Source organism: Tenrec ecaudatus, chromosome X, assembly GCF_050624435.1.
Source record: "Tenrec ecaudatus isolate mTenEca1 chromosome X, mTenEca1.hap1, whole genome shotgun sequence".
Lineage (NCBI taxonomy): Eukaryota > Metazoa > Chordata > Mammalia > Afrosoricida > Tenrecidae > Tenrec > Tenrec ecaudatus.
In genome coordinates this window covers 152277774-152421952 of record NC_134548.1, presented here as the reverse complement: position 1 = coordinate 152421952, position 144179 = coordinate 152277774, and the positions used below count along the sequence as shown (strand labels likewise).

At 42.3% G+C, this 144179-nt stretch overlaps 3 protein-coding genes and 1 non-coding gene across 4 annotated transcripts; all 4 read right to left on the bottom strand.

Annotated features, from left to right (window-relative positions):
* Positions 1-22786: 22786 nt before the first annotated feature.
* LOC142435109 (U1 spliceosomal RNA) lies at positions 22787-22956 on the bottom strand. The gene has a single exon (XR_012781255.1). It is a non-coding gene; the product is annotated as a U1 spliceosomal RNA (small nuclear RNA).
* Positions 22957-58765: 35809 nt separating this feature from the next.
* VGLL1 (vestigial like family member 1) lies at positions 58766-69699 on the bottom strand. The gene is made up of 4 exons (XM_075538485.1): positions 69513-69699; positions 61076-61275; positions 60700-60958; positions 58766-58902 (listed from the first exon to the last, which is right to left on the bottom strand). Exons 1-4 carry the CDS (start codon positions 69697-69699, stop codon positions 58766-58768), a joined length of 783 nt encoding a protein of 260 aa, XP_075394600.1.
* A 23298-nt stretch (positions 69700-92997) lies between these two features.
* On the bottom strand, positions 92998-109434 carry HTATSF1 (HIV-1 Tat specific factor 1). The gene is made up of 9 exons (XM_075539024.1): positions 109175-109434; positions 106259-106421; positions 105862-105909; positions 105215-105369; positions 102662-102816; positions 101238-101337; positions 96508-96597; positions 95581-95718; positions 92998-95080 (listed from the first exon to the last, which is right to left on the bottom strand). The coding sequence occupies exons 1-9, from the start codon at positions 109337-109339 to the stop codon at positions 94010-94012; spliced, it is 2085 nt and encodes a 694-aa protein (XP_075395139.1). The 5' UTR covers positions 109340-109434; the 3' UTR covers positions 92998-94009.
* A 6653-nt stretch (positions 109435-116087) lies between these two features.
* On the bottom strand, positions 116088-120657 carry BRS3 (bombesin receptor subtype 3). The gene is made up of 3 exons (XM_075538484.1): positions 120224-120657; positions 117970-118321; positions 116088-116501 (listed from the first exon to the last, which is right to left on the bottom strand). Exons 1-3 carry the CDS (start codon positions 120655-120657, stop codon positions 116088-116090), a joined length of 1200 nt encoding a protein of 399 aa, XP_075394599.1.
* Positions 120658-144179: the final 23522 nt, after the last annotated feature.

The following is a 144179-nucleotide window of genomic DNA, read 5'->3' as shown; positions in this document are numbered from 1 at the left end:
TTCGTCATTTCCATTCTAGTTTCATTTTTAGGTTGCTAATATGACCTTTAGCTTTTTTTTAAGGCACCAAATTCAAAGAGAAAGTAGGTATTTTCCCCCAGGTGTTATTGTCAATGCAAAGCAGTGTCGTTTCTTAGACTCTCTGTAGTTGGGGAACTTGTGCACTGTTCATGGTCCTCACACCTACCATACATGCCAGATGGTATCCTGATCCCAGCGGCAGTTTTTCTTGGAAAAGGTAGGGTTGGGTGTTTATAAGAAAGGATAGTATAGAGAAGAGAATGGCATCATGTATACGGTGCCTGTGAAGACTAGGGGGCTTAGCAAACACTAGAATTTTAAATCCACGATTGACTAATTACTTCCCTAAACAAGAAATTTGACTCAATGACCAATGTGTCTACTCTGACTCATGGCAAACCACCATTTGTGTCCAAGTAGAATTGTGCTGGTTTCAAAGGCTAGTTTATCAGCAATACATTGCCAGGCTTTGCTGCCTAGGCGCAAACCTCCAAGCTTTAGATAAGTAGTCCAGTTTGTTAACCATTTGCGTCATCCCGGGACTCCTTGGTGCGATTTAGCTCAGACTATAACATGAGCTCCATTCATTTTGTCATCCCCCTCCACCACCCCCACCCCCAATCCCCGGGAAGAACTTGGAAACCCTCTCTCAGAGCGTGATAATGGAAAATTAGGAATTTTTCAAGCCAGTTGCTAAACATACTCATTATGAAAAAGCAGGTTACATAAAATGAAATAAAAGATCTTTCAAACAAAGCCATTACACAGTACCTGTATCTCCACCACACAACTACAGTGTCAAGAACCTCAAACCCAACCCATTGCTGTTGAGTTGATTCTGACTCATAGTGGCCCTGTCTAGTGTTCTAGGCTGTAAATATTTCCAGGAGTGGGCCACCTTATCTTTGTCTGGAGGTAGGACTGGTGGGTTTATCCTGTCAGCCTTAGAGGCAACAGCTTTATGCCTCCCCGACAGTGCTAGCAGAGCCTCAAGAGCAGAGCACCATTCAAACTAATTGCCATCTAGTCAATTCTGACTCAGGGTAGCACTGACCCACAGGACTACCAAGGCTGTTTTTCACGGAAGAGGACAGCCATCTCTTTTTTTCACAGTAGCTGGTGCATGTGAACCACCGACCGTACAGTTAGCCCTCTCTAAAGCATAGATAATAGTTACAGTAGTAAAATAATTAGGAAGTGATATGCTTGGGTTATGTATTACCGTTTTTGTGATTGTTTATTTTTAATTTTTAAATTTTTTGTATTACCTTTGTTTTAAGTATCTTTTATTTAATTTTAAGTTTATATAACTGATTGATGGGTGTGTTAAGCAATCAAACAACTCATGTGAACCAATAAGAGCTGCCTCTGCACCCCGTTCTGACACCTGATTAAACTGTGACCAGGTTGGAATCAAAACTGGGGCGGTCTTTTTGCTCGTTGCACCTACAGTATCTAGCAGAGAGGAGGCATCCTCTAATGTGTATAGAAGGAAGACAAACAATTTTGGTTTTTCCCCCTCTCTTTAAAAGGAGGAAGAGGGCTCCATAGAGATTATATATACTTTTACAGAATCAAGGTTTATTGCAATCCTGTGAGGAACAAGTCAATTGATGCCATTTCCCGCCCCCCCCCCCCCGAGAGCATGTGCTTACTTTGTGTCTCCGTGTCACATTTTGGTAATTCTTGCACTATTTGAAACTTTTTCATTATGCACACTTAAGAGACTTCAGTGTAGTGTCAACATAATTTTTCTATGCACTGAAAAAAACAAAAATCTTTAGGTCTAGATTCATGTCAATATTTACTGTCGTCTGGAACTGAGCTCACAATATCTCGGAGGGGTGCTGGTCATTTGGCAAATGATCTAGAGGAAACCCTATCAACCTCAGCTAAGAACAAGGCCGGATCTCCATGATATGTGGCACTTTGCAGCCAAATTCCTACATGTGGACCTAACGTACTATTGCCCATTGAGAAACAGAAGGAAGAGCTGTCAAGTGCACTGTTTGAACCTTTCTGTGAGGATCAGCACCAGTTTGTTTAAGAAAGCAAAAGAGACTAATGCCGAAATCATCTGCAAAAGTGACTTCTTGCGTAATAAGTTTTCCAAACCTCAGACACTGACCCAACTATTTTTAGCTACAATGAAATTGATTTCATTCAAACGCAATAGGAACTTGTAGACATCTCCCTGATGTTTATTACAATGATTTGGAGCATCCCAGAATACCAAACTGGCCACTAGGAGGAGGATGTTGTTGTTAGGCACTCTGGGATCAATTGCGACTCATAGAAGACCCTGCCTATAACAGAATGAAACACTGCCTGGTCTCTCCCCATCCTCACAATTGTTATGTTTGAGTCCATAGTTGAAGTCACTGTGTCAACTCATTGCTTGGGGTGAATTTGCTGCACAAGACCTCTTGAAAGTGTTGAAAAGCAAGGATGCCACTTTGAGGACTAAGGTGCGCCTGACTTAAGCCATGGTATGTTCAAGCATCTCAATAAGGAAGACCAAAGGAGAATTGGTGCAGTTAATTATGGTGCTGGTGATGAATATTTAAAGTACCTTAGACTGATGGAAGAAGTACAGTCAGAATCCTTAAAAGCGAGAATGGCTAAAGTTCAACTCGCATACTTCAGACATGTTATCAAGAGACATCCTTGCTTTTCAACACTTTCAAGAAGTCTTGTGCAGCTGATTCACCCATGCAATGAGTTGTTTTATTTCGTGATTGTTGCTCTCATGAGCATGCTTGGGTGATGCAAGCAGGATAGAACTACAGAAATAGTCACTGTGTGTTTGAGGCCACATGTCAGCTGCAATAAGCCTATCTGTAAGTCATTCGTGGAACCTTTGAGAAATGAGCCTTTACTATCTAAAGAAAGGTCTAACAAGCAATGATTGTCTCCCACTTCTCTACTAAACATCATGGGAGGTCATTCTCACAAACTAATTAATGATGCCTCACATTACGTCCTCAACCCAAGACCCGTTTTCTATTGCCAAACCAGTAAGACTAGAATGTGGTTGGCATCTATGTTGGTCTGGGTAGACTAGAGAAGCAAATTCAAAGACACTCATATGTGTATAGGAAGGAGCTTTATAGACAAGAGCAATTGAATATTGAGAAAACATCCCAGCCCAGTCCAGATCAAGTCCATAAGTTTGATATTAGACCATATGTCTAATACTAATCTATAAAGTTCCCTTCAGACTCCCAAAACACATGCAATGATGTCGAATGCAGGAAGCTCACAGGCCAGTGGGTGGAAAGTCTTGTGGATCCAGTGGCATAGTAAGCATCTCGGTGCCGGCAGGAGTCTCCACGTGGCTTCTCTAACTCCCGGGGTTCTGGCTGCATCAGGATAGCTTCATGAAGCTTCTCGTCAGAAATGTCTCCCAGGGCGTGAACCAAGAAAGAGAGTCTTCTGCCTCTAAGGAGGAAGGCAGGAGTTCACAGACTCCTCAGGCAAAGGCCATGCCCACACAGAGGCCTCACTGGCTATGACGTGATTGACAGGCTAGACTCCTCCCCTTCACTCTTTATCCTCAAATCGGCACCAAATTATGTAACTACCACAGACCACCCCTTGTCAATTTGACACTTTCACATAACTCTAAAGCCATACACAATTTTCAAACACACAATAATAAAATCAGCTCTGTACCTAACAGGATAAAACTAAAATGCATACAATTCAATATGCTCCACCCTCACTTAACTCTCTAAGTGAACAAAACAAAAAAATCCTATGTCTAACAATTGCAATTCAGTAACATCTACACTTTAATCCTATCATCCTATGACTATATCTAGCACCTATGAAAATTTGTAAGCCAACCATATCATGCCTTTATCACTCCAATTTTGGGTATCCAATTTCTACACTGCCCACTTACCCAGTGCTCTGAGGACACAATTTTATTCTTTGATGTGACGAATCTTCATTCTACTTGGAACCTTGTGAAGTCTGCATTCATAAGCAAAGTCAAATCAGGACAGACCATCCATCAAGGCTACAACAATATGCACCAGTTCACAGGGTCAAAAATATTCTCTTCATCTGGTCAGGTTCTGGTCACCTCAATGTGGGCTGCCTCACTTAGCCTCACCAGGGTGTCCATTGGTCTTCTTGCCTTTGGACCATGGGCTCATCAAAAATTCTCAACAAGCCTAGCCCTCTTGTGCTAGGTCATGAGCTTCAGACCACTCACCCTGCTCTTACTTTCTCTTCTAGTTCCTATAAAATATGGGTGTCCGTGGCCAGACTCAACCCATCTCTCTATTGCTGCTTTTCTCTCACTTCCACTCAAGAGTGGATCCAGGTGGTCACCTAGCAAGCATTTCAGGCTGCCACAGGCTCCCTTTAACATCCAGTCCTGAGAGGAGTTTTCTTCATGGTTCCATATTTTTTCCAGCTTCTGACAAAAACTACTAGTTCAAAATTGAAATATCCAAAGAGTTCCTTTTTTCCCCTTTACCTTATCAACAACAGCTTCTTAGGCAAGAGTCTTGGAATATAAACATCCTGAGTATTCCAAAGCACTGGGTGGGACTTATCTTTTCAAAGCCTTCTTTGCAGGTCTGTCCTAAACCCATTTAAAGATCAAATTTTAGTGGCTCAAGGCAAATGAACTTACAAGCTTTTCTATTTCCATACTTCTCAATAATCATTTCTAAAAATCCTCATAACAACAATAATAATCAGACAAAATCAGTATAAACCAAGTAGAATTCAGATACTAAACTCAGTCCTTAAAACGGTCTAACTCAATCCTTATTTAGCGTACCTTAAACCTTATCTAAACTATTCTATTGATACAAAAATATGGGATTAGGCCTCTGAGATCATCAAGCCAGATCCAGGCTTTTTGTCAGTTTGACCTTCTGTCAGCCATTTTCTCTAACCAGTATGGTCTCTGAGAAATTCAAGGGGCAATCTCTACCCCGAGCTCAAAAGATACATTAGCAACAGTCATTTTTGCCATTTCACACAGGAATAACTAACGACTACACCAAAAACAAGCAAAACTTTAACTTCCCATCTTCTTTCCAGAAAACAACTCAGTAAACCACTTGGACATATATGACCTCTGGCTAGCCAAAGAAGAAGCTCTACCACAAGGCAGAAGTCAAACAAGCATCCACGCTCCATCTTTATGATTTGTTTCATTATGTAACTACCACAGCATCTAAATATTCCGCTTTCTTACGCAGCAGAACAATGCCGTGGCTCTCTAAGAAACTGCAGCTGTGGAACTAGTCTCCTCCTGGTGACTATTATCCTGCTTGCCAGAATTGTATCATTCCAACTCGCAGGAGACATGGCTTCCTCAGCTAATGTGTCCAAGATACATTGAATCATGCCATCGAGAAGCGAGCCAGGAAGAGATCCCAGCTTCTACCTCCCTGACATCCGTTCTGAGAGTTGCAATTCGGTGGCTTTTCAGGGCAGTGGGTAACACTACCCACGGAGCAGATAGATCTTTAGTTGGTTGACATTTCATTCACTTCTTTTGAATAAATCAAAGCAACAAAGGTGCTGAGTTGGGGAGAAGATTGTAGAGAAGTGAAAATAGGTATTTCTTGCTGATGAGCAAAATGAGTAAATTTTGAAAAGGAAACGAGGTGCTTTGTGGGAGGAGCAGTTCTCGGGGAGTTCTGCAGTGCGACCTCCATCCTGGCCTTAATGAACTGGTGGGGAAACGTTTCCAAACTATCAATCAGGACTGAAGCCCTCCAGTATGTACAGTCCACACTCTCCCTGAGAGCATGAGAGCTTGGCTTTGGAAAGTCTGGATCCTGGAATACACTTTCCCCCTGGCACTTAGAGGGGAGTTGAATCCAATTTCCTTTCATTGAACTTCAGCCTGAATCTCCGTGACTGTCGATCTTTAAGGAAGAGCAGTGGCAATGTGAGTTAAGTGTTGGACTGCTAACTAAAAGTGCAGGGGTCCAAACCCACCAGTTGGCCCATGGGAGAAAGATGAGCCTGTTTGCTCCCATAAAGATGTACAGTCTCAGAAATCCCAAGGCACTACATAGGGTCTCCATGAAAGGGAACCAACTCGATGGCAGTGGGTGAGTGGTGGTGATGGATCTTCATCTTTTCCTCAAAAGACAAATTTGTGGAAACATATGCTGAGATAGGCACTCTTCCACTTGTATGTCCAAACAGCCTAACTCTGCTATTGGGCTTCTTTGTTCAGAATTCAGGGCCGCTGGGGGGACAAGCAGTTTGGGATTGGCTACTAACCTAAACATTGGCAGTTGAAACCCACCCAAAGGTACCAGGGAAGAAAGGTCTGGTTACCTGCTTCCAAAATATTAATTCCCTGCTGTCTAGTTGATTTTGACTGCCTCAATGGACACCTCTTTTTCTGCAGTGTAGCTAGTGGGTTCAAACTGCCAAGATTTCAGTCAAGCAGGTGAGCACTTAATCATTGTGCCACCAGGGCTCATTTCACAATGATTAGAGCCCATGACAACTATGGAACACAGGTCTACTCAGTAACACTCGGAGGGGTCATGAGTTGGAACCAATCCCAACAGCATCCCGCTTGGTTCAAAATGTGTTTCAAGGATTTGATGAGTAAAAAGCAAGCAACCCCTTAAACTGGCCTGTAATTTAGACCAGAAGTTGGAAAGATACAGTTAGAACACAATTAGCAAGGAAGAGTTTTTCCATGGGAATCAGCTGTCAGTGGTACACTTGGCAATAACAGGCATCGTGATAAACTACAAAGCAGGAGGTGAGGGTTGGGCTACTTTATAATTTAGTCACCTTTGATTGGAAAGTGGGCGTTGTAAGGTTAGACACTAAAGCCCAGGGAGGCACTCAAGAGTGTGGGTTTCTTTCGCTTTGGGTGTCAGTTGGAGCCCAGGAAGAACAAACCAGAAATGAAAGCCGAATGAGGTGATTTTTAAAGGGAGATTTCAATGTTCTGGCTGTCCAGGATGCATGCCAAATACATGAAATCAGGATCTCTGGGGAGTGAGAGCCAGGAAGCAGTGTTTTTAATTCATTCACTCATTTGCTTTCTTATTTCTTTTAATTAATGTATAGGAATCTGTATTGTGGTAGTGGTTGTTTCCCCCCGTACAAAAAAAAACAAAAACAAAAAAACCCTGCCTAATTGCCTAATTGAGAACCTAGGTTGAGAACCAGCCAAACCAGAACAAACCATAGTTGAAATACTAAATAATTTTAAGATGCTTTTTTTATAAATGACATGCAGTGTGGATACATAGAGGGAACACTTAATCAAGGGGCTTTGTCTGTGGCCTAATACTGGGCAAGACCAATGCTCTTCTCAAAGACATGCGCTCCTGAGAACCGAGAGTCCACATCAGCTTTACTGGCCCTCCACTGCATCACCCAGGATATCCCATCCAATGACTGCTCTCTTCTGACAACATTTCGAAAGCAAGCCAGGAGGAAAACCTTCTGGTGTGATCTATACGGTTTTCATTGTATACTCTTCAGAATTAATTGTTCAGGCCTTTCTTTCTGGTCTTTGTCTAGAGCAGGAGTGGGGGAACCTCTGGCCTGGTGGTCATTTCAAGCTTAAGAAATCATCAATGCTAGCTAGCACCCCACATCTCACCAAGGAGAAGCAGTTCTAGCCATCGCGTTAGAGGTGAATTCATTCCATGTTTGACCAAATATAGCAGGCTGGGTTTTACGTTGATCATTTTATACTGCCCGTGAATGATGTTATAGATAACCAGCAACCCTTGGCAGAAAAAAGTTTCCCTACACCTGAACTAGAAGCTCTTCTGAAACCTGCCCACCATGGACGACCCTGCTGGTATTTGATAGGAGCTCAGCGCACACAAAAGATTTGTACTAAAAATAGAACAGAACATTTGCCAATTCAACAAGTTTGACATGTGCAAGTCAGTGACACCGATGGCCTTCTTTTATGTTGTGTTAAGTCTTCCCACTATCCTTTCCTAAATGATTCCCCAACCGTGAATGGAAACTCAGCATCTCCTGAGCAATAACTTCTTTGTCCCCCTCCAAAACCATTGAGGATCTTTGTTTTCAATACATTTGCTTATTTCCCGTAAGTGGGATCACATAATAGCTGTGAAGGATGTATTTCCCCCTTTCACCATGTTTCTTGAAGGTTCATGTACATTGTAGCAGGCGTTAAGATTTAATTTCTCTTTATGGCTGAGTAATACTCCATTGTGTGTCAATACATATCATATTGTGTTTACGCATTCGCCTGTTGATGGAGATGTGGGTTATTTGAACCCTTTGGTTATAATGCATAGTGCTCTGATGCATATACATGTGCCTATTTTCAAGTCTCTTAGGTCCAAAGCTAAGAGCAGAAGTGCTGAGTCATGTGCCCTGATCATACAATGGCAAAGTGCTGTGCTGCGATGGGAAAGATCAGTGGTTTGAACTCACTAGGCTCTCCGTGGACAAAAAAGCCTGGTGATCTGCTCACGTAAAGATGGCGCCCTAGGGAACCCAATGAAGTAGTTCTACTCCGCTCTACAGAGTCACTACCGGCCCTAAATGAGTGCATAGGATTGCTCTATACTTAACTTTTGGGGCAGTCACCAAACTGGTTTCCATAATGGCTGTACCATTTTGCATTGCCACCAACAATGAATGCAGGTTCTAATTCCTCTACATCCTCCCTTGTATGACTTTGAAATCATAGCCATTGTAGTAGGGTGAGGTGGTATCTTGTGGTGCTTTTGGTTTGCTCCACCCGAATGGCTGATGAGGTTAAGCATTTTTCCATGTGCTTCTTGGCGTTTGAAAAGTTTCATTGGTGAAAAATCTACTCAAGTTCCTTGCCCATTTTTGTTTGTTTGTTGGCTTAGTTTGTCTCTTGTTGTGAAGAAGGAGCATTTTTTATATATTCCGGATATTTTCCCCCAAACTGCGGGTAGTTTTTTCACTTGTTTGGTCAGTACTGTTGAATTATGGGAGCACGGGAATCCTGTTCCTCAAGTTCTTTCAACATTTTATTGTCATTTCCATCTTCCCCACAAGACTGATCATGCCAAGAACAAGGACCAGGATTAGTCATCCCTCTTCCTATAGCACCTAGGACCCCTGCTGGGCTCATGGTTAGGTGGTGGGCTGTGATCCTCATGGTTGGCAGTTTGAAACCACCAGCAGCTCTGTAGGAATAAGACTGGGCTTTCTACTCCCGTAAACAGTCAGTCTTGGAAACTCACAGGGGGTCTTTATGACCCAGTTCGGCTTTGATTCGTTGGCAGTACGTAGCAGTGAACTCAGCACCTGATGGATGGAATTGGAATTGCTGAGTACTGGTTAGTGACAGTAAAAAGTAAAATCGAAATTCACTGTCACTGAGTCCATTCCAACACCTAGTGATCCTATAGGACAGAGTAGAATTGCCCCCGTGGGTCTCCAAGATTTCAAATGGTAAATTCCAAGATTGTATCTAGGATTAGATAGACTCCCTTTCTCCCACTAGGCCATCAGAATTCCTTCTGTTGATGGCAATGGCGGCGGAGGTGAAGATAATGACAAATGGCAAGAGTAGCAGCAGCCTTGCCACGTTCTCCGAGGATATAGAGACTACAGTAACAACCGGTGGCCAGCAGGGAGCAGCAGAGACCCAAAGAGAAAGTATCTCCTGCCAAGCCACCTCAACTAGGCCCGTTAATGAACCCTAGTGAAAATGTGGCAGGGGCAGTCTGCTTCCGTGAAGATACCGCGGCAATGTTCTGTTTGCTGTTGCTCTTGTTGTTTCCCTTCCATACCAGGACTCCTTCTCTCCCCTAGCGCAGCCATTGGCTCATAGAGACACCAAGGCAAATCGCACCTGCTCGGATTAAAGTGTGTCGTCGTCCCCCCCCAATTTAAGCCTTTTGCAAATTTCAACCTGAAACTAGGGCAACGGATGCAGTTCTAGTCACCAAGGCCAATCCCAATGATAACTCAGCCACAGCATCCCTGAGGGCTGGAACTTGGTCAGAAGGAAGGCACAAACGACGCTCACCACTTCCTTCGCGTACAGTTAAATGCCTTTGACAAAATGAAAAATGAGGAGCTGATACCAAGGGCTCAAGCAGAAAGCAAATGTTTTGAGAGTGATGACAAAAAATGTACAAATATGCTTGACACAATGGATGGATGGATGGATGGATGGATTGTGATAAGCATTGTACGTGCCCCCAATACAAAGATTTAATTTTTAATAAACCAAAAAAATAAATGAAAAAAAATGACATTGGGAAAGAATCTGCCTTTAGACACGTGTGAACTGGTGACTTCGGGTTTTGCTGTGGTGACGCTTCTAAAAAGAATTAATTTTGCGTTGTTGAAAACACATACACCAAAGGCAGCTTCGACATGGGTCATTCAGACACACTGATCATGGTGACTTTAACGGCAGCGCCGCCCGTGAAAGCCTGGTGGTGCTGTTGAGAAGCAACGGGGCTGCTGCCAACCTGAAAGTGGGAGGCCCCGCCTCACCAGCTGCTGCTCTCAGGCGATGAGGCGGTCTACTCTCCAAAGAGCGACACACCCGCAACAGGCTCTCTGGGAGTTGAAATTCACTCCCTGAAAATAAGTTTGGCTGTTTGGGGTGTTCTAGAGGGAGATGTCTGGCTGCCTTTGATGGTGCTGTTTTCCAGTTCAGTAGAGAGCTAATGGGAGCCACACAATTTCAAGTGACTGAATGAATGCAGCCCGATCATGAGGCTTAGTGTCAACAACCCCCCCCCTCACAAGACCATACAGAATCCTTAGTAATGTTTATGATCATTTTTAATAATAGAATAATATGTAATAGGTTGTAAATGGCTTAAATGTAACATTTCTTAGAGTTTTTGAAAACTAACAGTAAAATTGTTTTAGGAAATTGTTCTACATTAAATTACATTATTTCTTGCATATGAGTAATGAGTGGAAGCTTAGCTTAACATGTAATATCATTTGATGTCCCTTTTGATTAAAATTGTTTTAGGGTTGTTGTTTTTTTTGATGAAGGGGAAATACATGTGGGTTACGCCTCTGGGCTATCCCCTCTGGCCTTGGAGCAGGGATGTGGAAAGTCTTGCTATCATGCAGACTGCTTGGAATGGAAAGTGGATCGTTGCAGATGCAGTTAAGTTAGAATTTAGCACCTTATCATTTGACCTGCCTTTTTATCCATTTAAAATTTGTTTTAATTTTTAATATTTTCTGCATTCTTATTGATTGGTGGTTTTCTCTATTTTACTTTGTTGTTGTTGTTAGTTTGTCCTGTTTTTACTGTATGTGAAATCCAGAATAGGTACGTTTATAGAGAGAGTAACTGGATTAATGGTTCCTTGAGGGTGTGGCAGGGAAGGTTGAGGGGAAATGGAGAGCTAGTAATGATGAGTTCAAGAATGAAGAAAATGCTCTAACACTGTGGTGATGATTGTACAACTCTTCTTGATGTGCTAGAACTGTTGAATTGTATGCGATGTGAATTATATGCCAATAAAACGCTTTGTACGTAAATTCACCCAGAGTCCATTTTTGTTTTGTTTTGTTTTTCTTGTGGTAACTCCATGTAGTCAGAGTAGAAGTGTGCTCCGTATAGTTTTCATTCTTTCTCTCTTCTCTTCTTTTTTTAACTTATCTGGTGAAAGTTTACAGAGAAAACTATTTTCTTCTGGATGCATGTATTTCTGACATGTTCCAGAAATTTCTTCTCTGACTTTTTGAATGTTGATGGGGGGGGTCTTCTCTTTCTCACTCATTATTTGTGTTTTTATCTTGATAGTTTTATTATTTTATCCTTACCACCTCACTCTGTTTTTGTTTTTTATTGTTTCTGCTGGGCTTCACAATTTGTGATGCCCAGCAGGAGTGGTGTGCCAAGAGATGACAACTGCTGCAAGGCTTGGTAAGGGATGGGGTGGGGGTGGGAGGTAGGGAGGGGGTTTCAGGGCTAAGTCATGAAGGCAGGTGTTCTGAAACGGATGTGGTCGCGATTGGACAATTCTCCATAGGTGCTGATACAACTGCTGAGGAAGCATGCAATCGCTTTCCCTGTAATAATGTATCCCCATGTGCTCTTGTGACATGCGACATTGATTGCGAACCCTCCAAGCAGCAGAACTCTTCCTCCTTCCTGCCTGTGCGTGTTCTTTCTTTGTTCCCATCCTTCTGCTGTATGGCTTTTGTTTTTCAACAAATGGCATTTGCCACCACCCCCCCGCCACCTCCCCCCCCCAAAAAAAGAGTATTGAAAGCTTGGCAGAGAGTTGAGTCATGAGGATTACTGTAGTTCTGGGCCTGAAAGGGGAGGGCCACAGTCTCCGGTTGTACCAGACTATCAAACCTATCAGCCAGGTCTTCCTCCGCCGGCCGCCACCCCACACGTTAGTTTTGTTCCACATTGGTCTCTCACTCAGAGCAGTCGGACACCCTCTAGTTCTTTGACTCTCAGGGTCACAGAGGTCAGGGTTAACATGATCCATTCGGCCTAACTGGAATCTTTTCTTTTCTTCATTCTTATTTCCTCTCGACCAGGAGCGGTCAATGGGTCCATTTTAGTTGCCTGGTCGCAAGTGTTTAACGTCCCCAATCGCTCCTCATCAAAGTAGTTTATAGGACGCTCTGGTATGGACTGCGATGCCAATGGACCTTGGTACCCCCCATGACGATGGTCCTGAGTTCTCGGGCCCAGTGTCTTGGTTATGGTCAAGACATTTTCATAACTTTTTCATTTGATGGTATATTCATACACGTAAGCTGAACTTACAAAAATGTTTTTGTTGTTATCATTGATTACCGAGATTTTTAATAAAAACCAGTCAATTTCTACTGGAACAAAGTGTGAAAATTTCATAAACAGTGATGTTGGTGGCACCCCTTCTGACAGTGTCACTCAATGCAGTCCCCACCTCCCCCTCAAACACCCCCCTTAGTACTGCCTCTAAATGCACGCCAAAATATTTTGGGTAACAGTGAAAAAGGGGCACTGACTGTTGGTAAGTGGTCGGTTCACTGCTACAAACTGATGAGCCCACCCTATTATGCAGACATTTTTTTTTCCATTTGACATCCACAGACTTCTGGGACTAATGGCTTTTCAAGAAGAGGTCAAAGATTTTTATTTATTTATATTATTCTTTGGTTTTACAGCCTTTCATTTTAGTAACCCTTAATTGTTCTACTGCCGTGGAATGGAGAGGCTAAGAATATGGGCTTTAGAGCCAGACAAAACCAGGTTTAAATCCTAGATCCACAACTTACTAGCTGCATGATCTCAGCTTACTTACTCTGTCCCAAGCTTGAATGCCCTAATCTTTAAAATAGCAGCCCAAACTACAGTCTCAAAGGATAATTGTGACGAGCAACTGAGATATGCTTCTAAAGCGCTTAGCACAGAACTTGCTCCATCATGAGTGGTCAGTTTATCATAGTCACTGTTACTTCATCATGGGTAGAATTCTAAACACAAACACAGATACCATATCAAGAATTCACTTTGAAAATAGTAATAGCAAACATGTTGTCATAGGTGCCAGGGAATTGGTTTTGATGCATGTCAACCCTAAAAGCAACTGGACAACACACTGCCTGATCCTGTGTCATCCTCACAATCCTTGCTAGGCTGGAGCCCACCTTGTTGAAGGGCCTTCGTCTTTCTTTGCTGGTTTACAAATTGGCCTGCTGGCCACCGGGTCAGTAGTTTGAAACGATCACCTGCTCTCAGGAGAAAGATGAGGCTTCCTACTACCATAACGTTTTCCAGGCTTGGAAATCCTCTGAGGCCATTCTACCCTGTCTATGTTGGGTGGCTATCAGCTGGAATCAATCTAAAGATGATGAATGAATTAGTTAAACCTTATCAAGCATGACGTTCCTCTCTAGGGCCTGGGAACATGTTCAACATATTTGAGATGAGGAACTTGCCATTCCTGATTCTGAGAGCATTGTGACTCTACTGCCTCTAAGACAGATTTGTTCATCCCTCTTTGTTGATTCCGTTTTCCCCATTAGCACCCTAACTTACAGGCATCAATTCTTCGTGGGTCTTCCTTATGCTTTGTCCGACTTTCACATGCTCCTGACACATCATCACGGGTCCAGTAGGTGCAATTGTACAGCGCTAATAAGTAACTATTATAATACAGTAATAGAGAGCATGAGAGATAGAAGTACGTTCACCTCAGCCCCGCTTGGTGGTCCACGTGGAGAGAGAGATATTTAATGCTAACCAAGGCTTTTATATTATCTGGGGACACGCAAGCCCCCTAAGTACAGGTGAACACATACATCACAGGAAAAAGTTGTGCTATGGGCAATACAGTAATGGAAGGGAATTATCTAGGGGTATCAACACAATATGAAGAGGAGGGATTGGCGGGTACACATGTGGTAAGATGGGCGGATCCTAGAGTCAGGATGGCAGCTGGATCTCCATAGCAGTAGGGAGTGAACCACACCTACAGGAATCAAGCTAATGGTTACAAGCTTCAGGGAGAAATAATCCATTGTCCCCAGCAGCAGGGAGCAGGCCCACCCCAGACAGAAGTCTGTCAGTGATTGCCTAAGAGAAATACTTTTTATCATTAACTGCAAGCAGTGTCCTAAATCTAACATATTTGGGGGAGGCGACTTGGGAGAAATCTTTCTGTTTCCCACACTCAGCACACCGATTCAAGAAGGATGCTGAAAGGATACAACCCTGACACACACCTTTCCTGAATTTTACACCACACTGTGGTCCCTTGTTTTGGTCCAATGACTACCTCTTGGCCTTTGCGCAGGTTCCACATGAGCACAACGCAGTGTTTGGTATTCTTATTATCCCAAATGTTATGCATCTTGTGTCATGATCTGCATAGTTGAGTGCCTTTGCGAGTCCAGAAAAGACAACCACATATCTTTCTACTCTCCTCTGCTCTCATGTCAGGGCCTTCTGACATTAGTCCTCTTCTGAATTTGACTTAAACTCCTGTCATCTTTGCCATCACTATCCTAAATGTGAATTCCTAATGTATCTATGCATGTGTTTATCATTCTTCCAATGGCAAAGATGCTCAAACAAAGCCCGATAATGAAATAAAATGCAGAAAGGATGAGTTAATTATCCCAATTTAGCCAAAGCCAAAGCCGTAGGAGAAAAACCTTAGCAATGCATTATTGCCTTGTCTCCTTAGTCACGTGTGTACCTGGAAGGCAGAGTAAGAAGCTGCTAAAAGTTGGTGGAAAGTTTCATTATCTTTTAATTCCGTCTTCCATGAACTTTTTGAAACCTCTTCATATAATGAAGATGTCCTGCATCCAGTCTTGCACAAAGACAGTACTGGCGAGGCAGTAACGCTCAGTCAAGACAGAGAAGCAGTTGATCCCAACAAACACAGTTTGAATTTGATGTGCTCATCTTCCATTTTCACTGAAAGCCGATTTTCAGATTTTCACATAATGACCCATTCTTTGGAACCTAACTACATGGATAGGTGAGGCTTGTGTGTGTGTGTGTGTGTGTGTGTGTGTGTGTGTGTATGTGTGTATGGAGGTTTCAAAAAGTTCATGGAGAATTTTCTTTATCTCTCAATTCCATTTTTCCACAAACATTCTAAAGACCTTTCATGTACATGCATTTATTTATATACCTATTTATATGTTAATTTATAATCCCCCCCAATTTTTTTAATCACAAACAAACTCACTGTTTACTAAGTCAATTCTGACTCATAGTGACCCTGTAGGACAGAAGAGAACTGTGCATTTGGGTTTTCAAAATTATAAATCTTTACAGGAGCAGACAGCCTCATCTCTCCCGAGGCGCAGCTGGTGGTTTCGAATTGCTGACCTAGCAGTTAGCAACCTGAGATTAATACACTATGACACCAGGGCTCCTTTTAAAATCCAAAACACCATGAAGATTACAGTTGTAGGTGTTTGGAATACTCAGCAAACAAAATCTGTGAAGTTCCCTAGCCTGAGCCTTCTAGCTGAGAGAGACAGAACATGAGCAATAAGCATGCTGAGGAAATGCTCATCAGAGAAAGTGGATTATATAAAGAAGAATGTGGCATCATGAGTGAAAGAAGGTTTATTGACAACTTCCTATATGCAGATGACATAATCCTGTATTCCTGAAAATGAGGAGGAACTGAAGCACTTGCTGATGAAAATTAAGGAATGCAGTCTTCAGTACGGACTATGACTCAGTATAAAGGGTGTGATGTAGCACGGAAGAAGAATACAGCTTTCCTCCAGTTCCTAAATGCTTCCCCTCCCCCCCACCCCCCAACTATCATGAGCCGAATTCTAACTTGCAAGTCTGGATAGAGCAGAGGTTGTACACTGGTGCAGAGAGGAGCTGGAGGCACAGGGAATCCAGGGCAGATGATACATTCAGGACCAAGGGTGTGAGGGGCGATACTGGGAGGGTAGAGGGTGAGTGGGTTGGAAAGAGGGAACCGATTACAAGGATCTACATGTGACCTCCTCCCTGGGGGATGGACAACAGAAAAGGGGGTGAAGGGAGACGTCATACAGGGCAAGATATGACAAAATAATAATTTATAAATTATCAAGGGCTCATGAGGGAGGGGGAAGGGAAGGGAAAAAAGAGGACCTGATGCAAAGGGCATAAGTGGAGAGGAAATGCTTTGAAAATGATGAGGGCAAAGAATGTACAGATGTGCTTTACACAATTGATGTATGTATGGATTGTGATAAGAGTTGTATGAGTCCCTAATAAAATATTTTAAAAATAATAATAATAAATAAGGAACAAAATAAAATAAAAAGAAGACTAAAACCTCACCACTGGACTAATAGGAAACATTATGATAAATGGAGGAAATTGAAGTTGTCAAAATTTCATCTTGCTTGCACTCACAATCAATGCTCATAGAAGTAGCAAGCAGGTGATCAAATAGCACAGAAGATCTCTTTAAAGTGTTTTTTAAAAACCCAACAACAACAAAAAAAGGGTTGTTACTTTGAAGCCTAATGTGTACCTGACCCAAGCCCTGGTCTTTTCAGTCTCCTCATAGGCATGTGAAAGTTGAACATTGAAGAAGAAAGATCAAAGAAGAACCAATGCCTTTAAATTGTGGTGCTGGCAAAGAATATTGAAAGTCCCACAAACTGACACAAAAACAAACCAATCTGTCTTATAAGAAGTACATCCAGATCACTCCTTAGAGGCAAGGATGGTGTGACTTTGTCTCACATACTTTGGACAGGATGCCAGGAGAGACCAGTCCCTGGAGAAGAACATCGTGCTTGGCAAAGTAGCAGGGCCGTGACAAAGAAGACCTTTCACAAGGTGGACTGACACAATGGCTGTACTAATCAGTGTAAGGTATGAAAATAATAATAATTTCTCATTTATCAAGGGGTCACGCGGTGGGGGAGGAGAACAATAGGAGCTGATACCAAGGGCTCAACAGAAAGCAAATGTTTAGAAAATAATGATGGCAACGGATGTACAAACATGCTTGATACAATGGATGTATGCAATGTTGTAAGAGCTGTAAGAGGCCCCAATAAAATGCTCCTTGAATTCAAAAAGAAAGAAAGAAACATGGTGAAGATCATATGGGACCCGGCAGTATTTCGTTCTGTTGTACACAGGGTCGCTAGGAGTTCCCTAATAACAACAGCCACGTGATGGAGCAGGGTGGGGAACAGGATACGAGACAGAAGGTAATGGGTTTTTTAAGAGCCAACAAACAACTAGGGAGTCAGCCATGCAGATACTTGAGGGAAATCATAGAGAAGAGCTGCTACAAAAGCCCCAGGCAGGAGCCTATCTAGATCTCCGGGAAACGCCAGGTGTGTGCTTGCAGCCAGGTAGGAGAGGAAGACAGGGAGATGGAGCAAAGGCAGACATAGATCTTTCAGTTAATCAAATGGGGAGCTCTTTCAGGGTTTTAGGCATAAGAACAACATGACCTAATTTCTTTTTTAAAGGCTCATTGTGGCTGCTGTATAAGATCATGGTGGAAATGTTTTGCAGTTGAGAGACCCAGTTAGAAGAATATTACATAATCCAATATTGGGGGGGGGGGGAATGAAACAAACTCACTGCTATCACCAAGTCAATGCGGAATCATTGTGGCCATATAGAACAGAGTAGAATGTAAAGAGTAGACTGACTCTTTACAGGAGTAGAAAGCCCTCTCTTTTTCCCAAGGAGTGGCTGGTGGTTTTGAACTGCTGGCTTTGCAGTTAGGAATCCAACATGTAATCAATATGTCATCAGGGCTTCAATCAGTAAATGCATTGTCTTTAGGTCACCATGATATGGAACCTCTTACTTTAAAGCATATTTGGGGGCAGTAGGCCAAGTTTTAATGAGATCTCTTAGAATTATTCTTTCAAGTATTCTGTAAATTTGAAATGGTTTCAAATAACATTCATATAAAACACTCAGACATACTCACAATGATAGCCCAATTCAAAACAACAGAGAACAACACATGCTGGAGAGGATATGGAGAGTGGGAACTCTCATACAATGCTGGTGGGCTTGTAAATATGTACAACCAGTGTGGAAAGCTGGATGTCACTAATGAGAACAAATGACCATGGAAATACCAGATGAGCCAGCAATGCTTTTGCTGGATACGCACCCCAAAGAAATAAGGGACAGAATACAAACCCACATATGCTCCCGCATTTCCATTGCAGCACAGTTCACACTAGCAAGAAGCTGGAAACAGCCCAAATGCCCATTAGTAGATGAACGGATAAAGAAACTCTGGTATATGCACACAATGGAATATTCTGCATCCCTAAAAAAAAAGCAATGAAACCATGAAACACCCCATGATTCAGAAGGCCCTGGACACCATTATGCTTTGTGAAATTAGTCAATCACAAAAGGACAATTAATGTATGAGTCCACTACTATAATCATAAACACTAAGAGGAAAGCAGGCTTCTGCTTCCAGGTCATATAATCTTCTAATCCAATATCCCCCACGTTGAGATAGAGAGCTTGCCTAGTGTCCATAAACCATATATCACCCTCCTTTATATGGACATCTTTCATGTACTCTCTGCTTTCAAACAAGATCCACCTGATACCAACAGTGATAGTCCTTGTGACATATTGACTTTTGAATCCAGCTGGAATTTCTGACAGTTTCTGTTGATGTACCCCTGCAACTGTTGTTGATTTAACGTCACCTAAATTTTACTTGCATGTAGTATCAATGATATTTTCAAATAATTTTTTGTATTCTGTTGGGTCATCTTTCTTTGGAATGGACACAAATAGGGATCTCTTCCAGTCAGTTGCCCAAGTAGCTGTCTTTCAAGTTTCCAAACATAGACAAATAGGTGTTTCCACAGAGAGGACCATAGGGCTGACCCCACCACGAGACACAACATCCCTCACTGACCCATAGCACTACTGGGACAACACTGGAGACACAGTGTGGGAATTGTGCCCGATCTGACCCCATCACACCGTGGTGAAATACTAAGGGAGTGCAACAGAGCAGCAAGGGGAGCAATGCAATGAAGTTCCTGGGGAATACCAAAACTGGACTTTGGGGTGAGGATGTGGCACCCCATCAGCCTCCAATAAAGGTCAACAAACAGACCTGGAACCATTTATAGGCTATTCTATTATTGTCATTGGTTTTGTTTACTTTTGTTTTGCTTTGTTTTTTGCTTATTATTGTCTTGCATGTCTATCTAGATAAGAGAAGTGGGATAAACAATCCGGAAGAGAAAACAACAGGACCGACAGTTCTGGGAGGACATGGAAGAGGGGGAGGTGGGGGAAAGGAAGGGGGGTGTCAAACCCAGGGACAAGAGAATGGAAAGTGACCTAAAGTTGATGGGGAGAAGGGTGTAGGTTGCCTAGTCGGGCTTGGTCAAGAGCAATGTAGCTAAGAGGAATTACTGAAGGCCGGACATGATAGTGGGACAAGAGCAAAGTAAAAAGAAATAGAGCAGTGGTTGTCAACCTTCCTAATGCTGCTAGCCTTTCATACAGTTCCTCATGTGGTGGTGAGCACCCCAACCATAAAATTATTTTCATTGCTACTTCATAATTGTAATTTTGCTACTGTTACGAATTGTCATGTAAATATCTGATATGCGGGATGTATTTTCACTGTTACAAATTGAACATAATTAAAGCATAGTGATTCAAAACAAAAACAATGTCATTACATATTGTTAAATCTTTATTTCTAATGACAAATCAATGCAATTTTGTCTTGAAGCATGGTGTAGCATGAATGACAGTCTTCACATGGCGTACTTGTATGTGGGTATATTTGCACGTGGGTGGGCCCGCCTGGAGACGACAGAGGAGCGGTGTCTCTTCCTAACACCATCGGAAATATGTGTTTTCCAATGGTCTTAGTTGACCCCCATGAAAGGGCCGTTCAACTGCCAAAGGGATCAGGCTCCGTAGGTTGAGAACCACTGGGCTAAAGGAAGCGTTGGGGGAGTGGGATGTCTGGGGAAAATTGTAAATGTTGCCTAAATTTTTATGCAACTGACATGGAGCTTGGAAAAGTGTCATGGTCTTTGGGAAATATTAGCTAGCATGCTCCCTGTAGTGGTTTAGCCAGTGCTAACATATTCGAATGATATCAAGGACTCTGTGAAACTTCATACCTCTCTGGCTCTTTGTATGCATAAAGGCTTGCTTTTAAATGTGCTATTATGATTTGTGTGCTTCTGACAGAAGAAAACTGAGGTACCAGTCCCCAATTAAAAAAAATTAATATTAAGAATTTTGTTATACTTTGAACAAGCAAGATTATTGAAAACACCCCTAGTGTGGGGAATGTGGTCTTAAAGAGTAATATGGCTAAGCCCTGCTTGAAACCTGGTTTTCTTACATTTATAGGCCTTGAAGGGGAGGCAAAAGAGTTTGTCCTGTCCCGCGGGACATCAACAACATGGATACCTGAAAGAGGGACTGGAAATGAAGATGGGCAAGGGCACGGAGAGATGGAGGCAAGACAGCAATCTGATCAAGCCTCGTTTATTGAGCTGTGAGCAGAGGCTTAAATAGCCAGCGAAGGGCGGGTACCATTATGTCACATGGAAATAAGGTACAGCTGAGGTAGCCAATAGTCGTACATCTCCCAAACAAGGAAGAAATGGCAGGCAACTGATCAAACAGGTAAGAATGCTAATGAAGCATACCAGGCGCCTGGGGGGAAATACCAGTCATGTATTGACCAATGAACATAGCAGCTGCTAGTGAACGAGCACCAATCCTAGCAAGGGTCAAGACAGCCACCATCTGGCGGGAATGAAACAAAGGCAGTAAAACCACCGGGCACAGTTTGTATGGCAGGAAACTGAGAGTAAATTCATAAAGGTCGTACATGGCTCAAATCCAGGGTGGGGAGACACGCAGTTCCCTACAAGAGTTAGGATGCTAACACTGGTTCTGGAAGTGAAAGATGGCTTCTGTCAAGCCCAGCTGTGACGGAAAGCTATTGTGATGACCTCTATGAACAGAGAGGCTCCTGGGATAGAAAACATGGCCCAAATCAATCCAAGTTGGCCTCTGCTGAACACCCCGGAGATGTCATTGTACCTGTATCTGAGGGAGTGTTTGTCGTTGCCATTCTTCTTTGCTCCCTTATTTTGAAAGACAAATGAAATCTTTTTCTGGATATCTTTTCTTTTTTAAAGTGTACAGTGACAAGAAATAGGGTCAGGGCATTCGTAGGTTAGTTCTGAAGCTTCAGTGTTATAAATTCAACTTACAGACTGACAACCTAAATTCATGGTGGTGCAAGTGTTATTTCTTTGTGTCTGTATGTGCTCAGTGAAAATAAGAGGGTACAGCCCAATCTTTTATACCATCTGCTGAGCCAAAAAGAGTATTCTACTTTAAAGCCTAGATGTACAATTTATAAAGAATTTTCTCAGATTTTCACCTTAAGAAAAGAACCAAAAACTATCACATGACACAGATAACAACATTCATAGTTTTGAAGATCTGTTGGTGCCGAACACGACATGAGCCTTATAGATTGTAAAAATAGAGATAGTTGGGACTAATGTACACAACTAAGATTTACAAATTTTATTTTGCTGTTAAATTCTGTGACGTTTCAGTTATCCAAAATAATTTACACAAATGTGAAATGTAAAGTTTCAGATTGCAAGGGAATGTAATGTAATGTTTGTAAAGTACTCTTGTCTAATATTATCCTGGAGTACCTTGATTTGTACAGTCTCAATTTGTAAAAATGGCTTCATTTTTATACCTGCTGATATAGATTAATAATAAAAGTTTACATTTAAAGATTGATCTGAAATAAGTGCATGTAATACTTTTGCAAGTATTAGGAATTCTGTAGGGTTTGAAAAGAGTAACTTCACACCTGGGTGCTAGGAAATGGGTTTTCTTATTCCTGGCAATGGGCAGGCTTAGTTATACCTAGCACAGAACATTAACTGTACACCTTAGTAGCAGAGAGGCAAAAAGCTTTGAAATAAAGTTTTAGGGGAAATTTTAAAAAGAACAAAGAAAATGTACTAAAACTGATTGTCATGATCATTGTAAATTGTCTGATATGTGAATTATCCAAAGTCCAGGAAGCTGTCACAGCCCAGAGGAAGCCATCTAAGCTGACCTTGGTTAGGAATGGGGAAGCCCCGGGAAGATCTGTAAAGTTCATTTGTTCGTTTTGAACAACAGTCATATAAGGAGCTTAGTGACACAAGGCTACCTTCAGTTATCTATTTATTGAATAAAAATGTACTGAATGAGCTTTCTGCACCAGGCACTGTGTGAGGCATGATATAGATGTCCTGCACACTGGGGCCTTGCTTTCCTGAATTTTTTCCCCCCACTACCACAGATTATGCAGTTGATTTTCCCACATTTGGGGAAATCGCAGGGGTCAGCACATCCGGAGTGCAATAGAGAAGCCTCGCCCTGGGAAAACCACCTTCGTGATCATGGTATCTCCCTTGCCACGTAAGGATTGCTTTCCTGAAATTGAGCTCTTCAATTTCTTCCAGTTCGTGAGCTCCACTAGTCTCACATAGCGACTATGGAATCCGCGGACTGGATTTATGCTGGGTTAAAAGACACATTCATAGTTTCTTAGTTAGTGTCACAAAGTGTATTGGTTCCTGGGCAGGCAAACGTACCCGAGGTTTGGAAATTCCTGCTATCGTTATATGTTATGGGATTAGCGGATGGAGTTTGGAAGCTTGGCCATGCTGAGGCTACGTTTCAGATCTAAACGGGCCATGACAACATCAAGGTTCGTTCCATTCTCTGGAGCAATGGAAGGCCAGACATTCTACCAAGAGGATTTGGGTGGTGAAAAGGTTAAGTAGTCAAACAAATGAACTTTACAGAGCTTTCCTGGGCTTCCGTTCCTGACCAAGGGTAGGTTAGATGGCTTCCTCTGACCTTAACAGCTTCCTGGACTTCCGGTAATTCATTCATCTATTTATTGAATAGAAATGTACTGAATGCGGTTTTTGCACCAGGCACACTGCTAGGCATGATATAGAGTCAAAATTTGGGTTGGTAGTTTGGTCCCATTCAGAGGCGCCTTAGAAGGTTGAAACCCCCATGGAGTAGCACTACTGTACCATAGCAATTCGTTTGATGTGATTCGGGTATAGTAATAATTGGGGTTAGAAACCTTGTAGGTACTCATCTGGGGTGACTGACTATGTAATTCGCACTTCTGACCAAGCTTGCCTGTCTATCTAGGCTCCCCAAAGCTGCAGTGAAGTGAAAGGATGCTGATTTTTGAGCCAGTCTAACCAGATCTAGAGTGAGGGCTTTGGGCGAGTGACTTACGTCCTCTGAGCCTGCAGTTCTTTTAAAATCTATCTGTCTATCTCTATCTATCTATCTATCTATCTATCTATCTATCTATCTATCTATCTATCTATCTATCATCTATCTATCTGCCTATTTATTAGCCTGCATTTTCTTTTAAGTCACCTGTGGCTGTCAATTCTGTCCAACTAGAGCAACCTTTCAGGACAGAGTAGACCTGCCCCATAGTTTCTAAGGCTATGTATGATCTTTACAGAAGCAGACTAGGACAGCTCTCTCTCACAGAGTGGCTGATGAGTTCAAATCACCAACCTTTTAGTTAGCAGCCAGATATTTAACCACTGGGCTACCAGGGTGCCTTATTCTTATTGGTAAATGACAACAGCAATAGTACTTCCTCATTAGCATTATTATGAATGTTAAGGAGATAATACATAACCTATCGTCCTGGATTGCCCAGGACTGAGGGGTTTTCTGGAGCACTGAAGGTATAGTAGTGGGTTATGTGTTGGGCTGCTAACCACAAAGTCAGCTGTTTGAACCCACCAACTGCTCTGCAGGAGAAAGATGAGACTACATACTCCTCTATGACAGTCTCAGAAGTCCACAGGGACAGTTCTATTTTGTCCTATATGGGTCCTTATGAGTTGGAATCGACTTGATGACAGTGAGTTTGGTTCGTTTTTTGTTTAGAAGGTTTTTTTCTGGGTCACATGATTTTCAGTTCAATCCCAGGCAAACTTGAATAGTCAGTCACCCCAGATGAGTACAGGACGATGTTTCTCATCCCAATTAGCATACTCAAATCAAACCAAACAAATTGCTGTGGAATCAATTCCAATTCAAGGCACCATGAAATTCAGGGGATTGAGAGCCTCAAGCTGTTAAATGCTGTTGCTATGACTACTATTTAGGGCCACACATTCTGATAGTGATGAAATACAGGAGCGTCAACATTTAATGAGTGCCTACTCTGTGAAAGATACTGTGTTGAAGATCAGGAGAAAAATAATGGACTGGATACATAGAACAATAAAATATTAACTTCTTTCCTTCATGAACTTTTCAATAGAGTTTAACATACACGCACAAAAAGGGCACAGACCCTAAGTGCCCTGCTCAATAAGTGATCACACGGGTGTCATCAGCAGCCCCAAAGAGCCCTTTCCCTTTCCCTGTGCCCTCTGAAACACTATCTACTTGCTCCCATGGAAGCCTCAACTGTTTCGTAACCATTGTGATGTCCTTTTGGGTACTTTCTTTAGGTTTACTTTGTATCTTTGCTAGAATTTTGAGTCAATTTGTGTATTTTATTCTTGCATTTTTAGTAATGTGAGCTATGGATTTTATTCTTACATTTTTATTAGTGTGGGCTCTGGATTTTCCTCGGCCCACTCTTTTCAATGCATCCCACTGATTGTGTAATGTAGCATTTGTATTAAGATTAATTTTCAAGAAATCGAATTTTTTTATTTCTATGAAGGAGCTATTGAAAAGAAATTAAAAACAATGTGCAAGGTGGAAGGAACTCTTCGTTTAATTCATTTTGAAATTAAAAATGTATAGCATTCAGAACCTTTGACATCTGAAACAGAGATTCATTCTGGCAGTTTGTTTTTGGCATTTATACAAATGGTATCCTGCTGCATCTTCTTGTAGAACTCGAGTTTCTCTTTTCAAAACAGAGGCAGCGTGGTTTCAAGATTGTAGATCAATTTCTTCTGATCTACAATCGATAACATTTCTATCATAATTTCAACAGTTCTAGAAGTTACTGAATGAGGCACTACTTAGTTTAAGGCAGTTACAGTGGTCATCTCACCTTGGCAATTAGATTTTGGCATGCAAAGTTCCTGCCAAGGGGTTGGGGAAGTTTGGAAATGTATCCTGATTGTCTTTCTGAAAGTAGCTTTTTAGTCCTCAGCAAACGGGTAGTAATTTAACAGGAGACAGGAACGTCAGGAACTCAAGTGCTTGTCTTCCAGATGTTATTTCCATGTGTTTCACTTTCCAACCTCACAGAGAACATATCCAGGGTATTGTCAATTAAAGAGCCTGCCATTGCTGCCATCACAGCAGGAACCAATCAGTACCAGAAAACTAGGTTTTTGTACCATCTAGTGGTGCATCCAAATATAACCAACCAACATGTGTGTGTTTTCTAAGTTGAATGTCCTTTACATATAACCGACATGTGAATGTTTTCTACGTCGAATGTCCTTTAAGGGGGCCCTTTGGAGAGAGCGAAGATCACTGTGGATCATTGTGGATTGTCCCATATCGCAAATATAAGTGTGCCGTTGTGGATTACTGTGAGTTTTCCTGTGTACCGGAGAGTCAGATTGATTACAAGGGCGAAAGCAAGCCCTGCCATTACATTGTTAGAACTCAGGAAAAACAAAACAAAACAATTCCATCACCTCTGTCTTTCCTGAACATGGTTCTCAGGATTCCTCCCCTCGGATTTATCCGGGGTTGTTGACCTAAGTATTGAGACTTTTCAATTCAGGATTCTGCATTATGTCAAAATTAAAAGTTCAAATGAATTTTTCCTCAAGGCATTGTAGGGCTATGACCAAGGAATTCAACTTCCCCCAGAGAAAAGTTACAGTGAGCCGCCAGCAGGCCCGCAGGGAGAAAGAGCACTTTCCTCACAATGGGAAGAGCTGGGTGAAATTTTGTTTCTGCTCTGTTTCCAGCTGTGTGACCTTGGGGGAATCTCCCACTGTGTCAGTTCTTGACCCTCAAATGGGAATAAATAGATCTATAAAATGTGAAGATAAAATGAGATAACTTATCTGTCAGCATATAGTTGATGCTCACTAAATGATGATTTCTCATTCCCCATTTGGGAAATACTCACATCTCTCCTGGAGTCTCGGTTTATTCATCTGTCATTTGCATAGGGTTACTCAGTAAGGTGACTAGATGTCCCGCTTTTAGCGGGACAGTCCCACTTTTGAACAATTTGTCCGTCATCCTGGGGCGTTTTTAAAAAGTCCCAATTTTCGGACAGAATGCACGACAAGCTAGGTAACAGCGAGAGAATGGGAAGGGAATATATGGGGTTCGGCTGCCATGTGGCTATATCTCCAGGATATGAGTTTTACATTATTTTTGTTAATTTTATAATGTTAAACTTTAATAAAAACAAATAATTGTTGACATAAAAGATATTTAAATACTGCTGCATCTTCCTCCAAAATACAGGAATTTTTTCAGAAAACAACTTATGGAGACGAAGAAAATAAATTAGCATTAAAAAAAGAAATTAGAATTAGCAGAAGGACTTATGTCTTTTCATGCTATTAATCACAATCATTCCTTCAGATCTATAGACTGTACATCATAAGTTGTCAAAAAGCTGATCAACAAAAGATTGCATGTGTAGAACAAAATCCGAGGCAATTGTGTGTAATGTGCTTTCCCTATGTGCATTTTCAGAATTAAACTAAAATCTAGAAAAAAATTAATTTTATATCCATCTATTCTGACATATCTAATCATAAGGATATAATGTTATTTCCAACCATTATTAAATTTTTTTATTAGGAAACTGGAATAAAAATTAGAATTTTAGATTTCATTTCTGTGCCTGGCGAAATTTCTGATATAATTTTCAGTTCCATTATTAATATTTTGGAAAAAACAATTTAAAACATACAATGATTGCATATAGTGCAGACAACACGAACGCAAATTTTGGAGGAAAAGTGAGAAGAGGTACAAATAACATTTTTTATAATTTAAACAAAACCTTAATCAAAATATTACTGGTGTTGGTTGTGCAGCGCACATAACACATAACGCCATTCAAGCAGCTGCTGATGTGTTGCCCGTAGATGTGGAAAATATTGTGATGAAAATATATTCTTATTTCTATATCTACATTGTGCGCGTTGAAATGCTTGAAGAATGTTGTGAAACTGCGGAAGGCGAGTATCAGAAAATACTTGGATACAGTAAAACGTGCGTTAGCTCTTTTGACAGCTGTCGAAAGAATTTTGAAAATATACGATCCTTTGAAATCCTACTTTCTATCACAGGATAAATGTCCTAGAATTTTAGAAGAGATTTTTGAAAAAGAATCTTCAAAAATTTGGCTAGAGTTTGTACACAATCAAGCAGCTCTTTTTAAAAATGCTATAAAAATTACTGAAGGTGACAAAATTTCGGTAATCAAAGTAGCAAATGAAGTTAATAATTTAAAATTTCAGTGTCAAGAGCAGTTAGAAAATAATGTTCTTCCGTTAACTATCTGTAATAGCATAAGCCAGCTAGAAGAACAAGGTGTAATAAATCGTGCAGATATCATGAATCACGTTAAAAGTTCTACAGTAACTGCATAGATTATTTAGAAGAGTGGGCAGTACATTACAATGATATTGAACATTTTCATTGGGTTACATTAAAACAAGAACTTAATTGGAATGATGTGCAAAAATCATTCGATCATATTACTCAAAATTTCCCATATAGTAATATTTCTGAAAATGATCTTTTTAATGAGGTATCATTATTAAAAAATATATTGATAAGGAGAAGGTAAAATCTTGGGCATCAGCAAAAATCACAATAGAGAACAAATGGTTAGAAGTAGTTCATCATTGTGAAACAAACCATGTTCCCTACAATAATGCACTCACGTTTCTCCCTCAGAGCAGCTAGTGGTTTTGTTTTGAGACAGTTTTATTGGCACATATTTCACATATCATTGAACTCAATGGTTCAATCACCTCCACAATCCATTTTTAGCACATTTTCTTCTACTTTGTACTCATTGTTTTCCGTTCCCCATTTCTTCCCAACCTCTCCTGCCATACTGCCCCACGAAGAAACCATCAGTGCAGTCTCTGTTTCTACCACTTTTCCTATCCTGGATTTCATAAACTGAAACCATGCCAACCAACCAACCTCCCTCCCAACTACACAAGGCTAACGGAAAGCATAGAAAAGCCTCAACTGAAAAGAAAGCAGAAAAATATGTAAAAACAGAATGAATTTTAAATGGGTCAGAAGGGGAGATGATATGATAAAGTGTTTGTTTCTTTCCACAGCACTTGCATGAGAGCAAGCCTCTTCACATCCCTGGTCTGTGGTCAGTGGGGAGTCACTGTGTATTTCTCCCTCATTTTTTTTAACTGAAACAACTTCACAATGGGTCCAAAGGGAGATCAAATAACAAAGCATTACATTTAAAGCTAACTCCATCTGCCGTTATCGATGTTACAATGCTCTCTGATCACAAGGTTATGCACATCCCTCAAGGACAGTCGGTGAGGATTCACCAAAGGCTTAAGTGTGTGGACCCTTCAAATGGATGTGGGGCTTCCATTGTCATCCAGATCCTTCCTGTTTGACTGTTACTGCTTACAATCCTTGGGTAACACAGACTGATTTGCTTCTTCTGTGTGGGCTAAGTTGATGCGTCCCTTAGAAAGCTGCTTGTTTGAAGACAAGCCTTTATCAGCTTGAGGTTTTGAACCTCTGGCGTTGTGATCAGCAATGCCAAGTTTACCCTAGGTGGGTTCAAACAGGCAACCTTTTGGCAAACAGCAAAGTATTTCTCTCTCTCTGTCTATCTAAGGAGGCCTGGTGGTGCAGTCAGGTAAGGGCTGGGTTGCTAACAGCAAGCCCAGCAATTGAAACCCACTAGGCACCGGTGGGAGAAGCATAAGGTCGGGTGCTCCTGTAAGCATATACACCCTTGAAACTATATCAGGTCGTTATGAATCAGCATCAACTTCCCAGCAGTGGGTGAGATCTATCTATCTACACCTCTGTCTCTCTGTGCTTGTATCTATGTATCACCTATTCATACACACCAAATGTAAGCCCGATGCTGTGGAGCCGAGATTTTACAAAGCAGGGGTTTGAAAGGCTGTGACTTTTCTGGAAGCAATGCCACACCTTTCTTCCAGGGTGTCATTAAGTGGGTTTAAGCCATCAGCTTTTAGGTTCATAGTCCACTATTTTTCCTCCCAGGGACTAATCTGTTTAAAGAAAGGTACTTGGAACCAAGAACATCATTGCTTACATCAGATTGATCTTAACTGACAGCAGAGAAGACCAGAGAGATGTTCACTTGTGTTTTACCGACTATGCAAAGACATTCGCCTGTGAAAGTCATACCTAACTATGGATGGCATGGAGAAGAAAGGGAATTCCAGAACATTGCATTGCACTCATGTAGGACCTGAACATAAATCAAGAGGCAGTGCTGAAACAGAACAAGGGACGGTTGCATTGTTTACAATGAGACAAGCTCTGTCAGAATTGTATTCTCTCATCATACTTATTTAATCTGCGTGCTGAGCAAATAATTTGAGACACTAGACTATATGAAGAAGAACTCTGCATCAAGGCCCAAAGAAGGCTTATTAACAACATTGATTATCCAGCTGACACAACCTTGCTTGCTGAAAGTGAAGAGGACATGAAGCACTTGCTGATGAAGCTCCTAAACTGCAGCCACAATGTAAAGGAAACCCAAACCCTCACCAGTGAGCCAATAGACAATGCTGGGATCGATGGAGAACAGATGGACGTTATCCAGGAGCTCATCTTGCTTGGCTCCTCAACCAGTGCTCATGGAGGCAGCAGGCAAGAGATCAAATGATGCATTGCATTAGGTCAGTCTGCTGCACAAGGCCTCTGTAAAGTGTTGAAAAGCAAGAATGTTACTTTGAGAACTAAGGTGTGCCTGATCCAAGCCATGACATTTTCAGTTGCCACATATGCATGTGAACATTAGACAATGAATAAGGAAGACAGAATAAGAATCGATGCATTTGAATTATGGATGGTGTTGGTGGAGAACACTGAAAGTACCCTGGACTGCCCAAAGAACAAACCAGTCTGTCTGGGAAGACATACAACCAGAATGCTCCTTAGAAGCAAGAATGGCAAGACTTTGTCTCAAGTACTTGGGCTATGTTATCAAGAGAGACTAGTCCCTGGAGAAGGATATAATGCTCAGTAAAATGGAGGGGCATTGAGAAAGAGGAAGACCTTCCACAAGATGATTAACACAGTAGCTGCAACAATGGGCTTGAATATAAATATTGTGAGGTCTGCGTGCCCAGCCCTGCACCCAATTTCCTCCCCACTCCCAGAGATGGTCTCTTTTTAAAAACAAAACAAAATGGTTATTTTTGCTGCTTCCCAGCGGCAGTTCTTTCTGAACGCAGTGGTTTACTGGTTGCACAGTGTTTGGTTCTGAAAAGACCACATTTGCAATGTTTGTGCACCTTTGTGAGGGGCACCCACCCATCTGGAGACTGGCTCATCCACCCACTCACCTGCATTTTATTCGTGAGCCAGTGGGGACCACAGCAGGGAAGTCAGGAACCAGGGGGCGTTACTAGTGCATACATTTCTACCTTTTTAAAATTATTAACACACATACACCTAGTCATGGTTGGTTTCTCTTATTGAGCTTATTGCATTTTTTTCATTAATCTATTTTTTAATAATTAAACCATGTTATTGGAGGCTCATAAAACTCTTATCACAGTCTACACTTACATCCATTGTGTCAAGCACTTTTGAACATTTCTTTCCCTCATAATTCTCAAAACATTTGCTTTCTATTTGAGTCCTTGGTATGAGCTCCTCATTTTTACCTCCCCCGCACCCCCTCCCCGATGAACGCTTGATAATTCATAAATTATTATTTATATTGTCATATCTTACACCATCCCACATCTCCCTTCACCCACTTCTCCACTGCCCCACCCCCAGGGAGGAGGTTATATGTAGATCCTTGTAATCTGTTCCCCTTTCCACCCTACCTTCCCTCCACCCTCCCGGTATCACCATGCTCACCACTGGTCCTGAGGGGTTCGTTGTGTTATGTTGGTCTTTTTGTTTGTTTGTATAATTTTAATTTTCACCTCATGTGTATATGTAGAAAATGTATAGGGAAATATTTACTTTATTGAATAAATTTTAAGAAGTAAAATATATACTTTTATTTATTTTTGGTTTATTAAATCAATTTACTGGAGGCTCATACAGCTCACATCAAAATACATACACACATATATTGTGTCAAACATGTGTACACATGTTACCATCATCATTTTCAAAATATTTTCTTTCTACTTGAGCCCGTGATATGAGCTCACTTTCCCCTTTTCCCTCCCGCCCTCATCATGTACCCTTCATCATTTATATATATTATTTTCATGTCTTCCACCAACCACTGTCTCCCTTCAGGAACCTTTGATCTTACAGTTAATCCCTGATTACGTATTTCCTGAGCCCCAAAATAATTGTAACAGGAGTTTTAATGTATTACTTCAAAGCCTTCTTAGTAAAATCTTTTTACTGTAGGTGAAAGAAATTAATGGTGAGGAACTGCACAAATGGGCAGTTTGCTTCGTCTATTGAACATAGGGTCACTATGATTCAGGAGCAATTCAACAGCGCCGAACAATTGTAGGACAGAGAACCACCCCTGTGCCTCTCCAACACTGAACACCTTTATGGGAATAGACAGCCTCACCTTTCTACTGCCAAGCATCTGGTCGGTTTGAACTGCTGATCTTGCGGCTGGCAGCTTTATGCATTGCAGTGTGTGTGTGCACTCTCCCTGGTTGTATAGTTCGTTTTGCTCTACCCACACACATCCTGGTGGTATAGTGGGCTATGCCATATATATGTTATATATATATACATATACATATATATGTATATATATATATATAAAATCTTTTGCAAGAGTAAAAAAATGCCAGCCTGTAGTGGAAATGCCTTTGAAACTTGCTCTTCAAAAGCAACACACATATAAAAACCCAGAAATCAAAATCTGGGGTTCAGTAGGAAGAGCTCTAGTCAGGGATTGACCACATAGACGAGGATTTCAGGAGTCTCATTGTGGCAAGAAGTCATTTCGACCTTCTTTAATAGAACAAGAAGATTCAAAACTGCTTCCAGCTGTATTCCAGAATGATCTTTCAGATGGTGGGATTCCCAGGGATTTCATCAGATCACCCAGACACATAAAATGCCACCCCCTATGGGAAACAGTTCTTCTTTTCCCTGGATACTCTTCAATTCTGATAGTACATGCCAACTTTTAACAGAGACTACTCATGGTAAACTGAGTCAAGATGAGCCTATTCTTCTGTGATTGTGTATCACACGGCCTAAGGGCACAAGACACCTCTACACTGTGGTTTTCTTGCCCCCTGAAAATGAATGTGGCTTTCAAAATAACATTTTGTGTTTTCAGTAAAGGTTCATGTAACGATTTATGTACCAGTTCAAGAATTCTTGCGCATGCTGATCAGGAACACTGGTTACAATCTTAACAATGTGTGAACATTCTCATTGTTTCCATCTGGCTCTTCTGCTTCCAGTAATGTAGGTTCTCCACTGCCTTACAATCTCATCCTTGTTTCAAAGCAACTGATAACCATTTGGCCTCACATAGGAGAATTTTTCTAGAAGCACAGTACTCCCTGGAAATATTATCTATTTTGATTGAGAATGCGTTCTTTTGCTACAAGATGGCTCCAGGGGTGAGTGTGTTGTGTTCAAGGTTTGGTCCCAGGGCAAGAGTCCTGGGGAGCTCTCCAATTTCAACTGGTCCAGTAAGTCTGCATTTCTTAAAAAGTTAAGGTTCTTTTCCATATTTGGGAGCCCATAGTGGTCATGGTCGGGCTATGATCTCAAATGCCAGCAATTTGAAATCACCAGTCACTTGCTACCCCCGTAAAGATTTACAGTCTAAGAAAGTCACAGGGACAGGCCTACCTTGTCTCCCTTCGGGGTTGCTAGGAAGTCGGTATTGATCCCATGGCAGGAAGCTGGCTTCCACATTCCTCTCCCATTCTAAAAGATCTATTTGTTAATAGTGGCCTGATCAGAAAAGTCAGTAGTGAAGAGCCAGACACCACCTCGTTTTTCTGGTATCAGGTTAAGAAGCATTGCTTGTCATTATGTTCCTGAGCCTCTGGGGAATACAGGAGGTAGGGTCACAAATCAAGGAGCATCCACGGTGCATAGAGTACTAACTTTTTTTTAATTCTAATTTTTAAAATTATTGGCACACATACACAAACCCACTGTTGGTTTCTTTTGCTAAATGTTTTACAGTTAAATTTTTGTGTGTGTGAGAGACCAGACTTCAACCTGGTAAAGCATACTGGCATGAAATATCAAACTAACAGAGAGATCTGTAGGCCAGCCAGAATCCCAACTACTTGGACCCCTCCCCGGAAGATGGCACAACAGAGGACAACACCGAAGATACAGCTGGAGGATAGTGTTGTGTCTGCCCAGACCACATGGGAGCAAACTAAGAGAGAGAGAGAAAGAGACTAGATAGATAGATAGATAGATAGATAGATAGATAGATAGATAGATAGATAGATAGATACATACATACATACATACATACATACATACATACATACATACATAGACAGATAGATACATAAACAGATAGATGGAACCCTAACGTGGCCCACTAAGCCCCAAGGAGGACACTCTTGCTCAGAGCAGTGAAGGCGGGAGACCTGACTTCCCATCACTGACCCACAGTGCTGCAAGGGACGGCTGTGGAGACCCAGTGTGGGAAGTGTGCCCAGTTTGACACACAACCCACACATGCTGTGGTGAAACACAAAGGGACCTCAGAAAAATAGCGTGGGGAGCAAAGCAATGAAGTCGTGAGGAATCCTAAAAATAGACTTCAGATTCAGAAAGCAGGACTTGGTACTTCATCAGACTTGACCAGAGACGATACGCGAGAGTCAGCAGACAGACCTGCAACTGTTTATCTGCGTTTTTCTTCTTCTTTTTTTCCATGTCTGTCTATAAAGATACGCTAGATAAACAGTCCTGAGGACAAAACATGGGGACCGTTGGTTATTGGAGGACAAGGGGGATGGGATGGTGGGGGATAGGGAAGTTGGAGCCAATAAACCCAGGGAGAAAGTAACAACAAGAGATGTAAAATCAATGGCAAGGAGGGTGTAGAACATCTGGTGGGCTTTGAGCAAGTGCAATGTAGCCCAGAGGAACTTCTGAGAGCCGAATGAAGGTCGAACAAGATAGTGTGACAAGAGCAAAGTCAAAGGAAAAGGATGAAAAAACTAGGTAGCAAAAGACATTTATACAGGTATAAATATAGGCATGGACATATATGACTATATTAATATATAACAATAGGGATATAGGTCTGTACATATATTTATAGGTTTAGTATTAAGGTAGCAGATGGACACTGGGCCTCAGCTCAAGTACTCCCTCAATGCAAGAACTCTTTGTTCTAATAACCCTGCATTCTGTGATGCTCACTTTCCCCACATGATTGCTGAAGTCAAAATGGGTGCATAAGCAAATGTGGTAAAGAAAGCTGATGGTACCTGCCTATTACAAGATACAGTGTCTCCGGTCTTAAAGGCTTGAAGTTAAACACGTGGCCACCTAGCAGGGAAGCAACGCAGCCTACAGATAAGAATCACACCAGCCTGTATGATCACCAGGTGTCCAACAGATCAGGTATCAGGCATCAGAAGATCCAAAACAAACAATCATATTGATGCAAACGAGTAGGGTAGGAATGGACATGCAAAACCCATCTGTAGAAAATGGGACAGTCCCTCAAAGAAGGAGCACAAGGAATGGAAAAAGCCAGCCAACGTGCCGTCCAACTCTGAGGAAACACACACCATTCTTGTAGCTCTTTAATGCCTCCTCCTACCTCCCCCAATATCATGACCCCATTTCTACCCTACAAATCTAGCAAGACCAGAGTATGTACCCTGGTGCAGATAAGAGCTCTGAACACAAAATCTAGGACAGATTACTCACTCAGTAATAATAATGAGAGTAGAGATGCCATGAGGGTAGGGGGAAGGTATGGGTTGCAGGTGGATAAAGGGGGAACCAATCACAGTGATTCACATATAACCCTCTCCAGTCAAGGGGGACAAACAACAGAAACATGTGAGTAGGGAGACAGCAGTCAGTGTGAGATATGAAAATAATAATTTATAATTTATCAAGGCTAACCAGGGTGTTTGGGTAGAGGAGGGAGGGAAAAACAGAAGCTCATACCAGGGATTCAAGGGGAAAGAAAATGGTTTGAAAATTATGATGGCAATATAGGTACAAATGTGTTTGTAACAGTTGATGTATGATTTGTTATAAGAACTGTATGAGCCCCAAATAAAGTGAGATATACAAAAAATTGTGTTGTCTTTGTTTGCTTAATTCTACATTTTGCCTCCTGTATATTTGTAAAAAAAATCATATGTAGATATGCACTTCATGGAATAAATTGTAAAAAGTAAAATATATTTTATTAAAAATAAAAATCTTAGATCTTGCAGTTAATCACTGATTATATATTTGCAGAGCCCAAAGGGAATTGTATCAGTAGTTTTAATGTATGACTTCAAAGCCTTCTTAGTAAAATCATTTTGCTAAGGGTGAAAAAATAAATTGTGAAGATGTGCAAAATGGGCAACTTTCTTCATATATATAAAATCTTTTTCAAAAGTAAAAGATGCCACCCTGTTGGGGAAATGCCTTTGAAACTTGCTCTTGAAAGGCAACACTCATATAAAAACCCAGAAATCAAAATATGGGGTTCAGTAGGAAGTGCTCTCGTCAGGGATTGACCACATAGATGATGATTTCAGGAGTCATTTTTAAAAAACATTTTATTAGGGACTCATACAACTCTTACCACAATCCATACATACATCAATTGTGTAAAGCACATCTGTATATTCTTTGCCCTCATCATTTTCAAAGCATTTGCTCTCCACTTAAGCTATTTGCATCAGGTCCTCTTTTTTTCCCCTCCCTCCCCGATCTTCACTCCCTCATGACCCCTTGATAATTTATAAATTATTATTTTGTCATATCTTGCCCTGTACAATGTCTCCCTTCACCCCGTTTTCTGTTGTCCATCCCCCAGGGAGGAGGTCACATGTAGATCCTTGTAATCGGTTCCCTCTTTCCAACCCACTCACCCTTTACCCTCCCAGTCTCACCCCTCACACCCTTGGTCCTGAAGGTATCATCCACCCTGGATTCCCTGTGCCTCCAGCTCCTATCTGCACCAGTGTTCAACCTCTGCTTGATCCAGTCTTGCAAGGTAGAATTTGGATCAGGGTAGTGGGGGCAGGGAGGAAGCATTTAGGAACTGGAGGAAAGCTGTATTCTTCATCGGTGCTACGTCGCACCCTGACTGACTCATCTCCTCCTCTAGACCCCTCTGTGAGGGGATCTCCAGTGGCCGACAAATGGGCTTTGGGTCTCCACTCTGCACTTCCCCCTTCATTCACTATGGTAAGATTTTTTTTTCCTGATGATGCCTTATACCTGATCCCTTCGACACCTCGTGATCACACAGGCTGGTCCTAGGGTGGCAAGAATTCATTTCGATCCTTTTTAATAAAGCAAGAAGATTCAAAACTGCTTTCAGCTGTATTCCAGAATGATCTTTCAGATAGTGGGATTCCCAGGGATTTTATCAGATCACCCAGACACATAAAATGCCACCCCCTACTGGAAACAATTCTTCTTTTCCCTGGATACTCTTCAATTCTGATAGCACATGCCAACTTTTAACAGAGACTATTCAGTTTAAACTGAGTCAAGAAAAACTTATTCTTCTGTGATTGTGTATCACACGGCCTAAGGGCACAAGACACCTCTACGTTGTGGTTTTCTTGCCCCCTGAAAATGAATGTGGCTTTCAAAATAACATTTTGTGTTTTTAGTAAAGATTCATGTAACGATTTATGTACCAGTTCAAGAATTGCTGCACAAGTTGTTCAGTGACACTGGTTACAATCTTAACAAAATATGGACCTTCTCATTGTTTCCATCTGGCTCTTCTGCTTCCATCAACGTAGGTTCTCCACTGCCTTACAATCTCATCCTTGTTTCAAAGCAACCGATAGCCATTTGACTTCACATAGCACAATTTGTTCTAGAAGCACAGTACTCCCTGATATTCTCTTTTTCCTTGGGAATGCGTTCTTTTGCTACAAGATGTCTCCAGGGGTGAGTTTGTTGTGTTCAAGGTTTGGTCCTAGGGCAAGAGTACTGAGGAGTTCTCCAGTCCCAACTGGCCCAATAAGTCTGCGTTTCTTAAGAAATTAAGGTTCTTTTCCATATTTGGGAGCCCATAGTGGTCATGGTTGGGCTATGATGTGAAGGGCCATCAATTTGAAATCACCAGCTGCTCCATGCTCTGCTACACCCATGAAGATTTACAATCTCAGAAATTTACAGGGACAGGCCTACCGTGTCTCCCTTCGGGGTCCCTAGCAGTCGGTATTGATCCCATGGCAGGAAGCTTGCTGCCATATTTTTCTCCCATTCTAAAAGGTTTATTTGTTAATAGTGGCCTGATATAAAAAGTCAGTAGTGAAGAGCCAGACAGCACCTCATTGATATGGTCTCAGGTAAACAAGCATTGCTTGTCATTTTGTTTTTGAGCCTCTGGGGCTACAGGAGGTAGGGTCACATCCCAGGGAGCACCCAGGGTGCATAGAGTATGAACTTTATTTTTTTTTTTAGAATTCTGATTTTAAAAACCATTAGCACACATACACATGCCCATTGTTGGGTGCTTTTGTTGAATGTTTTGCAGTTAAAATTTTTGTGTGTGAGAGAGAGAGTCCAGACTTTAACCTGGTAGAGAATACTGGCATGAAACATAAAAGTAACAGAGAGATCTGTGGGCCAGCCAGAATCCCAGCTAAGTGGCCCCTCCTCAGAAAATGGCACAACAGAGGACATCACCGAAGATACAGCCGGAGGATAGTGCTGTGTCTGCCCAGACCACATGGGTGCAAACGGGGGAGAGTGGGGAGAAAGAGAGAGAGAGAGAGATAGAACCCTAACGTGGCCCACTACGCCCTGAGGAGGACACTCTTGCTCAGAGCAGGGAAGGCACAGGGAGCACTATAGGGCCAGCACCAGCAGGACACCTGGCTTCCCTTCACTGACCCGCAGTGCTGTGAAGACCCAGTGCAGGGACTGTGCCCAGTCTGACACACAAGCACACCCACCCACACATGCTGGGGCGAAACACGAAGGGACTCCAGAAAGGCAGCGTGAGGAGCAAGCAATGAAGTCGTGAGGAATCCTAGAAGTACATTTCAGAGTCAGAGAGCAGGGCTTGGCATTCCATCAGACTTGATCAGAAACCGTACATGAGAGTCAGCAGACAGACATGCAACTATCTATCGGCCTTTTCCTTCTTCTTCTTTGTCATGTCTGTCCATAAAGATGCTCTAGATAAACAATCCCAAGGACAAAACATGGGGACCATTGGTTACCAAGGGACAAGGGGAGTGGGAGCCAACAAACCCAGGGAGAAATGTACAACAAGAGATGTAAAATCGATGGCAAGGAGGGCGTAGAACACCTGGTGGGCTTTGAGCAAGTGCAACGTCACCTAGAGGAACTTCTGAGAGCAGAATGAAGTTTGAACATGATAATGGGACAAGAGCAAAGTCAAAGGAAATAGAAGAAAGAACTAGATGACAAAAGACATTTATACAGGTATAAATATAGGCATACGCATATGTGAATATATTAACATATAACGATAGGGATATAGGTCTGTACATATATTTAAATGTTAAGTATTAAGGTAGCAGATGGGCACTGGGCCTCGACCCAAGTACTCCCTCAATGCAAGAATACTTTGTTCCAATAACCCTACATTCTGTGATGCTCACTTTCCCCACATGATTGCTGAAGTCAAAATGGGTGCATAAGCAAATGTGGTAAAGAAAGCTGGTGGTGCCTGTCTATTACAAGATACAATGTCTGGGCTCTTAAAGGCTTTAATTTAAACACATGGCCACCTAACAGGGAAACAACACAGCCTACAGGTAAGAAGCACACTACCCTGTATGATCATGAGGTGTACAAGTGATCAGGCATTAGAAGGTCCAAAACAATCATATCGATGCAAACGAGAAGGATAGGAGTGGGTACGCAAAGCCCATCTGTAGACAATGGGACATCCCCTCATAGAAGGAGCACAAGGAATAGAAAGAGCCAGCCAGCGTGCAGTACAGCACTGAGGAACCACACAACATTCTTCTAGCTCTTTAATGCTTACTCCCCCACTTTTCCAATGCCATGACCCCAGTCCTACCTTACAATCTGGCTAGGCCAGGGTACATACCCTGGTGCAGATAAGAGCTCTCGAAACACAACATTCAGGGCAGATGACCCCCTCAGTAACAATAATGCAAACACAGATGCCATGAGGGGAGGGGGAAGGTAAGGGAAGCAGGGGGAGCAGTGATTGACAGATAACCATTTTGTGTCAAGGGGCACATAGAACAGAAACATGCTAGTAGGGAGACAGCAGTCAGTGTGAGATAGGAAAATAGTAATAATTATAATTTATCTCAGGGTCACCAGGGTGGTAGGATAGGAGAGGGAAGTATAAAAAATGGAGCTGATACCAGGGGCTGCAGTAGAAAGACAATGTTTTGAAAATGATGATGGCAACATAGGTTCAAACGTGTTTGAAACGATTGATGTAAGAATTGTTATAATAGCTGTACAAGCCCCAAATAAAATGAGTTATAACAAAAACATTGTTTGTTTGTTTTTTTAATTTTCGGTGTGTGTTTAATTCTATGTTTTGTCTCATGGGTCTATGTAGAAGATTTACAGTGGAACCCCATACCTCGATGCTAATCCGTTCTAGCACGAGAGTTGAGATGTGATGCAGTCGAGTTCTGAATCAGTTTTTCCCATAAGATATAACCGAACACAGATTAATCCATTCTGACCTCCCAAGATTTTACCTTAACCTTAAATTTTTATACAAAACATGACATAGTTCAATTTAAACAAATTCAGAGTTAAATAATATATGTTAAATGAGAAACACATTAAAATATTTTAAACAACTACAATAGGCCCATACCTTGAGATTGATGAGGATCTGGATCTGTGGACTCGGATGTGGAGAGGAGGTAGGAGAGAGAGTCATTGTTTGGAAGGGGAATCCCCTTCCATAAAATCAACTGGTAGCTGCTTTTCAGCAGTTTTTCCCCTTTTTTCCCCTTTTTTTCACAAGGACCTGGCTGGCTTTATACACACACACACGTCTAATATAGTCTACTGTTGGCGTTTCCTTAGGACACAGGTTCTTTATCTAAGAACAGTACAAAAAGCCACAAAAACAAAGAAAATTATAGCAAAATGCTTGAAACACAGCCACAAAAGGTTAAAACAATGCATACTAACAATGCCAACTGATTCCAAGTGACTGAAACATGAACGGCTTTTATTTATCAAAATCACTTGCGTTGGGTTGGATTCGATGTTTTGTTGGAGCTCTGATGCAAAATTGACTCGACATTGCGTGTCCAAATCCTATTATGTCGAGCACTGATGGGGTCGAGTTCTGTGCTTCTATAGTACAGGGAAATATGTACTTTATGGGAAAAATTTTAAAAAGTAAAATATATTTTATTTTAAAGAAAATAAGCGACTTTTGATCTTACAGTTACATCACTGATTATATATTTGCCGAGCCCAAAGAGAATTGTATCAGGAGTTTCAATGTTTGAGTTCAAAGCTAGAGGCAAGAGACACCTCTGCCCTGTGGTTTTATTGCCCCAAAAGATGAATATGGCTACAAAATAACATTTTGTGTTTTCAGTAACGGTCCGTGTAACATTTTATGTACCAGTTCAAGAATTCCTGCACAAGTTGTTCAGTGACACTGGTTACAATCTTAACAAAATATGAACCTTCTCATTGTTTCCATCTCGCTCTTCTACTTCCATCAATGTAGGTTCTCCACTGCCTTACAATGTCATTTTTGTTTGAAAGCAACTGATAGTCCTTGGGCCTCACATAGGAGAATTTGTTCTAGAAGCACGGGACTCACTGGTAATATTCTCTATTTCGTCGGGGAATGCGTTCTTTTGCTACAAGATGTCTCCAGGGGTGAGTTTGTTGTGTTCAAGATTTGGTCCTAGGGCAAGAGTCCTGAGGAGTTCTCCAGTCCCAACTGGCCCAATAAGTCTGCGTTTCTTAAGAAATTAAGGTTCTTTTTCATATTTGGGAGCCCATTGTGGTCATGGTTGGGCTATGATCTGAATGGGCATCAATTTGAAATCACCAGCCACTCCATGCCTTGCTACACCCGTAAAGATTTACAGTCTCGGAAAGTCACAGTGACAGGCCTACCTTGTCTCCCTACGGAGTAACTAGGAGTCGGTATTGATCCCATGGCAGGAAGCTGGCTGCCATATTTTTCTCCCATTCTAAAAGATCTATTTGTTAATAGTGACCTGAACAGAAAAGTCAGTAGTGAAGAGCCAGACATGACCTCATTGTTCTGGTCTCAGGTAAACAAGCATTGCTTGTCATTTTGTTGGTGAGCCTCTGGGGGCTACAGGAGGTAGGGACACAAACAAAGGAGGACCCAAAGTGCACAGATTACTAACTTTGCTCTTTTTCTTAAGAATTCTAACTTTTAAAAATTATTACCACACATACACATAAACATTTTTGGGTTCTCTTGTTGAACGTTTTGCGTTTAAAGTTTTTTTGTGTATGAGAGAGGGCAAGACCCCAACCTGGTACAGCATGCCTTGAAGGAAACATACAGGCATGATACATCAAACTAACAGAGAGATCTGTGGGCCAAGCAGAATCCTAGCTAAGTGGCCCCTCCCCAGAAAAAGGCACTACAGAGCACAGCACCGAAGATACAGCCAGAGGACAGTGATATATCTGCCCAGAGCACAGGGGAGCAGAGAGAGAGAGAGAGAGAGAGAGAGAGAGAGAGAGAGAGAGAGAGAGAGAGAGAGAGAGAACCCTAACGTGGCCCACTAAGTCCCAAGGAGTACACTCTTGCTCAGAGCACTGTAGGGCCAGCACCAGCAGGACACCTGGCTTCCCTTCACTGACCCGCAGTGCTGCAAGGGAGAGCACTGGAGACCCAGTTTGGGGACTGTGCCCAGTCTGACACACACCCACACATGCTGGGGCGAAACATGATGGGACCCCAGAAAAACAGCATGGGGAGCAAACAATGAAGTTCCAAGGAATCCTAGAAATAGATTTCAGAGTCAGAGAGCAGGGCTTGGCACCTCATCAGACTTGACAAGAAACCATACATGAGAGTCAGCAAACGGACCTACAATTATTTATCGGCCTTTTTCTTCTTTTTCATGTCTATCTATAAAGATAAGCTAGATAAACAATCCTGAGGAGAAAACATGTGGACAGGTGGTTGTTGGGGGACAAGGGGATGGGATGGTGGGGGATAGGGAAGTGGGAGCCAACAAACCCAGGGAGAAAGGACAACAAGAGATGTAAAATCGATGGCAAGGAGGGCGTAGAACACCTGGTGGGCTTTGAGCAAGTGCAATGTAGCCCAGAGGAACTTCTGAGAGCACAATGAAGTTTGAACATGATAATGGGACAAGAGCAAAGTTAAAGGAAATACAAGAAAGAACTAGATGGCAAAAGACATTTATACAGGTACAAATATAGGTATGTGCATATGTGAATATACTAACATATAATGATAGGATATAGGTCTGTACATATATTTAAAAGTTAAGTATTAAGGTAGCAGATGGCCACTGGGCCTCAACTCAATTACTCCCTCAATGCAAGAATACTTTATTCTAATAACTGCATTTTGTGATGCTCACTTTCCCCACATGATTGCTGAAGTCAAAATGGGTGCATAAGCAAATGTGGTAAAGAAAGCTGATGGTGCTTGCCTATTACAAGATGCACTGTCTGAGGTCTTAAAGGCTTGAAGTTAAACACATGGCCACCTAGCAGGGAAGCAACACGGCCCACAGGTAAGAAGTACACCAGCCTGTATGATCATGTATCAGGCATTAGAAGGTCCAAAACAAACAATCATATCGATGCAAACGAGGAGGGTCGTAGTGGAGAAGGAAAGCTCATCCGTAGACAATGGGACATTTCCTCAAAGAAGGAGCACAAGGAATGGGAAAAGCCAGCCAGCGTGCCGTCCAGCACCGAGGAAACACACAACATTCTCTAGCTCTTTAATATGTCCTCTTACCTCCCCCAATATCATGACCCCATTTCTACCTTACAAATCAGGCTAGACCAGAGTATGTACCCTGGTGCAGATAAGAGCTCTGGAAACACAACATCCAGAGCAAATGACCTCCTCAGTAACAATAATGAGAGTAGAGATGCCACGAGGGGAGGGGGAAGGTAAGGGGAGCAGGGGGAGAAAGGGGGTGATTGACATATGATCCTCTCCAGTCGAGGGAGACAAACAACAGAAACATCGAGAAGGGGGACAACAGTCAGTGTGAGATAGGAAAATAATAATAATTGATAACTTATCTAAGGCACACCAGGGTGGGAAGATATGGGAAAGAAAGGAAAAAAGGAGCTGATACCAGGGGCTGCAGTAGAAAGACAATGTTTTGAAAATGATGATGGCAACATAGGTACAAATGTGCTTGAAGCAATTGATTTATATATTGTTGTAAGAGCTGTGTGAGCCCCCAATAAAATGAGTTATACCAAAAATATTGGGTTTTAAAAATTTTCAGTCTGTGTTTAATTCTATGTTTTGTCTCAAATGTAAATGTAGAAGATTGACGGCAGAACTCTGGACCTCCCGACCTCCATGGCAATCCATTCTAGCAGGACCATTGAGAGTCGATGCAGCTGAGTTCTGAATCAGCTTTTCCCATAGAATATAACGGAACACAGATTAATCCATGATGGACTCCCATGATTTTACCTAACCTTGCCTTTTTTTATAAAGCATGAGACATAAATTTTAGTGTAAACAAGTTCAGAGTTAAATAATTTATTTTAAATAAGAAACACATTTTTTAAAGTTTTTACCAGCTATAGTATGTGGCCCACACTTTCAGATTGACGAGGATCTGAATGTGTGGACACGGATGTGGAGAGGAGGTAGGAGAGAGAGTCATTGTATGGAAGGGGAATCCCCTTCCATAAAATCATCTGGTAGCTGCTTTTCAGAAACTTTTCTCTTTTTCACTAGGTCCTGGCTGGCTATCATATATATATTCTACTGTTGACATTTCCTTAACTGTTTTCTAAAAGGGTTTACTAAATTATCATCCACAATATCGATAAAATGGTTAACCAGTTCCTTATCATGATGATTCTTTTAAAAAAAACTCTTTCTTAGGACCGATTCTTTATCTAAAAACAGTACAAAAAGTCACACAAACAAAGAAATTATAGCAAAATGATTGGAACACAGTGGCAAATGATTTAAACAATGCATACTCACAACACCAACTAACGCTGAGTGACTGAAATATGAACGGCTTTTATTTACCAAAATCATGTGCATTGGGTCTGATTCGATGTTTTCTTGGAGCTCCGAGGCAAAATTCTCTCGATATTTCGCGTCGAAATCCTATTATGTCGAGAACTGATGAGGTTCTGTGGTTCTACTGTATAGGGATATATGTACTTTATGGAAAAAAATTAAGTAAAATATATTTTATTTTAAAGAGAATAAGTGACCTCTGATCTTACAGTTACATCACTGATTATATATTTGCTGAGCTCAAAGAGAATTGTATCAGGAGTTTTAATGTTTGACTTCAAAGTTTTCTTAGTAAAATCTTTCTACAGTAGGTGAAAATGTAAATTGTGAGGAAGTGCACAAATGGGCAGTTTGCTTCGTCTGTTGAACATAGGGTCGCTATGAGTCAGGAGCAATTCAACAGCGCCGAACAATTGTAGGACAGAGAACTGCCCCTGTGCCTCTCCAACACTGAACACCTTTATGGGAATAGACAGCCTCACCTTTCTACTGCCAAGCATCTGGTCGGTTTGAACTGCTGATCTTGCGGCTGGCCGCTTAATGCTCTGCTGTGTGTGTGTGTGTGTGTGTATGTGTGTGTGTGTACTTGCCCTGGTGGTGTAGTGGGTTATGTTATATGCACACACAGGCACACAAATCCTGGTGGTATAGTGGCCTATGCCATATATAAATAATCTTTTGCAAGAGTAAAATTGACAGCCTGTTGGGAAAATGCCTTTGAAACTCGCTCTTCAAAAGCAACACACATATAAAAACCCAGAAATAAAAAAAAACCAGAAATAAAAATATGGGGTTCAGTAGGAAGTGTTCTCTTTGCGGGATTGATCACATAGATGAGGATTTCAGGAGTCTCTTGCAAGCAGGAGTCTGCTTTCAGCTGTATTCCAGAATGATCTTTCAGATGGTGGGATTCCCAGGGATTTCATCAGATCACCCAGGCATATCAAATGCCACCCCCTATTGGAAACAGTTCTTCTTTTCCCTGGATACTCTTCAATTCTGATAGCACATGCCATTTTTTTTAACATTGTAGACCAAATCAAGATGAATCTAGTCTTGTGTGATTGTGTATCACATGGGCTAAGGGCACATGACACCTCTGCCCTGTGGTTTGCTTGCCCCCTAAAGATGAATGTGGCTTGCAAAATAATATTCTTTGTTTTCAGTAAAGGTTCATGTAACATTTTATGTATCAGTTCAAGGATTCCTGCCCAAGTTGTTCAGTGACACTGGTTACAATCTTAACAACGTATGAAAGTTCTCATTGTTTCCATCTGGCTTTTCTGCTTCCATCACCCTAGGTTCTCCACTGCCTTACAATCTCATCTTTGTTTTAAAGTGAACGATAGCCATTTGACTTCACATAGGACAATTTGTTCTAGAAACACGGTACTCCCTGGTAATATTCTCATTTTCCTTGGGAATGTGTTCTTTTGCTACAAGATGTCTCCAGGGGTGAGTTTGTTGTGTTCAAGGTTTGGTTCTAGGGCAAGAGTCCTGGAGAGTTCTCCAGTCCCAACTGGTCCAATAAGTCTGCATTTCTTAAGAAATTAAGGTTCTTTTCCATATTTGGGAGCCCATAGTGGTCATGGTTGGGCTATGATGTGAAGGGCCATCAATTTGAAATCACCAGCCACTCCATGCCTTGCTACACCCATGAAGATTTACAGTCTCGGAAAGTCACAGGGACAGGCCTACCTTGTCTCCCTTCGGGGTCCCTAGGAGTCGGTATTGATCCCATGGCAGGGAGCTGGCTACCATATTCCTCTCCCATTCTAAGAGGTCTAGTTGTTAATAAATAGTGACCTGATCAGAAAAGTCAGTAGTGAAGAGCCAGACACCACCTAATTGTTCTGATCTCAGGTGAAAAAGCATCATTTGTTGTTGTTGTTGTTTTTAACAAATTGTCCTTTAGGTGAACGGTTACAGAGCAAATTGCTTTTTGATTCAACTCTTTATATACATTTTGTTTTGTGCCATTCGTTGCAGTCCTCAACATCACTCTTCCCTCTTCCTCCCTGCATTCCGTGTTTCCAATTATCATTCTTTTTTGCTCCTTCCTGCCGTCTGACCTTTGTTATGGGCAAATGCTGCCCTTTTGTTTTTGTTTGGTTGATTGTACTAAGGAGTTTATTTCACTTGATCAGTCTGTCTACCGTTGGGCTGAAAGTTCATCCCCGTGGCTGAGTTAAACTCAAGATATGCAGGGGTCTATGGGTAATGATCTCAGGGGTTCCACGAGTCCCTACTCCACCACTCTGTCTGGCCACTTTTACTATTTTGCAATTCACGCTTATTTCTTCCTCCTTGTCCAGAGTTTTCCTTCTATCATGATCTGAGTCAGGGAAGTCCATAGTAGTAGTCGGGCACCACCTACTTTTGGTCTCAGTCTAGTAAATCTTGTGATTTATGTGGTCCATTATTCCTTTAGATGAATCATTTCCTGGAATCTCTGATTGTCTTTGCTTAGGTAGGGAGAGACCAACAGTTACATCTTTGGTGGCCATTCACAAGCTTCGAAGACCCCAGTTATCTCTAGTTGAATGCAGATTGTTGTCTTCATGGACTATGTTACCGCCATTGGTTTGGATGACCCCCAAGACAGTAATCCTAAACCCTTCACTGAAATGACTAATCATCTCAAAGTGTTTGATGTACGGTTAAGAAGTTCTTAAATTTTCGTCCTCTGCATGCTCTACCACATCCTGGGCTGCATTTGCAGCACATGTGTAGAAATATCCATGTGTAAAAATTTCTTCTGCTAAACATGTGGATTGTACTGTACTTGTATTCCTACCGATCTTCCACATCTATTCGGCTTGCCTGTCTACCTCTGTATCTACTTGTGTCAGGGGACTTTAGAGAAACAAATCCACAGAAACTCATGTAAAAGAGAGAGTTTTATGTAAAGGTTAAGTGCGCATCAAGAAAACATCCCAACCCAGTGCTGCTCAAGCCCACAAGTCCAACATTAACTCATTAACCCATATGTCTGACACCAATCCACGAAGTCATTCTCCATCTCACAAAACAGACGGAATGACGCCGAGTGCAGGAGGAAAACCAAATCAGTGAACGTGTAAGCATCTCAGAGCTGGCAGGAGTCTCCACATGGCTGCTCCAGCACCCAAGGCTGCATCGGGGTAGGTCCATGTGGCAGCTCCTTGGGGATGTCTTGCAGGAAATCAGCCTTGCCAGCTGAAGCAGGGAATTGCTAGGCAGCTGTACCCTGATCTGACCTTCACAAAGCAAGAGAGCAGAGAACCGGAAACCTGAGGCTCACCAAGCCATTAAAATTTGATCTTTAGATGGGTTTAGGCCACGCCTGCAAAGAAAGATATGGGTCACCCAGTGCTTTGGAATACTCATGAACAATGTTCTTTGTGAGAAGCTGGAAAAAATGTGGAATCAGGATGAAAATTCCTCTCTGGGACTGAATGTTAAAGGGAGTCTAAGAGAAGGCTAAAATGCTTGCTAGGTGACTACCTGAATCTACTTGTTGAGTAGAAGTGGGAGAAATGCAGCAATAAAGAGGTGGGTTGAGTTTGGCCACTGATACCTGTAAACTTAGTTTACAGGAAAAAGAGGAGAAGATGAGAATGGGTTGACTGGTCTGAGGTTCATGACCTAGCACTAGGGGCCTAGGCTTCTTGAGTATTTGTGAGAGCAAATACAAAAGGCAAGGTGACCAATGGGCACCCTGTGGAGGCTGAGTGAGGCAGCCTACATTGAGTTGACCAGAACCCAACCGACTGGAGATTTTTGAGCCCGTGAACTGGTGAATATTGCTTCTGACTTCATCGATGGCCTGTCTGGATTTGACTTTGCGTATGGATGCAGACTTCACAAGGTTCCAACTGGAATGAAGACTCTTCATGTCGAAAAATATGATTATCTGCATGTTGAAAAATATGATTATTTTCTCAGAGCACTGGGTTGATGTAAGTGGGCAGTATATAAATGGGATACCCAAAATTGGGGGGTTAAAGGCCTACAAACTTTCATATGTATGGGAGCATATTCACAGGATTATAGGATTAAGGTGTAGGTGTTACTTAATTGCAATTGTGAGGCTAAAGAATTATGTACAGGTGCCAGGTTGGCAAGGGGTGGATTGAGGTAGTTAGTTTATTGTGCCAACATGGCCGATAAACACATATGGGGTTAATTGAAGAACGGAGGGATAAATGGCTCAGTGAGCCTCACCTTTCTAGTTCTCTTGCTTTCTGATGGTCCCAGCAGGGTGGAGCTATCTTAGCCAGTTCCCTACTTTAGCTGGCAAGGCTCACTTCCTGCAAGACATCCCCAAGGAGAAGCCGCATGGACCTACCCCATGCAGCCCTGGGTGCTGGAGCAGCTCTGTGGAGACTCCTGCCAGTGTTGAGATGTTTACACATTCACTGACTCAACTTTCCTCCTGCATTCGGCATCATTGCATCTGTTTTGTGAGATGGCGGAAGACTTTGCGGATTGGTGTTGGACATAGGGGTTAATGTTGGACTTGTGGACTTGGGCAGCACTGGGTCGCAATGTTTTCTTGATGCTCACTTAACCTTTATATAAAGCTCTCTCCTATACATGAGTTTCTTTGGATTTGTTTCTCTAAAGTACCCACACTAACACACCACTTATCTCGTATATAGCTTGTTGTTATAATTATTATAGGATTGTGGATGTATTACTTTTAACTTTGTTATCCTTTACTTTTATGCACCTTCCAGTGTCTTCATTGATCATTTCATGCTGACCTCTCCATTAGTGTATATTGTTTTTCCCTTCACCCAAGTTAATATGTGTCTACTCCCTAGTTAGCTATTTACCCTCCTCTTCCAGAACCTGACTGTAAGGTCAATAATTTTAAGAGATGTTAAAATGGCAGAGTTTTCTTCTTCTTCTTCTTGTTAAATCTAAGAAACATATATAATACCCTGGAAAAACTATTCTTGAGCCAGGAGAATGACTGTCAAGGTCAGCAATTCCTTCCTAAAAGTGCTGGGGTCTTCGTTTACCTAAGATAGGAGGGAAAATACCCAAACATCCAACTAAAACACTGAATACCGTGTTTTGAAGTCAATTCCAACCCATTATAACCCCGGTGTTGTGAAGTAGAACTGTTCCATAGGGTTTTTCTTGGTTGTAATCTTGGTGGAAGCAGATAGCTTGATTTTTCTTCAACAGTACCTCTGGGTAGGTTTGAATTGTCAACCTTCAGGTGCAAATCATGTGTAAAGCATTCTCCCATCCAGGAACTCACCTAAGAGCAACACTGATATTAACCTTTGATAAGTATTTTGGTGAAAAGAAAAGAGTACTGGATTTGAAAGGGTGTAGTACTGGATTTGAGTCCTGGTGGTATAGTGGGTGCAAGTTTGGCTGCTAACCACAAGATCAGTAGTTAAAAATGACCAGACGCTCTGTGAAAATTACATAATCTGTTGTCAATTTGAGAATTAAGCATGAAGACATGCTGGCTGTGAGATGTGCTGTGAAACATGCTGGCTGACAGGACACATAGAGCGATGCTAGAGCCCTGGAGCTGAAGGAGCTCCATGGAAAGACACCTGCCAATGCTGAGACGCCTCTACTGTCACTAGATCCACAGGACTTTCCATCCACTGGTCTGTGTTCTTCCTATATTCGGCATCATTTCATGTGTTCTGTGAGTCTGAAGAGGAATTTAGAGATTAGTATGGGACATATGGGCTAATATTGGACTTAAGGCCTTGATCTGGACTGGGCTGGGATATTTTCTCAATATTCGATTGCTCTTGTATATAAAGTTCTTTCTTATACACATATGAATGTCCATGAATTTATTTCTGTAGTCAACGCAGACTAACACACGCTCCAAGGGAGAAAGACTAGACTTTCCACTCCAGTAAACAGTTACAGCTTCAGAAACCCACAGGGGCCATTCTATTCTGTCTTAAAGGGTTGCTGTGGCTCAGAATTGACTCAAAAGCAGTGATTTTTTTAATGATTTTTGGATGAGTTCTACTACTGTTAGATCTCTCGTGTGTGAGAAATACCTCTGTCCCTGGCTTCCTGCAGTGAAGCCTGGATTGTGATCCCAGTGAGCTTTATAAAGGATAGAAGAAATGTCTGGTTTTACACAGGTACCCTTAGGGCACTTCACACCCACACATGAAGTCCTGATGCCAGCGGACATCACCTTACAGCCAGTGAGAAGCAGCTCCAGAGACGGAAAAAGAAGCAAGGTGGGCTTCAGATCCTGGCTTTTCAAGCCTTCTGCTGGGAGGTGTGGTGGATGATACTGGCTGACTCCTTTGGCTGAATTAATTTCACCTGGTCTAGATGGACCAATCCAGGTGTACCACCCACCTACGTGTACCACCCCTGCCTGGCCTGGAGCTTGAATTTCTGAGCATGTGCATTGCACAACCTAGTCCCTGTTCTAACTGCCTAACACGATTATGTGTTCTTGGGCAGGTCATAACTCCTTGTGAGGTTCTGTAGCCATATATAGTAAATGAGGATAATCGCCAATTGCTATGGGATTTCATATGATGGTTTTGAAAGAATTTCAATCCAGAATAATGTGATTTTGAAAAGTACCATTTTATTAGTCATAACACACTCAGCTGTTACATAGAAGCAATTGCGATCTGGGCACAGGTGAGGGGGAGGGGGGAGACCTGACACTATCAGTAGGGGGTCCTGAGGTTCCCATGGCTCAACAACCAACCTTACACGTCAGACAAAGCGATCTGCCAGATTGAGGAACTACACGAGTTTGGATAAATTGTCACTGTATCTGGGACAGTTTATCATAAAAGTCCAGCTCGCCCTGCCTTTTTCCTCCAGCTCAACTCAACGTGCGGCTACTATTCATGTGGGTGGCTCCAGGGGTTCTGAGCTGAAACGATAAAAGACTAGTCTAGAATGGCGCTAACAGGGTAAAAGCTAAAGGAGAAGTTTGACTGCTTAAGGAAGGCAAGTGGGTCCCCTGGAAAGCTATAAGCTGTCACCAAGGGCCACCTGAATCCCTATAGGGTGTCAGAGTCCTTATCCCATGAATTTTCATTTAGCTGTTAAGATGAGGCAGGCCCGTTCAGGTTGCAAACATTGAAAAGCTTCAGACTGTTGCTAATCTCTCTGATCATTTGAAAAGTGAGCCAACCCCATAGGAAACTACCTGGTCAGCCTTAGCTTAAAGAACCCTGGCTCATGATAAGGGAACCACATAGCAGGGTCAAAGGAGTGCAGGTAAGACCTGCAAGGAGTTGAGCTGCTCTGTTCCTATCTCTCTTCTCACAAGTTTAAGTGCGGGCAAACAACTGTGGGAAAACCTGCCATAGCGTCTACATTGTCAAGAAAGAACAAGGGTATAACTTTAGGGAAAGCGTAAACTTGGTCTGAACTTAATGCTCTTAAGTAATAAGTGGAAAATCAGGAGTAGGGTTGCAAAAAAAGCATTCTCTTCTTCAAACAATAGTTTAATAAAAGTATTTGTCTTGTCTTTTCTCCGGAGGCTGGCTCCCTGAAAGATAGAATAAACAATGGTGAATAGGAAGCTGGTTCTGGGATCAGATAAGCCCCTGAATCCGGATCTTCCCACCCCCAAGCTCTGTGACCTTGGTAAAGCTATCTAACTTCTTTGAGCCCCATATTCCTTAGAGTGGTGGTTTTCATTCCCATGCTCAATAAGTGTTAAATATTATTTTGTTGGAGAACCTGGGTGGGGCAAATGGTTACTTCATTCTGCAGCTAAGGAAAATTGGGATATTTGAGGGCACCCAGAGGCATCTCAAAAAAAAGGCCTGCAGCTCTATTCTGACCAAAACAATGAGCCCTTGAAAACTCTTTGAAGCATTGTTCAATTCTCACACACAGGAGGCTTATCTGCATTCAGAGACAACAGGATGGAAACTATTTTGCTAGTTTGTACTAGTTGTTATTTTATTAATGAAGGAGTGTCTCCATAAGCAGTAGAGGTGAGTTTTTTTCATCTGTGAAATTATGACAAATGAGCTCCTAGATCCTAGTTCATTTTTGAAAATCAACAAACCCATTGCTGTGGAGTAAGTCTGACTTTTAATGACCCTATCAGACAACTGCCCCATGGAGCCTTCTCGGTTGTAATCTTTATCAGTAGGGAGACTTGGTGGTTGAATTGCTTCGTGGTGAGCGGAAAGGCCAGTGGTTTGAATACATCAACCATTCAATGGGAGAAAAAATGTGACTGTTTCTGTAACATTTGGAAGCCGTGGAAACTTTCTAGAGAAGTTCCCCCTCTGTTCGGTCTGTCACAGTGTGCTGGAATTGGCTTGAAGGCAGTGGGTTCTGTTTGGTTTGGGAATCTTTAGGAAAGCCAACTGCCACCCATTTCTCCCTTAGAGTGGCTGGTGAGTTTGAACCGTGGGTCTCTCAGTTAGTAGCCAAGAATTTAACCACTGCACCCATTTGGAAGTGGATTTTATTTGTTATGTTAATGAGGCAGGGTATGGTTTAAGTCCTTTTCTTTTGAGCTATGGAAGAGATTAAACAATCAAGTAGAGGAGAGCTAGGTCAGATAGATGTCAAAACACAGGAAAAGTAAAGAGACTAAGATGATTCTTCAGAACTGATAGAGAGAAACCAAGCTGTCCTCCTGAGTTGGGCTCTGAAGTAAGACTTCTAATCTCTTACACAATGAGAGGCTACCTTTCTGCTTAGTAAAGCCACCAACTTAGAGTATTTTTGTGATAGCAGGATGGACCAGATGACAAAAACAGTCACAATTTATTGAATACCTATTGTGTAAGGAAGCTAGAACATATGCATATTGCCCAGTCATTTAGAGGCCTGAGAGGGATGATGGACGCCATATCTGGCTCATACTCACTGTCCTGATTAATGCTGTTGTTAGGTTGCTACTGGAGTTGAACAATATGAAATGGGAATGTATCTGAAATCATGAAGTTTGTCATTTAAATACATCTAAACTATTAGCAAGTACTTGGGAAATATCTTAATTCATCAACTGAAAGGCCTGAGGCTCTCAACCCCTTGGCCAGGAGCAAAAGTGAAAGCCAGAGCCTGCCATGGACTGCCTTTGAAACCAGTACTGAGTGGAGCGCTCCACTTGGACACAGCCAATAAGTTCCCAAGGGTGCTTTCTGGCTCTGCTGGTTTGTTTACTTTACACAAGGGCCTCAAATAAAATGCGTTTGACTATATTGGCAGTATTTCTTGACCAGTTCCCCATTCCTTCATTCAGCAATTATGTGTCGACTTCCACGCAGACACTGCTGTGAGTGCTGGGAGGATTGCCGCGCTGACCTTGCTCATGAAGATGACAGTGGCAAAGCCCAAGCCCAATTCACTGCCACTGAGTCGATTCTCACTCATTGCCATCTTGTGGTTAACAGTACTGCCCCCACAAGGGCTCCTTGCAGACATTGGCGAGGGGCTCTATTTGGCCCCCTGTCCCCACTTCGCACCCAATTTGAAAATGTCTGCCATCAGGAGCTGTGGCTGGTGATGGGCGCGTCCCTTGTTTTCTTTTCTCCAGCGCATAGCCTGGAATATCACATGGCACACGGGCAAACCGGTTGTTGCTGAGTCGGGCCCAACTCGCGGTGACCCCTCCGGCTTGTCTGTATTGAACAGTTCTACTGACAACACTTGCAGATTGGGGCCCAGTCCTGCATTTCCCTGGCCTGCGGTGTCCTTGTCTAGCCCTGTCTCCCAGGCAAGAGACTGAGCATCTAGGACAGATGAAGCTAATCCACATGAATCTGTGCACTTCCCGAGTCACCTAGGTTACCTTGGGTCACCAGGCTCTGGTAAAAGAACTCTGCAGAGTTGCTTCTACAGAAAACCCACAATATTTGTAAGGCGTTTTCTAATGCATGGGCTCTTTGCGACTAAGACGAAGCAAAAATCTACACAAAAAAGAGTTAAATAATGCACCAAACGAAAAGATCCTTTCAGCTGCTAGACACACTGTTTGTTTGTTTTTTTTTTTACACTTAACAGTTTCTTTCTCAGGTTACAGAGAATCTCTGTCAAAGGCAGAAGAAACCAGATACTCACGTTCATTTTCAAGGCTGGTACTGGCCAATGCATGATTTGGGGAGAAGTAGACTTTATTATCTGGAAAAGAAGAAGAAAATATGACTGGCAATGGAATCCCTGGGGCTGGGTGACAAAGTACACAATGGGACCCCTTCCCTCCTACCCAAAACCAAATCTACTGCCACTGACCTGGCTCCCAACTCCTGGCAATCGTGTGTTACAAAGTAGAACTGTGCTCCAGAGGGTGTTCTGGGCTGTTCTCTTTACATGAATAGACCAACAGGCATGACTGCCGTAGCACTACTAGGCGGGTTTGAACCACCAACTGTTAGGTTTGTCGTGGAGTGCAAATCCCTTGCACCACTCTTTACCACAGGGATACCCTGAAAACCAAACCCTTTGCCATCAAATCAATGCTGACTTGTAGAGAAACTGTAAGAGAGATTAGACCTTTCCCATAAAGTTTCCCAGGATGCCACCTTTTCTCCAAAGGAGCAACTGGTAGGTTCAAACCACCAACCTTCGGTTAGCAGCCAACGACTGCCCCACCAGACCCCAAATTGCCTGCCCCTCCGTTTCTGAAGACCTGGTACATTTTCTCTCTCAGAGGCTACAGACAGAGAAGCTTCGGTTTCAAGATCCCTGGACCATGTTCCCCTCATATAGGGGTTTCTGACTTCAACAGTTTCTGGACTGCAGCTCAGCAATTAGTGTGATAGAGGCCAGCCTGGGTCCCTACTGGGGAGAGCTCACACTAGTGGACACTTGACAAGAAACGTTGGTTTGCTAATGTGTCTAGTCTCAGCAGTTCTCAACCTTCCCAGTGCTGTGACCCTTTAATACAGTTCCTCCAGTTGTGGCGATCCCCGCACCATAAAATTATTTTCGTTGCTACTTCATCGCTGTCATTTTGCTGCTGTTATGCATCGGGCGACCCCTGTGAAAGGGTTGTTCAACCCCCAAAGGGGTCGCCACCCACAGGTTGCGAACCACTGCTCTAGAGCAGGCATCCTCAAACTACGGCCCTAGGGCCACATGCAGCCGCGCCCCCTCCCCCCTCCCCCTGACATTTAACCGGCACACAGGGTGTTTTTGCCCCATTAGTTTTTTATTGCAAAATAAGCTATGTGCAGTGTGCATAGGAATGTGTTCATAGTTTTTGTTCCAACTACAGCCCGACCCTCCAATGGGTCTGAGGGACAGTGAACTGGCCCTGCTTTCAGTTTGGGGCCCCTGCTCTAGAGAAGAGAACACCTTGGCAAGAGGAGGTGCTCACTAACAGTTTGCTGAATGGAAATGACATAGAATGGGTCTGAAAAAAAAAATGGTTCTGCTTGGGCGGCAGCCCTTTGAGCCATCTGTGTTCTGACCATCAGTGAAGATGGGGTTCTACTGTGTCTGAACAGCATATACACAAACCCAGTTGGCCCAATTTCCCCCTGGGGATTCAGGAAGAGGTTAGTTTTGAAAACGAGTATAGGAGTGGGAAAGGTCAAGGGCTTCTCGAGCATGACATTTTGATGATTTGCTCTTTAAGTACAGTGCTAATCAAACCTGGGACGTGACTGGATGTGTCACTTCTGTGTGTTAATGGGAAGTTTGTTTTCAACGTTCAGATGGAACGGTGGGCCTGGCTGGGCTGGGCTGCACGGGCCTTCTGGGTTTGTCTTGATCAGCGCTGTGGAAATGCAGCTTTCAGGAACTGGCTTCAGGCATCAGAAAACCCACTGCTTTGATGCCGTTCTGATGCACACAGAGCGGCCCGATGGGCGGGGTGGATGATCCAATCGTAAAGGAAGCATAGACTTCCTTGTACTTACTTCCTAACCTGTAGGAGACACTTTCACACACGCACACACCCGCCCCCGCCCCACCTCAAAAATTCAGTTTCAAGGTCTGGCTGACATGTGTCTCTCTTCCAACCACCCATCACCGTCCTCAGGAATCAAAGCCTTTCTCCAACTGTACCATCCGTGACAGGGACGGAGTACCCGGGAAGCATGGAAATCAAAACCCAAAGTCACTGCCATTGAGTCTGTTCTGTTTCAGAGTGACCCACTGAGAAAAAAAAAAACAAAACTGCTCCTGTAGGTTTCTGAGGAGCAGAAAGCCTCATCTTTCTTTCCCAGAACAGCTCACGGTACTAGAACTGTGGGCTTCATGATTACCACACCCACACAGAACCCATTACGCCACCAGGGCTCCACAGGCGTACTCACTAACCTGTAGTGAGCAATCTCACATGATTTGTCACATCTTTGAACCTATGTGAAACTGTTCATTACAGATGAATAAGTAAGCACAAGGAAATGTGTGCTTGCCTTGCTTGTTGGGTAGAATGACAAAGGAAGTTGACTGGGCAACATGAAACTATAAAATATAGTATATAAAACCAAATCAAACTCACTGCCATCGAGTTGATACCGACTCATAGGGACCTATGGGACAGGGTAGAACTGCCCCTGTGAGTTTCTGAGACTGTAGTTCTCTACAAGTGTAGAAAGCCCGTCTTTCTCCCTCAGCGTGGCTGGTGATTTCAAACAGCTGACCTGTGGTTAGCAGTCCATCACGTAATCATGATCCTATCAGGCTCCTAACTGAAAAAGCACCATACCTCTAACTGCAACGTTGGCAGTTTGGAGCCATCCAACAGGAGAAAGTCCTGGTAAGTTGATTTCATTAAGATTACAGTCAAAGAAACCCTACAAAGAACTTCCATTAGTTGGAATCAACTCAAGGACAATGTTTTGTTTTGTTTTAAAGATGGGAAGACACAGATTAAATATTTGTTGGATGAGAGCGCGAATGCAGGGCATTTTTGTTCCGAGGGAGGGGTGATGGGGAGGAAGCAGGAACTTGAGGGAAACAGAGAAGGAGCTCCCGGGCACAGGAACAAGCCACTAAAGCCTGGCTGTCACATGGCTACCTCTCCAAATCCAAACTCCAGATTCCTTGCCACTGAGTCAATTTTGACTCATGGTGACACTACAGAATGGGGCAGACCTGCCACTGTGAGTTTCTGAGCGTGTCTCTCTCTATGGGAGTAAAAAGCCCTATCTTTCTCCTGCAGAGCCACCATTGTTGGGAATCTTAGCACAGTGCATAACCATTACCCCACCCAGGCTCCCAGGGTTGTTTTTCCAGTCACTGTGAATTTGAATACATGGAGCAAACTGGTTGCTAGAGATTGCCCTTGGTTTTACCCAAGATCCTGGCGTCATCACAACTTGTCAACCTATTTGGAGGATTGAGCTTCATTCTGTAATTGTGTGCCAGAATTCTGCTTTGCAAATGGAATATTTGTTATCTCACCAAATGCAGTGCTATTCGGGCCATTCTGACGGATAGGCACCCTGTATAGCTGAGGCTGTACATCTTGATTAGAGCAGACAGCCTCATCTTTCTCCCATGGAGTGGCTGGTGGGTTTGAACCACCCATCTTGTACTTATCAGTCCAAAGCCTAACACACAGTGCCACCAGCACCAACTACTACCTAGCTATTACATTGTAAATGCCAATAGAGCCTTGTGAAATTACATGGAAAGTTTAAGCAGCGCATTCTGGCCTTCAGCAATCCCAGAGTGTCAGCCATTCATCTTGGCCCCAGCTTTTGCCAACTAACTCTCCACGAAAACTAATCAGACGGGATCTTCCCAGTATCTGTAGATGGGTCCTTACAGTGGGAGGGTCCAGGAGGTGGGTCAAAGAACAAGCCTGCTCTTCCAGCGCTTTGAGGATGGTTATGCTGGTCCTCATTTCTTGGAGAAAGACCTAGAATTAGACAAACAAAAGAGAAGAACACACTCATCATATCAAATGCAGTCTTTGAGTTGCAAGCTTGAAAAATTCTATGGGCAAAATATCGAGTGATGCAGGAATCATCAAGAGAAGGTGGGAAGACTACAGAGAGTCTCTACACCAGACAATGAAAAAGGACTTGGTTGCAAAGGAGCCACTGACAACTTTATGTGTAGCTTTGAAACAATGTCAGAGACTGAAGGCCTAATGACTAGAAGAACATTGTCCAAGAGAATGCCGGACAATGGTCCCCTGGGATCAGAAGGCACTCACAATGTGACTGAGAAGAAGCTTCTTTCTTGGAGTGGAATCACCATGGTGACTTGAGTTGGGTAAAGCCTGTGGAAGAGGAGCCTTCGGGACCTTCATTTTTTGATGAGGTACGACTCAAAGTAAGGAAAAATAGCTGAAAATTTCTGCTACTGATCAGAACAGGGAATGTGCAAAGTATGAATCTAGGAAAATTGGAAGTCATCAAAAAAGAAATGGAGCACATAAGGATCAACATCCTAGGCACTGGTGAGGTGAAATGGACTGGTATTGGCCACTTTAAAGGAAAAATAAAAATCCTATGGTTTATTATGCAGGGAATAATACAATCAAGAGGAATGGTGTGGCATTCATTGGCAAGAAAGATATTGCAATATCAATTATGAAGTACAATACTGTCTGTAATTGGAGTATATCTAACCGCTTTCAAAGAAATCCAATCAATTCAACTAATATTCTGATTTATGCACCAACCACAAGAACTTGAGGAATTCTGCCAACAACGACAGTGAGAAATGGATCAAACATGCAATCAAGATGCATTGATATTATTGGTAATTGTAATACAAAAGTTGGAAACAAAGACAAAGGAACGGTAGTTACAAATATGGAATTAGTGATAAAAAAAAGCTGGAGATCACATGATAGAATTTTGAAAAACCAATGACTACTTCATAGCAAATACAGGCAACACAGACTTTTCCAGATGAAAAACACAGAAATCAGATAGACTGCATCTGTGGGAGGACACCTTGGAGAACTTCAATATCATCAGCTAAAACCAGCTCAGGAGCTGGAGATCAAAAGATGTGTTGCATTCGGTAAACCTGCTGCCCAAGACCTCTTTAGAATATCAAAAAGAAGGGTGTTTCTTTGAGCACCAAGGTACACCTGAGCCAAGCCAGGATATTTTCCATTGCTTCTTACGCATGTGAAAGTTGGACATTGAATAAGGAAGAAAACCACAGAAGAATCGATGCATTTGCACTGTGGTGCTGGAGAAGAATATTGAAAGTCCCATGGACTGTCGAAAGGACAAACCAATCTGTCTTGGAAGAGTGCTCCTTGAAGGCAAGGATGGCAAGACTTTGTCTTACATACTTTGGACTTCCTGTCAGGAGAGACCATCCCCTGGAGTACATCATGCTTAGTAAAGTGGAGGGTCAACGAAAAAGGGAGAGACCCTCAAGGAAATGAATTGACACAGTGGCTGCAATAGTGGGCTCAAGTCCACGGTTCTGTTGTGCATAGGGTCGCCTATGGGTCAGAACTGACTTGATGGCACACCCAACAATGACAACATCCCTGGAACCCATTAGCTATTACATTGTAAATGTCAGTTGAGTCTTGTGAAATTACATGGAAAGTTTAAGCAGTGCATTCTGGCCTTCAGCAATCCCAGAGTATCAGCCATTCACCTTGGCCCCATCTCTTGCCAACTAACTCTCCACAAAAACTAATCAGACGGGATCTTCCCAGTATCTGTAGGTGGGTACTTACAGTGGGAGGGTCCAGGAGGTGGGTCGAAGAACAAGCCTGCTCTTCCAGAGGTCTGAGGATAGTTATGTTGGTCCTCCTTTCTGGCAGATTCCGGAGGACAGCCTGGACATCTTTCTTGTTGGAGGAGACTTAGAAAGGATTCACCCTTCCCATCAGGCTTGGGCTCTGGAACCACGTGGCCACCAGAGAAAGCATGAGGGTAGCCACGCTCTAGGGAGTTGAGGTTGGCCAGCGAGGAGAAATGCCACATGTCTCTGAGCTGCACAGTGGGAGTGCCAGAGGCAGAGGCAGAGGCAGAGGCGGAGGCAGAGGCAGAGGCAGAGGCAGAGGCGGATGCAGAGGCAGAGGCAGAGGAAGCCGAGGCAGTGTCAGTGACAGTGGCAGTGGCAGTGGCTGTGGCAGTGGCTGTGACAATGGAAGTGGGGCCCCGGGTCAGGGACCGTCGGTATAGCTCCATAGCCATGGGACCATACATATTGGAGTTGCGGTTGGCTCCACCACTTGCAACAGCGGCTTCTGGTTGTAGCTTTCTCCACTGAGAAGGTACACGCCATTGATTGGGAGGCATGCCACTCTCTGGGAAGGAAATATTGAGAAAACATGGAAGATTAGAAGACAACCACAAACCAAATCAAACCAAACTGATTAGCATGGAGTTGATATCTACTCAAAGCGTCCTGAGAGGACAGAGATTGTAACTCTTGACTGGAGCAGAGAGCCTCAGGAGGTTTTGCACTGCTACAGTTCAATTAGTAGCCTAACGGGTCAGACACCAGGGCTCCTCATTAACAGGATGTTTATGTATCCATGTATTGTTTGCAAACAGAAGTAGCCTACTTTGGCGTCTGGTTCATTTTTTTATCACGTCCTTTTTGTGCGGGTGAAAGCATAAACAGCAAAGCATATACCGATTTATTTTTACCTGTATCAATGGTGATGTTGGTTACATTCTTCAAGTTGTACAACCATTCCCTACTATTATTTTTTTTAATGTGAAGGAAACAAATGTAGAAAAGGTTTTTCACCTTAATCATTACACCCAGAGACCACCATTTGTATCCACCCTTTCCCCTAGGAATTTTTTCTCTCCCTTTGTATACACATTAATTTCACAACACACACTAGGGGGCTTCAAACCATTCAAGGAGATTTTTCTGTTCTCTTTTAATTCCATTTTTTTTCCAGGAACTTTTCTTCTATCATTGAAAGATGGTGACCAGACATCCATAAAAATAGCTAGAGGCAAACACAAATTTTTCCAGTGGCTGCACATTACGAATGATCAGCGCATTCTGCTGCTAATGGAAAGGCTGGAGATTTGAGTCCACTCTGAGGCTCGTCTGAAGAAAAGGCTGGTGATCTACTGCCAAACCATCAGCCATTGAAGGTTCTCTGGAACAGAGTCTTCCCCTCACACACATGAGATGTCACCATGAGTGGGAGAATTGACTCCATAGGAACGGATGTTGTTTGTTGTTTTTTTTTTAAGTGTTATGAATATCATATTTACAGGCTATTCATTCGTTTCCATTTAAACATTATATTAACAATGTGGCAAAGGTAATTTTTGTATGTGCGTTTTTGTACCCTTGTCCAATTAATTCCAGCAATTAGCATACATTTTCTAGAAGCAGAATTGTTTGAACAAAGGTGATCTGCGTTTGGTTGTTGTTCATGCTCTTTTTATTTTATAGCTGGTATTTACATATACCAAATAGGAGACATTTAGGGCACCGTATGGAGTGTAATTGAGTATTGCCTGTGTTGGTCACTCACACAACTCTAGGTGTTGAAACCTTGTTTTCAAGGGGATTCTGGCACTGGGATGTTAAGAAACTGAGTCAAGGCAGTCAAACAGAAGAGCCAAGTGCGGATCTGAGCCCTAAGTGATCGGGAGGAAAGTCATTGCTTGAACCTCATCTCGCAAAAACACAAGGCGCCTGGTCAAGGTGGGGGGTCGGGGGGTCTCGGGTTATTCTTGCAGAGTCCTCATTGGCTACCTCATGACCCTGAGGCCTCCTTTCGTGCCCTAACCACGACTCTAACTGTCCCTGTAAGAGGGACTGAGTTTGAGGTCTCAAGCAGTCTACTATAGATCGGTACCTAGATGGATATTTTTCCCATTTGCAAGACCCGCCCAGGAAGAGGAGGAGGAGCAAAGAGAGCTCTTCCAGATGGTGCTTAATGTCTGGAGCCTCTCACATCTCCAGGCTAATGAAAGCGGAGTTGAGTAGTCATGAGGCGAGCAAAGGAAAATTTTAGGATTGGAGAGGTTTTCTGGTGCTCTGGTCCCTCGAATGTTCAATTTGACCAGAATTTGAATGGGATTAAAAAACATGTCTCAGAGGCCTGCTATGTGGTAGCAAAGCACCTTCAGCCACCACCCTAGCTTTGCTTGTGACTCAGATGATGAAAACAAACTTGGCCCTGCCGCTGCTCCCCCTCATCCTAACCCCTGATCCACAAGGAGGTGGGGGAGCATCCTGCCCATCTTTTTATGTCCTTCACAATGAGCTCTTCTAATGAAAGCACCAGCAAGGAAACATTAAGATTTCTTCCTGAGAGTGCACACTACTTTGATAAAGTGTTTCCTGCAGGCAACAGCATGGAGGGTACTGGGTGGCCCAAACAGAGAGATTAGCTGATTTGGTATAATCCCTGTCCGCACTTGCTGTTGAATAAGGGTTTCTGCATGTCCTAAGCACTCAACAGCAAGAATGAGTAGCCTTTGATAGACAGGTGAGTTCCACCTGGAGTGGTTTTACAGCTCTCATGTGTATGGGCTGCTTGAAAAGTGGAAGACGGGGCCCCAGCAGGGTTTGGATATTGTTCTTAGCTTAGGAATTCCCTGCCTTAAATGTAAAGGGGAGTGGGTGTGATGTCACTCTGCAAGGTTCCATGTGGATGCTGAGTGCACCAGAGCACAGTCTGAACGGGAAGATACTGGTTCAAGGCTCCTGTTGCTAATAAAAGGAGTCCTAGCGACACTTCCCTCCGACTCACTTGACCCCTCTGGGTTACGTCCAGAGGTGAGGGGGACAGCCCATGGGGAGGGATGTGAGCAGATTGAGGACTTGTCCACTCCCAGAGGGAGTTTGCTGTCTTCTCAAACTCCCAAACCACACTCGCCAAAAGGTAAGGGAAGAACACCTTGCTTCAGGAGCTCTTGGGACCAGTTGGATTTCTTCCCTTAGAAGCACACGCAAGACTTTCACCCCTTCTGCTTTTATCTTCTGCATCCAGACTCTGCCTCTTAATCCCCCTCTTACCTCTAGAAGTCACAGGTCCCTGGTCTTAAGAACAGGGTCTGCCCAGGAGTGCCAGCCCTAAGTCCCCATTCTACCTCGGGGCTTGAAATTGGCAAGCCACTCTACCGTCACCTAGGCCAACCCAGAAAAATCACCCCAAAGCGCCTACTTGTACCTACTGATACACTCACTTCAGAAGGGTTTGATCCGCTCCACAGACCACCCCCACTTAAATGCTCTCCCCGTAAGGTGGCTCTGCCTCCCTACACCTTCCCTACCAGTTTCTGGATTGGATGTAAAGAAAGATAACTGTTACCCAGTGTGTGTGTGTGTGGGGGGGGCTCAAAATATATTTGTGCAAAATCCCCCTCCATACTAGGAAAGGAGATAGGACGTTGTCCATGTGCGCAAGTGCTATGAACAACTAGTCTGACTACATCCATCCCCTGGAGCTACTCACCCTAAAAGCCACAGCATTTCTTCCCCACTCCCACTTGATTACGGGAGACAGGAGGGGAGGGAGAAGGAGGTGAGACCTTTGACACTAGCTTGGGAAGACTCGGTATGTGCCTTCTTGTTTTCTCCCAACTCTTGAGCAATGTGGTCAGGCCTGGGCTGGACTTAGGGGCTTGTGTTGGGGGCAGGATGCACACCAGACTGTGTCCCTAGAAATGGAAGTTACTGAAGCTTCTTGGGTTACCAAGTCTGAAACTCCCAATGTCCTTTGAAAATGGAAATAATTCAAAGGCACCTTTAACTTCTGTTTTCTTTTCTGAAGTGTGGCCAGTATAAATTTACATACATCAATAAAATTCACTTGGATGTGGAAAAAGAAGCCAAGAACTCTGGTTACATTCCCTAGGTACCCAGGTCTGTGCATTGCGGCTTTGCATAGGTGCTTTACTGAGCCCTTAGAAGGCGGCCCAGCCTGGGGATGGGGGCCCATGAATGGGCAGCCTGTTCTCCTGGGCAGGGATTGGCTGTGGATGGGCAGCTAGGTGCTGGTCTGCAAAAGTGTTGACGGGCAAAAATGAAAGACCACTCTATGGATTTCCACCATTTTTTTTTGCAGCTGCACCTATGCCACTTAATATCTTCAGTGAGCGAGCACTGCTGTGGGACGGGTCTTGTTTCATGGGGCCACCTATGAGAAACCCGATTCCTAACTGAGATAAGAGAGACCTTGAGGGCAACAACCTTTCCTTCATTTGCACAACGAGTAGACAAACATTTGTCTGCCTAGCTATCCCACCCCACACTCCGTGAGGGTGACAACATCCCCCAGTCAAAGGGCGTGCGAGATTCCCACAGGGAAAATGCCTCTTTCAAGAAAGCTGCCTCTCGGTTTAGCCTTGGAAGGGTGGTGTGCACAGGATTTTCCCATACTGCCCAAGCTTCTTCTTTTGGCAGAGGCGTTCACCTAAAGACCCGGGGGTCCGAGGAAACAGTACAGTTGGCACACAACAGAATGCTCTGGTAAACCAGTAGCCTACAGGAGAGATCAGCTCCTCTGTGATCCTAACGTTCTCATTGAAGTCCTTGTTTCCACTCTAGTTATCCAAACCATCACCTGTCTGTTGGTCATACTGTGGTGGCTTGGATGTTGTTCTGATGTTGGATGCTATGCCACCAGTATTTCAAAGAAGAGTAAGGTCACCCAGGGCAGACAGTCTTCAGCAGAACTTCCAGGTGAAGACTAAGAAGACAGAGCTGGAGATCTACTTCTGAAAGTAGCTAATGAAAGCCTAAGGATCACTACATTGGACAATGGGATGCTGGAAGAGGAACTTCCTTGGTTGGAATTGACACAAAATGCACAGTGACTGCAGCAGTGAACTGAAGCCAACCATCAATCTTGAAGATCGGGCAACATTTCATTTTATCTCATACATGGGGTTGCTACGAGTCAACAGGGTTAACTCAATAGCAACTAACAAGAATGGATCCTCCAAAAATGCCTGTGACGCTTCCTGGTTCTAAAATGGTGTACACAGCACACTGCACTCTCTCTATCTAGCCAGACCGCATACACAGGTGGCATGCATCAATACCTGGTGATCCAAATCATAACTCCATCCATTCATTCATGCAACTAATGGAGTACCTTCTGTGTACCAAGCCGTGTGCTGGGTACTTGGATAGCAACAATGAACAGCCTGGATATCAGCTCCCATGGAATTCAGTCAAGAGAAAGGGAAGAGACAAAGAAGGAATCTATGAACATATAGTACTCATATCTGGTGATAAAAAAGACTCAGGAGAAAAACATAGAACAGGATAAAAAAACATATGAGGGCTTCTATTTTTTTTAATAGGTTATTCATAGTAGACTTATCTGAAGAGGTGGTGTTCAGATAGGGATGTGAATAAGGAAAGAACAGCTATGCAGATGTTTGAGGAAAGAGCATTCTAGGGAGAGGAGACTAAACGCAGAGAACTTAAGGCAAGATTGGACTTGGTGTGTTCTATGGAATGTCCAGGAGACTCTAGTGGACTGAATAAAATGGAAATAGTAGACTATGATATTGGGCAGTTAACATGTACCCGGATGTGGTTGTGTTCCATGATAGACTTTGGATTTGGTTTCACAGAGGATAGGAAGCTATTGGAGGGTTTTGAACATATGAGTGACATGATCTGACTTTCATCGTAATGGTATCAATATGGCCTCTGTGTTGAGACCGGCGAGAAGAGAAGCTAGGGCAGTGAGGCCAACGAGCAAGCTACTGCACTAATCCCTGGGAGAGATGACAGTCACAGAGGAAAAAGAAGTGGTCAACTCTTGAATGTATTTAGAATATAGAAATTAGAGAATTTACCAAAATATTGAAATGGGCGTGAAAGATAGAGATGTAAACATTACTGTAAACTATTGGAAGTATACATTTGCCATTTATTGGAGGGAGGGGTTCAAGGAGGGGCAGGTTAGAGAGAAGATTAAGAATTCAATCTGGGACCTATTTTATTTGAGATTCCTATTGGACTCAGGAAGTGAAGATATCAAGTTGACAGTTGCCTCTACAGATACGGAAATCAGACTAGATTTAAGATCAAGGGACTGGACGGGATCATCTAAAGAGTGACTTTGGAGAGAGAAGAGTCAGGAGTCCTAGAACCCGGGGACATTTAGAAGTTGGAAAGAAGAGGAAAATCCAGCAAAAAAGACGAAAAAGGAACAGTAACCAAGGGAGTAGGAGGGGAACCTAGAGATTGTGGTGTCATGAGACTCAAGCGAAGGACAACAACTCAATGCCGCTGGTCAAATGAGATAAAGGCAGAAGGACGGTGGCATTTGGAAAGTGGGGGCCCTGGCTAACCTTGATAAAAGAATTTTCAAGGAGTGATGATTATGAAACCTTGAGTTAAGTGCATTCACGAGAGCGTGAGGAGAGGGGAAAAAGAGATAGTGCACATAAATAACATTTTTGCGTTTTGCTGCAAAAATGAGCAGAATTGGGCAATAGGCAAAGAGTTCGTTTTAGCTCAGGGTTTATCAGTGTTATGGATTGAGTTGTGATCCCAGTAAAAGCTAGGTTGACGTCCCAAGTCTATGAATGTGACCTCTTTTGAAATAGGTTCTTTCTTTGAAGATGTTATCAGCTAGGTTAGCATTAGGTCACTAGAGTAGGGTGTATCTTAACCCATAGGACTGGTGTCCTTATGAAAAAGAAGATACATTGAGACAGATACATAGAAAGGACACCATGTGATACTGCAGCTGTGAGCTATGAAATGCCTGGAGCTAGAAGGGAGGCACAGAACGGAGTCTCAGAAGGAAGCGGCAGGGCTGAGACATTCATTTGGACTTCTAGTCATTTGAATTGCAGGAAAATAAATTTGTGTTCTTTAAAGACACCAATTTTGTTTTATTTTGTTATAGCAGCCGTAGAAAGCTCAAAGTGAGTTGCACAGAGAAAGTGAGGGATCATGAACTGCTGATCTTACAAGGGAGTAATTATCATGAATCTAAGCCCATATCTTCAGCAATAAGTACATCAGAGTTCAATAGCCAAAGTGCACATACATGTTCCTGAATGAAGTGCCTGGGAATTTTTCTCCATCTGAGGATCCAAGTAAATCTTCTGAATTTCACATACCTCATTTTTCAGCTCTTAACAATATATGCCAATCCCCCAATAACTCAAGATCACAACCACTCCTTCCCATGCTCTGATAATTCAACACACCGTTGGACATCCTAGTGTCCACTTAAGCATAATGTCCTTTTGTATCTGCTACTACTAGCTCTCTTCCATGCTTGTGTAATTCAAACAATCTTATGAGGAAGGAAAGGCACCTGACTGGAAAAGAAACATCTCGGAGCGACAATAAATTGTGGAAAGGTGCGCACATCTGACACACATCAACTTCCTGTCCTGAATCAAAGAGCGAAGCCAGAGAGGTGATATTTAGAAAGACGTGAGCGCTTCCTCCCCAGGGAAGGGCCTCTATTGGAGGCATGGGCATCGGCCAATGAGAGCAAGGTACTCACTGTACATGTGTGGGAATAGCAGGAATACTTTTTTGGAAGGCGGGTGTCGGGGTGGGGCAGAGTTCTCTTGAAATGTTTTCATATCTGATATTACCAGCAGAAAATATGACTATAATGATTAAAAAAAACAAAACAGACGCTATGGAGTCAACTCAGCCAGTAGAACGGTGCTCTATAGGGTTTTCCATGACTGGTTTCTTGGTAGTAAATTGCTAAGCTTTTCACATGATGTGTTTCTGGGCAGATGTGAACCTTCAACTTTTGGGTTAACAGAGAAGCACAGTAGCCACTGACACCACCCTCCAGGGACTCCACGATAATGGTAGGGAATATATAAAAATAAGACCAGCCCAGAGTATATTCATCTTTATGCCAAAATAGTCATATAATGATATTTATATCTACATATACATATATATATTATAGAGGAAAGGGTCTACAAAAGCAGACGTGTCCAGGGTCCATAAAAGCCCTACTGCAATCCTGCCAACTACATTTTGATGACTTCCTTCAAATTTGGAAATTTTTGTATGTGTATAGAGTTTGACATGGCTCCTTTGGGTAACTACTTTGAGATGAAAGAAAACTTTTTTTTTTAAAGTATCAAATCCTGTGTGCAATGGACATCCTGGCCTTGTTGGGGTGGGGTGAGGGCTGCCGCAGGACACTTCATCTCTCTCCCTTCAAGCCTAACTTAACTCTACCATCATTTGAGAGGAGCCAGGGAGCACCTACATGGGGCCTTCTTCTTTTTATTCTTTAAATCTTTTCCTATCAGGACACTAGTACTAAAATAATAGTGATCACGAGGGTCACAGTCTACAAGGATCAGGTGCATATTGTGTGTTGAACCCAACGCTTCACACAATTGAGAACTAACCTGATTAACTTGGTGAATGAGTCTGATTAAGCAAATCAATGTTCGCATTGCATTTTTAGAAGGAAACGTGGCTTTTCACTATGTGAAATGCCTCTCCCACAGCAACTGGACGTGCTTCCAAGTGCATTAATGAGTTGCTCAGAGTTCCAGCCCGGACAGGCCATCTGAGTCTCTTCCCTTCCAACATACTCACCATTCCTTGTGGTCACATACTGACTCTGGCTTGAGGGTTTTTTGACATTTTTCAGAGCCCTGGAAAAGTGCTCATCCACGACGCTGCTTATGTCCCCTTGGAAATAGGTGAAAAGGACACAGCGAGAATTCCACTCGGTCTTTATAGGAATCTTTCGTCTCTTGGTTGGCTTCTTTGTCTCTTCCATTGTGGGCGATATGGGAGATAGCTGTAGAGTAAATGCAAAATACAATTGTCATACTTTCCCCAAGAGCCGTGGCTATGGGGAGAGTGAACAGCATCTGTAGGGGTCAGGGGTTTGCTCTTATCAATTACAGGCCCTCCCTGGGCCCCACAGAGCCACCAACTCTGAGTAGTTCCAAGAAGCTCAACTGCTGTGCTGGTCTGAGGATCTGCTACGGAACCTCATTGCTCAAGATATAACCATTACTGAAAGGGACTTTCTCTCGTGAAGAAGAACTTTCTAGAAACTTAACTAGAATCAAATGATGATGAGAGGAGGGAAAATGACTAGTAAGGTGAGATAATCTTCTGGGAAACGATCTTCCTCCAATGTGAATGAGTCCAACATGCAGAAGGGCTAGGAAAGCAGGAGGCATGGAAACAGGAAACACTGTGAGCAAATGTTGGGGATAAGTGATGGCACACAGAGGGGATCAAAATGGATGAGTTCAAACAGAATGTGGGGGCGGGGGTCAGGGAAGGAGGGGAAATGAGGAGCAGATCCCAAGGGCTCAAGTAGAAAGCAAAGGTTTTGAGAATGATGATGGCAACAAATGTATAAATGTGCTTAACACAATGGATGACTGGATGGATTGTGATGAGTTGTATGAGCCCCCAATAAAATGATTTTTAAAAAGAATTTGCATGAATTGTCTAATGTAAAATCGATAATCTGCCCTGTAAACCTTCCCCCAATTCACAACCAAAGGCAAAATAAAGAGAGAAGAAGATGTATGAATCCAGATACATTCTCCCCGCCCCCCAAGGACATGAGTACCCCTGAAACTTTGACGAAGCAATATAGTAGGCACTTAGAATTTTCAGTTCTCACAATTATCTCGACGACTTCCATGCATGAGGATAAAATCCATCCAATTCTCAAACTCATCCAGATGACGCACTATTCTATGTATATTGGATTTGCACCCCTCGGCCCCATCTTAGAAACTAGCAATTACAAATAATATTCCTTTTAGGATCTACAGCAATATATTTTGAAGCAACTGTAGGTCTCCAAAAAAAATCTTTTCATTAATATATTGTGGCAGAACTGGTGGGAGCTGCTGAAAGTTTGTTAAGCGCTATTTACCATTGCATTCTCAGTAGCTAGAACAGTGCCTGTTCCACAAGATGCAGCTCATAAGGAAGTCATTTAGAGGGAAGCACAGACCCTTTCTACAGGGTTCTCGTTTTCGGAATTATTCAATCCCAGTCACAGATGGATTCTGGTGTCTGGAGAAGCCTCTCTTAGAGAATCCCCATTCTGCACTGCCCCGGTTGACAGTCAGGTTAAGCATAACCAGATACTACCTATAAATGAATCCCTGGTATCCTGATTTCTCATAACATTTGAACAATTATTTTTTAATTGTCAGTTTCTTATAAAATTAAACACATACTTAATATATGACCCAAAAATTGACTTCTAGGTACTGATGCACCACGATAAATGAAACATAAAGACCTGCATGTGAATGGTCATAACAGTAGCATTCATAATAGTGAAACTGGAAAAGACTCAAATGTCCACCACCAGGAAAATAAGCAAACTGGTTGTGATCTAGTCATATAATGGAAGACAATTCATCAAACCAACCAACCAGGACCAGCCTATCAATTCATACAGCAACATGGATGAAGCTCAAAAACGCTGAACCAAAGAAGTCAGGCACAAACGACCATATACTGCATGATTCCATTTATGTGGCCCCAAAGCAAACTCATAGCCATGAAGTCAATGCCGATTCATAGCGACCCTAGATACCAATAATCTGTGGGGATCGAAATCAGAATGGCAGCTGCCTGTGGGTGGAGACTGAGTGCCACGCAAGTGTTGGGAATGTCCTCCATCTTAAGGAGGGTACGGATTGTAGACATGTCAGAATTCATCACAACGTTACTTAAATTCCATGAGTGTCACTAGGCTAATTGTTTCTCCATTTCGCAAGCAGACGTGTGTGGTTGTATAAATAAAGGGAAGGTGCTTTGTTTGTTAAGTTGTTATTGTGTCGCCTCCAATTCATGGTCACATGTGTCACAGAAGAACTCTAACCCAAATGGCGTTCGTGGTTGAATCTTTGTCAGTAAATCATCAGGGCTTTCTTTCAGGATGCCTCAGTGGACTCAAACCTCCAACCTTTTGATTCGCAGTCACAAAGGGGTTGCTATGAGTTAGAATCGACTTAATAAGGAGTTTGGTTTGGTGCTAACCATGTGTACCATTAAGGGACAAAGGTGTTATGCACTATAAAAAGATAAGGGTGGAGACCAAACTTTTTAAAGCTACCATTTACAGAATACCCACTATATGCCAGAAGCTATCCATATCTTTTCTCCAATCTTTATAGCCTTCAAAGTAAATATTATCCCCATTTTATAGACGAGGCAATTGGGGCATAAAACGTACCGTCAATGAGTTGATTCCAACTCATAGTGAACCTACACAAGGTTTCTAAGACTATAAATCCTTATGGGAGTAAACAGCTTCATCTTTCTACAGCAAAGTGGAGCTTAGAGAAGGAGCTTAGAGAAAAATCAATAGTAAACTGCTTAGGCTACACAATGAAGTAGTGGTAGAGCAGGGATATGAACTAAGGTTTCTCTGACATCACAGTCTGTCCTCTTCTCTGTATCCCTTTCGGTTCTCTTTAGCACAGTTCCAGTTTTTCCAGCATGTGTGAGAATAATAGTCCCTTCCCCTCTCTGGGTCCCAGTCTTCCCATGTGCCAAATGTGAAAGTTTAACCTTTGAGCTGCTGGGTGCCTTACTCAAACCTGAACCCAGCCATCTCGTTTCCAATAGGGAATGCTGCAGCATATCAGTCGACCCCAAAGGCTTTGGGCAGGTTCTATCTGATACTCTGAGGGTTGTGTAGCACCTTAGTAGGACACCTTTCTTACACTCAGCATTGCCAGCAGCCACTACTTTCAGCTGAGTAGCTTGGGTTTGACACAGCTTATAATCATCTTTTGCCATCTCTCCCTGAAGTCACAAGAGAAGAAGCTGGCCAGTATCTTGGGCCTGAAGCAATTCTTGGTTTCCTAGGTAAAGACCAAGAGACTATAGGTCAACTGACTGGGAGCAGGACACGCCCCAAAGACCCAGGTTTTAACCCCATGAATCATTTTGAAGAAATCAGATGGAGGGACAGCCAGGGGTCCCACTGAAGGCCCAGAAGAAACTGAAAATAATGCTTCAGCTCTTCCCATTCCCCCTCAAACCCTAGGATGTACACTCAAAGGAAAGCTATTGGGGTACTGCTTTAGGTTTGAAATACACACACACACACACACACACACACACACACACACAGAAACCACACCAAATTCACCACCATCGGGTCAATGCCGACTTTTAGCGACCCTATAGGACTGGGCAGACCTACCCCTGTGAGTTTCTGAGACCATGATTCTTTACGGGAGTTCAAAACCCGTCTTTCTCCAAAAGAGCAGCTAATAAATTTCAAACAACTAACCTCTCGGTGAGCAGCCCAACACATATCCAATACTCCACCAGGGGTCCACGATGCTCAATAGAGTTTTTAATATTTCAGTGCTGTCACAATATATTACTCTAAAAAGCCTCCACCCCCACCCCCCAATTTGGAGCGCTGTCGTTGCTTCAGAATATATGTCTGGGGAGCTTAGGCATAGTATGGTTGGTCATTGCTGGCTTCTAAGATGGGGAGCGCGGAGTGCAGGTCAAGTCTCCACCCTTGCCACACTTGGATGTCAGTGGAGGGGGCTACCTTGGAGGAAATTCTGAAGACTTCTGGGCTTGCTAACCTCAAAGCCTTCAGTTTGAAACAACCAGCTGTTCCTCGGGAGCAAGACTGGGCGTTGGACTCCTGTGAAAAGTGACACAGTCTTGGAAACTCAGTGGGGGCAGTTCTACCCCGTCCTACGGGGTCGCTATGAATCGGCATTGACTTGATGGCACTGGATTTGGATTGCTTTTTCTTCTTCAGGGGGAAGGGTACATAGCTTAGGCATAGTGGGTTTGTTGGGATGCTAACACCGAGGCTAGCAGTTTGAACCCACCAGCTGTTCCGGGAGAGAAAGATGAGACTTTCTGCTCCTGTAAAGAATAAAGATTTCCTGCTTGAGCAGCCCACGGGAGCAGTTTGACCTTGGTTCATAGAGTTGATCTGAGTTGGAGTTTGATCACAAAGCTTAGACCTATGTAGAGCTACTGCTCCCCCCCGCCCCCCGCCACCCGCCCGCCCGCCATTGAACCCTCTGAGGGCTGATTTCTCCACGGGGGAATTGGCAGGTGGGCCTGGTCTAGGAGAAAGGGCTGCTGGGAAGGAGGTTTGAGGAAGAGTAGGGGTCTCCAGGAGAGGGTTCTGCAAGAAGACCCAGGCCCTGACTTATAGCGAAAAGCCTCTTGCAGGCAACACCCCAGAGTCACATCGTACCAGCGGTGCCGTCAGCATGCCATCGTGAATACACAGCCTTTCCCCAGCCCCCCGATTTTCAACGCCAAGTCCTCTAAGTGGACCTCACAATGCTGTCCAGGCTTCTTCAAACACCTTTGAAGAAGATGATATTCCAAATCAGCAAGCGGGCCATCCCTCATCCCCTTGAAAAGGCCCCAACTTCTCCTACCTTAATTCTCGACCATCACCTGAGGCAGAGCAAAATTCTATGGCTGGGACCAGGTGTGTTGTTGGCCAGAATTGCCCAGCCCACTTCAGTGCAGTTCGTGCTTAAAAAAGAGCTAGGGGTTTTGGACCCTCCCCTTGCTCTTTCCTGCCCCTCTCCCTGAGGCTGTGTGAGGCGTTTCCTGCTCGCTATCTATTAAGAATGCAGAAAATGCACACCAACAAGTCAACCGGGTTGGGCACCTGCAGGAATGAGGAAAGTGGGGAACTCTTTTTTTATTGCTTTCTTTTTACCTTAAAAAAAGAGCCTTTTCTAATATTGTCTCTTGAACTCAGAGGTCAATTTCTTGGTCCATGAGCCACGCACAGAGTCAGAATCATCCAAATTCATGTTTGGGCTCAAAGGCTGAGAGAGTCTGTGGGAAGAAGAGGGGAGCCTGGGTCTCTTAAGTTGCTGGCTTCCTCATAAGCCTGTGAGGACTCCACAGGGAGGGAAAAATAGATAAAACCACTCAAGAGCTCCAGGAGGACTTTTAGGGCTGGGTCCCCAATGCCGGGAGCCATCCTTTATAGCCATTGAATCCAACAAATATCTGTTGCTAAGCACTTTCAGGGGAGTTCATTTCTCTAAAGCGAAAAACCTGGCTTTCCAATCCACGCGGGCATACCAAGGAAGAAAGACCTGGAAATTTGTTTCCATGATGACTCTAGCCAAGAAAAGCAATTTTACTCTGTAGCATGGTGATTGTCCTGAGTTGGAATCCACTTGACAGCAACCGGTTTTAGAGTGAGCAAAAAAGACAAAATCTTGGTATTCGTGGACGAAATATACACACTTGTTATATGCTTATGTTTCATAAGCACAGTCTCTGTATAATGTGTGATGGTGATGAGTGTTGTGAGGCACATTAAGCAATTAATTGGGAGTGGGTTACAACCCGACCAGGTGCCGATTGTTCAGAGCCCTGAGGGAGAAAGTCATGTGGATACTTGCGGAAGGAACATCAAATGTGCGAGGTGGACACAGTTTGGTCTTCTCTCAGAACAGGAAGGAAGTTAGTGCAGCTGGAGAGGAGGAAGCTTGCTGCTCCATGAGGAGACTCACAGGAGGAGTTGAAAGGAGACAGTAACATGTCTTTCTAGCTCTGCCTTCAGAATGCATCCCAATCTGTCCTTTCTCAGCACGTCTACCACACTCATCCTAGGCCATGTCTCAGCATTACAACTGGACACTTTGCTGCCACCCTGACCCCTTTTCTTACCCATTCACACAAAGATTGCTGCAGAGTTCATTCTGGAATAGAAAGAGAATCAACTCGCTCCCTTGTTTCAAAGCCTCTGATGTGATAGGAAAGGAGCCGTACTGATGTAGTAAATAGCAGGCTTCTAACTGAAAGATGGGAAGCTTAGCACTCAGCAGTCACTCTTCAGAAGATGACACTGTCTGCATCCTTAAAGATTTATAGCCTCAGAAGCCCTATGGCGGCAGTTCTACCATGTCCTACGAGGTTGCTATGAGTTGGAATGAACTCAACAGTAATGGGTTTTATTCTTCTTTTTTAAAAATAATTTTATTAGGGGCTCATACAACTCCTATTGCAATCCATATATACATCAATTGTGCTAAGCATATGCGTACATTCATTGCCCTCATCATTCTCAAAACATTTGCTCTCCACTTATGCCCCTGGCATCAGCTCCTCATTTTCCCCCTCCCTCTCTGCTCCCCCCTTCCTCATGAACTCTTGATAATTTATAAATTATTATTTTGTCATATCTTTCCCTGTCTCCCTTCACCCACTTTTCTGTTATCCATCTCCCAGGGAGGAGGTTATATGTAGATACTTGTAATCGGTTCCCCCTTCCACCCTACCCTCCTTCCAACCTCTCGGTATCGCCACTCTCACCACTGGTCCTCAAGGGTTCATCTGTCCTGGATTCCCTGTGTTTCCAGTTGCTATCTGTACCAGTGTACATCCTCTGGTCTAGCTGTGTTTGTAAGGTAGAATTGGGATCATGATAGTGTGGTGGTGGTGGTGGAAGGAAGCATTTAGGAACTAGAGGAAAGTTGTCTGTTTCATTGTTGCTGCACTGCACCCTGACTGGCTTGTCTCCTCCCAGCAACCCTTCCGTAAGAGGAGGTCCAATTGCCTACAGATGGGCTTTGGGTCTCTAATCCGCACTGCCCCTCATTCATAATGATATGATTTTTGTTCCGATGATGCCTGGTACCTGATCCCTTCCATACCTCGTGATCACACAGGTTGGTGTGCTTCTTCTATGTAGGCCTTGTATGGGTTTTATTCTGATTTGGGTAATGCGATGGGAACAATTGAAAACAACTAAGGGCTGAAGGCGTTAACCTCACCCAAGGCTCCAGGAATTGAGGGAACACCAACGGAAATGTTTCAACAGATGAATGAAGCACTGGAAGCACTCACTCATCTCTTCCAGGAATTTTAGAAGACAGCTACCTAGCCAACTGACTGGAAGCCATATTTGCACCCACTCTAAAGAAAGGTGACCCAACAGAATACTCAAATTATAGAAAAGTATCTCTGATATCACATGCAAGTAAAATTTTTGCTGAAAATCATCCAACAATGGTTACAGTAGTACATGGACAAAGAGCTGCCAGAAATTCAGGCTGGACTCAGAAGAGGATGTTTAACAAGGAATAACATTGCAAATGTCCAATGGATCTTGCCTGAAAGCAGAAAAGATGAGGAACTTGCTTATTTGTGCTTTATTGAAGCAGTTGTGCAAACAGACAAGGGACTATTGCATGTTTAATACCGGGACAGTGTGTGGCAGGGCTGTATCCTCTTGCCATATTTATTCAATCTGTCTGCTGAGTGAAGCATCAGAGAAGCTGGCCTATATGGAGACGAATGCAGCATCAGGAGCAGAGGGAAGCTTACTAACAACCTGCCGTATGCAGATGACATAATCTCTTTTTGCTGAAAGTGAGAACTTGAAGCACTGGTTGATGAAGATTAGGGATTGTAGCCTTCAATATGGATTACGACTCAATGTCAAGAAGACCCAAATTCTCACAATTGAATCAATAGGTAACATCATCATAAAGGACGAGAAGAGATTGAATCGTTCAAGGATTCTATCATGCTTGGCTCCACAGCCAAGGGTCATGGAAACAACGGTCAAGAGATCAAACGACACATTGCATTGGGTCAATCTGCCACGCAAGACATCTTGAAAGTGTTGAAGAGCAAGGGGGTGACTTTGATAATTCAGGTGTGCCTGACCCAAGCTGTCGTAATTTGGGTATGTTATCAGGAGAGACCAGTCACTGCAAATAGGACACGATACTTGGTAAAGTAGTAGGGCATCCAAGAAGAAGACCCTCCAGGAGAAGGATCGACACCACGTCTACAACAGTGGGTCGAACATAAGAATAAATGTGAGGATGGCGCAGGACCGGGCAGTGTTGTGTTGTGTTGTACAGAGGGCTGTTATGTTGGAACAGGCTAGACTAGACAGCACCTAACAACCACAACAATGGCTGAATAATAAGAGGAACACCCATTAATGTCACTGAACTGTACATGTAAACAATGTTGAAATGACCAGTGTTTCTTACATATAAATTTTACTACAAGGAGATAGAAAAAAGCATTTAATGGTTTCTCCTATATCATTCCTACAAGGCCCCCATCTCCTTCTCTGAGCTTAACTCTGACCGTCTTCCTTTACTGCGTTTTAGCCATGCCAAATTCCTGGCTATTCCTAGAACAGGCTAAACCCTCTCTGGTCTTTACCCTTGCCACTTCTGCTCTCCAAAATGTTCGCAACCTAGAATTTTAACCACTGTACCACTAGAGCTCCTCTGTCTTATAAACCGAGCAGAACAAACGGAGGCCTGGGCAAAACAGATGCCAAGGAACACCAGGGCGGCTGACATGCAAGAGCGCTCCCCTAGTATCCCCTGACTTAGACTAGCTTGAAAACGGGGAGACAATGAGTGCCGCGTCTTTAAAGGTGCCTGCTTTGTTCTTTATGGAAACTGAGCAAACCCTGCACTTAATCCCAGACTATAAGGTGAAAATAATATTTGTGCTGAGATCTGGTCATCCAAGAAAGAGGCAACCAGGCAAAGAGCACAGGAGAGAATGCAACAAGCAGAGAAACAAAACAAAACAAAAATACAGCAGGTGCCAAAGCTCTGTGGTAGTGCGAGACGCCTGGCCAACATGAGTGTCAGGGGGGAATGAAAACAGTGTGTTTGGAGGGGAAACTAGTGGGAAGGAGTCACATGCATGGGGGGCTGTTAAGGTAGGCAGGGGTCAAAGCAAAGCAGTGTTCATGTTGAGGAATTGTGTCTTTTTCCGAAGGATTAGTGAAAGGCTACGAAAGGATTTTTCAGACCCTATGCCTTGAGGAGTGTGGGAAAGTGGGTGGGGAGAAAATCTCAATGAAGCTACAGAGAGAGGAAGGATGGGAGGGAGTGGTGGGCATAAATACCAGTAGATAACTATCAGACTGCTCTCAGAGTCCAGGTGACAGGTGGTGACAGCTGCTTCTGGAGCTGAGTGGAAGAAGGGGGAAAGAGGAAAGAAGTGCATGGGGTCAAAATTATTTAGAAAATAGCAGACGAATTTATTCCTGAATTGCATCTGGGGATGGGAGACATCAAAGGCAATGACCAGGTTTGTGGTCGAATAACTTGATTGATGAGTGTGCCTTCTTCAGATATCTTACCATTGTAAGAGTGTCCTGTTTAAGAGAGGAAATAAAGAATTTTATTTTGTGGTATTGATTTTGAGGATGGAGGCATCTAAAGAGGTGATAAAAATTAGACATTTAGGAGAGCGGTCTAAACTAGAGAGATAAATCTGGAGCCCAGGAGACAAAGATGGAAATAGAAACATTGGACTTCTTCAAGCTCACCAGAGAGAGTAGAAAGTGAGACCCAGAGGTGGACTAGTACCAAGCCTTAAGTGACCTCAACATTTACCACCAAACAGAAGTGGGTAAGCTAGCAAACATTACAATAATTGTGTATTGCCATCAAGTCAATTCTGACACATAGTGACCCTACAGGACAGGGTAGAACTTCCTCCTGTGGGTTTCTGAGACTGTCAATCTTTCTGGGAGAGGAGAGCCTCATCTTTCTCCCAAGGAACAGCTGGTGGTTTCAAACTGCTGACCTTGCAGGGATTCACAAGACAGAAGGACAATAAAATCCTAAAGCCCAAAGAAGATCATATTCGCATGGGCCAAATGGCACGAGCAAATGGAAGAGTCCAATTTTCTGTTGTATTCATGGCATGGAGGTAATAAGTGATCTTACTTAAGGGTGTTAGATGGAGTAGGGAGGCTAGAGGCAGATTCAAGCGAAAGAAAAGAGAAAGTGGAGAGACCGTGTAGGGACCACATAAAGAAGACTTTGTAGGAACTTGAAAAGAGGTTGAATATACAAAAAAAAGATATAAAATTATAAAATGATATAAAAGAATGACAATATAAAATTAGGGGAAAAGCAGGAGGAGAGGACCGTACTGAATTTTAGGTGGAAGAACGGGCTTTAAATGGGAGAATGTATTGGTCTGTTTCAAGAGGCATAAAGGCACATAGGATGGGCATAGAGACGATTCTCTGTACATGCGGGAGCTATTTCATTTACTTATTTTAGTGGTGTTGCCAATAGACTAGGGAACAGAAGACCTTGACACTAATTCTAGGATCTACTTCCAAATACATTTACAAAATTGGGAAAGGTATTTTTTAATTGTGAAATAAGAGTGCTCTATTAGCTTTACTTACAGCTTAGCTATTCTAAGATAACGCCAATGAAGAGAAGAAAAAGTCAAAAACAATAGGAAATTAGAAATTTGGCTATTCTTTTTACTATGCTTTCTAATTCAAGGGCTTGCTTCCGGTTCCAGGTGACCAAGTTAATGTATTTCATCACATCTTCCTTCCAAAATTCTGTTAAAATGCCCAAATAAATATAAAAACAAGAATGAGGCATCTAGAACACTTCTGAAAGCCAGACCAGGTGCCACTGGCAAACTGGGGCGGGGCCGGGTGATGACTAAGATTTATTCAGGGATTTTAATGGCCCAGCTACTGTTCCAAACAATGCACAGGCCTTAAACTATTTAAATAATTCTACAAGGCAAGCACTGTTGTTATCCACTTTTTAAAAGGAGTAAGTGCAAGCCTGGCGAGGTTACCAAGTTTGTCCAGGTCAGGCAGTATGGCTCTAGAGTTTGTATGCCAAACCACTGTTAGAAGACCTTGCTTGAAATAGCAGTGTGGAACAGGCTAGAAGAAACTATGTGGGAGAAATTATCACCAGTTCTTCCAAGAGAGCCCCAAGAAAATATTCAAGTTAGTATGGAGCAGAAAGTAGAAACGTTGGTTGAAGATCTGCCAGAGCAAGCGGGCCACTCTCCAACTCTGCGCACAAAACCTTGCTGCAGTGTTCATCTGTGGCTCTAATCACTGAGACCAGACTTCACAATAAAGTTCTTCTTGTGCCTAGAGAAGGAGAATGACATGGATTTTGTGGTTGGAGAAAAAAGGTGGGGAGTGCCCAGGTAACTTAGGGGCCACCATAAAGGCAAGAAAGAAATGATGATGCAAAAGAGCTGAACAGAACATTTCCTAGGGCATCTTGAGAAATCAGAGTAAGATGATGAAATGTGCAAAGGCCTAGAGTTAGAAAACTGAGAAAGAAGAACACGCACATCGAATCTCAGGCTGAAATTATTGAAGAAAAATGCAAGTCAAGTTCAATATTGAAGAATTCCACTGGCATAACATTGACAACACCGGTAGCATCAAAAGAGGCTAGGAGGGCCAGTCAGGGTACAGTATAGCACCAAGGAAACATACAGCTTTCCTCTGGTTCGTTAATGCTTCCCCCCCTCCACTATCATGACCCCAATTCTGCCTGAAAATTTGGCTAGACCAGAGCATGTACATGGTACCAATATTGAGAGTAGCCATACCAGGAGAATAAGGGGAAAGTTGGGGGAGAAAGGGGGAACCGATCGCAATGACCTACCTATAACTCCCTCCCAGGACGATGGACAACAGACAAGGCCCAGGACGATGGACAACAGACAAGGGGGTAAAGAGACGTTGGACAGTGCAAGACATGAAAAAATAATAATAATTTATAAATTATCAAGGGTTCATGAGGGAGGGAGGAAGGGACGGGGAAAGAGGAGAAAAAATGAGGAGCTGATAACAAGCGTTCAAATAGAAAGAAAATGCTTTGAAAACGATGATGCCAACTAATGTACAAATGTGCTTGACACAATAGATGTATGTATGGATTACGATAAGAATTGTATGAGCCCCCAATAAAATGATTTTTTAAAAAGAGGATAGATGGAATACACAGAGTCAACGTACCAAAAAAAATCGGTTGATGTCCAACTATTTCAAAAAGTAGTATATGATTAAGAACCAATGATATTGAAAGAAGTCCAAGGTGCACTGAAGGAACTAATGAAAATCGAGGCTCCAGGAATATAGAATATAAACTGAAATGTTTCAAAAGGCTGATGAAGCACTGGAAGCACTCACTCATCTATGCCAAGAAATTTAGAAGCTCAAAACTACCATATATTTGCTATTTTCATACTCTGCCTTAAAATATTTGTGAACAGTTTTATTGGCACATAATCCATACATCACACAATTCAACAGTTCAATCATATCAAGATAAATTATCATAGCCATTTTTAAACTTTTTATGACATGTTTTATCCTAGCAGGCATAGTTCTGTCTTTGTGAATGAGCATTACAGAAAGTTTTGTCCTATCTCCTAGCTGTACAAATCAACAATCCATGTAGTTTTGTCTAAAAACTGTTCTATACATGTATACTTTCCTTTTCTCAACAGTTTTAAAATCCATACCATTGGCTAAATTAATGATAGTTTCAATAGATCTACTATATACCCCATGGGGATGATTCACAATTTTCTCCAATAGAATAATAATGATGTCTCTAAATGAACCAGGGCCAGATATATACGTATGAATGTTATAGTCCTAATCTAAGAACAACTAGTTCTTATGACATAGCTCTGCTAAACACTTACCCTCATGAGGAGATCATGGAAGATATAGGTGCTAGCAAAGTGTGATGAAGAAACCAGATGGTGCTTGGTGATTAGAAAGAATAGCATCTGGGGTCTTAACGGCTTGGCTACAAACAAGCAGTCATTTAATTAAGACATTAGTTAAGTCTGCACTGAAGAAACACACCAGCTTGTGTGATCTAAGGAATATAAATAATATAATCCAAATCTGAAGGAGTGAGCGGTATTAGAGCTTAAATTCTGAGACCCGGTTGTCATAAGGCTGTGGATTAAATCTGATGAATCCTCTCTGACTACGGACTACAGATGAGAATAGTCTTGGTATCAGACAGAGTGCACTGTAAGGTGGGTTTACTGCATATATATTTAGGTTCAAATGGGACACCTTGCCATTTGATCTCCCTTTTGATCCAATGTATATTTGCTTCAGTTTTTAATATTTTATGCTTTCTTTTACAGCTTTCTATTTACTTTCTTCTGTCCCCATTGTAGGATTTTTATTTTATTTTTGGTGTTGTTTTGACTTTGTTTTTCTATATATGAAGTTCAGGTTAGGTAACTCTATAGAGACAGCAATTGGAGTAATAGTTTCCTAGGGGCATGGCTGCAACAATGAGTGGCAGCAATGGGCTCCAGCATAGGAATAATTGTGAGGATGGTGCAGTATTTCGTTCTGTTGTGTAGGGGGGTCTCTGTGAGTTAGAATTGACTCATTGGCTCCTAACAACAACAACAGAGCCATGGCAGGGAAGGTTCGGGGTGTTGGGAGCTAACAAAAATGAATACAAAAAAAAAGAAATGTCCTACAATTGATTGTGGTCATTCTTAATGCAACTCTTTGAATATGATTGCACTGTTGAAATGTAAGATGTATTAGTTATATGTCAATACAACTGTTATTTTTGTTTTATTTTTAAGGAAATTTGGAAGCTAGCTACCTGGTCAACCAACTGGAAGAGGTCTGTATTTGTGCCCACTCAAAGAAAGACGACAATACAGAATGCAGAAATTATTGAATATCACTAATAGCACATGCAAGTAAACGTTACTAAAGATAATTTTTAAATAGCTACAACAGCACATACGCAGGGAGTTGCTAGAAGTACAAGCTAGATTCAGGAGAGGACATGGTATGAGGAATATCATTGCTGATGACAGATGGCTCTTTGCTCAAAGCAGAGGATACCAGAATAATGTTTTCCTTGTGTTTTATTGACTATGTCAAGGTATTTTTATTGTGTGGGCCATAACTATAGATAGCCTGGAGAAGAATGGGAATTCCAGATCACTTCATTGTGCTCATGTAAAACCCCTACATGGACCAAAAGGCCATCGTTCAAATAGAACCAGGGAATACTGCATAGTTTAAAATCTGGAAAGATTTGTTCCAGTGTTATATCCTGTTACCATACTTATATAATCTGTATTCTGAACAAATAATCTAAGAAGCTGGCCTCTATGAAGAACAATACAGCGTTAGGATTGGAGGAAGACTCATTAACAACCAGCGATACACAGATGACATAACCTTGCTTCTTTAAAGCGAGGACCTGAAGCAATGGCTGGTGAAAATAAAAGGTTGTATCCTTCAGTATGTATCGCAGCTGCATGTAAGGCAAACACAACTCACAACTGGACAAACTGCGTCATGATACACAGGGGAAAGATTGAAGTTGTCATGGATTTCATCTTTCTTGGATCCATAATCAAAGTTCATGGGAGCAGCAGAGAAGAAAACAAAAAATATATATATTGGATTGGACAAGTTGCACCAGACCTCGTCTAGGGTCAGAAAGGATTCACTGGTGGGTTAATCCATGTGTGTACCCTGAAAATGGATTTTTGGACTTCCATAGCCGTCTGCAAACCAAGTGTTCACAGTTTAAGCTTTGATGCCATTCCCACCTTCAAATTTGGATTATATTATTTACAATCCTTAGATCACTCAAGCTGATGTGCTTCTTCCATGTGGACTCAGTGATACCTCACTTAGATGGCTGCTTGTGATGACAAGCCTTTATGATCCCAGACACTGCTATTCTTTTTGACAGCTGGGGACCATGTAGTTTCTTTGCCAATTTTGCTAGGCACCCATAAAATCAGCAGTTGAAGGAGGGATCAGTCTCAGAGCTTAAACTGTGAGAATCTGGTGTGCAGAGGGGATAGATGACAGTAGGAGCCCAATATTCATTTGTGGAACTACTCAGGTAATAAGTCTCTGGAAAACCCCTCCCCTTTTCCAAAATGGAGGGAAGGGAGGAAGGTGGTCCCTGAACAGAGTGCTTGGGAGAGAGGAGTATAGAAGATCAAAGTCATAATTCTGCCCATAACAGTTATAACTTTGTCAGTAGATCCCCCCCCCTATTATGCAGGCTGGACCTGATCTGGTTTCCAATTTTTTCTGTATTTTTGGTTCATATTGTTTCTTTCAGTTTTTGTTTGTGTCAATGGAAGTTAGCCTCTTGAAGCTGCATTATATGCTTTTCCATTTTTTTCCGTATTAGAAACCCAGGATTGATGAACCTATAGAAACAGCAAGTCAAATAAGGAGTTCTGGGGATGGGGGGGGGGTGGCCGGGGAGGCAGGTACAGTGGTGGTGGTCGTGGGGTAAAAGGGAGACAATTTCAAGGAGTCCTTATAGAAAAAGAATTTTTGGAAACATTTGTACAATGTTTGCTAACAATTGTACAATTCTACTTAATGTGATTGAAGTATGGAATGATCTGATAAATGCATTAAACCGTTACTAATTAAAAGAAGATTAATAACAAATGGAGATACTTAAAAACTGTCTTAGTGGTTTAGAAGCCCAAAACATGGAAGATCAGTGGAACAATCTCTAGATCATGAGGACTCCATATTTCAAGATGTTATGCTTCAAATCAATATGGGGCAACAGATGAATTATTCAATTTCTGGTATTGAGATAACTGAATATGCATTTGGATAAGAATAAAGCTATAGTGCTATACAAACAAGCAAACTCACTGCCATCCACTTGAGGCTGACTCATAGCGGCCCCAAGTAACCCTCAGTTATATCCTGTCTCTTTTGCGTCCATTTCTCCATCTTAACTAGACCATTCCTTTCATCACTCCAATTTCTCTATCTTGACTCAATCATTGCTATCATCATTCAGATATGCTCAATACCTGAACCTCCCACTTGCAACCACTAACACCACCATTTGCATTTTTTATTCTAATTCATTTTTACCAGTTTTATTGGCACTTCATCCACATACCATACAATTCAATAGCTAAATTATATCAAGAAGAGTTGTAAAAAGTCTTTACTTCAATCAATTTGGGAACATGTTCTTCCTTGTCCTCATTGTTAGTTATGTAATTATTTTTTAATTGTGGCAGAAATACACACAACAAAACCCTCTCCAATTCATCAACTTCTACATGTGTCATTAATTATACTCTTCGTGTTGTACAACCATTATTGCTATCCTTCTCCCAATTATTCCACCACCATTAACATTAACTCAAGGCCCGCTCATTAAAAACTCTTCCTCCTTCACCCACAGTAACCATCGGCCCATTTTGGTTTGTTTCTTTTTCTTTTTTTAGTCGTTTTCTTTTTTTTTTCTTCCTCAAATAATAATTTCTATTGACGTATCTTACTCATTCCAATATAACTCTTCCCCTCCCATCCAGCTCTGTTGTTCAATCCCATGGGGTGGGGCTATACAATCATCAATGCTATCACTTCCCCTCTCCCCTTCCCTCCCCTCCCCCCTCACTTCCTGTATCCTCCAAACCATTACTCCTGTCAGTGTCTCTGAAGGGTCATCTCTCTTGACTACCATGTACCGAGAGATCTTCAATGAACAAATGAACAGACACAAGTCTTACATGACCAATGAGGTATATCACATATGGACCACAATAGTAAGGGGAGGAAATCTTAAAAGAACTAGAGTATAGTTATGTGGTTCATCAGTGCCACACGGCACCCTGGATTTATCCTCTGCTCCATGAGGCCCTTCTAAGAGAGACTGTCCAATAGACTTGCTGTTCGACTTTGGGTCTTCACTACATCCAGTTTTCTTCATATACATATTTGCATATCATACACTTTCATGGTTTTAATCACTTTTAAAACGAGTTGTATTACACAATCAGTTCTAATTCGATCTCCTGCATTCATTGTTTGCTCCCCAATTCCCACCATCTCTGATAAACCACTAAATCAGCTATTGTCTCTGCATCCATTCCTTTTGTACTTCAGAAACTGGAAAGCCTAACAGAAACAATAAAAAACAAGATGAAACAGAAGGAGGAAAATAATAAGATAAAGGATAATGAAGAAAAGTCCACCAACAACATTTTAAGAGTCAGAGAAGAAATTTCTGTCATGGAACAAATGAGAACTATTTGAGCTTAGAGCAAATTCAGGTTGGGTCAAGAGGACCTCAACTTTCTTTTGCATTCTTTGGTTCCCCCTTCCCAGCAGAACTTCTTGAACCAGTACAAACTTGCTCATTATCTCAATGTCTCATCTTCCCATTCATTCCTAAACCTGCTCCACTAGAGCTTCCATTTTCACCTCTCCAGTGTCTCTTTACTTGCCACAGACACTAAGCACATCAGTGTTACTAATCCAAGGACATCTCTGTTTCCATCTTACCCTTTCAGAGACATTACACAGTATCAGCCATGCTCTTTTGTTCTTCAAACATAATCTTCTCTTGGCTTTATTACACTATTTTCTCCTGTTTCTGTCTTACTCCACTAGCACTTTATTCTCCATCTCCTTTTGCTTAACCCCCATTATTATTTTTTATAATTTTACAATGTCTTAAAGTTGGGAGTTAATACATATATCATATCATCCCATAGTTCAATCATACCAAGCAGTATTGTACAATTGCTACCACGTTTTCCAAACATTCTCTTCCTTCCTGAACTTCTTGACATCGTCTCCCTTTGACCCAACCTCACCACTGTAGCCCCTCCCAAAGAAACCCTTCTTCTACTTGCTGTCCTTACAGGTTCATCAGTCCTAGTTTTCAAATACCGACCATGGAAAAGCATATAACAAAAATTCAAAAGGGCTTGATTGCTACTGGGATTGGGTAGTTCTGGGGTCACTCTAATCTCGAATATCTCTTCGGATGGTTGGCTTTTTTAGTAGAAGTGCTCCGTATGCTGTTTTCTTTTCCTCCTCCTCCGAACATTTTTTTTTATTCCAAATTAAGTTGGAGATTACCTTGATGATTCTCAACTTTGTACTCAACAGTTTAAGCCATTCATCAACTCCCCCCCCCACACACACACACCCAATAGTTCTCCCCCCCTCCTCCTGATTTCTTCTTCTCCCTTCTGTGTACTTCCATCTTTCATTTCACCCAACTTAACAACCAGAGACTGTGTAGCCCAGGGGTCAGCAAACTTTTGAGAGGGAAGAGCCAATCCTGTCCCTCACAACAATTTGAAAAGTAGTAGTGATCGAGAACCCTAGATAGACCTATGTTTATAAACAAATGAAATCGCCATGATCTGAACAATCTCCTTTACATTTTTTCAATGTTACTTCAGAGCCACCTGTGTGTACTCAAAGAGCCAAATACGGTGTGAGAGCCCCAGTTTGCCGACCGCTGGGCTAGCCCATTGATTTTTCTTTTTCCCTTGCCTCCCTTCCCTTGGCCGTCTCTAAAACTTGTTCTTCCACAGGGCTGTTGAGGCTGGGACTTTTCAGAAAATGATCATCAGGCCTATCTTCTGGAGCCTCTGGGTGAGTTTGGACTGCTGATCTTTCAGTTGAGTATTTAACCATTTGTGCTACTAGAATGCATCTCCAACCTGATCTATCTACAACAGAATTCAAACTCCCGCCACTTGAACTTGCTTCTCATACTATATACAAAAGTAAATACTAGAATGACTAAAGATATCAACATAAATGATTAATCTAAAATAAAACTCTAGACAAATACAAGTATATTTAATATATGGTATAAGACAGTAGACATAATATTGAGTCAGAGCACAAGTATAACACAATCAATATGATATTGGGGTAGAGAAGGCCTTCCTAAGTGTGACATGAGCCTCAAGAATCAGAAGAACAAAGAGTTCCCAAAGGACACAGAAAAGCAACCTGCAGTCATCAGATGAAGGGCCGACTGAGAGCAATACTTGTAGTGCTTAGAATAAATGGTTCTTATCCATAATAGAAAAATAACAATAAATCATCAGAGGAAGGAAACCAACACAATAGAAAAGTCAGCAAAAGCTACGAATAACCAAATTTTAAAACTGTCGAAAGTCAACAAGTGTCATATGGATGAAAAATCTCATTTTCAACTACCAGATTGGCATATAGTTAAAAGATCCATAACGCCTTGTATTAACAAAAAATATCAAAAAGCCAGATCCTCTTGGACAGACACTGTTGATGTGAATGCAGATGACTCCAGCATTCCTGGAGGGCAATGTGGGGGGACCGAAAGCTGAAACTTTCTATTCCCTTAAAGGGTTAGTTTTGGAAACTCAAATGGACAATTTTAGCATGTCCTATAAGGTCGCTCTGAGTCAGAATTGACTCAATGGCAGGGAGTTTTGCTGTAATTTTTCAACAAACTCTGTTAAAAGTCTCGAAAACTTAATGGAGCAGTTCTACTTTGGCCCGATGGAGGTGGATTTGGTTTCCAGAGGAGCCTTGGTGGCACGGCGGGCTACCCTTTGGTTGCTAACCACAAGGTCAATGAACCTAACCCACTACGTAAGGGAAAGATGAGGCTGTCTGTTTCTCTAAAGATTCACAGTATGGGAAACCTTAAGGAGCTACTATGTCCTTTATGGTCACTATTAGTTGGAATCAGCTTGATGGCAGTGGGTTTGGTATTAAAATGTCATATATCTTTATAGTATTTCTTCAAAATAGATTTCATTAAAATCTGAATTTAACAGACAAATTTCATGTTTACAAAGGTCGCCACAGGGCAGCTGTGAAATTTCAACATAAACACTGTTCATCAATGCAATCATCCAGAGATGGACGACACTGTTGATCTTTGTTTATTTTAAAAATTAAATGAAAGTATTCCAATTTATAGAGTGCTACAGGGCATTTTTTTCTTCATCGGATGAGCAGAGCCTGAGGTTATTAAAAGGAACAAAACAAAATTGTTTAAGGGGCTGATATCAAGGGCTCAAGTAGAAAGCAAATGTTTTGAGAATGATGGCAACAAATGTACAAATGTTCTAGACACAATGGATGGATGTATACATTGTGATAAGACTTGTACAAGCCCCCAATGAAATGATTAAACAAAAAATACAGTGAATACTTGTCTTCAATATTTATTAAAAATCTATTTTATGTGATGGTAGGAAACAAAACACACCCCTATCCCTCTATTTTTTCAGTTTTGTAAATGAATTAGGATACACACTATCTAAATGTAGAGTACTGAAATGGCCAAGCAGCGTTCAAGCTTTTTCTTGATTATGTGTATTTGGTAAAACAAACACATTTATTAAACAGCATTACCTCAAATGAGCATTTCTGGGCAATAGTTGGCAGCATAGCCAGTGTGTTCCTTACAGTTCATTAAGGGTGGTCGAGCACCATATAATCACTTTAGCTTGAACTGCTGCCCAAATGAACAAGTAAATGCCTCGCCTCTCTTGTCACTGCTGACCTGACCAGCGCTTCTGTGTCTTAGCAGCTCACTGCTAAGAAGCTCTCTGGCCTTCTCCGTGGAGAAGGAAGCACTCTCCACTGCTCCCCAGCCAGACTGCCATCATATCATTTGAGCCATGAATCCTCAAAATGCAGTCTCTGGATTAGTAGCAGCAGCCAACTCTTGGAGTGCCCTCAAAATTCAGAATCTCAGAGGCCGGAAGCACGGGCTGGGGGGGGGGGAGGGGGAGCTCGTTTTCTCCCTAACCCTACAGGGGATCCTCTCGCGCACGCGCTCTAGTTGTTAGTCGCCACCAGCTTGGGTCACACTTGTGATCTATGGCAAGATAAGCGCCTCCCCACGTCATGTGCCATTCTTTGCTATCTTAGTTCTGCTCAGATCCACTTCCAATCTAGTCCCTTCCTCCAAACAAAAGTAGGAAATGTGTTATGGCCTGGCAGAGTGAGCAGCAGAAACTATGCAGGTCACATGGCCTAGGCTGTCCCATAACTTGCATTGGCCAATTGAGTTGCCTCAAAGTAATGTGATAACATCTTTCCCGCTGAAATGTCCCACTCAACCCTGCAATCATCCTCTCCTCTGATGCACATCCATTTATCTCATATTTTGTGTTAATAGTGATGATCAACCAAAGCCCACTGCCATCAAGTCAATTGTCATACATTGCTACCCTACAAGACAGGAAAATTGCGCCATGGGTGGGGGAGGGGGGGAACTGTAAGAGGAAGTCATAACATCTTGGTGCTAACAATACATGTTAAACATTCCCAAGGAACACATTTGATAATCCACCTTCTACTGTTCTCCACTCAGGCTTTACTTTGTTCAAGCTAATTTATGAGCAGTTCTTGACAGGTTTGGGCTAATTGTTAAAGCGAATTTTAAAAGTTACACTTGTTTAAATTTACTAGTTCCTACCTTTCCTCCAAGCCCCGCACAAATCACCAAATAGCTGACAGCAGGAAGATGGCTGCCACGTCGACCAGGAAGAGGCTGCGGCTGCCACATGGATGGAATTTGGTTGCGCGAGTTTTCAGAATAAGCAGAGTTACGGTCACCAGAGAAGGGAGGGAAGGAAAACGGAGGTATTTGGAACATAGCGTTCCCGTTCTGTCCTATCAGGCTTCTTTGTAGGGAAGGAGGAACGATTTTTATCAACGTCTCAAGTTTGTTCCTAAGAAAGCAAACTGTAGCGTCACTGAGAGCAGGTCATTTGTCTCAAACGCCCCTCCTCCCCTGAAGCCGCTTCCAGCTCATGCATGGAGTGGACTATATTACTCGTTCTGGTTTGAGTCCACCAACTGTTCTGTGGGACAAAGAGGAGGCAGCCGGCTTCCGTTGTAACGATTGACAGCCTCAGAAAACTATGGAGTTCTACTCTTAGAGGGTTGTGATGAGTTAGAAATGGACTAGACAGTAGTGGGTAATGGATTCTTTTTTTTTTTTGGTTTGGAAAATTGTTTAGGCATAATTTATGTCATCACCAAAAAATGTGCCTGCTGTGGTCATCAGACTTGATGCAACCCTATCTCGCTCTCGCTCTCGCTCGGAGTCAATGTTGACTCATAGTAACCTGTGGGTTTCCAAAACTGTAACTGTTTACAGGAGTAGAAATCCTAGTCCTTCTTGCATAGGATAGAGTGTAACTGCCTCCTAGGGTATCAGAGGCTGTAAATCTTTACAAAAGACTGCCTCGTCTTTCGCCCACAGAGCAGCTAGTGGGTTGCAGCCTGATGCTTAACCCAAGGCACCACCTGGGCCTCTTTAAATTTTTCTTAAGAAATTCTGTCAGCTAATTTTTGAGGATGGGGTGCTTAGCATGCACTTTTCTTTTGATGTGTTTATTCACACACCCCCTTCTCACACACACATCCTTTCACAGGGGGCAATAAACCCTATTGCTTAGTAAGCATGTGTGGAAAGTGCTTCATGATTTGTTCTTCCTGTTATTTACCAATATCACCTCCTAAATCAGTGCTTCTAGACCTTCTTTATGGCTCGACCCTTTAATAGAGCTCGTGTGGTGACTCCCCCACCATAAAATTTGTTGTTGACCCCCAACAATTATTGCTACTTCATCACTCTTAAGTTTGATGTTATGAATCCGGCGATCCCTGTGAAAGGTTGTTCAACCCCACCCCCCACAAAGGGTCTCGATTCACAGGTTGAGAATCACTGACCTAAATAATTTATCACTGTACAGATACTTGTGATTTTTCACTTCCAGTGTGTTTATGTGAAAAGAACAGGACTTGATATCAAATTCATGAGCTGGGGAGATCAGCACATGGGGCAGCATCGTTCAGAGCTGCAATGTGTCTGTCTCTCACACACACCTGCCCTGCCCACCATGGGTACATGCACAGGAACATGCCCCCATCCCAGACTTGGTAATGCTGTTTCAGGCAGTGCGGCCTAAACACTAGTGAACCTTTATGGCATTCTTAGGAATGTACGTCGTCAAAGGAGAGCAAGGTAGTAGCTAGCATCTGAAACAGACTAAACTGTATACTGTTCATTGTCTTTTGACAGTTTCTAGATTTCTAAACTTACATATTTTAAGATAAAGAAATGGACCCACTTTTGATGATCCCAGAGAGAATATAAATTTGTAGTCACCAGTCCCAATAGCTGTGTGCAGAAGGTAAGCATTCTTTTCGAGAAAACCAATTCTCCCACAAAGTGTTTGAATGCTGCTGAACTGAACCCGAAAGGAATCCTTGTTCTCCTTTGTCATTTTTCTGTATGTAACTGTGTTTACCTCTTTTATGAAATCCCCCCTAGTGAAAATCCTGAAGATTCTAAGGCATTCTACAGATCAATCCAACACTTCTCAGAACCAACGCGGGGACTCTGCTGTCCAATGAGAGCAATGATGACACCAAGACACTAGAGTGAAATGCAGCAATGCAGTTTATTTTAATGCTTGTAAGGAATGAGAATAACATCTTCATTCAACCTTAAAATTAAGTGCACCATAACAGAATTTGGAAAAGCATGCTCAAGAAAAGAGCCCTAATTCTATTGGGGCTACACACGGTAGCACTGCATGAGGCACTGCGGTTCTAAAACAGAAAGCCAAAAACCAAAGTGAAGCCATACAAAAAAAAAAGGGTCTTAAACTTCAGGAGATCCATAAACCTCAGACGGTGCACCTAAGAAGTTATGCAATCCTCATATATGTCAGACACATTACAGAATGTGTACGCATGTACATGGGTTTTTGTGTGTATGGGGTGTGTGTGTAGAAATTTCACAATGTTGGTCAAATTCAAGAGGGGCCCCCCAAAGGCTAAGTAGCAGAACACATTAAAATTCTAGTCTCCCCCCAACATTTTCAGCCATGATGGGAACGGTGGATTGCACATTTGCACATCTAAGAGTACATTTTCATTGAAAGAGGTAGAAAAGAAAACAAATAACACCAGCTCGCAGGAATTGGGCAGGGGAGACACTTCAAAGTGTTACCTGTGAGTTTCATAACTTGTTCTGGTTTAGGAGGGGAAGTGGGGGATATGTAGTAACAAGCTGGAAGCAGGAATACTCCCAAGGAAATTTGAAGGTCCCCCGTGGCATCGCGCTTCAGGAGGAAGAAACCAATAGCATAAATCTCCAACACTATTTTACTCAAATTTAATTTTCTGTTTCTGCATATTATCAACTTTTTTTTTATTTTGGAATATCGCCAATTTCTGTCAGAATACATTTTTAAAAGAACACGTTATCTAGTTTGCTTGCATTCTGACTCAATTTTCAAGTGAACACATGTGCACGTTTTTAAATTAAGTCGAGGTAATAAGGAAAATGCCAGTGCTACTCTGATGGCAGCCCACCATGACACATGTGTTCATGTCATATTACCAAGTTATTACCCTGAAGGAGAGGCAAATTTAGGACCATGGTTTCTCCTGAAAAAGCAAGTTAAAGGGATTAAAGATCATCATCATCATCATCATCATCATCGCTACTGAGGACATAGCTGCTGCCTATGGACACAGGCTCATCTTCCTGAGGATTTTCAAGGTTACTTAGAGAATCTTTCTCATCAGGATTTTCATCGAACAAATTAGCATCGCCAAGCACATTTCTAGCACTATCTCCCTCATCTTTTTCTCCTGAATCTTCAGAGAGCATTATTCCTTCTGCCCCATCTTCCTCCTGATCACCAGCATCTTCAAGCCCCTTTGCATCTGCTTGGTCTTCATCCTCTTTTTCACCTAACTTATCATCAGATACATCGTCGTCGTCTTTCTTTTCTCCAACTTCTTTAAATTCGGTCTCAGAACTTTCCTCATCCAACTCCTTGTCTGAGCTATCGTCTTCCAATTCAGCATTTTCCAAATCTTGTAACTCTTTCTCAAGAATTTTCTTTAACTCTTTTACACATTCATCTTCATCTATTTCCATTTCGAGATCTTCATCTTCCACATCGTTCTCAGCGTCAGCATCATCCTGGTTTTCAGGGCTGTGTTCTTCTTTTTCCAAGTCAGCTTCAGATTCTTTTGGGGGATCAATCTTCTCAGCCTCGTCCTTGTCAGACATTTTGCGAAGGCGATTCTCTGGATAACATTTTCGGAATTTCTTCTTCAGGGGTTCTTTTCCAGCACCATTATCTCCAGGCTCTTTGTCACCTTCCTCAGACACCCTTTCCCAGAAGCCTCCCTCAGACGACTCTGTATCCAGGCTGCTTTCCCCAGACTCGTCATGGATGCTGCTTTCTTTAGAGTCTTCTTCAGAAGTTTCTTCTGATTCTGCCAAATCTTCTGGCTTTTCAGCTTTCTTTTCAGCTCCGGGCCCTTCAGGTGCCATTTCATCTGCTACATTCATTTGAGATGTGGCAGCGCGCTCTGAAAAATGCCTTACTCGAGTAGCAGGCCTTGCGCTTTTTGAAGTGCTGGCAAGATCCGCATGCCCGGAGCCTGTGTTGGCCTCAGGCTCAGTGGAGGATGACTCCTTCCCTTTTGAGCTCTCCTCTTCTGTCTTTCTTGTGGTCTCCTCCACCTAGGTATAAATGGACACTGCCATTGAAATATTTTTCAGGGAAAAAGAAATGAACAACTTTGCAAAACATTTCTAATATGGAGAATACTACCCTGCCTTTGTAAGGCACCTCTTCTTAGGAGATCAAAACAGCTCCCAATCTTGAGTTTCCATCTTGATTTATCATAGTGCGCCTAATATGCGGTCATTGAAAGAAACAAATCTACCATGTAACTGCAGAAATGCCTCACTTCTTCAAAAGTTAATATTTGATCCCTGTTTGTACTCTAAAACACGGAAAGACAGAAGCATGTCGTGGCTTAAAACGTTCTTCGTTTACTTATCACTCACTTGCAAAAGCCTCAACATTTAAGGTGTATAAACTGAAAGATTGAAACATTTTTCTTTCTAGCCTCCGCATGCAGGGCTGTCTTTGCAACAAGTATTGATATCTTAGTAAATCAAACCTGGTCTGTGAGGTCATACAGTAATTCATCTGCCCACAGCAGGGACAGGTTTACCTGGTAATCAGTAGTCCCATCCCATGTTTCAGCAGTGATTTTTTGGCCACGAAACCACCTCCCATCAAGGTTTTGAACGCAATCATCGGCATCCTCCGGATGTCTGAAGTGCACAGAGGCCATGCTATCAGGATGTTTCTTAAAAGGAAAAAAGAGAGAGAGAGAGAGACCAAGTGGGGAGGGGAATAAACGATAAATTTAAAAATCAGACACAACGTTGAAAAGGTAAATACATAATGTTCTTACAAAGAATTTGAACTAAAGCTATGAAGACTTTCCTCCTTTTACCTCAGTCAGTGATATGTAGCTAATTGCTTCTCTAGCTTAATCTTGCCCGACAAGAATGAAACACGGTGTCCTTGGAAATGTTTCTGATGACAACACTGCTTGGGGAGCCAACCCATGTTCAGAGTGTGGATGCTGAAGGCAGGTAGTCTTCAGCACGGTGCTTCATCTCGGAAAGTTTCAGCTTCCTCCTCTGAAAACTGGGTAGCATAGGACCTACCTACCTACCTACCTCAAAGTGTTCTGAAATTCAGCAAGATAACGTATGCATCTGACAAAAGAAATACGGGCTCCTTTCATTGTTATGAGTTATGAGTCAAAAGTTTTTTCCTGGTCTTCTTCAAAATAGAGGGAGCGAACAATTCATAATGAGAGCAAAAGATAGGCAGACTGGGAACAAGCAACTCATGTTTTTCTTGCACTTTCTTCTATTGATCAAGTGTTCTATAGTGACAATAAAGGAAACAAATCCGTTTATCATGGGCCATCTAATTACTACGAACAGATGGTTGCCGCTCAGTAGCAAACATACTACCATTGATTTACAATCTGGGGACACCCTCACGGATACCTTGTAATGGATTGCTTATTAAGCTGAATGATTGCTTGCTGTGGGATTAATTTTCCATGTCATGAACTTACATCAAACAGAGTGAGCTTCTTAATCTTTCCAAATTTGGCACACTCCACTCGCAGGTCGCCTCTGATTTCATTTAACACCATTGGATCACCCTGCAAAAACACATTAGATTACAGATGGATTTGCCCCTTCCTTTGAATGTAAATCCCAGGCATCAACTTTCTTGCCTTGACCAAACAAGAAGTTAAAAGCAAAAGGTTTCCTTTAAAGTTAGTCATGTTTATCCACCAGTGTAGAAGATAATTCTTTGAATTCCCCCAATCAAATGGAATTGCCCTACCAAGGCTGCTACAGTTGCCACTACGACAGGTCTTCTCTGTTTCAAGACTGAGCAAACAGACAGGTGTGGCCGGCGGCAGCGGGAATCTTTGGTGGCAAAGGAGAAGGGAGGGGAGCATGCGTGGAAATCCTCAACAGCAGCAGCTGTAAGGGCAGAAGAGGACCCGTGGTGCATCCAAGTTAGAGGGTGCGGATGAGAGCCCTTAGCTTTGCCCTTTGAGAAGGCATTTCAAACAATGGAGGGGAACATAGAGAGATACCACGGGTATCTGAAGGACAGGAACCCTAATCTTTATCCCCATCACAAAATGTTTTAAGATGGGGTTGTTGTTTTTTTTTTTCATGCATCTAAGATTGTGTTTGAATCCCCAGGGTTCTTGGCTCCTATACATCAAATTCCACCAAAATGAAACCATCAAAATAAGGAGCTGCTATGAAGTGCACAAGAAAATACTCTTGCACAACCATGAGCATATCAAGAACACACAAGCCCTGCTGCTTTTATTCGTGTACACTTCAAGTGGCCCCCAACCTCCTTCTCTCCACCCACAACCACAGCAGCCTCTAGGTTCATGACAAGGGCTCATAAAAGATTGCATTCCCAACTTGATTTTCAACGACAAACCAATAGAAATGAGGCTACTCTGTCTAAGAATTTCTACAGTAGTAGACTTAGCACTTTTTAAATTCTTCCACTTTTTCCCCATAGGCTTGTTTTCTCACCAAACAAAAGGGGAATTACAAAGCAATAGAAAAAGAAAGTGTCAGAGCCCCCCCCCACCCAAACACCTAAGTGCTTGCCCCCCCCCCAAAAAAAATCGATCAACTGCTAGGTGGTTACCGAAATCCAATTTTGAAAGAAGAATATAAACTCCTATTCATGTGCACAACAAATCCAAGGCTCCTCAAATGGTAACTGGCAGCATTCTGGATTTTCCTCACATACAGAACCTAATTTTGAAGACGCCACTGACTTGTTCTCTGTAGAATTATCAGACCTGAGCGGAGTGGGAATGGAAGCTAAAACGCATTTGGTGAAAGTCATGTGGAAGTGTTTCGTTTTTGTTTGCAGCAGGGGGTGGGGGTGGGGTGAGGGGGGTGGAGCGGTGGAAGGGGGTGGCTTCCGAGTGCAGGGATTTTGTGTTACTGAGCTACCTCCTCTCAGAACAGAGCCTGGTCTTTTGTATAAACAATCAGTTGAAAGCATCTTCAAAAATTGAGAAACTATCTCCAATACTTCTATATCCCTCACCCAGGGAAAATCTGGATGATATTTAAAATAAAAATTATTTCAAAATATTTCATACATTTTTTTCAATTGAAGCATGGGTCGTGGGGGTGAGAAGGAAGGACATCTCCTTTATTTATTTACCAAACTCTCAGGTCTTTTTTTTTTTAACAAGGATGTTAAACCTTAGCCTAAGTCTTCTCAGATCTCTGTGTTCACGTATGTCGGCTTGAAAAACTTAAAAGCTGACTAAATGAGCCCTTCCTTTATGAAGACCCTATGACCTAGCTCCACAGAGAACACTCCTAAAGAAACAACTTTCCAAATGTCACACCCGAGAGTAAAAGCAGACACACTAAAGCCCAGAAACCCTCTGCTCATAATTGTTTTTCCCAGGGTCGTGTTTTGTGTCTTTCCCTGTGGAAGAAATAAGCCTTCTCTCTCCTTCTTCTCCCATTGATCCCTGTACGGTCCGCTGAAAGCTGCTAGCCATCTGTACCGATGGAGCACTTGGAAGTGTGGCTAGCCCACATTGAGGCGCGTGCTAGGCACACCAGGCACAGCAAACTTTGAAGACTTGGTACCAAAAACAATTACAAAATATTTCATGAATACTTTATACTGATTACCAGTTGAGATTATATGGTGATGTGAGTTAAACAAAAGGAATTGAAATTAATCTCACTCACTACACATTACCTTAATTGTTGCGGCAACTCAGAAATCTTAAATTCCACACGTGGCTCCCATTAGATTTCTACCATACACAATGAGCCACCTGCCTCTGCGTCTGAGTTTGAATTCATTTCTTAGAATGCAAATTTTGCAGGCCTTGCAGTTTAAAACTATGGCTCCAAATTAAATAACAAAGAACCTTCCTGAGGTAACATTTAACATACTGGTCATGTGTACCCTGATCCTGACAACTGTTTTTAGGTATGTGGCTTCCAATGCTTGCTAGCTTCTTGGAATACAAATATATTCCACTCCCCAACTCTGATTTTTTCCCCTAATACCCCACATAAACTGACAATCCAGTTTTGTTTTCCACTAAAAAAAAGGTCAATGCTGGTGTCTTTTACGCTTTCAAGGAATCTTCTGTGGAACTGTCCAATGGAGGGAGGTGCTATTGGTGACCACTTCGAGAACAGGTCACATAGTGGGATATAATCGAACATCTCGATAACCTAGGTAGCAAAGGGCTGCTATCATGGTGGATGGCGCACTTTGAGTATATTGATGCACAATGAAGTCTAAGCTACAAAGACACCAAATGAGTAAGATCGTTGCGAAGTGCCTCGTCAAACTAATCAGACCACATAGGATGAAAAGAGACGGGCAAACAAGAAGAGGACCACCTAGGATTTATTTGGCTGGGAATTCTCACTCATCACTGCCAGGCAGAGTACTCACCCTCTTTTGTGGCCTACGTGTCTGGGGGCAGAAAACAACCAGGCACATAACTTGCCCTCATTTGCAAAGATGCTAAAGAGAAAATGGTTTAGTCACTAGAATCTTGATGAATGAAGAAGACTTTGGCTTGTGAGCTAACAGGAGTTTCATTCAACTACTCTGTCCCGTGTCATTCATGTCTGCATTGAGGGTCTGAGTCCACCGTGAGCCAGGCACAGTTCTAAGCATTGGGAATGTAGCAGGAGTTCCTCCTCTCACACAGCTCACAGTCTAGTAGTGATCAAGTGATTTTACAAATTGATCCATGAAGGGGGGAAAGGAGAGCAATAAATCAGTAAGTCTAACACAAAAATAATCAAGAAAGTGCAAGTGGGAAAAGCCTATCATCAAAAATAGTGGGAAAAGGAGAATACATGTGGTTTGGGGGGAGGTGACAGAATGCTTGTTAAACCAGAAGATAAGCCTGCCAGGGTGATAGCCATACTCAAACAAGGTATGCCAACGGCATGGTAGGAGGAAGACATGAGAATGGCTGGGTTTTTTTCGCTGCCCTTCTAGTGGTATTCGAGTGAGAACAAAGGCCTCAAGCCAGGGTTTTGAGCCCCAAGAAGCACCAAGCCACCTTATAACTAGATGGAGTGTATCTTCCCAATGACCTCAAAACATGCTCAGACTCCAGAGATGCCCAGTAAGCCCTATCACACCACTGACTAGATGGAACACAACGGATCCAAGACAGCTCTAACTCTGGCAACCGTACGCATAACACAATGAAACACTGCTTATCTGGTGACATCTCCATGGTCTGTGATGCTTGGATTCATTGCTGAGGCTGTTGTACCAATCTATCTCCATGAGAATTTCCCTCCATTTCACTGCCCCTCAACTTTGTCAAACACGCTGAACCTCCCTAGAAAATGGTATTTCCTAATGAAATGGCCAAAGTAAGGTGACGTCTTCACACCTGCACTTTTGAGAACCGCTTCAGTCACTGTCCTTCTACGGCTGACTTGGTCCTTCTCTGAGGGGGCTAACATAATAATAGCCACTTTGACCCAAGGAGTGGGAATGGGCTTTGTTTGCAAAAAGAATCATTTGGTAACTTGGAGATTGGTAAATATGCTTTTTTCTCATTATATAAATTGCTATCATTTCATTTCAGAAGCTGGGCAGGTAATTTAAAAAAAACCTGTTTTTCTACTGATGATCATATCAGCCTGTGTCAAGACAGAGATAAGAAATAGCAGGTAAAAAAAGAATAACTAGCAGGCAGAATGCAATTACCTTAATGGAAATGAATATCCCTTAAGCCTCTTGACTATTTTTTCCCTCTATTTACTGTTTTGGGGAATTTTTTTAAAGCATGGACATTAAACATTATAAAATCTTCCAAAGAGCCACAAAAAGATTGTGAAAAATAATTATGTCCTCAAAAACAACCCCTACTATGTCAAAAGCAGGGGCTGAATTTCATGAAGCTAAGGCTCTTCAAAAGGACCAAACTTTTGGTACCGAAGTATAGTTCACATTTGCAAAGCAGCCCAGACGTGAACTGTGCTCAAAAATCCACAAGCTCCTCCCCCACATCTTTGAATGATTTAAAAGAAGGCATTTTCCATATCAAGCAGTAGCTATTCGGGGCCACCAGATGGATGTTGAAGAGTCACGAGAAGATGGCTCTACTGGACTGAAGAAAAGAAAGCCATGTCCCTGCCACATTCAAGTATGAACAGGGGCCAGAGAAAGATGAGGCGAGGCAAGCTTCGGGATCCCTTGAAAGAAATCATCGCAAGTAGGAGACCCACTTCCTACCTCCAAGTCCATACGTTGAAACACATTTCTGAGGATGACAACTCGCTCATGGCGCATTCGGGATGCTCCAGCTTTCTTCTCGGCTCTCAGATCCAACTGCCTATTGCAAGACAGCAATAACAAGAAGCTGTGACTTTTGTTTCTTACTTGCGGGCACTTATTGGAGAGAGAAAAAAGGACTGGTGGTGCAGCGGTTAAGAACTCAGCTGTTAACAGAAAGGTTTGTTCATCTTCTCCATGAGAGAAAAATGAGGCAGTCTGCTGCTTCCCCAAAGATTTTCCAGCCTAAGAAACCCTATGGGGATAGCGCTCTCCTGTCCCCATATGGTCTCCAAGAATCAGAATCTACTTGATTGCCATGGGATGGGAGAGCTCGAGAAAGGAGTGCAGCTAATATAATCCTTCATTTTTTAAATATTTCATTATGATAATTGACCCGGTATCTGAACCTCCCAGAATACATTGTTCTCAGAACTAGTTTCTGATTTCAAGGAAACTCTTGAAAAGTTAATTTCTTGATTTTTATGACTATTTAAAAAGATATCCTGTGAGGCTTAAAAAATAAGATTTAAATATTGTATTGGGTTTTAGGCATTTTTTATGGTGACAAAGAAACAGACCAGGCCGAAATATATGTGAACTATGAAAATCCTCTTGCTTTGTTACAATCTTAAATTTTACAGGTATTGCTTATAGAACTTTGTAGGCATCTGTTTTGGAATATGGCTGTGTAGAAGCTGGGAGGCCTCACCACATTGTTCCTTTCCCCCTAAGTGTCCTGAGAGCTCACACTTCCAAAAGGACTTATAGTCTTGCTTACTTTTTTTTAAGTAAAAGATTTTAATTTCTTAAAACTAGCATATTTAAAGTTCATTACATAAATCTTTTAATAATCAAAATGACTGCATTGTGGATCTATTACATTTCACTGCAGAGCAATTAATACGATAAAACCTATCCTTTCTCACTTCTCCCACCTACGAATAGTCCCATACACAGAACTGTTGCCCCTGCCACAGTTGTCGTGGGAGCCCTGGTGGTGTAGCGGGCTACAGGGTCGCTAGGAGTTGAAATTGACTCAATGTCAGTGGATTGTGTTGGGAGTTGATTGCAATCCACACTGAACACGAACTTACAGATCTGTCTAATAAGACTAAGCTTTCTTAATCGGATATCCAGCAGTAGTCAAAGAGATGACTTCTCGCAACCTGGTTATACTACCTTATACACCTTAGCCAATGATAACCGCCACTGCTGTGGAGTTGCCCTGGCCGTATCTATACTGAAATCTCCCAATTATCTAATTAAATTCCTTTCAAATAACTTGTAGGCAGATTAGATGATGCAAAAGGAGATGGCTATTAAAAAAAGGCTTCAAGACATCTATACAAAATCTTTCACAGAGGGAAAAATGCAATACACACTTTTGTTGCACAGGTGGACTCTTGTCTTCTTCCCACTTCTTAGTTGAGGCCTCATACTCCTCCACCAGTTGAGGCGCTGCCACCTCGGCTTGCAATTTGTGCCCTCTGAGGTGATCTTCATCCAAATGCTTTAACACGCGCTCCAACAATTCTCTCTTTGTCAAGGTCAATTAAAAAAAAGTCACTGTCAGATGCCATGATGCAATTTCAGGAGTTTCTTTAGGTGATTCGCGACCACACAATCAAACTGTATTTAAACCCAACTGCCTACCTTGGGATAAATGTATCTAGAATGAGGGTCTAGGAACATGCATGGGATTCATATCTATCCCTCACCAGCTGTGGGAACTAGGACAAGGCCCGCAAGTGCCTTGAGCCCCCAGCTTCCTCTTCGGTACAATGAGGAGAGCGGAGGGGGTGGCATGAACTCATGCAGCCAATGGAGGATATTCTCTGGCATGTGATGGGTATGCAATAAAATCTAGTTATTGGGAAAAGAAGTTGGCCTCTGGAACTTCAATTCCTCATCTGTTGAATGAGGTGGTGGGTTTGCAGGATATCTGAAGGTCCAGTGCCGTTTTAAAACTCCATGATACTCCAACGGAAAAGACAAATTACTCAAAGAAATAGGACAAACAGAGGTGGCCTTTACATTGTGGGTGTTTGTTTTTGCCAAACCAAATGAATTCTAGCCCTGCTCTGTTAAATGCTGAACGGTCAAAGGTGATGAGTTGATAGCTTGTTCGTGAAACACATTTGTGGATTCAGAGTCCTATCCAAAGCAGGGGGGCGGGGAGCACACTGACGCAGGGTCCAAGCTCTGTGGACCTAGGGAACTCACAAAAGGGCAAGTGAACCTAAGGGCTCACATCGAATATGGATTCTGGAAGAATAAACTGTATTCTTTTGGAACTCTAGTGACTGAATTGCCAATCTGGCAATTTGCACACATGGAATTCCACAGCATCGTGTTTCTTTTTTTACAAAAAGTTTAAAATCCAATCAAATCTGTTCACAGAGTTTTAATCAGCCTTGAAGAACTTATAAAAACCCTCCTGATCTCTCAGATCTGAACACTAACAAGAGTCTCCCTGTAACGGTCATGTCCATGTCCAATTCCCACCGTGTGTGAGACCCAGGTAAAAAATTTCTAATTTCCACTTTCCAGAAAGCGACCAGCTTCATCCTCCTCCTTTTGATCTGTGGTGGCCTAATAGGCTAAGCACTGGGCTGCTAAGGACCAGATGGCCAAACTCACCGGTTGCTCTGTGAGAGAAAGATAAAGATCTACAGCCTTGGAAACCTATGAGGCTGTTCTCCTCTGCCCCATAGGGGAGCTATGAGTCAGAATCGACTCAATGGTAATGAATTTTGATGACACATTTGGGTCAGCATCACATTGTTTGTACCCTGCACTAATGCAAAACATACACGTTAAGGTGCCAGGTGACTTAGAAATGATGACTGCCTTTGGCATTGAGCTTTCCCCGTGGGAGCATGGGACCATGACTACATGAAGATCAGAACATTTCTGTCAGCACTATTCTTCTCTTCTTTCCTACCGTATATACTCAAGTATAAGCTGGGGCACCTATTTTTACCACAAAAAACTGGAGGGCTTTTTCAGCATATAAATGTGCTGAAAAAAACGTGGCTTATACTTGAGCATATTTGGTCATCTAAAAGCACGTGTAAGGTAACATCATCTCATTTATATATTCTCATGCAGGGCTCAATACACTGCATCTGTAAAGAGCCCCAAGCCAACCCAAACCCACTGACACCGAGTTGATTCCCACTGCAATACAATAGGATAGCACTGATCCCATGGGTTTCCAAGGCTGTACATTTGTACAGGAACGGGTAACCTGTATTTCTCCTGTGGAACAGCTGGTGGTTTCCTACTGCTGAGCTGGCAGTAAACAGCCCAAAGTGCTACCCACTAGGTCAACCAGTTAGTAACTCTTCTAGGTTTTATACACCATGCAGTCCGTGCTGCAAATACTCTGCCACTGAAGTGTGCACACCTCTACAGACTGATACCTCAATGAATGCATGTGGTTGGTTATGTTTCCCCACCAAACACTTGACTTACAAAAACGGGCTACCAGAGCTTGCCAAACTTGGGTCTGATTCATTCGGATGGGCTGATCTATGTTATAAGCTTTTTTTTTTTTTTTTTTTTTGCTAGTTTGGGGATTAAAGGGGGGGAAAGTGTTCTGAGAAAAAACATATCATATGTAACACATACATCATTATTTTGACCTAATGAACTAGCCTTACCAATATAATACACACAGATAAAAGCTGAATTTTCAGTTTTCTTTCTAACCTGATTTGAATGGTTCTGCTGGTCATTGTCTATCAAACCTTACAGCCCCAGTTCCTGGGTTCCACCCACAGATGCCTTGGAAGAAAGAACTGGTTCTGGTAAAGCAACCCTGGAGTGTCCTCGGAACCTGCTACCCCTGGACTCATCATGAGTTGGAGTTAATGCAACACTTCCTGGTTTCTCAAGTTAAATGAGAAATTTAACTTGACCGCAAAACTAACCTTTGAATAACAGCAAAGTGCATCGCCTGAAAGGTTTCCTTGATCATCTGTGTAAAGCTTGACCTTGAATTCATCAGTTTCAGGATCTCTCAGAATGATACCAAATTTGGACATGAACTGTATAAACTCATCCACTGTAGTGTCTGGAGGCAATCCTGTAAGATCGATTTAAAACAAAAAACAAAACCCCAAAAACACTTTTATCATGATACCTGCAATAAAGGCGAGGTTCCCCAGGAGAAAGGTATCACTTAATTGGGCGTGATGTTGATCTTCTAAATGTTTCCTAAAATCCTCACTCCTACGGGATTGAGGAAATTCCATGTATTCAAATTTACATTTAAATGATGTTTCGCTGAAACCTCGGATGGCTGAACTTGAAGGGTCAAGCTACTGTAACTTACTGAAAGCAAGCCATATGGATGGCGTGGAGAGTTACGCATGCTTTCCTTAGTACTGTAATTAGCAACGATCATATTCCTCACTGATGCACACAGCTGACCAGAAAGTTATAGTAATTCTAGGGTCAAAAAATGGAACTTAGAAAAAAAATAGTGGGGGAACTGAAACCTAAAAAGGACTTTGTAAAAAACCTCAGAAGCAAAAATGTTTTCCAGCCTTGACTTTGCTTACGGAGGTGTACCTACCAGACACATAGATATTTGTTGTGCTTCTGTCTTCGTCAGAAAGCCATCCTAAGGAACAAGAGGAAATCAATAAGTAAAACACACGCAAGAAGAGGCAAAGCTCATACTTGAAAATCCGAAACCTCCAGGAACATGACAAAACTAACTAAAATTGCTGCCCAGCCTTTAAAGTATTTGACTCTTTGGATAGGTAATTCGTGACAGAGCCCTGTCTGGGAGGGAAAAAAGCATGGCCAGTTTAACTTGTTTATTTATGATTGTATTGATTTTATTTTTTAAAAAGCAACAGCCACCACCTGATCTTATTATTGCTTCAAATATAACTTACTTCTCTAAATTGTTCACACAGACAGACGCAGATTTGTAAACTTCAGGTTTTACAAGCAAAACCACTTGCCTGATTTGGCCTTTCTTTTGAGTGCCCTCTTTTTGGACTTGGGGGGCTCACTCTGTGGAAGGTCTTTGATCTGACCGGGATTGACATCTTGTTCATGCTGAGCGGTGCTAGATGCTCCTTCACCTGGGGAGCCAGCATTGCCCGGAAGGACATCTTCAGTGGTCTAAATGAGAGAGGCAATAATGCATTCACATACAAAGAATCAAGTCTTATTTTTCTCCCATAGGAAGTTTTCATAGTCAGTTATACACATTAGCACAGATGGGGTTCTGTGGGTCATGGTTTGAGCAATTCCAGTGCAAATGCAAGATCCCCCCGCCCCCCCCAAACCCATTAACATTGTGTTGATTCCAACTCCTAGTGGCCCCTAGAGGACAGAGTAGAACTGTGCCACAGCGTTTCCAAGACAGATCTTGATGACAACAGATTTGCTCCCTGGTGGGTTCAAACTGCTGAACTTGTGGGTGGCAGCGCAGCACGTGAGAACAGCGCCACTAGTGTTCCTTAATGCCAGATTAGTCACCTTGTGACTAAAATGATCAAAAATGAAGAAAGAGAAGAGACACCAGTATGTGGATTATGCCCATGAAAGTCTGAGCTAGTGCAAAGTCATTTTAAAGTGATGCTGGTACCTTTTCTATTCTCCCGCATAATTTACCAGCTCTCCACATTCAAGGGAATTAAAGCTACAAGGAAGGTTACAAAGGAAGCATTAGTTAAGGATCACAGGACAAAAACCTAGAGTCCACTGGAAATTTGTATACAAATAAGTACACAGAGAAACAGTTTTTCTTCTACTGCATCTATACACAAACATTACCTGTACACCAAGTACTTAGCACCCACAGGCAGGGACCCCTGATTTGGGGTACAGAGACTGGAGGCACCATTGAAAAATGTAACTTTCATTTTAACTTGATAACTAATAAAGCCAAATGATCATTTAGTGTCAGAACAATTTCAAGTCACCCCTACCTACCTGACTTTGGGAGGGAAAGTCCTATTGCACAATGGGGGGAAACTTGTACTTGTGTCTTCAGACCAATCAATACACAGAGGAGTGGGGAAATTGAAAGCAAAGTTGGAAAAAGTTAAGAGCTTCCTAAGCATTTAAAAGGTCAGTCAAAAATTAATCCGTCATCAGATTACTGTTAAAAGTACTCAGAAAAGTGGACGAAAGGAAATGTGCAGACCCTGGCTGGCATGGCCGATTCAGGCATATAATGTGCCTCTTAACAATAAGGAAGCAACAGACTATATGGACATAGGTAAAAGGAGAAAGAAAAAGGGGGAGAAAATGCTTTAAATAAGTCAAGCTGCACCACGGAGGCCGGTTTTCTATTAGGCACAGTGGTTCTCAAACTTCCTGATGCCATGACCCTTTCATATAGTTCCTCAGGTGGTGGTGACCCCCCCAGCCATCAAATGATTTTCTTTGCTCCTTCATCACTGTCATTTTTGTTACTATGATGAATCGGGCGACCCCTGTGAAAGGGTCATTGGGCCCCCAAAGGGATCTCACTCCACAGGTTGAGAGTAACTGCTATGGTGGGCTTGCAGTTCAACTTGTTCCCTAAGCTGGTGATTGACTCATAATAACCTGATGGGCAGCAAAACAAACACTGCCTGCTCTTGCGCCTTCCTCACAATGAAGGTTCTGTTTGAGTTCATTATTGCAACCAATGATGTATCAATCTGCGTCCTTGACGGCCTTCCCTGCTTTCCGCAGCTGCTCGGCCTTACTAAGCACGGTGTTCTTCCCCACAGATAACAAGTCTCCCCCTCCGTGGTTCTCAGGAGCACACTAGTTGAACTCTATCCAAGATCTGTTTGTTCACAGTACTTGCAATCATCTTTGTCAACAGTGCAATTGGAATGCACCAATTCTTTCGCTTCGCGGTCTTCCAAACTTTCCACGCATATGAGCCCAATAAAAAATATCGCCGTTTGGGTCAGACTTCAAAACGATATCCTAAGCCCTTCCATACCTTTTTCAAAGGTCTTGTGTAGCCGATTTGCCCAATGCAATACATCATTTGATTTTGTGACTGCTGCTTCCCTGGGCACTGGCGAAGGAACCAAACTAAGAAGAAATTCACGACTTCAACACCAGCGCACTAACTTTCCTACCCCTCTACAGAAAGTGTAAATCAAAAGGGTACTTTTACCGCCATGCTGAGAGAACTTAAGTTTAACACGAGTAGGTTGTTGCTTCCAACCTGAAATAAAATACTTCCCAGTCTCCCAGTACTTCAAACCAATATCCACAGATCGCAGCCGTCTAGATCTCGCGCATCTCTACTCACATACTGGTGGCTGTGTGGTTCAAACACATACGTCTACCGACAGAACTTAGTACAACAGTAAAGAGAGGCACGAAGTTCATGCAGTATAAAAAATTAAGGCGCCCCCCTCCCCTTTACACGCCGCGCGCGCGTCCCGCCGCCCTCAGGAGTTGAGTCAAGGTGCATTTTGCACATCGTTCACACACTCGTAACTCTGTATTCCCAGAAAAAGTGAGATTTGCAAACGGAGATCAACCGCTCCTAAATTTGTTTTCGGCGTTTCACCTCTTTGGAAGAAGCAGAAGGAGAAAAAAGCGGTCACTCGGGCAATAACCTATAGAGTCGCTCGAAGTCCGAACGGACTCGCCGGCAAAGAGTTCTGTTAAGTTTGACGGCCAGAACCGCCTCGGACCTTCGTGGCTAAAATCCGGCACAGGAAAGACTTACAGCCGGACATTTGCAAACTTCTCCCGAAAGAGTCATTCCCCCTTTCATCAGCGGATAGGCAACGGACACAACAGAAAGACGCGGCGCGCTAACTCCCGACTGAGCTCAACAAGGAAAGCCAGAGCGGAGTGCCGCGCCAGGCGGGCGAAGTGGCCCGCGGCAGCGGCACCCGCGCCCTCCTTACCTTGGGGATCCGGGCTTTCTTGCGCAGATTCATCTTGGGGGTGTCAGCCTGCCGATTCCCCGCAGAGCCAGCTTTTTCTCCGGGAGCCATCTGGGGGTCTCCGAGGAGTTCCTGCATCCACAACTTATCAAACGCCTCGCCCTCGCTCAAGTTGGAGTCGCTCATGCTGCCGATCTCGCCCAGAGGTAGTGTCCTGGCGAGAGCCGAAGCCAAAGTGAGCTGGAGCGCAGCTGGGACTGTGAAGTCCGCGCGCTGCCTCGCCCCCGGCCCGCCCCCCGCGGCGCCCCAGCAGCCCCTGGGAGGCCACGCGCGCCACCGCCTGGCAGGCTCGCTCACCGCAGCGGGCTAGGGCTCTCAAAGGGGCGCGCGCCCGCGGGCGAGCCCGCGGCCCCGTCCAGGGCTCCCAGGCGGAGCCCCGCTCCAGGCTGACGCAGTCGCCCTGGTGGACACGTCGCGACGTCGCCAGTCGCGCCGGCACGCCCCCTTGGCGTCAGCAAGACCTGACCTGCCGGCCGCAGCCCCCGAGGCCCGGGGAGCCGCTTCTGGGGCGCCGCTTCCCCCCCCTGGAAGCTCCCGGAGCCCGCCAGGGCCGGCACGAGGACTCTAGGTGTCCCTCGAGGCTCGGGCCTGCGAGGGGAGTGGAGGGGATGGCCCGGGCGCCCGAACAACGGCGTGGGAACAGTCCTCTGGGAGAGCGCCATCTTGGGCGGGGGGACCGGACCTTTTTCTCATGGACCGAAAGAGACGCGCCCGAGCCGTGTTTGGGGCATGTTTCGGGATGATTTTAGTATAGATGTAGCTTCGGCGCCCGGGGCCAGGGATTGGTACCTAGCGTGAGTCGAATGACTGCGTGAATGAACGAGCGGTGCGCGATGGCGGGACCCACTGCCTGTGCTAGGTCTCACACCCTTCTCTGTCACTTCCCGCCCTGGGGACTGGAGACCATCCCCGCTGGGGAGCGATGTGAGGTGCGGAGGCTGCCGCATGTACTCCAGGACTCAGGGATGCCCAGATCCCAAAGCTGACACTTACCAGGATCTTCCAAGTGTAATAAACACCAGCTTGACTAATTATGTGACGAACTCCGGCCCATTGGCTTACTTTGAGAAACACACAACATGCTTTTTGCCATGAACAGAACCTTACCCAGAAAGTACACACTGTTGGAGACGAAGTGCCATTTTCAGAGCTGCGTAGATTGTAACTGGACAAATCGCCCTTGCGTGTCTACTAAGTGTCAGGCCCTGGCGACCCAGCAGCTAACACAGGACAGGTACAACTCAGCAGACTTATGGTGGTTGGTAAGTGGTACATGTGGAAGTTTTAAGAGGATGGAAACAGTAGTTCTCAAATGTATGCACCTCGGGACTTTTACATATCTTCATAAAACTTATTGAAGACCCCAGACAACCGGCTTATGTGCATTGCATTTCTTGTGGTTTGCTGCATGAAAATTAAAACACTTAAAAATATTAATTCATCTAAAAATAACAGGCACGTGCGTAAACATAAATATAGGGGACAAGCCTGGGGTCTGCAAAAATCCTGGCTCCCTACGTAGATTTGAAAACGATGGTTTCCACCTCCGCAGCCGTTTTTAAAGGGAACTTTTTCTCTTTTGCAGCCCGATTCTTTTTCATGAAATTCCCCGGGTTTGGAGGCAGGGGACTCATCTGGAGAACTGAACGCTATTTGCGTTTGTAAACATCTCTTTGTACTGTGAGTTGGGTGGAGGTTTACAGAGCAGATCAGTTTTCCATTCAACATTCCATAGCATACACGTTTTGTTTCATTTGTTGCAATCCCCTAAACGTAACCTCACTCATCCCACTTCCCCCTGTGATTTCCTGTTTCTACTCCTTCCCTAACCTTTTGGAACTTTGTGCTCCAGTAAACATTGCCCTTTGGAACTCAGGTGGTTGCTTATTCTAAAGTGAGGTCACCTCACTAGTGTTGTTACTCCCCTTATAGACCTGACGGTGTGACAATGTGAGATGTGAAGGGGAACTAAGGCTTATGGTCTCTGAAACTCCACACGTCTATCGAGCCAGTAAGCCTGGTCTCTTTTAACTTGTGTACCTTTTTATTGTATAGATAATATGCGCTTTATTAGACTCATTTAAGCACTGGAAAATATTTCTTCCTGGTTCCCAAAATAGTGCACAGCTGTTTCAAGCCATGTGTTACTGGGTTCTCATTTCATTCCTGCGTGAGGCATGGGTGAGAATATGCTACACAGCCCTAAAGAAGATGCAGCTCTGGGCTTCTGCTATGCCCTACATCTCCTTCTGAGCAGGTAGCCCACGCCAAGGGGTTCCCTGTGGCGCAGCCACCCAGGCCCCAAGACTATAGCCAGACACCTAGACAGTGACTTGGTAGGGTAGTTCAGCATTCTAGATTGCCTTTGAGTAACGGAGCCCAAGGTTGCCTCTCCCAGGAATTATGAGTCAGGGCCAGATAAAAAGAGAGTGGTCTGAGTAGCAGCGAATCAGGAAGTCCTACATAGAGAAGTCCACAAGAGAAGAGATGGCGGACAGAGATGTTCTCTCCGAGTGAGCGGAGAAGCCAAGGCAGCGACAGAGGGTCAGAGTTACCATAATAGTGGAGCACGAAGCACACTCGCACCATGAGACCTGACCATCATAGGCCCAATGATGTTACTGACTGTGAAGCTGTAGTCCTGTCAGTTATTTTCCTGTGCATTTTTAGATTAAAATTGAGCTGCTGTCTACGGTCATACCACCCGAACACGCTCAAGCTCGTCTAGAATCCAGCTGCTGGAGAGTCTCTTCAGACTCCTGGCACCCCCACGCGTTTCTGAGTCCCACTGTACTCCCCAGGGGGTTGCTGTGGCTGGCTTTTCATGAGTGGATTACCTGGCCTGTCTTCTGAGGTGCCTCCTGGTGGGCTGGAACCTCCCACCTTTCTCTTAGGTGTTAACCTTAGAGTAACATTGAGATACTCTGATGGTTTCATAAAGATTTAGGTGGCAAAAATGGTTTGTACTCGATTACTAACTCAGTTTTGCGGTTGCGTTGAACCTACCCAGCAGTGCCGATGAAGAAAGGCCTGGCGATCTACTTACACAATGATGACAATCAAGAGAACCCATTGGGCAATTCTGCTGTAGCACACGGGGTTGCTGTGAGTCAGAAGCAACTCAACGGCAGTGGGTTTTTGAGGTTATCTCAACCTGTGTTTTTCAAGTTTTTGGTCACTCATGAAAGCACTCAAGGTACCAAGTAAAGGTGGTGGTGGCGGGCCAGCTGCTTGATTGTGTCTCATAGCATCCCTGCAGAAGAGGGTGGCACTAGCTGATAATGTTTTCTACGCTGTATTCTTTACAGGAGCCGTCAGGTCTTTTCTCCCACTGACTTTGCAATTAGCCGCTGAGCACTTAACCGGTGTGCAACCAGGTTTCCTTTCAACAAGTAAAGGAGACCCACCCCCCTAATCAAATTCCAAACTCACTGCCAGCGATGAAATGCTGTCCCCTAGCGCCCCCGTGTGGGTTTCCAAGACTTTATGGGAGTAGAAAGCCCAGTCTTTCTCCTATGGAAGCTCCTAGTGCTTTCGAACTGCACACACCGTAAAGCCATGCTTCTCCACTTTCCTTCCTAATGCCGCGAGCCTTTCATACCGTTCCTCATGTGGTGGTGACCCCCCCCCCCAACCACACAATTATTTTCACTGCTGCTTCATCACTGTCATTTTGAGACTGTAATGAACCGTCATGTAAATATCTGACAGGCAGGATGTATTTTCATGGTTACAAATTGAACATAAAGCATAGTGATTCATCACAGAAACAATACGTCATTATAGATTGCGAAGTATTTATTTATGGTGACAAATACGTGAAAATTTGTCTTGAAGCATGGTGTAGCATGGGTAACTGTCTTCACGCTGTGTACTCATATGTGGGCGTATCTGCATGTGGGCGGACCCGCCTGACGACGGATAGAGGAGCGGTGTCTCGGTTCCTAAGACCATCGGAAATATATGTTTTCCGATGGTCTTTGGCGACCCCTGTGAAAGTGTTCTTCGAACCCCATAGGGGTCACGACCTGCAGGTTGAGAAGCGCCGCCCTGTAGGGCTCCCAGCCCAATGCATAACCACTACACTACCAGGGCTCCTGAGTAAAAGAGTGGGGAGCCTAATTATTAGAACGACAGTGGCTACTGGATGGGTCTTGGGAGTGGCTGCTGTACCTGGGAGGGTCCCAGGCATCTCTGAATATCTGCTAAAATCTTCTCTCTCTGATCTTGGAAAGGGATGATCTTGGCCTGGTCGGCTGCAGCCTTCTTGGTGGATAAAAGTATAGTTACCTACGAAATCAGAAAGTACTTGACTGAAGAAGTCACCTTCTTCACCTTCCCCGCTGTGAAACACAGGAGGAGTGGATGTGCAGTGAGAATTGCTATAAGGCATTACAGGGAATGTAAGGGAGGGGTTGTGGATTATAGGCAGGGAAAAGGGGGGTTCGGGCGTAAATCATAAAGGCGGCCGTGGGGAAGGAGCCCTGGAGCTGATCATTTTGGGGGCGGTTCAAACACGGAGGGGGGGAAATGCTTTAAGGTGGATGTGATATTGATTGTCTAATTCCCCCCTCGATATGATCGAACGATTGTATTATTCAAGTGTATGATATGTAATGTATGGGCCAATAAAACTGTTGAAAAAAATTTAAAATAAAAAAGACGAAATCACCTATCTGACCTAGGAATAATTCCTAGAAAATTGGTAAATTATCCCAAAGGCATTTTATTAAAATACACTCACTCCATTTCACCTTGTTTACGAGATTTTCTGCCCCACTTCCTGTGGCAAGACCAAGTAGAAACAAAAGTAACCTCTTTTCCCAGCATGCCTAGAGAATCCGGACATAAAATGTTTCAAACTCCGGAACTTGGATTGTGGTAGAAACGGAGCAAAATAGAGAAGAACCCACAAAACAGTCTCCGCCCCCATGGGTTCTATCTCACCCTTATTCAGTATCCACTCCAAAGAAATGCAATCTTCCATAAGGACTCCTCCGATACTGCACTAGGCAGTGCGGGAGCCAATTTATGAAGTTTACCCTGACAGGGTATTATGATTAAAAACACAAAACAGACGACCCCCTCCAGGAAAATATTCAACAAGGGCATGTGTTTTCCTCCTAATTACCCAGTCGTGGATGGGAGACTGAGGCCCTAGAAAACTATTTAGAGAATTATTTTATATCAGCTCTGTAAGTCACCTAAGGACTACTGAGAATAAAGAAAAGGACTACTGAGAAGAATAAAAAAGGTAAAGCCAAATTCTCAATCCTCTATTTTTCTCAGCTGCTGAAAGACTTTTGTAATCAGGTGCTTTAGTCAAGCTCTTTTGAAAAGATAAATGTTTACTCAGTGAGGCAAATAATGATTTCATTTTCCGTTGCTGTGACTACTTGAAAATGATTTAAAATATGGAATTAATGTGGGCTTTCAAATATGTTCATCCCAAAGTGGTGTTTCAGAATATAAAATTACAGAGTCATTCAAAGCTTTATTTCATATTTATTTTTTTCCTTCATGTATTACAATATTCAGCTTATAATAATACTAATACACTATAAACACCCACACTTTAAGTTGATCAGTTTTACAGAAATTTGAAGTGTAGTATTAAGCTATATACCCCCCCTTTAAGCCATATCTTTAGCAAAGGTTCACAGCTACACAAGTCATTTAAAGCGCAAAACTATCACAAGCATACCCAACAATCAAGTTTCTTTTTAAATACACATCTGTTTATAGTAACTAACTCATGCTTTGATTTACCCTAATAAAGCTCTTTATGGAACCAACACAATTCTAAATCGGACACATCTATTGATGAGTTAAAATCACAATTATCAAGAAGCTCATAGTGCTAGCAATAGGAGAGAAGATAGAAATTCCGTCTGATCTCCAAGGGCAGATTAGGTCACACAGCTACGGGTTTGAGACTCAACAAGTTTACTATAGATGAACAGGAAGGGGTTCGGATTATAACTTTACACCAAGCATTAGGAGGTTCATGTGGTATTTCTACATTTTTAAAGAAAGAGGGCACTGCTTACCAGAGAGAGAAATGAATTCCCTCAAGAGGAAGATTTTCACACACACATACATGCACACTTCACGTGCACAGATTCCTCAACAGGGGGCCTTCTCTGGGGTCCTAAAACTACTCCTGGTAAAGCCTATGAATAAGGCAGGGCTTTCACAACATTGTGGAACAACAAATTTTGCCTAGGTAGTAATCAATGGCGATTGTAAGGAGAAGCACAGTAAGTTCCTACGTGTTGACCCAGTAAGGTAAACACTGGGCCTTGCTTCTTCCAAGGCATTTTTGTTCCAATTGCACAGATTTAGGAAGAGTGAACCGGAGATGAATGTCAAAAGGAAATCTCTGTCTGAAGGTCTTTTAAAAGGGCGTTGTCTTTAGGAAGATGGCATAAGACATAGTTCAGCTCTATATTTAATTCCCCTCTCATATGCAAAGTACCATCTCTAGATTTACACGCCCATAATAAACAAGATCACAATTTTATGCAAATCACAGGAGCAGAAGAGACATTGCGAAGCAGCAGAGAGGTGAGAGGAACAAATTCGAGTTTGCCATTTCATCTTGTTTATTTCATTCGTCTTCCCTCCCATCTGACCTCCCTCACAGCCGGCTGGCACAAGTAAACGTGTCTTTCTACACTTAGTGTGTGCTCATCTGCTCCAGAAAGCCCTATAACCTGAATGCTTGCCCTTTTCAGCAAACCATGGTTTGTCTTTTACTTCTTAAAGGGGCCTTTCCCTCTCCAGATTTTCATGCGATTCACAAACGACACCATCCAACTACACAAGTCAGATACGCACGCTGGGAGGAAAAATACCATTTTTCATGGAAAAGCTAGACGCTGTCCTCTTCCTTCTTCACACTACACTCAGGGATCAGGGTCACACTAACTTCAGGCACCTGCAAGCTGCCAGCACCTGTCACCCTGCCCGTCACAGCCAGGTTGCTAAGAGGGGTACCAGCAGGGGGAGGCTCAGGAAGCTTCGCTTTGCAACAGAATAACTGGGCTTTGAAATGCTGCTGGAAGGTTTCGCTCAGCCAGTAAAGAGCAAAGGGGTTGACGCAAGAATTGCTGAAAGCCATGATCCGAGAGAAAATGGTGGCTATAACATGAATGGCAGAGGGATCGACGTAGGTTTGATAAGTGAATGAGCGGTAGAGATACAGCAGGTGATTCGGCAACCAGCAGAGAGCAAAGAGAGCCACCAGCACCAATACCGTTTTGGCAATTCGCTTCCGGGATTCAATCTATAGAGGAAAGAAAAAAAAAAAAGGCACGGGGGTAAAAATGAGCAGGCAGAGGTTTTTTTTTCACTGGCCATTGAAATGAGAGAAGAGGGAGGCAGTCACTGATTTACATAGAAATTGACAATGAACAAGCGGGTTTCCCTTGGAGCATGCGTTTGTGAGGTAATTGACTGGGATGAGGGAAGACAGCTTGTGGCTCCAGAATGCTGGTGCAATAAGTTCATTGCCGTGTTCGCCCATGACCTTGGTGTCATTAGTTCTCATTCAGGTACCCACACCCCCGTTTTTCAGATACTCTAAGATGTCTCCAATTAATGCAAGGAGGGGTGTGGCATTTCCCAACATTTCACTTACTTTTTTAGAATGGGGGAGCTGCTGGACATACAACACTGTGTTCAAGTGCACCAGCAGAGGCTGATGAGGTTAGAATATTCATCTAGGATTTCTGAAAGTTGCCAAGTTGATTTGAAAAACTGCACGTAATCTATCGGGATGCTAGCCATCTAGTCAGAGGCATACAAACCATGGGTGTTGGCCTCCACAAGTGAAAATAATCCTAGCTAAACCTATCATTGAGAGAAAAACAACAAAAACCAAACCCCAGGTTCAGTAAAAGTACACAACCTGCGGTCACACAAAGAGAAGATCATGGGCACTTGAGAGCTTCAGCCTCAAACGCACCATCTTTGAACCACCCGGACTGACTTCCTCCCCTTCAAAGCAGTTTGCTCTCGTGTGCGCCTGGAGAGGTGAATTGAACCATCTCACCCCACCTCACCCCCTCAACAAAAGCTAGAAATCCTTTTGGAAAAGCACTCCACTGGGAGTGGGTTTCACCACCGTGGATTGTACTCAACCTGAGTTTATGTGAGCAGAGCAGCTCTGGCTCTTGCAAATGCTCTTAATCCAACTTCAGTGAGTCACTGTGCTTTCTTGCCGCTTGCACCTTCCCCCGCCCCCCCTCCGGACTTTCCGGTGTGCACATCTGTGAGTGAGGCAGCGAATACTGTTCAACTGTAACACTTACACGGCCTTGCCAGCTCCCCTCACTCAGTGTATTCCCACAATTCTGTTATGCTTTCTAAAATAAAAGCGGTTTTACCTTCGAGTGTCACCTTCTGTGATATTTCTCGCTCTTTCATGGGGTTCAGACGGCTGATTGCTCCAAAATATCAGCTTCCCCTTATCCAGTAAGAGTAGGACTACCATTTATTGAAGGTGTATTCTGCGCCAGGAACTATGCTAAGCATTGCCTATATATCATCTAGTCTGCATCTATCTCCACTTTACACATGAAGAAGCTGAGGATCTGAGAGATAAGTCACTTGCTCCAGAGTGCTCTGAGCAATCTGCAATAGACAGACCCTAGAGCCCCTAATCATACTCTCCTGCCAGGTGTAAAAGTCCAACTTTCACTTCAACCTTCACGTCATATTTGAAGGTTGTGTGAGTTCGGGTTAATACATACCTGCTTGCGGGCATGGCCTTGCTGCTCAGTAGGGATGTTCCGAGTGCTTTTGTAAAGAGTTTTGGCAATCAGAGAATAATAGACAGAGATAATAGAGAGTGGGATCATGTAAAACACTAAGAAGCACAGCAGAGAATGGATCTCTTGCAGGAGCCTCTCAGACACAGGGTAAGAGGCACAGGATTCAAATGTTGAATTGTTGTCGCGCTTTTGGAAAGTATACACATTGGAAAAGATTGCCTCTGGTAGAGCAATGACCATAGCAAGCACCCAGACAGAGCCAGCTTTGGCACAGGTCTTCAGGATGGCATTGGAGGGCTGCCGCTCCAGGGGTTTCACAACTGCCTTGTATCTAGAAGAAGCAAAGGAAGTGTCAAAATGACTCTTCGGGTAGACCTCGGTTTCCTTGGTTCAACCTCCGACCCATATGCATGTAGCCAAGGCATCTGTCACCAACCAGAAGTAGTTGTGGTTTCAAATATACACAATGCATTCATTTGTTAATTCCTGGGATCACCTTTTCCTTTCTTCACTCACATGCAGATGTGAAAATTTGTACTTTTATATATAGATCTTCTAGGACAAAGAAATCTTTTTTTAATGGGCGATTTCATGTGTGATTGAAAATGCACACCTATGTATGACCATAACTAATCTAAAAGGTTTCCTTTTTGTGTGACTGGTAAACCAAATTTGTCGTTTCTCCTCCCTAGCCCCTAAACCTTTCTAGAAAAAAAATAAATCCATGTGTTTATGCAGTAAAGAAGCAAGGGTTAATTTCTTACCTGTTATTACGTGCTAATTCGTTGATCAGCCAAATTGTGGGCAGATTTAGGACAATGTAGGGGTGCATTCGGAATCCCTGTGCTAGGACAGAGATCCCTCCACATTCCAACAAATCCAACTAAAGATCCACAACTTTTGATGAATCTGTTCTTTCGTGGATATTAGACCACCGATCAGAGCAAAAATTAGAAAGAAACACCCCCCCACACACACGCTCACACATAGACACACACACATACTTAAACACACACACCCCACACATACACAGACACACACACACACCTACACACACATACTTACACACACACACACACACCACACAGCAAACCAGGAAGGCTTTCTTTCTCCCTGATTTCAAATCTAAAGCATCAATTTATTCCTTAGGGTCCTGCCAGCCATTGATTACTCACAGACTATTGCACTTTAAAAAAAACCCATCACTTTTAACATTTGGAATCTTAGGGGTTTTTTTTCATGCTTTCACGGTTATTTTTCTACAATAAGAACACGGAAGGAGAAGGGGGGGGAGGGGAGTGCCGGGACTGAACGCATCCTAACTCGGACCTTGAACCCCTGCAGTGAGAGACACTCCATGCTGTATCTATAGGATAGCGTCTCCTTGATTCCCCGGAGAAAGGAAATGCCACTGAATGCCTCTCCCCCTTTAAACCCAGGGCCACCCAGGCAATTCAGACACGTAGTGATCCTCTAAGACACGGTGGCACAGAACCCCTCCATAAGGTTTCCAAACCTGCAAATTCTTCTAGGGCTCCCACGGAGAAGCTGGGGGGTTCCTACCTGCCACCTTTCTGCCGGCAGCTGAACGTTTAACTATTACACCACCAGGGCTCCTTAAAAGCTAACAGTGAAAACATGCACATTTAAGTGATAAAAATTACACGGAATTACCAGAAATCTGAAAACCTCACCATTTTTCTGTCACGAACTCCTTTGATGAATCTCAAATCAACCGATGCGTGTATGTTTTTTACCACTCTCCCGGTAGTCTATAATACATATGTGGCCAATTGTACACCTGCTAATGTTTTAATGTTAACTCTATTACACCACTAGGCTGCACTGATGTATAAACCTTGCTATATATTTTTGCCCCTCTTACACCTGAAACAATTTGCTTTACTTGATAAACTGGAATGGGGGGGTGTAGAAACCCTCCACCATTCATTATTTTCTTCAAGCAAGCAATTATACTTCAGGGAGATTAAATTATCCCTAAAGCATACAATTTCCAGAGATGTTAGTGTGTGCTAACACAGAGATTTTTATTATCCTCATAACCAACTTTTATTTAGAATGCTACCCGATTCTCCGACCTGGCATCCAGGTAACAGAGAGTGAGAAAAGCAGAATAATCATCAATCAAACCTAAGCTCAAGCTTTCCTTTCTTTTCTTTTTTTAACCCAATTTTACTCCCTAGCAAATATAATGGGGGAAAATAAACCTTACCTGTCAGCGCTGAGAATTGTCAGTGTGAACACTGACACACCGACAGAAGTGAGCCGGATGAAAGAGAGCACCTTGCAGCCAACCCTGCCGAACATCCATCCATCTGTAAGATAGTGGGTTGCATCCACGGGTACACAAGTTAAAAGAAGTAAAAGATCTCCAAATGCCAGGCTGGTGATAAAAATATTTGGCACTGTCTGCAGAGACTTGGTCTTGAAAAAGACTTTGATGAGAACAGCATTTCCAAGAATGCCCACAGAAATGATCACGGTATATGTGATATAGATGGCACACAATACTTCTATTCCTGGAAAATTATCTTCAGTCCAACCTTTATTTGTAGTATCATTAGAAATGACAGCGCTTGATAATTCTGTGTCATTTGTGATAGAAATCAAAGTCTGATTAGGTGCCTGAGGCTTTTCTTGAGACATCGCTCCTGGAGACTTCAATCTTCCTTCTGCTCAGCTCAAATGCAGTTGATTGCTGACGTCTAATGCCAACGTCTAGTAACGAGATGGCATTAGAAGAGCAGAGCAGAGTGGAAAGAGGATTCAAGATACCCGGATATTCCTTGCCTTCAATTCTGTATCTCCCAGCATGCCTGGCTAGATGCTTACAGAACTGGCACTAAAGACTGAGTGGTGAAGTTTATTGATGTTTGCATGACATAAGTGACCCCAGGGGTGGGGAGGGAGGGGGGCAGTGGCAGGAAATGCTCTGCAGTTGTTCATTTTGCCCTGGGGCAAGGCATAAATACCCCTGCATTCTAAAATAATAGTTATTGTTTAGTAGAGTCACCAAAATTTTATAGTCACCAAAATTTATATAAAAATGCTCAATTTGCCCCCAGAAGAAGATGTATGAGGGTCTCTGCACTAGAAGAGACCCTGCTGCATTTCCCTTTACATGATAAGCAAGCATGTGTGTTCCCTGAAGCAGAAACTTGAATCCACTGCCCTAGATTTCATATCAGTGAGGCACTGAAGCAACAAATTATTTCCACTTTGACAGGGCTGATGTCCCCTCCAACAAGTAATAATAATTCAGGTGACCTGGCCTTAATACTTTGCTCTGAGACATGGAAATGCCAGACTTTCTGCGTCTTATTGGGGCTGTGATACACACTACCAGAGCAGCGTACAAGGGAGGCACCATCGTTTAAACCACCAGTTGCCTTGGCTCTATAGTGTGCTAATAGAACCGTTTTGCTGACTGTTTTAATTCCATATGTTTTTTAAAAGGCTGTTTAGGGTGTCTCTCCTTTGAAATAGTGACAATGAGCCTGATTTCTTCCCAAACAAAACAATAAAAAATACCACTTTAAGTCCTGACACAATAGAACTTGTATGAATGAAAATCATTATTCTCAGATGAGAAAATGCCATGTTACTCCAGGAACAATCAACATGAAGATTGTGTTTCCATGAACTTAAAGAAGTACAAAAGTGAAGCAACTTACCAGCAAGAAAAACCCTTACTGCGGAAATCAAGAGCATCCTATGTATTTCATGCAGGGGGTGGGGCATGTGTATCTGGGTGGATGTTTGCAGATGGAAAGCTAGTGGTTGGAAGGCGTTGAACAACAATCTGCTAAGAGTTTCTGCTAAGAGAAACTTGGAGTAGTAAGATCATTTTAAACAGAAGCCTATGGAAGTTGAGCTTGTGGAATGAAATAAAAGCAGCAAAGTATTTGTTCTATGAACAGACCAGGGGAACAAACCAAAAGGGCTCTTGATTCTGACTGAAGAGTCTACTAAATTCTACAAAGAAAGATCATTGAATTGATTAAACCAGTGACCCGGTTAGGACAGTAGATGGTGACTAAAGCACACCTAGGGCCCTGGGCTAGGGGTTGATAGCTTCCAGGTATGTGATTTAAATACACCACCTCCTGGGGAAAGATAATGCTGTCTGTTCTGAAGATTTTCAGCCAAAGAAACCCCACAGAGCAGTTGTATTCTGCCCTCTAAAGGTCTTCGTGAGTCATAATTCACTCATCAGCAGCGTTTTTGTTTTGTTTTGGAAATCCCACCCTGTGTGGCACCCTTTATGAAATGATTTCCAGAGCTTGAATTATGCAGATGAATAGCTTTTACTGACAGGTATGGGAAGGAGGGGTGTTTAAACAAAACCAAAGCTCTAAACTGTTAGGGTTATGCACTTAATAAGCCAGCCCATACCCTGAAATTTTATTAAGTTTCTCCCTCATTTGTTTAAAGGGAACTTGTATGTCACTAAAAACTTCACGTCTACTTCAGTTTTACTTTTCTTTTTTGCTTTACAAAGAGAACTTTATTCTGTCTTCCTTGAGGTACAGGACAAAGAAATGTAGACGTGGCTGTTAAAAAATAAGGTTCTCAACAGGTTGGCTGTAGAAAGTACTGGTCTCTTTTCAACATCTGAGGTGCCTGCATTCCCCAGAGATCTCCGTGTCTGGGCATTCATGTTTTACTGAGTCAAGAATGTTTCCAGGGCAGGAATCTTGGCTTCAAAGGAAATGATTGTCTCCTAGGAGCCTGGTGGCGTAGTGGTTATGCATTGGGTGAAATCTGCATGGCGGGTCAGTTTGAAACCAGCAGCAACTGCACACGAGAAACCCCCCGGGGGGGTGGGGCAGGGGGTTGCTAAGAGCAATGGCAGTGAATTTGGGTTCCTTGCTTGCTGATGGGAGTCAGCATCCTCTCTGCCTGCTTGCTTTGCTCTCCTTTGATGTCTTGTAGAGGAGAGATGGTAAGCAAGCAGGGGTTCTTTTTCTTGTAGCTCCTCGGACCACTATTTAAATCCAAAGGAAATGATTCGGGAAGGGTGTTGGTTTTGGGTTTTGTTTTTAAGGCTGGGGGCATTCACTCTTGTTTTTGTTTGTTTGGGTCTGAGTTTTCAAGAAGCATGTTCTATACAGCTACACAGCCCATCTCAACAAACAAAATCATTAATAATATGGCTTTAAACCCTCCATAAATGTGGTATTCTTCCCCCTTCATTCTTCCAAGTTCATCAATTTCAAGAAATTGGTGATAAGTCTTTCTATTCCTGTGAAGAATTGTGCTGATGTTTTAATGATAATTGCAATGGATGCATAAAGTGCCTTCTGTGATATTGACTAGGATTTAGATATGCTGGGAGGAAAGCAGGAGTGTTTTCATGGCTGTGAGTCTTCTACTTTGTTTCTCTTTGATATGGGGAGTTGAACACACACGGGGGACATCTACAACATGCAAATCTCATGGGAACAGTGGCACTATTCTGATAAATATTGTGTTGGGGAATCTTCTGGTTCTGGTTCTTGTTCTCTCTCAACTCCATGTCCTATTCCACCATCATTTTTTCCTTCTTCACTTCTTATTATATTCTCCTTTTCTTTCCCATTTTTTTCTTATTTTTCTTGTCCAGTTTGTTCTTCTTTGACTTATCTATCATCCCATGCTTTTCTCACTTGTACTTCCTCTCACATTAAGTTTCCCCTAGCCATCAAAGTCTACCTCTTTTTATATGAAAAACATTTTGTCTGTTTCTTTCCTATATAATATTGGTGTCATTATTTTTCACCTTGCACAGCATGACATCATGAAGTTTGTGATCAGTTTTTCCATTCCTTAGATGAATTGTGCCGGGATTTGAATCACAAGTACAAAGTGTTTACACACTGCTTTCAGTGATATTGATGGAGAACATTCTCCTCTTCCTTCTTCTTTTTCTCTTTCTTCTCCTATTTATTCTTTTCATTCTCCGCCTCCCTCTTCTTCTCCTACAGCTACTCCATGACCGACTCCTCCATCATTTCCCTTGTTCTTATTTTTATGACATTCTTCTCTTTCCTTTTTCCTTCTTGGTCTTGTATTTCTTGTTCTTCTAGTTCATCTTATTCACTTTTGGATTATTTCTCTAACCTGCCCTGCTTCTCTCTGTCTCCTCTCACCCAGGTTCCCTGCAGCCTTCAAATCACCATCCTTTTATGTGAAAAACAATTTTTCTCTGATTCTATCCTTTACAATAATGGTGTCATGAAAAATGTTTGTTAAGACGATGATGCCCTTTGTGGGGCATAATAATTTCCAAATTCATGTACATCATGAAGTTGGTGTTTCTATATCTTTGGAGAATTGTGCTAGGATGAGGATTGGACTTGCAATGGATTCTACTGTGCTTTTGCTAATATTAACCAGTGTTTAGACTGGTGACTTTTCTCTGATTGGAGAAAAAAAGTGAGGCTCTTCATGGCTGTGAGCAAACCATTTTATTTCTCTTTTATTTGTGGATTATAGAACACGAGGTAAAACACATAACAGGCAGTTTCACAGCAATCTCATGGGAACCGGAGTATTATATTACTCTGGTAAATACTCTGTGACAGAGAACCCTCCTCCTCCATCCTTTCTTTCTCCTCCTCCTCCCCCTTCTTCCTCTTCTTATTCTCCTCCTCCTCTTCCTTATTCCTCTTCTTATTCTATTCCTCCTACTTCTCATCCACCTCCACCTCCTCCTCCCTCTTCTCTTCCTCTGCCTCCATCTTCTCCTTCTTAACCTTTTCCCTCTTCTCCCCATTCTTCCTCTCCCCTCGTTTCTCTTCTTATTCTCCTCCTCCACCTTCTTCCTCTTCTCCTCTTACCCCTCCTCCATCTTCTGTTACTCCTGCTACTTCATTTTCTCCTCTTCCTCCTTTGTTTTCCTCTTCTTTTTATTTGACTCCTCATTCTTCTTCTCTTCCTCCTCCTCTTTTCCTCCACCTCTTTCTTCCACTTTTCCTTCTCCTCCTTCAACTTCTTCCTCTCCTCCTCCTTCTTCTTCCTCTTCCCCCAATTTCTTCTTCTTTCTCCTCCTCTGTGCCTCTTCTTATTCTCCTCTTCCTTCTCCTTCTTCTCCTCCTCCACCTTCTTCCTCTTCTGATTCTCTTCCTCCTTCTCCCTATTCTTCTTCTCCCCCTCCTCCTCTTCCTTCGTGCTATTCTTATTCTACTCCTAATCCTTCTCATCCTCCTCCTTCTTTTCTTCATCTTCCGTCTTCTTCTCCTTCTTTACCTTCTTCCTCTCCTTCCTTTTCTTCTCCTCCTCCTCTTTTTTCTTCCTGCTCCTTATTCTCCTCCTGCTCCTCCGCCTTCTTCTCCTTCTTCCTCTCCTCCTCCTCATGTTCCTCCTCCTGATGCTCCTCCTAATTCTTCCTCTTCTCCTCCTCCTCTCCCACGTTCTTCTTCTCCTCCTCCTCCTCCTCTTCTTCCTCTCCGTTTCCTACTCTTCCACTTCCTGTTCCTCCTCTTATTCTCTTTCTCATTTTCCTTCTTCCTCTTCTCCTTCAACAACTGCTCCATTTCCTACTTCTCCATAATTTCCTCCCTTTTCTTCAAATCTTATTATTAGATTCTCATTTTTGTTCTTTACCTTACTTTTGCTGCTTATTCTTGTTCTACTTGTGATTTTTGTTCCTCTTTCTTGTTTTTTAATTCCTTCTTCAAATAAGTCAATTCTACCCTAGCTTTCCCAGCTTCCTTTATCACTCAGATTGCCCGTATCCTCTAAATTTAACTTAAAAGATCATTTTATTGGGAGCTCGTACAATCCTTACAACAATCCATACATAAAACCATTGTGGCAAGCACATTTGTATATTTGTTGCCATCATAATTCTCAAAACATTTGCTTTCTACTTGGGCCCTTGGTATCGGCTCCTCATTTTTCCCTCCCTCCCCATGCCACACTCCCACATGAAAACTTTATTATCTATAAATTATTATTTTGTCATACTTACACTGTCCGACGTCTCCCTTCACCTACTTTCATGTTGTCCATCCCCCAAGGAGGAGGTTATATTTATATCCTTGTAATCGGTTCCCCCTTTCTACCCCTTTCCACCCCTCCACCCTCCTGGTATTGCCACTCTAACCACTGGTCCTGAAGGGATCTACTGTCCTGAATTCCCTGTTTCCATGTCCTATATGTACCAATTTACATCCTCTGGTCTAGGGATATTTTTAAGGTAGAATTGGGATCATTATAGTGGGGGAGGAAGTATTTAGGAACTAGAGGAAAGTTGTATGTTTCATCATTGCTATCCTACAAACTGACTGGCTCATCTCCTCCCTGTGACCCTTCAGTAAGGGGTGTCCAGTTGCCTATAGATGGGCTTTGCGTCTCCACTCTGCACTCACCCTCATTTACAATAATGTGATTTTTTTGTTCTTTGATGCCTGATACCCAATCCCTTCGCCACCTCGTGGTTACACAGGCTGGTGTTCTTCTTCCATGTGGTCTTTGTTGTTTCTGAACTAGATGGCCGCCTGTTTACCTTCAAGCCTTTAAGACCCCAGATGCTATATCTTTTGGTATCCGGGCACCATCATCTTTCTTCATCCCATTTGCTTATGCACACATTATCCTTCAGAGATCATATCGTCCTCCAGGCCTGGTGTGCCAGGATATGCTCCACTCTCTCTTCTTCCCCATTCATTGGCTCCCATGTGCTCTGATCCGATATGTCCCTCTCCTCTAGCTGCAACTTCAGTACCCTCCTCTAAAGTAAATTCATCTGGGGGGAGGGGCAGTTGTCCATGTAGGTGGTATGGGGGCCAAGCGCATAAGCCTCTCCACTGGCTCCCCTCTCCATGCTGGCTAGCTGCATTAGCATCCCAGAACAACGGATTTAAGTCTGGTTCCTGTTTCCCTGTGAAGACACAAACAATACCCTCCCCTTGAGTGGCTCAGTGCCCTAATTCCACTGCCACACATCTCTTTTTATACTTTCCTCCCCACCTCCTTTTTAGTTGGCTACCATATGTACCCCTGGATTTGGTCTGAACCCTGCCAGACTACCTGGACCTCACCCCTGGAGTGTTTGTATACAGTAGATTTTTCCCTGTACCCATTTAACATTTTTCTTTTCTTTTTTTTCTTTAAATAAACTTACCTCAGCGGACTCATGTTGTACTTGTCCTTTTGTGCGTGGTTTACTTCACTTAGCATAATTTCCTCCAGTTCTTCCCATGTGGCGATGTGCTTCATGCGTTTATCCCTGCTTTTTAATGATGCATAGTGCTCCATTGTATGTATGTACCACAGTTTTTAATCCATTTGTCTGTTGATGGAAATTTGGGTTGTTTCCAACTCCTTGCGATAGTGAACTGTGCCGCAATGAACATTGGAGCACAGATGTCTGGCTGTGGTTTATTTCTTGCCTCTTCTGGGTGTATGCCCAGTAGGGGGATTGCTGGGTCGTATGGTAGCTCAATTTCCTTCCGTTTTAGATATCACCAGACGGATTTCCACAGCGGCTGTGCATACCTACAGGTCCACCAGGAATGGATGAGGGTTCCTTTTTCCCCACAGCACCTCCAACACTTGTTGCTTTCTGATTTTTTTAATTGGGCTATCTTTGAGGGTGTTAGGTGGTATCTCATTGTTTTAATTTGCATTTCTCTTATGGCTAAAGATAGGGAACATTTTCTCATATGTTTTTTGGCCATTCAGATTTCTGCCCCAGTGAAACTTCTGTTCAGGTCCTTTGCTCACATCCTCAGTGGGCAATCAGTTTTTTTTTTCTTTTTGGAAGCTAGATTTTATTAATAAAATCTTTGTCTGATGTGTCATTGCTAAAGATGTTTTCCCAGTCCGTGGGCTCTCTTATTACTCTTAGTGAATTCTTTTGATGTACACTGGCGTTTCATCTTCAGTATATCCCATTTGTCAATTTGTGCCTCCTCTGTGTTTGTGTCCTTCCCTATTTCTGATAGTCTATGTATTCCCTGTGCCAAAGTTCTCAAGTTGGTCCCAATTCCCTCATTGATGGCCTTAATAGTTTGGGGTGTAATTTCAAGGTCTGTGGTCCACCTTGAGTTTATTCTTGTGCATGGAGTGAGATAAGGGTCTTGCTTCATTTTTCTGCAGGTAGATATCCCTTTTTTCCAGCACCACTTGTTAAAGAGGGCATCTGCTTCCCATTGGATCTTTTTTGGGCCCTTATAAAAGATTAGTTGTCTGTATGCTGACGACTTCATTTCTGAGTTTTCAGATTGTTTCCATTGGTCTGAGTATCTGCCATTGTCCCAATATCATGCGGTTTTGACAACTGTGGCTATATAATATGTGCTAAAGTCAGGTTGAACAAGTCCTCCCACTGTGTCCTTTTTCAGGAGTTCTCTGGTAATTCTGGGCTTCTTCCCTCTCCATATGTAGTTGGTAATCAGTTTTTTCCAGTTCTTTGAAGAAAGATGAGGGTAACTGTATTGGAGTTGCATTAAACTTGTATAGTGCCTTGGGCAGAACTGACATCTTTACTATATTGAGTCTTCCAATCCACGAATATGCGATATTCTTCCATTCTTTGGCTTATACTGTTAGCCAAAACCTCCAGTACAATATTAAATAAGAGTGGGGACAAGGGACATCCTTGTCTGGTCCCCTTTTTCAGTGGGATTGTGTTCATCTTTTCTCCATTGACTACCATGTTGGCTGTTTGGTTTTTATATATAGCTTGTATTGTCTTGAGGCATTTTCCTTCCATTCCTATCTTCTCACATGTCTTAAACAGGAATTGGTGTTGGATGTTGTTGAATGCTTTTTCTGCATCTATCAATATTATCATGTGGTTCTTAAAGTTTTTCGTGTCAATGTAGTGAACGATAATAATGGTATTTTGTATGTTGAACCATCCCTGCATCCCTGGTTTGAATCCCATGTGGTCATGGTGAATTATTTGTTTTATATATTTTTGTATTCTATTGTTCAGTATTTTGTTTATAAATTTTGCATCGATGTTCATTAGGGATATTGGTCTGCAGTTCTCAATTCTTGTGGGATCCTTGCCCAGTTTGGGTCTCAGAGTTATACTAGCTTCATAGAAGGAGTTCTGGAGTTTGCTGTATTTTTCTATGTTCTGGAAGAGTTTGTGTAGAATTGGTGTTAGTTCTTCCCTAAATGCTTGGTAGAATTTTCCTGTGAAGCCATCTCGTCCATGGGATGTTTTGGTTGGTAATCCCTTGATAACCTTGTCTATTTATTCTATTGTTATGTGTCTATGGAGATTCTTGATGTCCTTTGGGGATAGTCTAGGGAGGGATTATTTTTCCAAGAATTTGTCCAAATCTTCCAAGTTGTTGAATTCATTGGAGTACAGGCATTCGTAGTACTGTGCAAATACATTTTGATTACTTTAGGATCTGTTGTAATGCCCCCTCTTCCATCCCACATTCTTGCTGAAATTTGCTCCCTCCTTTCTTTGATTATGTTTGCCAGCGGTCTGTCGATTCTGTTTATACTTTAAAAAATCCAACTTTTAGCAGCATTTATTTTTCTTATTTGCCTCTCCTGAATCTGAGCCGATTTTTAATATTTTTTCCTTTGCTATTAGTGGGATTGTCCTGCAGATTCTGCTCTAGTTGTAAATTTTCGCCAGCATATCAATAATGAGTCTCTCTTCCATTTACAGATGTGCATGTATTGCTATGAAACTTCCTCTAATAACTGCATTTGCTGTTTCCCATATGTTTTGGTACGTTGTGTTCCCATTCTCGTTGGTTTCTAGAAATTTCCTAATTTCATCTCTGATCTGTGCCAGTATGCACTCCTTTTGCAATAGAGAGTTATTCATCTTCCAATTTTTGCTCTTGTTTTCTTCGTCTTCCTTTTGTTGATTTCCAGCCTTATGGCACAGTGGTCAGAGACAGAGGTATGTATATCAGTTTGCTTCAATTTAAGTTGATTCACCGTACAGCCCAGCATATATGAATATATGCCATGTGGGCTTGAAAAGAATGTGAATTTATTTTGTATTTGGATGAAAAGCTCTGTAAATATCTATCAGGTCAAATTGTCTAATTGTAGAATTTAGATCTCTAGCCTCCTTGTTGAGTTTCTTTCCTAGTGATCTATCTTTCTCAGAGAGTGGTGTATTGAAGTCACCCATTATAATTGTTAAGGCTGTGATTTCATTTTTTATCTTTTGGAGTGTTTGGTTAACCAATTCAACGGGTCTCACATTTAGGGAGTATATGTTTACAATGCTTTATGATTATTTGTCTACTGCTTCCTTGAGCATTATATAGTGTCCCTCCTTTTCTCTTTTTATGGTTTGCACTTTGAGGTCAATTTTATCCAAGATTAGGATTGCAACCCCTGCGTTTTTTAAATTGCTCTTTGCTAGGTATGCCATTCTCCAGACTTTGATTCTCAGCCTATTTTGTCTGTAGCCTTGAAACATGTGTCCTGTAGGCAGCAGATTGATGGGTTGTGTTTTCTAAGCCAGTCTGCTAGTCTCAGTTTTTAAATGCCTGAGTGCACGCCATTGATATTCAGGGTTATTAGCTCCATCTGTGGACTCTGTGATGTCATCTTATAACTTTTGTTTTGGGTATTTTCCTACCATCCTTTCTTATTAGTGTGTTGTGCATGTGTGTGTGTGTCATTCCTGACTTCTTTCCATCTTTAAGCCAGTGCTATATTGGGGTCTGTTTTCTTTTTGTTGTCCTCTGGGTGAAGTTGTTTTATATGGTGGTCTCTTATTTATGCTTGGTGTGTGTTGTTCTGCCCATACTGGGTTGGCAAGGATCTTTTGTAGGGCTGGGTTTTTTCTAGCATATTCCTTGAGTTTTTCCTTGTCTGGGAAGATTCTTCTCCTATCTTAATCGACAATTTTCATGGGTAGAGTATTCTTGGGTTTGCATCTCCTCTTCTTCATAGTTTCTGCTAATAGGTCTGAGCGTATTCTTATTTGGGAACCTTTATATGTGATTGTTTGTTTTTCCCTTGCTGCTCTCATGATTTTCTCCTTTTCCTCAAAGTTGAATAGTTTAACTATTATGTGCCTTGGTGACTTTTTCATGGGAATCAGTCTAGCTGGTATTCTTTCAGCCTCCTGAATGGTTTCCTGGTTTTCATTCATTAAGCTGGGGAACTTTTCCTCGATGAATTCTCTCACTATTGTTGCAGATGACTTCTTTGTTTTGTCTTCCTCCAACAATCCAATAATTCTAATGTTGTTCCTCTTCATTGCATCAGACATAGCTGTTAGGTTTTCTTCAGCTTCTCTGATGATCTTATTAGATTTTTGTTCATGTTTGTTAAAGTCTGCTTGGCTGTCCTCCAAGTCACTGATGCGGTTCTCTGCTTCCTCCAGTAAATTCTCAAGGTTCGTGAATCTGCTCATATGTTTTGTTATCTCCTCCCTAAGCTCTAGTTTCCTTTGTTGAATGGACTTTATCTCCTTTATTATTTCATCCTTTTTCGGTATTGTTTTCCTCATATCCCGTATGATTCTAAGGAGCATTCTGAAATTTTCTTTCTGTGGCAGCTCAGTGTCTACTTCTATAAATGCCGTTAGGTTCAGGTCATGTTCTGCCATTGCCTTTTGTTTCTCCTATTGTTTCATTGAGGTCATTGGGGGCTGATGGCTATTTTCATTGCTTTGTTTTAGAGGAGCCAGGTGCCATTTTCCAGAGAGTAGAAGAGCACTGGATTTCTCTTGGAAACTTGTAGGAATGTTTCCTCAAACTTCCTACAGCTAATTTCACTATCGATTTAGCCTACCACTTTATCCTCCTGCAGCTTCCTTCTCAGGGGACTGTCTCAGGAGGCTTGTGGGTTGCCTGCTTTGGTGTGAAACACTGCGAATGGTGGGTGGAGTTGCCATGGTCAGGTAGATCACTGTGGCGGTTGGGCAGTGGTTCCTGTAGAAGCTTGGAACGTTGACGAGTTTTGGCCGAGCTGCCTTAGGCCATGAGAGGCACTAAGGTAGATGGGGTAAGTTCGATTGGTCACGTGGGACAACAGAGGGAAAATAGGAGTTCCCCAAGCCACACAGACAGGAATTCCCCTGTAAGAAGTTGGGCGGAGTATCCCCTGGTAAAAGTCAGCCTGCTTTCCCCAGCCTTGGTCTATGCTGCACATGGTGGAGCTCACCTAACTGGGTGGGGGCACACATAAATACCCTAGGCTAAGTGGTCTGGGAGGCAGCAGTGGGGTGTGAGAGAACAGTGAAGAGACAATGAGTGAAAAAACTAAGCCTGTTGAGACTGGGTGGGGGGAATATACAGAAGAGAGGGAAACAAAAGTAACAATATATTTGAGCCCTGACCCCTGCCTGTGGGGCTGTAAGGGTTTAATCCCTGCCCCCTAGGCAGGAAAAAGCTATGGCTGTGTTGAGATAAAACACCGGAGTCAGCTCCAGATTGTCCCAACTCCTGCTGAGACAGTGGCAGGGCTAAGGTCAAACCCTAGCCATACCCATTGTGGTATGCCCCAAACCCTCAAACAACCTTGTGGATCTGTGCCTACTCATCTTTATGATGCTCCTCCATGTGAACAGGCAGTGTTGAATATCCCTCTTAGTAACTTTCCTGGGCTGATTTCTGTGGAGTCCTTCTGTTATGTGTTACTCCGTTGCCATCTACCCAAAAGTCCTAAATTTAACTTATTACGTGAATGATTTTTCTCTCTTTCCATTATAATATGGTGTGATGAAGAAATTTTCTTTATGAGTTTAACTCTCCTTGTAGAGCACAATACATTCCACATCCATGCATATCATGACACTGGTGATTAGATTTCCATTCCTTTCATAAATTGTTCTGTGATTTGACTTAGAAGTGCAATGAATTTAAACAGTGTTATCAGGAATATTGACTAGGGTTTACATCTGATGGGGGAAATTGGAGGATTTTCAAGATTGTGAGCTTACTATTTTATTTCTCTTTCATTTGTGGACTAAAACACACAGGGGTAAACATCCAAAGATACAAACAGCAGTTTCACAGCCAATCTTATGGTAACAGTGGCACTATTCTAGTACAGCCTCTGCATTGAAAAACATTTCTTGTACTTTTGTTCCTGTTCTTCGTTCTTTTCTCATACTTCTTTACTCTCCCCTTCTTCTCCCTCTTTAATTACTTCTACATTTACTCCATGCCCCACTCGTCCTTCACTTTTCCATTCTTGGTTTCTTCTTCTTAGATTATTTTCAGTCACCTTTTCTTTCCTTTCTTTGTCCTCTTCTTTTTCTTTTTCCTCTTTGAATTATCTCTATCTATCCCTCTATCTAACTGTCTTTCTTCTATCACCAAGATTCACCCAGGCCTTCCAAGTCAACTTCTTTTTATTTGAAAAATATTTTCTCTGTTTCTTTCTTTCTCTCTTTGACACCATATTAATGGTGTGAAAAAGAATTTTTTCTTATGAAGGTGATGCACTTTACTGAGCATATCTTGCAAATTCAAGCATGGCACAAAATTGGGGATTAATTTATCCATTTCTTTGAAGAATTGTGATGGATTTGGAACAGAATTGCAATGGATTTTTACGTTTCTCTTTGCAATATTGACAGGTGTTTTGAACTCACAGTAGGAATAAATACAAAACAAAACTTGGGATTGAGTATTCTCAAGGCTATGAGCTTTTGATTTCCTTTCTCTTTATTTCATGGAGTAAAAATGCATACAGGGAAAAACAACACACAGTTGTACAATCAGTCTTATGGAAGCAATAGCACTATTCTGGTAAATCCTTTGCGAAGGACAAAATTTCTTCTTTTCTCTTCTTGTTCTTCCTATCCTTCTCTTTATCTTCTATCTCCTTTTCATTCTCCCTATTCTCTTTCGACATCTACTCCACATCCTGCTCTTCCTTCATTCTGCTCTTCTTCTATTATTAGATTATCCTTCTTTTCTTATATCTTCCTATTCTTCTTGCTCTGTTTACTTTTATTCTTCCTGAATTATCTCTATCCCTCCCTATTTTGCTCTCCTTCCTCTCTTATTCAGATCCCCCTAGCCTTGAAAGTCAATTTATTTTTATGTGTAAAACATTTCCCCTCCGTCTTTCTGTGATAGTATCATTTCATCAAGATTTTTCTTTGAGATGGACAACCTTGTCAGAGCATAATGCCTTCCAAATTCGTGCAGATCATGAAGTTGTTGATGAGTTTTATGGTCCTTTGATGAACCCTGCTGAGATTTGAATCGGAATTACAATGGTATTATAAAACACTTTTGGTAATATTGACTAGTGTTTAGGTCTAATGGGAGAACAAACCAAGAAGGTTCTCAAGGCGGTGGATTTTCTTTTTTGGTTTCCCTAATGTGGGGAGTATAACACACAAACGGAAAAACCTACAACCCACAGTTGCACAGCCAATCTCATTGGAAAAGTGGCTCTCTTCTGGTAAATCCTCTATGTTGGAAAAGCTGTCTTTTTCTTCTTGTTGTTCTCCCCCTCCTCCTCCATATTCTCTTTCTCCTCCCACTTTTCCTCTACATCTACATCATGTCTTAATCCCCATTAACTTTTCTCTTTGTTTTTCTGATTACATTCTTCTCACTCATCTTTTCTTTCCCTTTCTTGTCCTTCTTGTTCTTTTAGGGTTCTTGTTTTCCTTTTTCTGTGAATTATCTCTATATTCGCCCTACTTCTCTCATTTTCATACCCTCTCACCCACATTACTCCGGGCCTTCAATGTCAACTTCTTTTGATGTGAAAAACATTTTAATCTAGTTCTTTCCTTTATAATAGTGTAGTGTAGAATTAGTTACCAGATTGACTCTCTTTGCAGACCATCAAAACTTCCTAATTCATGCTCATCATGAAGTTAGGTTTTTCAATTATTATTCTGTTTAAGATGGGTGCTGGGGTCTGGATCAAAATGACAATGGATTTATACAATGCTTTTGTAAGTATTGACCAGTGTTGAGATCCGATGGAAAGAAAAACAGGAGAATTTTCATGGCTGAGAGCTTTCTATTTTATATCTACATTTTGTGGAGTATAGCACACACAGGGAAGAATATGCAGCATGCTGTTGTACAGGCAATCTTGTGAAACAGGGGTACTATTCTAGAAAATCCTCTGCTTAGGAGACCCACTCCTCCTCCTGTCTCCCTCCTCTTCTCCAACATCAGCTCCATATTCTATTCCTCCATCGCTTTCCCCTTCTCTGTATCTTATTATTAGATTCTCTTTTTCTTTATGTTTTCTCATTATTCTTTTGTTCTTCTTGTGCATCTCCTTCTTCTCCTTCTAATCCAGTGGTTTTCAACCTTCCTAATGCCGTGACTCTTACAGTTCCTCATGTTGTGGCGACCCCTCAAACTTTTTTCGTTGCTGCTTCATAACTGTAATTTTGCTACTGTTATAAATCAGGCGACACCTGTGAAAGGGTCGTTGGACCCCCAAAGAGTTCACGACCCACAGGTTGAGAATTGCTGTTCTCCTTCTTTGTATTGTGTCGCTAACCAGCCTTCCTTTCTCTGTCCTTTCCCGCAGGTTTTCCATAGCTTTCATTTTGAACTTATGTAATTGTGAAAACAAGTTTTCTCTTCTCTTTATAATATGGTCCCATGAAAAAATTTTGTTTATGTGATTGAATGGTGCTGGCATTGGGATCAGAATTGTAAAGGATTTATAGAATGCTTTCAGTAATATTCACTAGTGACTTGATGTGATGAGAGAAAATGGGAGGGTTTTCAAGGCTGTGAGTTCTCTTTTTCCTCCCCTTTTATCTGTGGAGAATAACACACACATGCAAAGCATATGACCCACAGTGGCACATGCATTCTCATGGGTAAGCCTGTAATTGGAGAACACTTCTCCTTCCATATATTCTTCTTCTTCTCCTTTTCATTAACCTTTCTCTTCTCAAACCTCTATTCCATATCCTGCTCTTCCATTATTTTTCCTTTCCTCCTTTTTTCTTAGGTTCATCTCTGTCTCCCTTTCCATTTCCCTTTTATTCCTATTCTTCACCATTTGTTCTTAGTCCCCTTTGAATGATCTGTCTCATACTCTTTCAGTCTCTGTTATTCACTGATCACCCAGCTCCCCACTAACTTTGAAAGTGAGTTCGTTATGTGAAAACTATTTTCTCCCCATCTTTATTTATAATCATGGTCTCATTAATATTCCATTATGCGACTGACATGCTTTGTAGGGCATAATATTTTTTTAATTCATGAATGTCATGAAGTAGGTGATTCATTTGTCCATTGCTTTGAAAAATTGTGCTGGGATTTGGAATAGAATTGCAATGGATTTTTACAATATTTTCAGTACTATCGCCAATGTTTAGATCTGATTGGGGGGAAATGTGGCATTTTCAAGGCTGTGAGCTTATGATTTTGTTTCTCTTTACTTTATGGAGAGTAACACACATGGGAAAGAATACATTATGTGGTTCCACAATCAATCTCAAGTTAATAGTTGCACTACTCTGGTAAATCTTTGTTGGATAACATTTCTTGTACTTGGTCGCCTTCATCTTGTCTTTTTTTTACTTTCTGCTTATTCTCCATCTCAATCTCTCTCTTCAATTTCTCCTGCATGTACTCTCTGTACTTCTGAAACTGACTCACTTTCGTAAATTCTTTAAGATATTGAACCTTTCTTTTTCTTCTTCCTCAGCCTCTTCCTCCTTTTCCTCCACCACCTCTGTCTCCTTCTCCTAGTCTTCTTCTACTCCTCCTCTGTTTTCTCCATCTCCTTCTTCTTCTCCCTCTTCTCCTTCTCATACATCTTCACCATGTTCTACTCCACCATTTTAACCTTCTTCTTCTATTTTTCTCATTATTAGATTCTCGCTTTTTACCTTCTTTTTTTGCTTTCTAATCTTCTTGTGATTCTTGTTTTCCTTTTTATTCTTCCTAGAAACCTCTCTATCCCTCCCTTCTTTGCCCCCTTCCCTTTATTTCTCACCCAGGTTTCCCCTATCCTCTAATTTCACTTGTTTTTATGTAAAAGATTTTTTTCCCTTTACAGTATAATATGGTGTCATGAAGAAATTTTATGAGATTGACTGTCTTTGCAGAGCATAATATTTTCCACAACCATTCATATTATGAAGTTGGTGATTAGATGTCCATTCCTTAGACAAATTGTTCAGTGATTTGAGTTGGAATTTCAATGAATATTAGCAATGTTTTCTGGAATATTGATCAGTGTTTAGATTTGATGGGGAAAATGGGAGGTTCTTCCTGGCTATGAGCTTACTATTTTAGTTGTCTTTCTTTTGTGGAATCTAACACACACAGGGATCTACATACAAAACGCAGTTGTCCAGCCAATCTTATGGGAAGAGTTGCACTGTTCTGGTAAAGCCTCTGAGTTTGAGAGCCTTTCTTATTATCCTTTTGTTCTTCTTTATGTTCTCTTCTTGTCCTCCTTCAGTTTCTGCTGCTTATTCTTCTGAATCTTCCTTTTAGGTTTTTCCTTCATGTATTTCATATCTTTATCTTCCATAAGTTTTTATTCTTCCTTTCCTCTTTTTTTAGATTCTTCTCATACATATTTTCTTGCCTTTCTTCATCTACTCCTTCTTTTATTGTTCTTTAAATTATCTCTCAATAATGCCTTTCTTCTCTCTGTATCTTTTCCATAGCCTTCAAAGTTAACTTCTTTTTATGTGAAAACATTTTCTTCTGTTTATTCCTTTATATTAGTGTCATAATTTTTTTCTTGTTCTCCTCAATTTTCTTCTCTCTCTCTTCTCTCTTCTGTTACACACGCACACTAATTTTTCCCTTCTTACTTTTTTCTTATTATTACATTTTTCTCCTTCACTACTTCTTTTCTTCTTCTCCTTCTCCTTCTTCTTCTCTTTCCTCCTCTACATCCTCTTCATTTCTACTTTCTTCTCTTTTTATTTTTAAATTTTTTCTTTTCTGTTTCCCTGAAAATAAGACATTTCCCAAAACTAAGACCTACTTACAATTTTGCCTCTCACTGAAATATAAGGCATACCTGGGAAAATAAGACTTCCCCGAAAATAAGGGCCCCTGAAGCTACCGTAATTCTCAACCGTAGCGGCGGGCGCTGCCATGCAGCTCACTGTTGGCCGCAGCACAGCCAGAACAGACAGGAAGCGTGAGGTCTCTTAATAAAACAATAAATGTGTACCATATTCTTCATGGAAAAATAAGACATTCCCTGAAAATCAGATCTAGCGCATATTTGGGAGCAAAATTTAATATAAGACACTGTATTATTTTCAGGGAAACAGGGTAACACACACGGGGGAAAACATAATATATGTAGTTGCCCAGCCAATTTCCCGTAATAGTGACTCTATTGCGGTAAATCCCCTGTGTTGGAGACCCTCTCTTGTTCTTGTACTTTTGATTTTCTTTCTTTTCTTATTTTTCTCCACTTTCTGCTTATTCTCCTCCTTCTACATTTATCTGTTGGGTTTCTCCTACATGTAATCCATATCCTATCCATAATTATCTACTCTTCATTTATTCTTTGATTCATCTCATTCACTTTTTCTTTCCTTTATTCTTGTTCTTTTTTGAATATTCTTTGAATTGTCTCTTTATCTTACCCTCCTCTCTGTCTCTACTCTATCATCCAGGCTTTCTCTAGCCTTTAAAGTCAATTTTGTTTTATGGGAAAATCTTTTTTGTGTTTATTCCTTTATATTATTAGTGTCATAAATAGTTTTCTTTATGAGACTGACTCACTTTGCAGAGTATATTAATTTCTAAATCCATGCATATCTTGAAGTTGGTGTTTAGTTTTTTCATTGTTTTTGATCATTGTGTTGCAATTTGGAACAGAATTCCAAATTATTTGTATAATACATAAACGGGCAAAAATATTCACCATATACTTAGTGGCACTATTTGCAAATCCTGTGTGATATAGCTCTTCTTCCTCTTCCTCCACTTCCCATTTTGTCTCCTCCTCCTCCTAGGAAAAAATCCTCCTCCTAGTTGACCTTTGTTCTCCTCTTTCTTCTTATGCTCCATCTCCTTTTCCTTCTTCCTCTTTGTCTCCAACATGTCCTGCTTTTCCATCATTTCTCCCTACTTATTAGTAGATTTTCCTTCTTCATGCCTTTTCTTTTTACCTCCTGTTTCTTATTCTACTTGTGCTTCTTGTTCATTTTTTGGTTTTTATTCCTCCTGAAATTTTATCTATCCTCCCTGCTACTTTGCTCTCTGGACTTCCTCTCTCATCCTGTTTTCTCCTGGCCTTCAAAGTCAAATTCTTTTTTTATGTGAAAACCTTTTTTTATCTCTTTTTGCCATTAAAATATCATGTCATGAAGAAATACTCTATACATGATTGAATCCCTTTGCTGAGCATAATATCTTCCACATGCATGGATATAATGAATTTGGTCATTCCTTTCATGAATGGTTTTGTTATTTGACTCAGAATTGCAATAAATTTATACAATACTTTCAGTCATATCGACCAGTATTTAGATCTAATTAAGAAGAAAGGGTGGATTTTCAAGGCTGTAAAATATGTTTTTTGCTTTTTCATTTATGGAGTATAACACACAGGGGAAACTTATTACAAGAGGTTGCACAGTCAATTTCATGGGAACTGTAACACTGTTGGGGGAATCCTTGTGTTGGAAAACCTTTCATGTTCTTTTCTTCTTTTCGTCTTCATCTCTCTTCCTCCTCCCCCTCCCCTCCTCCTCCTCCTCCTTCTCCTTCTCCTCCTCCTCCTCCTCCTTCTCCTTCTCCTCCTCCTCCTCCTCCTCCTTCTTCTTCTCTCACACTCATTCTCTCAGCTTTTCTCTACCATCCAGGTTCGCTGAGCCTCCAAGTCAATTTCTTTCTATTAAAAAACATTTTAATCTGTTTCTTTCCATTATAATAATGGAATTATAAAGGTTTTTTCTTTATGAAACAATCATTTTACAGACGACAATATCTTTCTAATCCATGCATATCATGAACTTGGTGATTGGATTTTCCATTTCTTTAGGCATTGTGCTGGGGTTTGGAATACATTGCAATGGATTAAGACAAGTTCTTTAAAATATTGGACAGTATTTCAATTTCATGATAGAAAAAAAACCGGGGGGGTTTAAGACTGCATGGTTTCTATTTATCTTTTATTCTTTGAGTAAAACACACACAGGGAATCATACAAAACGCACAGTTGCACAATGTCATAGGAAGAGTAGCATTATTCTGGTAAATCATCTGTGTTGGAAAACTTTCCTTCTGCCTCTACTTCTGCTCCTCCTCCTTCTCTCCCTCTCATCCTTCTTTCTCCTCCTTCAACTCCTACTTCTGCCCCAACTTTCCCGCCTCCTCTTTCTCCTTTCTACTGCTCCTCCTCCTTATTTGCCGAGACCACTTTTCAACCATGGGCCTGGACAAAGTCAGCACATGGAGAAGGAGCATTCAAAGAAGGCTCCACCAAGGAAGTCCCTTCAGTGAACCCTTTAGAATTATTGGCCTGATATCATTGTTGATCAGTGTAGGTGCTCTCTGGTTCCTGATAATTTTGATCACTTCCTCTTTTAGGAAACAACTGATCTCAACTGAGGAATATTCCCCAGAATTTTAGGTTACTCCCCTTCCTTTGGCTTTGAAAGATCCACGTCCTGATTGTGTTCAAAGTGTGTTGTATAATAAAACTAGAAACTGGAAGCCAGAAACCCCCCTTAAGGAATTTATGTTAGATCTTGAGCAGGCTGAGCTATTGCAACCAAAACCCCCGGAATTCTCAGAGACTCGTTTGGAAGCTTTTGTGCAAGACCCTAAAAAAGTTTATCATCCTCTTCCCATGGTTTTTCCCCCTCCTTATATTGGTTACCACATAGGGGATAAAATATGGTATCCCCCTCCAGGAAATAACCCAAAGAGGAATAGAGTTCCTGGTCCTGATTTACCTTATACGGGGACTTATAATGAAATTGGCATAAGAATGATTAATTAAGAAGGTGTACTAGTTCCTTTTAGTAGTTTAAGTTTGAAGTCCACTGAAGCAAAACTACCTATTGTGAGGCATCTCATACCTTGGTACAGAAAGACTTTTGGGAGTTCAATTTATGGGAACTTAGTGGAAAAGAAAGAACAAGAAATGAAAGCCCTAGAGAAACAGCTAAAGAAGGAACAGAAAGAACAGCCAAAGCCTTTCAAGTAATTTTTGTGTTTGATAATGAAATTCATCAATGCTTTATTGATTTCATAGTTAGAACAATGCGCCCTAGTTCGATAACGTGTGCTCAGTTATTGTTAGAAGGTTTATGTCTATCACCCTAGTGGTTGAGGCAGTTTTAGTTTCAAGCTGTACTAATTGCTAGCCAAGAATCATGAGGGGTATTTAATCAAGAGTAAAGAAATGTGATTATGTAATTTGTTACACTTTTGTGGCCTGAGAATTTCCTGATGTATGACCTCAGGCCATAAGCTTTAAGCCAAGAAAAATATATATAAGTTGAAACTTTGCATGAATAAAATTGGAGCAGTCACCCACAGCCTTTGAGTCGTGTGGTTTCTGTCTCCCACTCGCCGACGCCGTGACTCACCTTGAGGTACCCGTGGACCTTGCTGCCGCTGGACTGCGGCACTTATTCCCTTTCCAATTCTCACTTTGCTCTTTCTCCTACTACTCCGTAATTTAATTATTTTTTTCCTTTTTCTGTTTATTATGATTTGAATTATCTTTAAAATTTTTTCCTACTTCTTTCTGTGTCTTTTCTCTTTCTCTACCAGGTTCCCCCTAGCCTTCAGTGTCAACATTTCATGTGGCAAACATTTCCTTTGTTCCTTTTTTATAATAATTGTGTCTTGAGACTTTTTCTGTACAAGTTTGACATGTGTTCAGGGTATATCTTCTGAATTCATGCATATCCTGATGTTGGTGATTAATTTTTCTATTACATTAAAAAACTGAGCTGGGGTTTGGATCAGAATTGCAATGGATTTATGCAATGCTTTAGGTAATATTTATGAGTGTGTCAATCTGATTGGCAAAAAAAGTCGGAGGACTTCAAAATCTGTGGGCTTCGTAGTTTATTTCGCTTTCATTTGTGGATTATATCACACACAGAGGAAAACGTACAACACACAGTTGCCCAGCCAATGCCCTGGGAACAGTGGCACTATTCTGGTCAATCTTCTGTGTTGTAGAACCTGTATTCTCCTTTTTCTTCTTATTGTTGTTCATTTTCTTCTTCTCTTCTCCATCTCTCCCTCTTCTCTTTCTCCTACAACTACTTCACGTTCTCCTCATATATCCTCCCCCTCCTCATTTCTTCTACCTATTTATATAAGATTATCCTCATTCGTTTCCATTTTTCTTATTCTCTGTATTATTTCGCTTCTCATTATTCTATCCTTTGCGTTATATCTCTAATTCATCCTACTTTCTCTCTTCATCTTTCTTATACTTTGAGTTATTTCTCGAACCCATCCTACTTTTTCTGTTTTTGTCTCACCCCCAGGTTACCCTTGCCGTCAATGTCAACTTAATTTTATGTCAAAAACATTTTTCTCTTTTTCTTTTAGTATAATTTGGTGCCATGAATGAATTCTTCATGACCGCGACTTCCTTTTCAGAACATAATATCATCCAAATTCGGAATATCATGAAGTTGGTGAGTACTTTTCTATTCTTTCAATGAATTATGCTGGAATTTAAATTGGGATAGCAATGGAATTATAGAGTACTTTTGCCATAATTGACTAGTGTTTAGATCTGATGGGAGAAAAACAGGAAGGTACTCAAAGTTGTGAGATATCTTCTTTGTTTCTCTTTAATTGGTGGAGCATAACAAACTCAAGAAAAAACACACAACATCCAGTTGCACAATCCCACAGGATGTGTTGCTATTCTTCTAAATCCTCTGCATTGGAAAACATTTTATCTTCTTCCACTCCTTCTCATTTTTCTTCCTTATTTATTCTCTACTTTTACTTTTACTCCATACCCCAATCCTCTACAATATTTTCTTGTTCCTTCTTACTGCATTCTTGTAACTCCATTTTTTCTTTCCTTTTGTTCTTCTGGTCCTTTTTTGGTTCTTGTTTTCTTTATAATTTTTATTCTTTTTTGAATTATTACTATAACATGTCTTACTTCACTCTGCTTCCTTAATATCTGACCCCGATTCCTCCGATCTTCCTCCTCCTCCCCCCTTCCTCCTCCTCAGCCTCCTCGTACTCTTTCCATCTTCACCTTCCCCTCCTCCTTATCCTCTTCTTCTCTTTTCTTCTTTCTTCTCCTTCCTGCTCCTCCTCTTTCTTCATCTTTTCCTTCTTCCTGTTCTTCTTTCTTTTTTATTTCTTCTTAATCTCTGTCCATGTTTCCTTCTCCATCTTCTACTACATGTGCTCCTCCTTTATCATTTCCCTCTTCATCTTTTTCTATTTTGATCATAAATAGATTCTCATTCTTTTCTTTTCTTTCCTTTTTGCTTCTTATTCTTCTGGTTCTACTTGTTCATCTTACTGTTCTTTGTATTCTGTCGAATCCAGCCTACTTTCTATGTCGATTGTCTCTCATTCAAGTTTCCCTACCCTTAAGTATATTAAATTTTATGTAAAAATATTTTTATCTGCTCCTTATAATTTGGTCTTATGATTTTTAATTTTTATGTGAATGGCACCCTTTGCAAAGCATGTTTCCAAACCATGCTTTTCATGAAGTTGGTGATTAATTTTTCCGTTCAATTGCAGAATTGAGAAGGGATTTGAATAGGAATTGCCGTAACTTTATACAGTATTATCAGTAGTATTCATTCATGTTTAGGCGAAATGTGAGTATACAAATGTGAGGGTTACAAAGGATGTGCTATCCTCCCATGTTATTTGTGTAGTGTGACACACACAGGGAAACATAGACCATGCAGTTTCACATCCATTCTCATGGGAACATTGGTACTATTCTTGCAAATTATCTGCATTGGACAACGTTTCTTCTTCTTTTACTTCTCCTCCTCCTTCTTCCTGTTCCTCTTGTTTTTCTTCTTCATCTCATTTTCATATTCCCCATCTCTTTTTAACCACCCTTTCCTCTTTCTTTTAATCATCCTTGAGTTCTTTCTACTCCACTCTACGCTCCTTACTTCTCCACTCACACAGATTATTCCTAATCTTCACAATCAACTTCTTTTTACTTGAAAAATTATTCTCAATCTCTCACCTTATAATATGGTGAGCAGAAGAAATTTTCTTTGTGACCTTGACACCATTTACAGAGAATATCTTCCAAATATGTGCATATCATAAAGTTGGTTA

What these genes read in the sequence shown, in the direction of transcription:
- BRS3 (XM_075538484.1), bottom strand. Translation starts at nt 120,657, where the DNA reads ATGTCTCAAGAAAAGCCTCAGGCACCTAATCAGACTTTGATTTCTATC. An exon ending in ACAATTCTCAGCGCTGACAG is followed by an intron (nt 118,322 to 120,223) that starts GTAAGGTTTATT and finishes TGCTTCTTCTAG; the next exon opens with ATACAAGGCAGTTGTGAAAC. An exon ending in AAGGCCATGCCCGCAAGCAG is followed by an intron (nt 116,502 to 117,969) that starts GTATGTATTAAC and finishes TTTCCTCTATAG; the next exon opens with ATTGAATCCCGGAAGCGAAT.
- HTATSF1 (XM_075539024.1), bottom strand. Translation starts at nt 109,339, where the DNA reads ATGAGCGACTCCAACTTGAGCGAGGGCGAGGCGTTTGATAAGTTGTGG. An exon ending in AGTCCACCTGTGCAACAAAA is followed by an intron (nt 101,338 to 102,661) that starts GTGTGTATTGCA and finishes GTCTTGCAATAG; the next exon opens with GCAGTTGGATCTGAGAGCCG. An exon ending in ATGGGACTACTGATTACCAG is followed by an intron (nt 95,081 to 95,580) that starts GTAAACCTGTCC and finishes ATTTATACCTAG; the next exon opens with GTGGAGGAGACCACAAGAAA.
- VGLL1 (XM_075538485.1), bottom strand. Translation starts at nt 69,699, where the DNA reads ATGGAAGAGACAAAGAAGCCAACCAAGAGACGAAAGATTCCTATAAAG. An exon ending in GTATGTGACCACAAGGAATG is followed by an intron (nt 61,276 to 69,512) that starts GTGAGTATGTTG and finishes TTTCCTTCCCAG; the next exon opens with AGAGTGGCATGCCTCCCAAT. An exon ending in CAGCCACTGCCACTGCCACT is followed by an intron (nt 60,959 to 61,075) that starts GTCACTGACACT and finishes CCCACTGTGCAG; the next exon opens with CTCAGAGACATGTGGCATTT.